The sequence below is a fragment of the Kogia breviceps genome, chromosome 7 (genome assembly GCF_026419965.1).
Source record: "Kogia breviceps isolate mKogBre1 chromosome 7, mKogBre1 haplotype 1, whole genome shotgun sequence".
NCBI classification, from domain to species: Eukaryota; Metazoa; Chordata; class Mammalia; order Artiodactyla; family Physeteridae; genus Kogia; species Kogia breviceps.
Window position 1 is genome coordinate 47815697 of NC_081316.1, and position 124200 is coordinate 47939896.

The window sequence follows — 124200 nt, forward strand, 5'->3', positions numbered from 1 at the left end:
AAGACACATGCACCCTATTGTTCACTGCAGCATCATTTATAATAGTCAGGTCATGGAAACAACCTAAATGCCCTTCGAAAGATGAATGGATAAAGAAGATGTGGTACATATATACAATGGAATATTACTCGGCCATAAAAAGAAACAATATTGGGTCGTTTGTAGAGATGTGGATGGATCTAGAGACACTCATACAGAGTGAAGTAAGTCAGAAAGAGAAAAACAAATATTGTATATTAACGTGTATATGTGGAACCTAGAAAAATGGTACATATGAATCAGTGTGCAGGGCTGAAATTGAGACACAGATGTGGAGAACAAACATATGGACACAGAAGGGGAAAAGCCACGGGGTGGTGGTGGTGGTGATGCGATGAATTGGGAGATTGGAATTGACATGTATACACTGATGTGCATAAAATGGATGACTAATACGAGCCTGCTGTATAAAAAAATAAAATAAAATTCACAAAAATACATATATAAGTGGCTAATACACATTTTCAAATTATTTTCCTTTGCCAGTAATCAAATATACATAAATTTTTTAAAACTACCTGACATCTACCATATTAACAACATATTTTGCTTATAATGAGAATATACAAAACTTGTTTGCTGTGAGAGCCTAAGATATGACATTTTGGGAAAAAAATTTGCAATATATACCAAGCACCTAAAAAGTATTCTAACTTTTTGACTTATTAATTTCACTTTTAAGAATCGAACCCAAGGAACCAACCCAAAATACTGTGAAGAAAAATTATGCCATCTGTTTATAGCCAGGAAAAATTCGAAACAACCTAGAGCTACAATAAAGAGTGAAATATGTAGTGGAATGGAGGAAGGATGGGTTGGGAGTTTGGGGTTAGCAGATGCAAACTGTTATGTGTAGAATGGATCAACAAGGTCCTAGTGTATAGCACAGGGAACTATATTCAATATCCTGAAAAAGAATATGTATTTATATATATATATAAAAATCACTTTGCTGTACAGCAGAAATTAACACAACATTGTAAATCAACTATATTTCAAGAAAATAAATTTTTAAAAAGAGGGGAAATTGTTACATCTGTACAATAAAATATTATTCAATCATTAAAACTTATGCTTACCAAATTTTTAACAAAATACAGAAAACATGTTATAATCATATGTGAAAAATTAAGTATATAAAACTATATGTAGGGTATAGCTAAAGGACTAGATGAAAAGTATATATCAGAATGTTGACAGTATGTACTTCTGGGTAGTAGGTGTATTGGTGACTTTTTTTCCACCTCATTGTATGTTTTTGTACAGTCCAAATATTCCATAATGGAAGTCTATTATTTTTATAAATTTAAAATTAATTAAGGATTTTTTAAAAACTTTCATAGTAAATTGGAAGGAACTGGATTCCATCTTAAATTCTTCAGTCATCCTCACCCTCTCCCCCTTCAAAACAAGTCCTTTCCTCATCTTTCCCATCAGGACTGTTGGATTATCTTGGCCAGGGGGTAATGGGTCAAGTTGAAAGTGAAAAGTACAAATTAACCTGAGCAACAAAACTCAGGCATTTGACAGCACTTCTCAAAAGCAGGCATTTCAGGTCTGAGATGCTGAAGTGTGTTAGGAAGATTTAAGAGTAAACTGTCCTATGGGAAGTTGCTAACTTGAAATCCAATATTTTAAAAATATAATATCTCGGGCTTCCCTGGTGGCGCAGTGGTTGAGAATCCGCCTGCAGATGCAGGAGACACGGGTTCGTGCCCTGGTCCAGGAAGATCCCACATGCCGTGGAGCAACTAAGCCCGTGAGCCATGGCCGCTAGGCCTGCGCGTCCGGAGCCTGTGCTCCGCAATGGGAGAGGCCACAACAGTGAGAGGCCCGCATACCGCAAAAAATAAAAAATTTAAAAAAAAATTAAAAAATAAAAATATAATATCTCAAGATAAATAGTTTTCTTTTAAATTTCAGGTTGTGGTCAATGGGGATTCCTAAGACTAAGAATCAGCTCATTTTTATTAAAAATTTAAAAATGACTTAGTGGTTAAGGAAGTTGTGTCAGTTTGAGTCCCTCAAAAAACAGACACCAAGGCAGAATTAGACTTTTCAGAGATTTTTTGAGAGAAAAGCCTGTGAAGGATGAAAGTGAGGGAGTAGTTAAGTAGAGAGAGCATACAGACCAAGATGCCAGTCTGACATCCATGAAAGGAGAGGGGGAAGGGAAGTGGGTTGGTAGGAAGAGCCCCAGACTACAGGGCAGTTCTGAGAAAGCCTTGGTCAAGTCAAAGAGGACTGCCCAATAGTGGAGTCCCATGCTGGGCAGAAATGGCCCAAATCTAGCACCTCTGCTGGGCCCAGTCAGTGGCAGGGAGCAGCCTGGGGTGAGTCTGCTCTCAACATCACCACTGCTGTGGACCCTGAGCGTAGCATCTGGAGGCTGTCAGCCAGCTGCAGGAGGTGTGATTAGTGCCCTTCATGGCTGCCATGGAAATGTATTTAAAGTATGCTCTCGGGCTTCCCTGGTGGCGTAGTGGTTGAGAGTCCGCCTGCCGATGCAGGGGACACGGGTTCGTGCCCCAGTCCGGGAAGATCCCACGTGCCGTGGAGCGGCTGGGCCCGTGAGCCATGGCCGCTGCACCTGCGCGTCCGGAGCCTGTGCTCCGCAAGGGGAGAGGCCACAGCAGTGAGGGGCCCGCGTACCGCAAAAAAAAAAAAAAAAGTATGCTCTCTTCCAGAGCCTGCTTTCCAACCCCCAAATAAAAGCAAAACTAAAAAACCCACTCCCTAAAACAGCAACTGGTAGACTGCTTATTATCTAGAGAAAACATTAAGCTTTCCTTTAAGCGAGATTGTAGAAGAGTTCAGAACCTAGCATAGTGCCTGGCACGTTACATGGACCTGTATTTGCTGACTAAATTATGTCACTTCGTGTCTCACGAAGTATAATAACATGGCACTCTTGTTTAAACCCAGATACCGTAGACTGGACATTTTCTACACATTTCTTCAATGTGAACATTGTTAAGTGTCTTTACAGGTAGATACATTGAGGCTCAGAGATGTTAAGTCACTTGCCCGAGGTCATACAAGCTGGTAAGTGGTGGTTCTGGGATTCAAACCCAGTGCTGCCCTAGACCAGCAGTCCTCAACCCTGGCTAACCATCAGGATCACCTGATGATCAGACTTCACCTCAGACCAATAAAATCATTATTCCTGGAGGTGGCCCCAGGTGCCAATGTTGGTTTTTTTTTTTTTTTTTTTTTTTTTTTTTGTGGTACGCGGGCCTCTCACTGTTGTGGCCTCTCCCATTGCGGAGCGCAGCTTCCGGACGCGCAGGCTCAGCGGCCGTGGCTCACGGGCCCGGCCGCTCTGCGGCACGTGGGATCTTCCCGGACCGGGGCACGAACCCGTGTCCCCTGCATCGGCAGGCGGATTCTCAACCACTGCGCCACCAGGGAAGCCCCAGCCAATGTTTTTTTACAAAGCTTTTAAATATAAGAAGTTCTAATGTTTCCAAGGTTGGGCACTACTGGTCTACTCCAACCCCTTTTCATATTGCAAATTGGGTAACAGTCTCATAGAGGAGAAGTTACCACATCCCAATCACATCCCAAAGCTAAAAGAGTTGGAACCAGAGCTCAAATGAAGAGTTTCCTAATCTATGCTGCCCTCTGGCAGCTCACTTGGGGTTGGCTATTCTTCCACAATCTGTTGTACCACACGGACCAGGCAAAGGCAGAGGGCTCGGCCTATATGACAGTCCTTGTGTGCCCCCTTGTGGGTTAAAATGGTAACGAGCCACTACCTTGGACAGTACTTAAGAGGTAAAAGGATGAAGAACTCTACAGGCCTGTGGCTTGTCTCATCAACGTGCTGCAGGTAGGTTTATACAAGCCGGCTGTTAGCTGGTGGTGCTTTACATCATCCTTGTACTTGGAAGGAAGAAAACCACATCATTAACACAAAAACACCACCACTCTGGATTTATACAGTGCCTTGCCTCTAAGACTTGCTATTCAAGGCCAACTTTAAAGCATATAAGGCACTCCCTCATCTAAGAACTCTGGGAGAAATTCTTTTTAAAACCTTTTATTAAGGCAGTAGAGTCTTGTGGTTCACCTCTCAGGCTTTGGAGTCAAACACACCTGAGGACAAGTTCTAGCTCCACAATTAATTATTAATTTTATAAACTTTGGTTAGCCACATGGCTCTGTTTTACCACCTGTAAAATGGTCATAATGCCTAATTCATATAGTTGTCGTGAAAAGTAAACGTGTATGTAAAGTGCTTGGCACTGTGCCTGCAATGTATTAACACCCCCTCCACCCTTATATCCCACAAAAGGTTATTGTTACTATTACTGGAGTGGACCCATGGTGGGTGCATTTTTGCCCAGCCTGGACAAAACTCTCAAATAGGAAAAGACTGTGCTCTCTAAAATGATCTCTGCATTGGTGTCTGCTTCCCCTCATCTCTGAGAGAAACTTCTGCTCTCCGCTCCCCACTTCACTGCAGCCTTTCACACACTCTCTCCCCTGGGAGAACAATCTGGAACTCTGAACTTTCCTGCATCGAAATATTCTCATCCCTGGGGCAGTCTCGTGAAAGGGATAGAAGGTGAGGAGAAACCAGCAAAGGAAACTGAGAATGAGTGATGGATGCAACAGGAGAGAAACCAGGAGAGTGTTATCCTAGAGGCCACGTGGAGTGTCTCAAGATGGAGGAAATGACCAACTGGGTCGAATGCTGTGACAGGTCAGGGAAGATGAGGACTGAGAATTGACCATCGGATTTAATAAAACGGAGGTCACTGGCCACCTTGACAAAAGCAAATTTTGCTCTCGTGGTTGTGGTGAAATTCTGAGTGGAGTATGGAATTGGGTACATTTTTCTGTAAAGAGGAGCAAAGAAATGGGGTGGGAGCTGGAGGGCAAACGTTTCTGTTTTAATATGGAAGAAATAAGAGTATATTTACAATGCTGATGGGAATAATCCAGTGTGAGAGGGAAACTGATGATGCAGAAGGGAGAGAGGGAAGGATTGCTAAAGCAGTGGTTTTTTTTAACATCTTTATTGGAATATAATTGCTTTACAATGGTGTGTTAGTTTCTGCTTTACAACAAAGTGAATCAGTTATGCATATACATATGTTCCCATATCTCTTCCCTCTTGCGTCTCCCTCCCTCCCACCCTCCCTATCCCACCCCTCTAGGTGGTCACAAAGCATGGAGCTGATCTCCTGTGCCATGCGGCTACTTCCCACTAGCTATCCACCCTACGTTTGGTAGTGTATATATGTCCAGGCCACTCTCTCACTTAAAGCAGTGTTCTTGGTAGAGCAGAGGGAACTGGACTTAGTACACCAGCAGAGAGCCTTCCGCAGGAGCACAGACACAGTTTATTTATGATAACGAGGCGAGGGGCAGGGTCTATGAGCAGAGATGCCATTAGGTGGGGCAGACGGGAGGGTAGCCTGTGCAAGTTCTCTCCTCATGGCTTCTGTCTCTTCTGTGCAGTAGGAAGCAAGGTCATCAATGAGAGCAGTTGCTACTAAGTGAAATAAAATCCCCTAAGAGAACAAGTGAAATCTGAAAAAGAATATATATATATATATATATATATATATATATATATAACTGAATCACTTTGCTGTACACTTGAAACTAACACAACATTGTAAATTATCTATACTTGAATTTTCAAAAAGACAGAATAAGTGAAATAATTCATTTTTAGAAATATAACTCAAAGAGTGATGGTGAAGTGGTCTACTGGGTAAGAGTCTGCTGAAAACCCTTAAATAATGAAATTCATATGAAATGCCAACTGAAATTTGGATAACAATAAGCACACATGTGATGCTCTGAATGTTCTTTATTTTCTAACAACTATTTAAACCACTCAACAAAATGCTCTGTAACATAATTTAAGAAAACTTCTGCAAATTTTAGTGTAGAAAGTAAACCCTGTTTACCTACCATCAAAACATCATGCAAACACTTATTTTCTTAGAAGCTATTTAGCTTTGTGGTATTACTTTCAGGTGATGGTACATTTTAATTCCATACACCACAATGAGCATTCACTCCAAGCACATAACTCTTTAAAATAAAACAACATACATTTCTTTTGAACCATTTCAGATTCAGTTGTTTGGGTTTTTTTTTTTTTTTTTCCATAAGTTATAACTAAACTCAATCTCCTTCCCCCAGTCACAGCCTCGAGCTCATGGCAGATTTGTACAAAGTACACCAACGACTTCTCAGAATCCTCCGCTAGGGATGCCCGTGGTTCATGTCATCACAGGTAGAAGAGAGAATTGGCTAATTCCAAACTTGGTTCTTTATGAGTGCTTTGTGCCACCAGAAAGGTCAGCTTGTGTGCATACTGACACGGGGCTGGAACACTGATTAGGCCCTAAGGAGGAAAAAGTATTGGTAATGATTAAGAGGAAAACTTCCTCTTCAAAGTGATATTTTTTTCCTGAGTTTTTTCATCCACTAGTTTTATACACGATAGAATGTAAGTCAGTTGGAACCAAACTCAATCAACATAGGGCACCCTTGCTCCTGGGAACTTAAATTCACTGAGCAAGACGGGAGAGCGGAGAGGGCCAGTCTGGCTTCCCGGTGCTGGGACCTGCAAGACACACGATTAGGGCTGATCTAAGTTTCCTATGACTTGATGTTCCAAGGGGCTCAGAGCAAATCTTGGCTTTGGACTTGGTGAGCAGCTCTGGGCCTAACGTATAGGAATACAGAACAGAGCCAAGCCTGTGAATTTCCCACCAGACGCAACATCTCAGTTGTCTTCAATTGCCTCATCTGTAACTTGGAAATAACAATACCCTGATTTCCTCCCAGGCTGGCATAAGAACATGTATATAATAAAGTCTTCTAGAAAAATTATCAGTGCTAATGCATTATAAGAGTTACTGCTATTTTATGCCTATGATAGAGTGGGTTTCATCCACTGTGGACTTAAGAAGTCATTCATTCATTCATTCATTCATCCCTCCTTTGTGGAAACTCAGGCATTGTGCCAGGGGTTGGGACACAAAGGTGAATCGGGTGACAATTCCCTGGTAGGCACCTTGAGTACCACTCTGTACCTAAATAAACAGCTGTCACTCACTGGCCAGTTGTAGTAGAGGTGGCACAGTTTGAATGTGAGTCTCTGCATGTGGTCGGGCTTCAGGCCGTTATCATCATAAATGACATTATAGTAGGTGGGATTAATGGTTCCCCGACAGGCAACCTGGCTGATCAAGTAAAAGTCATACCTGAGGGAAAAAGAAGGACTGTGAGAAAGAAGGCTCGCAGAACAGGACCAAACCTGACCACACACAGTCAAAGCTTTGTTAAAAACGGATTTTCTAACAGACTTGCCATTCAGGCCGCGTTGCTCCTGAATCCACGATGGTGCCAAGTGGTGGGTTCTGCAGAGTTCGGCCTGCTTCCGTCAAGAATCGTGGCATGCACTTCTTCCTGACCACAATCACTGACAGTTTGGGGCTTGGAAAAAGAGAGGCAAAATAATAGATAAATAAATACATAAATACATAAATAATATGGAGAGAACTAAACCAAGCCATGCAACTTTCTATTTATTTATATTTTGGGGGGTAATTTTTAAATGAAATAAATTAATTGATCAGAGAAACATTGCAAAACAAAGAAAAGAAAAATTACCCCCAATCTCCCCTCCCCCCGAGACACAAACAATTTTTAAAATCAAGGATTGTCTTCATTTGTTGCAAAAGTGTGGTATGCTCAGTCATTTGACCGATTTATATCACTGAAGGGGGACAGGGTAGAATGGTTCACAGGACAATGAACTACAATCAGCACTTCTAAAGAAAGATCTTCCAGAATTATCTGTGGAGACAAGATTTTCCTCCCATTAGCAATCATCTATTTTCACCTTCACTCTTCTCAATTTCTGAATAGCAAAGGAAGAACCAGAAGTTCCTCTTACTCCTCAAATCAACGCTTCTGAATCCTGCAAAACACGCACCTGGGAGGATTGATGGACAGTCCACATACACATATGGGCCAAATGCTAAATGACCAAGTGTTAAGTCAGTATTTGGTAAAATCCAAATCCAAATATTCACCCATCATGGAAGAAACCTTTAGGATGCAAGGGTCACTGAAATTTCACGTTAAGTGTTTTAATTATTTTAAAAATACATTATTAATGTTTTCAATCTTGAAACTTTTTAAAAGTTGATGTTATAGTGCAGGAGAACTAACTCCTTAGCACAGTCAGATGCTAAATTTACTCCTGCAATCCCCAAATTGAATGGAGGTGATTCTTAATAAAATCTAACTAACCCAAGGTCAGCGGGGAATGAGAAATTTTGGCTCTGATATTTTGGATACAGCTAAAAGTGGTTCTGCCTCCAAACTATGACGCTCTCCCTCCTTTCTGATGGTCACTAATGAGGTCAAGGCTCAGCTCCTTTGGGGCTCATGGTGGCGACACTTTGGTTGACGGTGGTGACAGTGTAACCCTACAGACCAAGCTCTATGCACAACAGAATAAGGTGCTTTCTGAGGATTTTAAGAAGCCAACTTAAGATCGTCATCCTCCTCCATTTTCTAGTTCTAACATTTTTCTTGCACTTAACACTTGACACAGTCATGGAGGAAAATATACCAAGACACTGAATCTAGAAATGTGACAGCAGAGCAAGGTACTTCGTGTTTAGCATGGTCTGATTTTCATATGCAGCCCAGCTTTCACAGCACACACGCCACTCTCAGCACCTTCTGCAGACCTGAGCTGCGCATCAGTGCCTGCATGTCAGAGGCTTCTGCCCTGTGTGTTGATTTAGGCCTCAAATTTGAAACCACGGCTTGTTTTTTCCCTAGCATGTTAATAGGTATGAAGCATCTTCACCTGCCAGCAGCCCTGCAGGCTTCCTGCTGAATCTCAGTGTCAGGCACTCTGGAGGATTCCCGCCTTCTTCTGGTGCCCCGACCCAGGGCCCCCAAAAGCTCATACCACCCAGACTATTTACATAATACCATCCCAACTACCCTCCAATCTAGGGTTGGTTGTACTCGCATAATGCAGAAACGGAGTGAAACTTAACCCCATGGAAAAAAAAAAAGAGATGCTGGCATATAGTAATTTTAATAGTTGCGATGAAAGTGCTAGAACTGGAAGTGGGGAAAGGATACTAATTTGATACCTGGTATTTGAACTTGCTTCTGTCACACCGCTCAGCAGCTGTGGAACTTCATATTCAATGAGTGTTTTTAGCTGACCATCCCCTACACCGGCACGGTACACAATTATCCGTGCTGGCAAACCGTGGTTATGCTTGTACCATCTGTTCAGTGCCCCTGCAGGATTTGGTGTTAGTAAGAAAAGAAGGACTTGCCTGATGCCAACAAAGAATAACATTCCCATATATTTCAACATTTAAATAGCTTGCTAGTTCAGACCATGGTAAGATAGGGTAATACCTAATTTGGGTTGTATTTGCAATAATATAAAAATGGATACCTTTCCAGAACATTCCTACAACTCTGCTATTTAAGGAATCATTATGGTTTCTATGGCATAATATATTCTCAAACTTAGCATATCTCTTTAGTAAAATTTTAATATTTAAGCAATAAATTAAAATTTAATTCATGCAATAGACATACAAATTTCCCAAACCCAAATTAATACTAATTTAGTTTCTTTAAATCTATAAATCCTCTCAATAAGGATAGACTGGATAATTTTATGTAAATTTCTTCTCTAATGAGCATAAATATGAAAACATAAGGAAAAGACTTGGCTGTCCCTCTAAAAGCATCTCTTCACATGGATTCACCCATCAGTCTCGCTGACAATATGAACTCTGAAAAATTTCCACTCGCTCTAAGAAATTGCCTAAAAAGCAGAGACCAGACAGTAACTCCTACCCAACAGAAACTTTTCATAATAGCTACTAAGGTTTTGAAGTGAGGGGAAAGTAATATGATAAAATATTTCTTTTCATGCATATATGGCACCATTGTTTTAGGAGAGTTTATTGTCCAGGAAATTCATTTTAGTTTGATAGAAGATGACCATATATGTAAGTCCACTACCAAAATATGTCACCAAGTTCACCTTTTTTGGAAACAAATATTTATGACCCCCCAAAGTTTATAGTTGGGATGATACAAATCAGGGAGTGATTTGCACAGGTCACATTGCTAGGGAGTGGCCAAGACAGATCCAGACCAGGATTGGAAAGGGCATGAGAACCCCAGACGCCCTCTTTCTACTGCACCCCACTGTAAGGAGGGTACCGTCCCCATCTGCTGTCTTCCCCCCATCTTCTCCTGCCATGCCACACGTGATTTGTCAGCATCCCCATCCCAGTCCCCAAAGCTTCTCTCCTATTTCTAGACCTAATGCTGGTCTGTCATAATCCTTGCTCCTCCAGGGTAGGTTTATTTTGACCTTCAAACTGCTTGCAAGAGCCACCAGCAGCTACAAACTTTTTTCCTCCTGGCTTTTAGTTTATCACACACAGACACAAATGTAAATTCTACAGAGCCTGTCTGTTAGCTTGAGGTAGGCCACAACTTCAGAGTCTCCTACTGGGTGCCAGTCAACTCAGGCAGGCTTGAGGAGTCTGTTTCCACCTGTCTGGTCTGCTAGAGGCTTATGAATTTGGGGTCTGAAAGAACCGTGTCTGGAGCCCACCCCCATTGTTACATTTTTAGTACCAATCATGAAAACTTTCAAGCAATCTGCAACATCAGCCGTTGTTCTCTGAAGGATACAGCGGGAGAACCACCTAAAGTAAGCAAAGAACAAAAGTAAAGTTCAATTTCAAAATCTCTATTCTAAGCATGCATTAGTATTAAGAAATAGACATAAGTAAATTAATGTTCATAATTTTATATACACTGTATGATCACAATTATATTAAAATGCTCTCCCTCACCCCCACCCCCACCCCCAAATAAAATTTATTGATATGAGAAACTAAAGCACAGTGCTAGCATCAGATGTCTCTGGATTCAAATCCTGGCTGGTATACTCACCAGCTATGTGACTCTGCTATGTGAACCTAAGCCTCAGTTTCCTCATTTGTGCCAAGGAAATTTATAAGATAGTAAGGTAGTTAGTACCTCATAGGGTTGTTGTAAAAATTAAACTAGATAATATATATGAAGTACTTAGCACAGCACTTAGTACATAATAAGCATTGATAAATAGAGGCCACTACATTATTGTTATAAGGGAATTTATTAGTTCAGCAGATCTACTTTAAAAATATTCAAAGATTTCTCAAGCATAAACTTCATTTCTATAGGTAAGCTTTTGGGAGTTGAAATCTTAACATGATTAACTTATTTAGACTTCAGAAGCAAGTTCTCTTGCTAAAATTATTCATTAAAAGCACTTAGAAAATGAAGATCATGACTTAGTGGTATATATGTGTCCACATTATTCCAGTTCTCTAAATCTGTGCAATAATAATGATGCAATTAGAAATGCTGCTACAAGCCGGAAGTCCCTTATGTGCTTGATTAAGGAAGTGACACACAGAACAGGGATCTCATACAACCTGGACTGAAGTCAGAGGCATGCAGTTACATTGCTGCTTTTCCTGTTTCCCACAATCCCAAATATATACCTGATCACAATTTAGTGGAGTAAATCACATAGCTTAATTCTAGGAAGAAAACATGGTTCAAAACAGCCTCAAAACACATTGTTTAGTTACGAATATTGAAACACTTCGAAGAACTACAATTTAACATGTACTATCAGTCAATGCTTAATGTGTTATCCCTCATCCTTGCCTATGTTTTTAATAGCTGTGTAAACAACCACCACATCAAGTTTCTGCAAGCATTAAAAACAACAATAACAGCAAGCATGTCTTGAGCATTTACCGTAATAGGTAAGTGACATATCAGGATATAAATCAAGGCAATCTGATTCTCAACTGCTTGACATCGTGTATGTAAACTTCCTAGTATGGAGCCCAATACAGTGCAGGTGTTCAGAGAACAAAGGCACAAGAATTTCTACACGGCCATCATTTGGGGAATATGATTTGCATACGAGCAATAGCTTGTCCTAATGTATATATAAAAATAGTTTTTTAATGAAGCTACATTTTACCCCAATATTATCCATCATATTTAATATATGTAAGTATAATTTATGACCATAAGTGTCCATATTTTAAAAATGAGTGAAGAATACAAACTATTCCTTGCTGTAAAGTCTTTAGGTAAACCATAAGTAATAGTCTAAATAACTGAAGAATATGTTAGGGTAATTTTAAAAGTACCTGGTGATTCTGGGGTTAATACTGGCCACAAATCCAACCACCACCATTCCCTGGTTGAATGTATCTTTACAGACATCAATACCAACCACCATCAGGGACTTTAACTGTAAAATTAAAATTTTTCATGATTTAATGGAATGAGGTATTTTCCCAAGCAATGATATAATATGAAGTTTTCAAAAGACTGTCCCTAGTTATTGAATTATTTAAGTTAAGCTACGTGCCAGGGAGATCAAGGTCGAGATGAGGCAGATTATTAAACCAGAAACCAGAGAAACTTAAAGATGGAGGGAATAATAAGAACCTGCTTCAAAAAACACCAAAAAACAAAAAGATGGAGGGAACAATATAGTACATACTTTGCTTACGAGACTCATTGTAATAAAAAATGGCCACCATCCTTTATGGAGGTGGGCGAGGACCATCAGTGGCTCAAGAGATTCTGGTAAAATGGTCCGTCCATTTATCCTCTGTCTCTAGGCTGAAGGAATTTGAAGGGAAATTCCATTCCTCATTCTTCAGCTCTCTAAGGAATCCTCACTTGTCTATGCCCTCCAGGAGGGGCAGCTGGGGGTAACCTTGTACATCCTGGTTAAGGGAATAGGCAACATTCCCTCATTCCTCACCCTCTTCACTTCCTCCCATGGTGTCCATAGTTCAGGAAAGAGGAGAAGATTTTCTCAGTTCCCAACACAACTTGGAGGTTTGTATCACAGGCTCTGCCGGTTCCCCAAGCTCTGGCGGGGAGGGCATCCCATCCAGGGTGCAAGGCTACTCTGCAAAGTATCACCCTGCTGAAAGCAGGTAAAGGCTGAGGCCATGGAGCACAGATTTTAAACCACGGCTGGGAGGCTCCAAAACAAGTGCCTCCGAGTCGATGCCAAACTAGATTCTCTTTCACGAAAGATTCTGTTATTAGCTTAACTGAAGCCCCATGAGAACAGGGGTCACGCCTCAACTTCTGGATACCCTCCCAGTGGCTGGTGTAATGGAACCCAGAGCAGACAGACATACAACCAACCAAACCAACCAACAAACAAAGCAAATATTTCTAGGATCACGTGAAAATATCTCCTCCTACTTTGATTTAATTTTTAAAATTCATTAATAGATAGATTGATGACTAAAAGAAAAAGAGTGCCGGTTTCTCACAGGTATCTCCACAGCCCACAGCTCGCCTCCGAGTTTACAGGTCATTTGCAAAGCAATCTTGGTGGCAATACTCATCATCATCCCCTGTTTATTCAACGTCTGAGCAAGCACACACTGGCTGGGGACTGGGCAGTCGGAGCTCAAATATTTTTTAATGGACTCATAATAGCTCTTCTGATTAGAAGGCAGAATACACATTACCTGAAAGAAAAAAAAAACAGGAGAAAAGAAAGTCGATTTACTTATGTTCAGAGGAAGCTTTAAAAAACATGAATATATGGATACAAATATCTTTTGCCCTTAAGTTCCCAAGAAGCAAATATTAACATACCCACTGTTCTTCTCTTTTTTTTTTTTTTGGCCACACCACACAGCCTGCAGTATCTTAGTTCCCTGACCAGGGATCGAACGTGGGCCACGGCAGTGAAAGCACCAAGTCCTTACCACTGGACCACCAGGGAATGATTGTCCCTACAGTTCTTCTCTTAAATGGCCTTTGAAGAGCAATGAATCTAAGCCATCTGAAATGCCTTCTCATCAGCCATCCACTCTGCAAAGCCCTCCTCTAACCCTACCACTTCCTTTGGCTCCTCCTTCCTCCTTGCTTCTCTGCCAATTTGATTCTACCAGTCTCCTCAAATTCCCTTCCATCCTAGCTCTTCCTCCAGCTGCCTCCCTTACTGCACTGATCCTTCCCGGTAGCTCTCCAGCTATCATCCCCACTGCCTCCTCTCCAACTTCATCCACAGATAAGCAAAGCGGAGAATTAGCTTAAATTGTGGTCTTTTTCCCATTAGGCACTGGACAGGCAAAATAAAAGGAAGAAGCAACAACACGTTTTTTGTTAACTTGGACTTGAGTGTAAGGTATGAGGGGAGCGAAAACAAGGAAAAAGAAGCTTCAGGTGCTCTGGTATTTTTAAATTCCACCCTTCTTTTCTCTCTCACTGCCTCTACTTCCCATCAGGTACTTCCCTCACAGAAGGACCCCTCCTGGCCTAACTCCATCTCCCGCCTATGTTTTATTCTCTACTTTCAAAACACCCAAATTACAGAAAAGATAGGCACTGTCATAATGAACAGAAAACAATGTGATTTTTTTCACCTATATGACTGTTCATTATCATAATGTCAAGGGCTAAAATTATTTACACTTAATTATATAAAGTTGGGAAAAATATTATTAAATTATCAGCAAAATTCTCTTAGGGGGGCTTCCTGCCTTCCATCCCATGGGTCTGGGGCTAAGCAAGGTAGGTGGCAGAACAAGAATAGCCCAATGAGGACCAGGACCTAAAGAAGGTGGGAGTCAAGTGAGACTGGTTACACACCAGGGATAAAGAAGTAAGCAAGTATGTGGAGAATAATAAGGGCCATGTTTCTCACTATTAGAGAGATGAGGTACAAATATGGAAAGGGGGAACTCTTTCCTGTGGCACTGGTTTGCAACTGGAGGCGTGAACACGTTTTTAATATTTAAAATTTTAATAAAATATTTTAATATATACATAACTATATAGTAATAAAATAGATGCAAGTGTGTATGTATATATATGCACACACATACATATACGTATTTCTTAGCTTTGCCTATTGGGGAAGCCTAGGGGCAGTGACACCCCAGTAGCAAATAAACACACCCAGTGCCCAGATCTTGGTTTCTAAATAACTGTTCTCCACCAAAAGGAAACAGGGCTCATTGGGAAAACATACGATTCTAGAGTTAGACAGCAAAACTTAGATTAACCTGGAATGTCTTATTGTGCCAGACAGTAAGGAAGTGTTCCAAGAAAGATGGGAAGGTGTCAAAAAGACACAGAAGTCAGCTTGAATGGGGCTCCCACTGGCAAAACAAAGGACAATTTGGATATCAAAATAAATAACAGTAGTGATAGACTATAATATAAGCTGGTAAATAAAACAGGAATCCATGAATCCATACTGATGTAAATAAGTGAACAAACAAATGGGAAGAAGAGAAAGCTCTTCCTTATAATGCCAACTAATAATTATAGAAGGAAGTACAAAATTAGAAAGGCACCATTTGGCAACCATCAGAGTCCTAATGGATTCAGACAAGAATTATCAATGGATTCTAAAACTAGTAGGAAAAGTTTGATGAGGACCAGGATATTTACATAGTCTCAAAGTATCTCCCTACCCACCCCCCCAAAAAACCCTGATTAATTACAAAGAGAAAAAGTGTAACTTTACAATGGAGAAAATTGACAGAAACCACCCTAATCAATGGAGTACCGCCTGGTAAGATGCAGTAAGAACACAGAATCATTGCTGTGATACTCCTGCCAAAAGTGCATAACCTGAATTTAATCATAAGCAAACATTAGACAAACCCAAACTGAGGGACATTATATAAAATAACTGGTTTATGCTCTTCAAAACTGGAAGGTCATCAAAGTCCAGGGAAAACTATGGAACTGTTACAGACTCAAGGAGAGATTAAAGAGACAGGGAAACTAAGTGCAACATATTAGATCCTTTTAACAGAGAAGACATTTTGGGGACAAATGGAGAAATGTGAGTGGAGTCTGTAGATTAGCTAGTTGTACTGCTCCCTGATTTTCATGGTTGTTCTATGGTTCCATAGGAGAGTGACCTTGTTTGCACGATATGTGTACAAATGTATTTTTTAAAAGGTAATGGGCATCACGCCTGTAACTTACTCTCAAATGGTTCAGGAAAAAAATAGATAAGATAGATAGGAAGGGAGGGAGGTGGAAAATGATAGAAAATCATAAATATAATAAAATGTCAAAAATTGGGGAATCTGGGTGAATGGTATATTACAGTTCTTTGTACTATTCCTGCAACTTTTCTGTTAGTTTGATTTTACTTTTTAAAGTGAAAAATAAATGCTCTTAGGATGATAATTTCCTGTATTATAACATCCTTACGGGCCATATTTTTGTGGAAACAAAGAGCTAGCTAAGCTGCTTTGCATGCGCTATGAAGAGGAAAGTTTGGAATTGGGATGAATGAGCTAGGGGGGGTCAGACAGGAGATGGGACAGAAAAGCACTGCAGTACTGTGGGAGACTGAGAGAACATTTCCAAGAAACAGGAAGGATTGAGAGATTTTTAAGAAAGGGATGTCAATTTTAACTTGTCTGGAATGTTGACATGTGATATAACCATGCCTTTGCCCCAAACCCTCAGCAAAGTCAGATACATCACACACACACAGAGGACAAACACATACACAAACACATACACACATACCACACGTACACACACACACACACAATACTTTGGGAAATGAAGCAATTGTGGGTGTCCCTCAGGGTGATGCAATGCAGCAGGAAAAGGCACCCATGAAAAGGGACAAGAATTCAGAGGAGGCAGGGACATGGGGCCATAGGTGACATGGAAACACTTAAACCTTCCAAGAATCCCCTGAAACAATGGGGAGAACAGAGGGTGCCCCAACACTTATGGGATAAGATAGGAGTCAATTTATCTTAAAGCTTGAGTAAAAGATGATCCTCCCAGTAAGTTGGAAAATATGTAGACATCCAAGAGGCCGATACAGGAGTAACAACAAGTATTTAAAAATTAATATTAGAAACATGAAAGGAAAACAAAATATTGATTAAAATATCAAGATTAATACTTTCTTGGGTGCTTGGGGAAATGCACAGCAATTTGCAAACATATCATGGGAGAACATGTTCAAATTCCTTCTTTCGAGCCTATTAGATATGAAGAAAAAATTAAAATTATACCTCAAAAATTATCCTGTACTTACCAACTGAACCTCAGGATCAACATATTTCTGTATAGCGTGAAGAAATGCAGCTGGATTTTCTTGTACTTTTATGCTACAGAAAAAGATTAATTTTGAAAATGCATAGTTCCCTTCTTAGTAGCACATAATCATATAGAACTAAAAATAATATTAGTTGATTTGTATAACAGACTATAATTTGAGGAAAAAAATCATTAAAGTGAAACCATTCGAGTCTAAAATTGCTTCTCCCACACAATACGCCAGAAACATTTCATTACCATTTTTATTAACTTAAAAAATAGTTTGGTGAAAAATGAAATTTTCTCCGATGTAGAGTCCCTACAGATTCTATTTGAACAACAATTCTGTTGTTCAAAATGGAGTTGAAAGTGAACTTCTGAAACCACAAGCCTCAATATCAAATGACTGAAACAGAGTTCAAGTTAAACTGGGATTAACAATTCTCTAATTCTGAATCTCCCTGGGAACTTTAAAATAAAAATCATTAGCTTACTGAGATCAAGATATTCAGCTTATCTGTATGATTCATACTAAAACATTTTTTTTTTCCTTAATGGAACACTGTGTGGAGCCTGGAATATTTAGCCATAATCAATCAATCAGTGGACAAGTATCAATACTTATCAATTATCAGTTCTGTGGTTACATTATATTAGGGGCCAGATGCTACAGAAAAAAATTGCCACGCAGAAGAATTTTTAGATCTGTTTTCTTGACATAGGTTCAGCCTCTCATATGTATATATAATTGGACTTTCCCAATACCCAGTGGCCTTTTGAAAGTAGACCAGAAGGTGGCAGGACCACTGTCTGCCACTTGCTGGTTCTAACAGGAGTGGCCAGCAACGTTGTTTCAGATGGAAGAAAACTACACATATAAATCTAGTAAGTAAATGGATACCTCATAGGGAAAAAAAAAAGGATGGACTAAAATATGAGCTTTCAAATAAAACAGGCCAAGAACCGAACACGGGCATGGGCTTGTTGGAATTTGGGTGACAAAGAGCCTGTGATGCCAGCCCAGGTTCTGGGACTGTGGCTTTTCATGAATCTTTTCCTGCCTTCTTACCTCATGGGTTAAGAGAAATTAGAGCAGGTGAAACTCAAACCAGGCCATTTGTTAACAGATTTGATAAGAGAAGAATTCTATACTACGGTGTAAAATGAGACTTGGGGAACAGCTATGGTTTTCAACAATGCTTATGCTGCTGATGTAATTAATTAGTAACCATGTGTTTAAAGAATAACTTCCCACCCTGCCAATTTAGGACATTTGCACCTCCACTACAACAAAGAAAAAGAAGTATCTGTTGCTCTTTTTTATGCATAGCGAGCTCAATGAAGTAAGGTATGACCAACTTTATGGCTTTTCTAAAGCAAAACAATATTCAACTTCGAGCATGGCTGTATATGAATGGATCCCTTATTAAATTGAAAGCATCATATTTATCTCATCCCATGCAAATAGCATAGCATTTAGTATATAGTAGCAGATACTCAATAAATGTTCAAAGGCTAAATGAATGACCTGGTTCTATCAGAAACTATCTAGATGACTAATCTTATGCTACAGGAACAGAATAAGAAAAGCTTATTTCAGATCTATTCTTACATTAAATTTTAAAATATAAAATCTATCAAATAAGTCAGGAAATGCAACATTTATTTGTTAATATCCTGTTTGCTTTTCAGTTTTATAAATAAGTGATATGGAAGAATTAAGAAAAGAAATTGAGGAGGCAATATATGGATTTATTAAGGATTTATACCCCAACTAGTACTGGAAAGACGTTGAGATAATGAGAGTACTGCCTAGGAAGAACTATGAAAATAAAGTTTTATAAAGACCAACATAAAATACATTTCAACTGGATAAAAATTTAATCATTGCCAAATCTATCTACTTATAACTGCTTGGCACTCTACGTTAGGAAACTTTACTCACATTAAAAAAAAAAAAAAACACTTTTGTAGCTATATCAGCCACCATCTCCTATCTTTTAACCAAACCAAATTAATATCTTAAAAAAGTTGGAATGATTTTCTGCATCTTCTCACATTTTGGGGTGGTCCACATTAAATCCTATGGGCCTTCCAACTCTTCTCAAGCAGTTCAAAAAGCTCTCCGTCACACTTTCAGCTCTGTTGCTACATATAACCAACCATTTATTCAAAGACTGCGCACTTAAAATCTTGCAAGTTCGCATATCCTTGGACCAGTCAGCCGCAGACACAGGTTGACACTGAGAAAAATAATGATTGTGAAAGGATTGAACAAATTTACTCAGAGAACAATTAAATTAAAAAGACAGTGTGGAAATAGTTCATATTTGTCATAACAGAACTGTTTAGTACAGTTTGCTATTCTCAGACTTAAAACACAGATACAAGCGCTGCACATATGAACACAACACATGTGCTTCCTGGGAGTGGAGGTATCTCAGCATCATCCCAGGTTAGCCGTTCCTTGCCTGCAGATCCTTGGCAAGTCCCTTTACTTCACAGGGCTCTGCTGTGGGCAAAGAAAGGTGTCTGGTTCAAATCTCTAGGTTCCCTTCCAGCTCTAAAAGTCTACGACCTTTACTATGAATGGCTCAAGCTACTGGCTGTCCAGTTTGGTCTCTTTGCTTTAGGTACCTAGATATCTCAAATAGAAAACGCGGATGACTGACACAATGCAGGTCATCATACTGAAACTAGCAAACCCTACAATTAAAGACTATACATTATGCCAAGAGTAGATACATCCAGGAGCAAAGATGAGGCCAGGACACAAGCTCCTTTCTCATTCTTTGGAAGGTTCCCCAGGTGACCAGCAAAAACAAGCTCCCTGCCTTGAAGAGGGGAGACTTTAGACTGGTCCCTAGCCTTCTGTTTATATCCATGGACTGGAATCAAACGGTAATGTTCTTGGTGTGGTAAACCAGGAAGAGTCACTGTTAGAATTTTTAAAAAAACACTGCAGTCTAATCTCTTGCTACTTAAAGTGTTGCCTTGTAGCAGCACGGCTATCTCCTGAGAGCTCGTTAGAAATGCAGAGTCCTGGGCCCCACCCCAGACCCACTGAATCAGAATCTGCATGTTAACAAGTTCCCCAGTGCTTCATCTGCACAATACCGTTTAAGAAGCATTGCAATCCCATTGTTTTACAGGTTCCAGAGACATGGCTGAAAAGGGTTATGGAGCCAGCTGGTGGCACTGAAGGTTTAGAATACTGCTCTTGTCTTTGCAACCAGGGCCCTATTCAGGCCCTGACTTCCAGGCCCCAGCCAGTCTCACGGTGGCCAGGCAGGGGCTCAGCTTCAGGAAGCGACCTTAGGCCTGAGAATGAAGGGGAAGGGCTAGGCCTCCATAAAGGCTTCTGTCTGGAGCTAGGATTCATTCCTTCCCTTTACAACTAGTGTGAGGAGAGCCACAGCTCTCTCACCTACACTCCTACCTGTTATGGGCTGGCAGGGGGCCCAGGACAAATGGCCACGGCCCACTCTGAAGCCTGTGAACCTTTAGTGTACTGAGTTCCTCGAACCCAATTTCCAGAAAGCAGGATCAGCTGAGAAGTCGAGGACACAGGCACCTCTAGCCCACCCACCATCACCTCTAGGGGGCGGGTTCTCCACTTTAGTGCCCCTTCTCCTATGGAGACCTGTTTCCAGGCCAAAAAATGCAAACAAAGCTCTGACAAATATGACTTTACCTAGAGATGATGAGACAGACCATTTTAAATATTTCCCATCTCACTTCACGTGTGGAACTGAAACTGAGTTTCTCTTTATTGACTCCTGAACAAGATCTTAATGGCGGGGGGTGGGTCTGCATTTTAGAACTTGACAAAGTTTTGTTTTGTTCTGCTTTTAAAGTAGTTTTTCTTCAGCTTCTCCAATAAGGGTTTCGCTTGTTTGGATAGATTATCAAAAAGAAATGATGAGAGGGGCTTCCCTGGTGGCGCAGTGGTTGAGAATCCGCCTGCCGATGCAGGGGACACGGGTTCGTGCCCCGGATCCCACATGCCGCAGAGCGGCTGGGCCCGTGAGCCATGGCCGCTGAGCCTGCGCGTCCAGAGCCTGTGCTCCACAATGGGAGAGGCCACAACAGTGAGAGGCCCGCGTACCACAAAAAAAAAAAAAAAAAAAAGAAAAAGAAATGATGAGAAAAATCTCCATTCTGCCAACAAAAAAACATTCGTTTGCTCAGTCATTAGTTTTGACATGTTGGCTTACTTATTATATCAAATAAAGGCAAGAAGAGTGCCTTTAAAAATGAAATGTAGGGCTTCCCTGGTGGCACAGTGGTTGAGAATCTGCCTGCCGATGCAGGGGACATGGGTTCGTGCCCCGGTCCGGGAGGATCCCACATGCCGCGGAGCGGCTGGGCCCGTGAGCCATGGCCGCTGAGCCTGCGCGTCCGGAGCCTGTGCTCCGCAACGGGAGAGGCCACAACAGTGAGAGGCCCGCGTACCGCAAAAAAAAAAAAAGAAATGTAATTGGCTTTAAAAATGGGCAAAACAGAGGGGAAAAGTAGAAAGAGAATGTGCAATTTTTGCATAAAATAGGTTCATTTTAAAATGGAAGTCCCAAAGAAGCAATGATTTGTCTCTCCAGGTTTCAGAATGCCTCTCTGCCTAAATGGCGTGACTGGGATGGGCTCTGTGCAAATTTCTTCATGTTTATGCCAACTGAGCAGCATTTTACTTTGGGGAACAAAAAAGAACTCAGGTACCAGGAAATATAGTCTATTGGAATTAATCTTCAGCAGTTAAAAGAATTTTCTCAGGTACCATAGATTTTTTCTTAAGTGATTTAAGAGTACTACAACACGCAATAATAGGTTGGCATGTTTTGATTGCAATGGCTTGAAATACCATTTTCTAACGCATCTTTAAATGTGACACCACATCACGTTGACTGACCTAAATTATGTCTGCTGGGTACCGCTAAGCCTTTCAAAAGTACACTCGGATTAAAAAGGAAAACAGAGGGACCTGGAGGTTTAGAACAAAGGAAGGGCAGGGACATGGCCATGGAGAAACCAAATGAATATTCTATTATAAGCCCCCTAGTCATTCTGGCATATGATCAAACTGACACACATTCAAGAAAATACTTTTAAATGAAAATAAAACCACTGCACTTACTATGTGGTCTTGTATTATTACTTTTTCTGAAGGCACAACCCGGCCAGTCAGAGACATCTGGCATCCAAAATACAGGCCCCAGGTCTCCAGCTCAAAACGAGCATCCTTGTTTCTGTTGATAGAGTTGAGTTTTAAATCATTAAAGGGCTTACTTTATAAAGAATTTTAATCATTAGAGATAAAATTACAACTTAATTATTCAGACTGATTTTTCTAGGGTTCCTGACTTCTATTTCTACTCACCACTTTTTTCCCTGCTCAAGAGAATTACAGGAAGACTGCACCCGTAGGGGACACGCAGGGACGGAAAGGCTCCCAGTGTGGCTCACCGGTTAGCAAAATGGAACTTTGAGCCAGACAGACCAGACTTCAACTCCGAGTGCTGACATTTAATAACATGTGACCTTGAGCAAACTCTGAAATCTCTTAAAGCCGTGGTTTCCTTATTGGCAAAAGGTAGGACTAATTAACTACTTCATAGGGCTGAGGTAAAAATTGAACATGACAATGCAATGCACGGACAATGCTACCACACCGCCTGGCACATGTTAAGTGCTCAATAAAGGTGAGATATTATTCCTGATAACAAACTTATCACTAAAGAGATATTGTGAAGCGTCTGGATGTGGAGATGTCCCTGTACCTCTGGATATCATCTGCGAGCCTGGCCAGGCGCTGCTGCCTTCCCAAAGGAGTGAGACGCGTTTCTTCAGCCACAGCCTTCATCAGCTGGAAATCAGATGTTGCCTGGCCAGGCAGCCCTATTCAACGTGAATGAAAACAAAGTGAAAAATGAACAGGCCTTGATGTAACCCCAGCCCATCTCAGGCACAGGGTAATAAAAGTTTTCACTTAAACTGAATCAGATTCACTGTCTGGATAGCACCATCTGACAGCAATGCAAGCCACATGTCATTTAAAATTTTCTAGTAGCCACATTAAAAAAAAGCCAAAAAGAAACAGATGCAATTATTCAAATAGTATACATTATTTAACTCAATATATCCGAAATATTATCATTTCAACATGCAGCCAATATGAAAAATTTGTTAATGAGGTAGTTTCCCTTTTCTTTTTATAGTACGTCTTAGGCATCCAGTCTGTATTTGACACTTACAGCACTTCCCCATTCAGCCCCTCAGTCGCACCAGTCATGCGTCAAGTGCTCAGTGACCACGTGTGGCTAGAGGCCACCATGGGAACTGTGCAGACCTGGGATGTCATAGTACCACTAAGAATGGGCATCCCTCCCTGCAAGGATGATGTGCTTGTTAGCTTTTCTCATCACAAAAGAAATACATACACATGATAACTGATTCGAGCAATACAAAGTGTAAAAAGTAGAAAGTCCACCCTTAGTCTCACCCTGGTAATCAGACGAACATGATTAAAAGTACCTGAGACAGTTATTCAGATTCTACTATAGAGCGAAGATTACCTTCTGGAAGCTTACGCGAAAAGAAAATAAGGAGCACTTTGGCACCATTCAAAGAATATACCTGAAGAAAATTAAATCACGTGGCTTCTTAGCCTAGTGAAGTTCAAAAAATGGGGAAGAACAGCTTGGTTTTAGGAAAATATCTGGGGACCATTTTAACATCAAATTAACTAATAGAATGCACGAGATAAAGGAAATAGATAGCTTTCACTGTGCTGAGCAATTTCCAAAGAGCACACTACCCTTCCACTTCCTCTATGATCAAATAAATAACTTAAGGGTCATCCTCCATGGGTTAAATTAGTGCTCTGGTACTCAGCTAACTTAAGGCGGTTCTACGCACTGCAAAGTATCAGGAATCTGTGACTGAGAGCCTGACAGAGTATAAAACATAAACATCACCTGTTAGAAAGCAGAGCTCGGGGATCAGGTGGGCCATCCGAACCTCAGCGTCATCATTTCTCTTGCTTTTCAACAGACTAACAAGCACTGGCTGGTTTAGGTCAGATAAGGTAATATCATATTGCTGTAGGATGCAAGATTAATGAGGGAAAAGTTAATATGGAAACACTGTAAAACGAGTATCCTTGCTTATGAGCAACAAGGTAATCCCCAAATGAATAGATAAGCAAATCTTTTCAAGAGGAAAAAGAGTTCCTACTAATCCCTACGGTTACCTACTCATTTCTACTTCCTTCCTAGGACCTACCTCTTATATCTCAGGGTCAGTTTCATGATTTTAGTATGTTTTATAATGCAATGCTGTGGTTGTTGTTTTTTCCATTCATTCCCTTGCTCTCTTCTGAGTTTCATCCAGAGACAGAATAGCCTTCAGCTGGCTCCATCCCTAATGCCATGACCCCACTGCAGCATTTCCACCATTGGAGACTGAGGCAGACTGCCCCATGCATAACTAACTGGCTCTAAGCAACTGTGTTCATTTTGAAAAGACCTATACACAAGTTGGAGGCAAGGGTTATGTTGAGTCAACCTCAGATTTCCCAAAAGGGCACAACTGTCCTTCATTCCCAGGATAGTAGGATGTTATAGGGAAACAGCTTTGAACTCCAACAAATGTAAATCTGATCCCCCAGCTCTTCTATCAATATCTACTTGGACTGTGACACTGGGGAAGTTACTTACCTTTCCTCATCTATGGCATGAGGAGAACGGTAGCTAAGAGGTGTCCCATGTAAACCGCTAGCAGGGTGTCTGGTTCATGAGTCCTCAGCAATCATTAGTTCCTACCCCACCCCCTTTCCCTTTGTAAACTTGAATTTCAACATTCTCACCTTGCCACGAGTTCATTTACCTTCCAACGGCAAAGTGTCCAATGAACACTCATTGCCAGTATAATTTACTCAATACTGATGACAGAACAACTGGAATTATAATTTACCAACTGCCTGGGGACTATATGACACTGACATCAATAATTATAATTAAGGAAGCCAGCAGTGGTTGCTTCTCTAGTCAATAAGGACTTTAAGTCATTAAAAACAATTCAGGAAACGTGATCATTGCAACAATGCTATGGCTGAAAAGCTTGGAGAAGCCTTCGCAGAGAGTTTTTATACGTGACTTCATTAATTCACATCTCGTGCTTGCTATATTCCAGGAACAGCGGGGGATACAAAGATAAAAGAGGCACAGTTCCTACGTTTACACATAACTACATTATCTACAAAGCAAGGTAGACCAGTAGCACAAATAATATATGCTAAGCACTTGTATTTTTCCTCATTTAGTCTTTTTTAATGGATGTGTACTATGTTTTTTTTAATTGAAGTGTAGTTGATTTACAATGTTGTGTTAGTTTCTGGTGTACAGCAAAGTGATAGTTAAAAACACACACACACACGTATGTATTTTCTTTCAGATTCATTTCCATTATAGGTTGCTACAAGATATTGAATACAGTTCCCTGTGCTATACAATAGGTCCTTGTTGTTTATCCATTTTTTATATAGTAGTGTGTATATGTTAATCCGAAACTCCTCATTTATCCCCCATCATTTCCCCTTTGGTGACTGTAAGTTTGTTTTCTGTGTTTGTGAGTCTATTTCTGTTTGGTAAATTAATTCATTTCCTCCTTTACTCTTAACCACTATGAGTCAAACTATCATCATCCCCTTCACTGATGAGGAAACAGCATCAGAAATTAAATAACTTTCCCAAGGTCCCATAACTGTACATTAGCACTGCCAGGATTCATCCCTGAAGACTTGGGAACTTCTGCTTGTTACACCACTCAGGACTGGGTCCCTCGCAGGGAGTAGGGAACAGGGTGGTAGTGAAAACAATTTATGGCTGGTAAATCAGGGAAGGCTTCGTGAAGGAGGTAGAATCCAAGAGAGAACCTTGAAGAAAACGTGGGAGTATTACAAGTTCCAGGAACAGCTCAAGTAAAACTGGGACATGTTCCAGGAAGTGGATATTCCATTTACCTGGAGCATGGCCAGGAATTCTACCCACTAAGCTGTGTCATCAGCTGAACTTTACTCTCTCCTGTGCCCCAATTTTCTTAGTGTTTGAAAATATTTTTTCATGATAAGATAAAATAGAGAAATATAAAGGTCAATATCAAGATATCTTCCACTTTGAAAATTGACTGCATAATAATTTAGCATTCCTTTAGCATTCCAGGACAGAGAGGAGGACATTCTAGAAATTGGCACCATTTTCTTTCTTTTTCTCCCTAATTACAATATAATATGCAGTGAACCACAACTCATTACGCAGGAAAGTGAGTGGGATTTTATCATGATTCCCTTTTCAAAATGTCACGGGTCCTAAAATGCATCAAAGAAAAATGAATTTAACTGTGCAGAAAAGAAAAAAACAAATGTTTAACAAACTTTGTGTTCGATAAATGAACACTAATGGAACACATTTTCTGCACAAGACGCTTTGCCAAATGTCAAATGCCATCCGTGTTCTATAAGGAAGATGTGTTCTAGAAGCGATGTGGAATGTTCTACAAGTGCTCAGGGACGAGAACAGCTAGCTCTTCTGTGTGACAGGGAGCAAAGTCAGAGAGGACTTCACTAACGAGATGACATTTGACCTTGAAGAGGAAAGGTACAGTGAGGCTTTATGCCAATGTCTCTTGAACATGAGCAAAGGCTGAGTGACAGCAAGTAGACTGGGGTGATGGCAGCAAGCGGTGCATGGTGGGAGTGCCATGGGAGATGAGGTCAAACTGTGTGATGCTACAGTTGAAGAAGGGAAGGCTATTACCCAGTGCCCATCACCTGCAGGAACCGGACTAAAAGCTCTGCATGGACTATTCAGAGCTTACACAGCACCATGAAGGCAGGCGGATGACTCCCTTTAGAGACAACACTCCACATTTCATGATTCGCCGAAGGTTACACAGCCAGTACCGGGACACCCTACTCCAGAGCTTACGCTCTTCACCACATTTCCGGGCAGCATTTCAGAAAGCTCTCTCTGAAGGCCATGAGGGTGATGGATCCCAGTGAAGAGAGGGCTGGGGTAAGGAGATCATAAAAGGGGACAGAAATCCCCCAGATGGAAATCCATGAGAGGTTCTGCACTAATGCAGTGGTAACAGGGCTGAGGAAGGGATGGGGTCCAGGGAGAATTCAAGGATAACGGAGGCAGAACTCATCTTGGTGACAACTGAACGAGGAGGTGATGGTAAAGATGAGGAAGGATGCAAAATGTCTTCCTGAGAGGCAGAATTCCCAAGGAGAGAGGGAAGTGGGAAAGACAATGAATTCAGTTTGAATTATGTGAGTGTGAGATGCCTGCAGGATATTCATGCAAATACAGTCTGAAACGGAGATGAGGATATAATTTAGGAATGAGGGCAAGGCAAAAATACCATATTTGAGCAATCTCAAAATATGAAGAAAAGATCCTCTGCAGGGGGACCATGGTGAATAATAGCATTTAATGTCTGGGGGAAATGAAGAAGGAAGATGTCAAAAGAGGCTGAGAGGGCTTCCCTGGTGGCGCAGTGGTTGAGAATCCGCCTGCCGATGCAGGGGTCACGGGTTCGTGCCCTGGTCCGGGAAGATCCCACATGCCGCGGAGCAACTAAGCCCGTGAGCCATGGCCGCTAGGCCTGCGCGTCCGGAGCCTGTGCTCCGCAACGGGAGAGGCCACAGCAGTGAGAGGCCCGCATACCGCAAAAAAAAAAAAAAAAAAAAAAAAGAGGCTGAGAAAGAACCACCTGAAACCTAGCAGAGAATCACCAGGGATGGGCGGAGGGGCCAAGGAAGAGGAGTTCAGCTCAGTGGGAGTGGTTACTAGTGTCCAAAGCCACCAAAAGCCCCTCCGAATAAGAACAGTAGCTGAATTTGACTTTGGAGAGCTATTTCCATAGCGGCAGAACGGGGTACCAGACTGCTGAGGCTTCAGGAAGGAAGAACTGAAGAGGTGCTTGGAGCTAGTTTAGACAACCTGCTAAAGAAATGAGCTAAGGAGGAGAGAGAGATCGCTTTTCCTGAAGGTATAGAAAGGTCAAGGCAGGGTTTTTGCTTTCTGTTTGTTTTTGTTTTTAAAACAGTGAGATTTTGGAGACTGAAATACGACTGCACATTAAAGAGAAGGCACCTCTGAAAGGAACTGAAGTTGGATGGTGGGGATGAGGAAATTGTCATCACTGTGAATCAAGCTCCCAGAGTCAGCAGGAGATTCCATCAATAAATGTTTGAGTACCTACTAAATGCTACCCTGGGCATCCAGAAATCAAGAGCTCAGCATTGAGGAGGGGAGTCAGACCATTCATGTTGGAGGGGAGTCAGACCATTCATGTCCTGCCTGTGATAGTTGGCTGCAGCTAAGTGCAGGGAGGGGACCCGGAGGAGAGCGTCCTAGGGCTCCCTTAAGAATTGACTGCTGAGCTGAGTATTGAAGGGTGTTCAGTGACCGGCTGGCTATGAGTGGGCATCAAGGAAGAGGAAGCAACATGTGTGAAAATGCATAGGGGGGTAACTGACTCGAGGAACCATGAATGGTGGGCACAGCAGAATCCAAGAAGGAAACAGGGAATGGTAAGTGATGAGACTCAAGAGACAGGGAGTGGCCAGATCATAAAGGACCTGGGGAATTCTGCCCAGGAGCTTAGATCTGACTTCTAAAGCAACAGAGAGCCATGGGAATTTTTTTTTTTTTTTTTTGCGGTACACGGGCCTCTCACTGTTGTGGTCTCTCCCGTCACGGAGCATAGGCTCCGGACGCACAGGCTCAGCGGCCATGGCTCACGGGCCCAGCCGCTCCGTGGCATGTGGGATCTTCCTGGACTGGGGCACGAACCCGCGTCCCCTGCATCAGCAGGTGGCCTCTCAACCACTGCACCACCACGGAAGCCCATACGGGAATATTTTAAGCGGGGAAGTGACATTATCAGATATGCTTTAAAGGAGGTAACTCAGACTACAGGAAGGACCACAGGAGACAGGATGAGGGTCTGAGCCAATCCAGGAACGGTGGAGATGGAGGGGAAGGGACAGATCAGAAAATTATGTCAGAGGGAGACTCAGCCCGACAGACTGGGGGACTTGTTGGATTGGAAAGGAACAGGGACCCTCCTCTGAGCTAAGCAGAAGGGAGATGAGGATGAAGGAAGACAAGTCCCACCTGCTTGTAGTAATCCACATAGGTGATCTCAGAGCCATCCCGCTTCTGGAAGGTGTGCGTGGGCTTCACTGACCAGTCAATGTCATCGATGCGATAGGTTTTGTTATTGTATCTGGTAAATGCAAGAAATCTTTAAGTTCTTCTCCCATATCCTACAAGGTAAGTGGCTCTTTCACTATACTTTTAATGCAAAGTATTATTCTCAAGAATTTCAGAAATTATGAAAGATAATAACTCAAGAATAGCCACTTTAAAAAAAAAAGATCAGCTCTTCTCTGAGAAGAGCATTAATTAACTCTTCCGTTCACAAGGAGGACCTCTTCCGGTGGGAGAGTCATTAGACCACCACGTGCTTTTCTCACTGAGATACACTGCCACTTCAGGTAAATCATTCTTAAATGTTCAAAGGCTGAAGCATGGCTCAAAACTTTCCCATCAGCTTCTGGTGCCACTAAGATTTTTTGAACTCCCAATTAGTGCTTCTGATAAAAAGCACCCCAAGCAGGCTGATGGACCACCCAATTCTGGAAGCCTGCTTCATCTCCCATCTAGGGCTGGCCCTGGGCAAAACTGCAAAGCAGGTCGGCTAAGATCTTTCTAAGCTCTTTCTTCCCTTCATCAGGCACCGTGTGGCCTGGAACATTCTCTCATGCCACCACAGCCTTGGGACAGAAACCTCCTTGTCAGGTTTCTTCCAGGCTCTGGGTACCTTGCAAGGTGACTTTGAAATAGTGTGATAACTTAATCCATGAAGAGCATGACAGGAGAATAAGGGGGCGGCGTGGAATTCAATCCACACCACCTCTCTACTCTGTAACCCAGAAAAACAACTTCAAGTGGAAATTCCAAGCCAGACTAGGAGAAGACGAGTGGGTCCTCTAAAAGAAGTGTCCGTGGACTATAACAGCAGCATAGGCGGGGCTTTTTGGTCCTCACGAAGTCACCTAACTGCCCATGTCCCGTACAGTTTAAATGCGCATTGATGACAAATGTATACACAGACAAACCTAGAGACTTGAAAGGTCTCAGCCTTAACGGCCTCATAATCTTATAGCAGAGATGAGACACGGACCTGATGTTCTGTCCTGTTGTTACTGAATCAAACTTGGGTCTGCTCGCCCACGTGCAGTAAAGCCAGTCTACTGACACATCGGGCTGTGGTGAAGGAAATGTGCATCAGATACTGTTACTTGGGTACTTCAGAGAGGAGCTAAAAAAGAGGATACGGGGCAGAGGTCTGCCTGGGAAGGCCCCATAGGGACCTGCTTGTTTACACTGTGATGTAATAAAATGAAATAAAATGGCTCTAAAGAGGTGGCTTACAAACACTGGACTTTGGGAATTGCCTGGCAGTCCAGTGGTTAGGACTCCGAGCCTCCACTGCCAAGGGTGCGGGTTCAAATCCCTGGTCAGGGAACTAAGATCCTACAAGCCGCGTGGTGTGGCCAAAAAAAAAAAAATGAAAGAAAGAAAGAACGAAAAGCACTGGGTTTGGGGAGCAGCACAGGGGTGGGAACTGAATAATTCCAACTCAGTGGACAGGTAGAAGGTGGAAGCTTCAGAAAAGCAGTAATGTTTGAGCTGAACTTTGTGGGAGCAGAATCTAAAAGGCAGAAATAGGGGTGGGGGAACCAGGCAGAGGGGCTGGCGCAGCAAAATGCAGACCACTGGAGGTTAGGGGAGAAGTTACGGCAGGAGGTAAGGAAGGACCAGGTCAGACTGTGGACCACCAAGCATGCCCCTAGAGGAAGCCTGCACTCTAGACAACTGAGAACGGTCAGGTCTATGACAGGTGAGTAGACTGATCAGATCTGGGCTCAGGCCAGTGCCCTGTTCCCACATGGCACACATAATGCATTCTCCAGAGAAAAGTCTATTTAAATGCAGGCTTTTACCTTGTAAGGACAATGAGCCCAATCAGCTGTTTCTCACACATCTGGGGAAAGCAGGACATGCCAGTTTTGTGGCAGAGATCCGTCATGAATTCTAGAACAGTCTCATTCCTGAGTATTTTATAACTCACGTCAGCACCAAACAGGAGCCTGCCTTCAAAATGTGACACAGAAATGGCAAACCCAGGCCAAAGGGACAATCTTAAAAAAAAAAAAAAAAAAGATAATTTTTAATAAATAAAAATTTTTTTTAAATGTTGTATCAGGAAAACAAACATTTTAAAATGGTGACTTTACATTCCAATTCTCTAGATTTTATGAAACAATTTTTCTTTAATCTGATTTCTTTCAGTGGCTGACTTAACACTTTAGTTATTTCCAGCTGGAGTGTCCTTAAACATATATTTAGGATAAAATACATTCCTGTAGAGCTGCATTTTTTGACCTTGATACTACTGACATTTGGACTGGATAATTCTCTGTCAGAGGGTGTCGTGTGCATCGCAGGATGTTTAGCAATACCCCTGGCCTCCACCCACTAGATGCCAGTATCAGCCCCCAAACTGTGACCACCAAAAATATCTCCAGACATTGCCAAATGTCCCCTGGGGAGCAAAATCACCTCTGGCTGAGAGTACAGCTGTAGGATTAAAATGTTTATGGGGGGATCCATCCCAGCATGAAAACATCTAGGTTCAGAAAAGCACACTGACTCAATGGTGACAAAATGACTACACTTAATAATGAGATTAAGAAATAATCTAAGTGATATCACACACAGACATACAAGGGAAACTGTAGCAGTGGCTACATCCCCTTTCCACATGTTGAATATCATAATCTGAAGTCTTGAATAAGAAAACGTTATAGAAATGGCATGAAAGAATAGACAAATATTTTAGAAAAATCATTTCAGTTTATATTTTGTGGACTTCATTTGCTGTGATACTCATGCCAGCTTTCAGGACAAGCATATGCACTAGGGCCAGCTCTAGCTCAGCACAGCACTGGGCCCACAAGGATTTCTAATCCAGGTGGAGAGACAAGTGACAGGGGTGAATGAATAGGATGCTTTAGACAGACCACTCTGACACACTGAATTAAAATACAGAAACCCTGCTCTTTTCCTCTACCCGGCAGAAGCCAAACACCCTGCCTCCACTTTCTATCTTTTCTGCACAGATCTCCCTCAGCTTATGATGGGTTTTCATCTTGATAAACCCATCGTAAGTTGAAAATATCCTCAGTCGAAAATGCATTCAATACACCTAACCTACCGAACATCACAGCCTAGCCAACCTTAAACGTGCTCAGAACACTTACTTTAGCTGACAGTTGGGCAAAATTATCCAACACAAAGCCTATTTTATAAGAAAGTGTTGAATATCTCGTGTCATTTATTGGATACTGTACTGAAAGTGAAAAAGAGAATGATTGTGCGGGTCCAGCATGGTTGTAAGTGTGTCGGTCGTTTACCCTCGTGATAGGGTGGCTGCCTGGGAGCCATGGCTGCCGCCACCCAGCCTCACCAGCGAGTATCATCTCCACATCCGCTAGCCCGGGAAAAGGTCAAAGTTCACAATTTGAGGTATGGTTTCTACTGAATGCGCATGGCTTTCACATCATCATAAAGTTGAAATATTGTAAATCAAAATATTATAAGGCCGGGACCGTCTGAACTTCTCCGTTTGTTTCGTGGCTGTCTTTGGGTTACTGGCTGCCTCTGTCTTTGGCACAGCTACTTATTTTGGAGAGCTGAGTAACAACCAGTTCAAGACACAGCCGATCACATTCCCTGCAGCATCTACCTCCCAGTTTAGGGTAAAAATTCTGCAAGAGTTCCTAACAGTTCACTAGGGCAGCTTAGCCGGCTTGTGTGTCTGACATCTGCTTACTCAATAATTTCCAATCAACCACCCTGGCTGTGTTAACATTCTATCAGAAAGAAAACAGAGCCCCAGCCATGTGGTATAACGTAACAGAGCTTATTCTGCTCTCATTATGACTTGTCATACACAGAAAACTCAGTTTCTGAATTCCTTCTAGGATTTTTTTTTTTTTTTTTTTGCTGTATGCGGGCCTCTCACTGTTGTGGCCTCTCCCGTTGCGGAGCACAGGCTCCGGACGCGCAGGCCCAGCGGCCATGGCTCACGGGCTTAGTTGCTCCGCGGCATGTGGGATCTTCCCGGACCAGGGCACGAACCCGTGTCTCCTGCATCGGCAGGCGGATTCTCAACCACTGCGCCACCAGGGAAGCCCTCCTTCTAGGATTTATGATAATGACCCAGCACACTAATATAAGCAAACAGGCTGCTAGCTTTTGACATTCACCATTCTATAAAGAACTTGAAATTTTTAAAAATCCATTACTTTTCATACCACAGAATCTCTCATAGGAGGCATAACAGTATAATATTGCATCATAAATTACGCTGTTCACATTATAACAATTTCAGAGTAACAGAAAACATAAATAAACCTACTTGTGCTGGGGAATATCCACTGGCTCTGAAGGCTTATAGAAGTTCCGTCCAATTTGGTACATGGACAACTTTTTTAAGATCCTGCAAGTATATATTTTTAAAATCTGTTAAACAACCGTTGATAACAGTATACTTCCAAGTTTGTATGCATGTTGAAAGAAAAATAGTAGAAAAGTCCAGAACTCTTATTGTTATAATACTGGAAGGTTTAGCTGCTAAATATACATATGAGTGTATATACAAGAACTATCACTTCATATTTGGGAATGACACAATTGAATTAGTTCTATCTTCCTGGGTTTAACTGCAATAAGTAGGTGGTCACTTTCCAGTTATGACTGTGATTTTAACATTCTGGTTGGTGCGGATGAGGTGTGAAAAGCCATGTCCACAGGCTCTTCTGGCCTCTTTCTTATTTTGAGATGAGGAGGCTACTTCTCTTCTTTTTCTTTCTTTTTTATTTTTTGTATAGTTAATTTACAATGTGTTAGTTTCAGGTGTACAACAAAGTGATTCAGTTATATATATTCTTTTTCAGATTCTTTTCTATTATAGGTTATGACAAGATATTGAATATAGTTCCCTGTGCCATACAGTAGGTCCTTGTTATTTATTTTACATATAGTAGTGTGTATATGTTAATCCTAAACTCCTAATTTGTCTCTCCCCCCTCATCCCCTTTGGTTACCATAAATTTGTTTCCTATGTCTGTGGGTCTATTTCTGTTTTGTAAATAAGTTCATTTGTATGATTTTTTTAGATTCCACATATAAGCAATATCGTATGATATTTGTCTTTCTCTGCCTGGCTTACTTCACTGAGTATGATCATCTCTAGGTCCATCCGTATTGCTGCAGATGTCATTATTTCATTCTTTTTTATGGCTGAGTAGTACTCCATTGCATATATATACCACATCTTTATCCATTCATCTCTTGATGGACATTTAGGTTGCTTCCATGTCTTGGTTATTATAAACAGTGCTGCTATGAACATTGGGGTGCATGTCTCTTTTCGAATTAGAGTTTTCTCCATGTATATACCCAGGAGTAGGATTGCTGGGTCATATGGTAATTCTATTTTTAGTTTTTTAAGGAACCTCCATACTGTTCTCCATAGTGGCTGCACCAATTTACATTCCCGAGGAGGCTGTTGCTAATGAAGCTATTCAGCCTTCCCAGTGCTACAAAATGACAAGGTTGCCTCTTCAGCAACTAATCCTGGTCACCTTTGTAACATGACACATCACTGATCTGAGGCTGCCCCTTACATGGGGGAAACGGGAGAGTTTCAAGTCCGAAAACAGGGGTTCCAACTGCATGATTTTTGGCTATCCAATGTCATCTGAGCTTCAGTCCCCTCATCTCTAAAACGGGAATTTTAATCACACCTGCCTCAGGGCTCTCGAGTATGGATCAAAGAAGCTCTAACACCACACAAAGAGCTTTGTCACTGCAAAGCACCTTCCAAGTCAGCTGACTTAAAATAGTCCCCTCTGGGGGGGGGCACATGCAAGACTGGCTGCTGAAGAGCATTTTACAGTGCTGAGCTGAGGCCCAGATATGATCTAAAGATGCTCCACGAGATGCCTGACTAGAATTAGCAAACAATGTTGTCTGTGTGATGAAAGTTCCTTTACGTGCCCTACTCCGCAAAATCCCAAACTACCCTGTCCTCATCCTGTCCAGAGGCCACTGTTGAGTGAAGGGCTCAAATCTTAGGTTTTCAATAGCAGGGAAAACGGTGGTTCTCAAGCTTTCGTGCTCCCATGTGTCATCTGGGAAGCTTGCTAAAAATGTGGATTTTCAGGCCCCACTCACGAAATTCTATTCACTAGATCCAGTGAAGGGCTAGGGAATCTGCATTTTGTCGAGTCCCACCCAGCATCCAAGATGACACAGAAGCAAGTGATCCTCAGGTCAGTTTGAAGAACACTGAAAAGCTTGGTGACAACCTTCCTTCTGCCTCCAGGGACACATGGGGAAGGAGAGGGGGCTGCGAGGCAAGTGAGAGCAGAAAGCAGATGGTGATGGCCTTTCACACCTAAAGTAAATCAGCCAGGAGGAAAAACAATCCTTCAGTTTACTAACCCAGACACACGCATCTTTTAAGTCTGGCGGTGGAGGCTGGGAGTGGGTACAGAAAAAGAAGAAAAGGGAAGAGGCAGCTGCCCTACGGCCACTGAGACATCACAACCCTTGAGTCCTTTGTCTCAACACAGATGATACTGGATAGTAACAGAGGTGCCAGTTTGAGGCCGTGATGGACTGTGGTGTGTATTATGGCACAAGGACGTGAAAGGATACGGAAAATTTCCCTGAAGATGACATTGCTGCTGGCACACTGCCTGCAAAATGGTTAATACTTTTAATACCCAGGCTCTACGAGGACAGGCATCATTAGCCTAAATTAAATTTAAGGCATTTTACTTCTTGAAGATGATACTGAAGACCTGGATGCACACGGGAGAACTTGCCGGTAGCTCCCTCGTCAGAGTGATAGTCATCTTTACAGTCTCGCCTCTTTGAGTTTCACTTGACAGTTCCAGGACCTGAAAAAAGAATTACTTAAAATGCACTCTACAGATTATCCTCAAGTGCATCGAATGCGGATATGCTAAAGCCGTCACAACTTAATAGGAATTAACAAAAACAAAACTGCAGGTGTTAGTAATGTAATAATCTAATGATTACATTACGTTTGGAAGGTTCCCCCCCAGCCCCCCACCCCCGCTGTATTTTGCTAATACCAGAAAAGCAACACATCTCTTTCCTCTCGAACTTCTTAATAGAGAATCAAAACCAGCCCCGGGGTTCAAACATTCAATCCACAGAGAATGCAGAGCAGGGGTTCTTGACCTTTTTGGGGAGTGGGGGTGGGGAGACAGCTCACAACCTACTTTTGAGAGTCTGATAAAAGTTACAGACGTTCTCCAAAGAAAATGTCACATATGTATATACAGCAACAATGTATATAATGTACCCATTTTCAGACGTTCATGGATGCCCAGAGACTTACTAATGAACTTTCCTGCCCATCCTGGGTTCATGGATTTCAGAGGGAAGCCTCTCAAAAGTTCATTCACAAAAAACAGAGGAACAGAGAAGAAGAAAGCAAAGGATAGGGAACAGACAGACGAGAGGGAAACATAAATGTGGATGGAAAGAGAGAGGAGAAAATGGTGGAAATTTAAACAGATATGAAATCTGATTTTATTAACTTTTGAAAGGTCCAGAGAAATCCCTAGGGTTCTATAATCTGGAACAATGCTCTAACAATTATAATGAATGCATGAATAGGTCTTTATACCAGATGCCTAACTAAATTTAAAGCTCTTCAGATCAGGGAGGGCTCAGTATAGATTTCTGGAATAAAAAATGACAAATCAGTCAGTAAAAATCTATGATCCAGGGTTTTTCAGAAGGGTAAGGAATTAGAAGAGGTAGTTTATTAGCAGGCATGTATGTATTTTACCCCTGCTTTCCATGGTGAAAGTGTAGTTTTAATGGCTTTTAGGTTGAACCAAGAATGTAGGGCAGGGATAGTTCACTTCAGGGAAACAAAGAGAAATGCATCCTTTCACAGGGGATGAAATACTTCATTGAGGCAATTCTTGCTTCAGATAAGACTGTAGAGAAGTCAGAGGTGGAGAGCTGCAGGAAGAGCTTATCAACATCCAGAAGTCTGATGGGCAAGAGATTGGGGAGCGGCCCTCAGGCTGCTGCCAGGATCTCAGGACAAAGGCGTAAGCCATCAAAGTATGTTGGGATGAGTGGCCGGCAGCAGACGGTCCCCACTGAGTGCTTTATTCAGGAACCCCATTCCTAACAACAACCAAAGAGCAAAATCATCAGCACCCCCAGCACTTGCCCCTCCAAACACCACTCCTCCTTGTTTCCTGCCTGTTGTGAATCCCACACCCTCACTCTCAGAGTGTGCTTCCCCTTCCTCCCCTCCATCCACTTATCTAACAGGTTGGCAAGTCTTAGCCCTTCTACACCAGCAATTTCTCTACTCCATTTCAGCTGTTCCAATACCAATATTTACCACTGAGCCCAAGGGCACGTGACGTGGAGTTGCACAGACCCTGATTCTCTGCCTCTTGCAGCCTCTATGATATGGAGCAAGTTACTGCAACTCTTTTAAGACCTTTTCCCGGGCTTCCCTGGTGGCGCAGTGGTTGAGAATCCACCTGCCGATATAGGGGACACGGGTTCGTGCCCCGGTCTGGGAGGATCCCACATGCTGCGGAGCTGCTGGGCCCGTGAGCCATGGCCGCTGAGCCTGCGTGTCCGGAGCCTGTGCTCTACGACAGGAGAGGCCACAACAGTGAGAGGCCCACGTACCACAAAAAAAAAAAAACCTTTTCCCATCTCTAACGTGGGAGTGAGACCAGGATAATGAAGATTAAATGGGATAATTCATGGATCTTATCCCTATCCGTAGCAGTGCTTTGTACCTTTGTTCAAGTTCTTTCGACAGCCTGCCCACATTATTCCAGTGGCACTTTATTAATCTTCCCACTTTGTTCTGTTAGCCATTCAATACGATGTGATGAGAGTCACTGAAATTTAACGCAGCTCTATGGAAACTCTCTCAAAGGCTTCAGTGGTCCACGGAGGACAGTTCCTGTTCCTCAGCAGGACATTCAAAGTTCTCCCTACCTTTGGAGCCATAACTTGCAATCCTTCCCAGCTAAGCCTGAACAACCAGAAGTTTCTAAACTATGCCCTTCAGTTCCTATCTTTGTGTCTGGTCCTCCCCATCTCCCCCTTCATTAATTAAAATCCTGCCCAGGAGATAAATTAATGACCATTCCCGCCGAAGTGTCCTGCTGAGAATAACCTTTGCTTTCATCACCTCTTTTTGAAGACCTTGGGTAAGACACACAAGGCTTCTCTAAGGCTTCAGGGGTGATGAGAGGATTAAATGAGTTCATTGCATACAAGCAGCCTGGCAGAGTAAGTGCTCATCAAATGTAATCCAGTGGTAGGTGGGACATAAAACATAGATCTGCTCATCTCAAGAGAGCTGTGCTGGGGCTAATCCAGAGGACAACTAAGCAGAGCACCTAACACCTCGTAAATGCTCAATAAATGCTAGCATAACAAAACCACTAATTATTATTATGCCGCTTATATCATTCTATCTTGCACTGAACTTATTTGTAAATAACTTCAGTACTAAATTGAAATGTTTTTGACAACAAGAACCTTGTTTTATTTATCCTGGTTTCCTCCAAGGTGCCAGCATCCTGCCTGGTACACAGTAGGCTCTTTATAAGTGCAGAAGGAATGCATGAGAGTGGCAAATAGATGTGACCGGTGACAGCAACCTGGGTCGTGGCCACAGATGCACAGATGAGGTCTGAAAGACAGTGGAAGGCCAGGAGGCAGCAGAACAGGACTTCTAGAACTGCACTATTTGGGGGTGCAATGAGTGAATCAGTGGAGGGGCTCTTTCCATGAAAATAAGCATTCTATAAAGTGTGTAGGGGATGGATGGGAGTACAGGATTAAGCCTGAGTCAGTATTAAGACCAGAAGAAAAAGATGAGACTAGCAACCTTTGTTAGGACACAGTTTCTATTTACTATCTCATTTTTACTGTCATTAGGTGGCAGGTCATATGTTGATAGATAATAAGACAACACACTTCTGTCTAAATCTAGTATCCCCTGTGTCTGGAAGATAGAAGCAACAGGTCTGATCTGTCATACCACGTTTTCACCATCAATTTACTCACTGCCATCTCATTAGACTCCATGCCCAACAATAAGATGTGTGGCATATACTACATGCTCACTTTGAACAAGAAATGAGTAATATTAACTTATTCCTAGCATCTGTAGAGTAAAATTCCTCCATTCTCATTAGGTAAAATTGAAGAAAGCTGGACCATTTCAAGGGGGCTATATGATTTTAATATATCCAAATTTCCAAACTGTTACTACAAATGTATTTAGAAGAACAAGATCTTTAATGACAGTAATACCCTTGAAATATATCATTTAAATATGAGAGGCCATATTAGCATGCTATCAACATCTAGTCATAGGACAAAATATTGAAGGATCAATAAGGACTCATGACGAATAAAAATGTTTCTAAATTTACAGATCCAGATTTTCCAAGTCCTTAAATTTAATCATATGGTATAATTTTTAAACTCCATATTCAGATGAAATAAACACTCAAGTAGCTCCTATAAATCTCACAGTCTCATAAAAGGAAAAAGGTTCCAAGAGTGCTCAGAAACACACTTCTTGAGGAAATTAACAAAGATACACACGGAACCTAGAAATTTACATTTATGCTCAAAATGCTGAACTAAAAAAAAAAAAAAAAATAGATTAAGCTTTCCAAGGGAGAGACGTGTCAAGTTTTAATCCAATACTCTGTTTTAATTTTTCAGAAACTTTACAGAAACCAGTTCTTTCTCATAATTTTCATACTGCTTTAGAACAAAGCGTATGATAAAAACCTCAATACCAATATCTTGATTTTAGGGCTAAAAATGTGGAAGACGTAAATAAATAAATAAAGGGCTATGAATCTTGCAACTGCCATATCCAATGGTCATAACCATTAAAAAATATCCTTAAGATTGACATAAATAACTCCTATTTCATATGATGGAACAAGTCATGAAGGAAACGACAGTTTTAGAATCAGGATTGATGTAAAGTTCTTTGGACACGTGGACACAATGTGCAGGAGCAAAAAAATGTAGAGTAAATTTGAAGCTCTTAGGCCATAGGCTAAATGGTGTTTTTTTAAACTTTTTTTTTTTTTTTTTGGCCGCACCGTTCAGCATGTGGGATTCCCCAACCAGGGATCAAACCCGTGCCCCCTGCACTGGGAGCTCAGAGTCTTAACCACTGGACCACCAGGGAAGTCCCTGTTACTTAAACTCTTGCCTATTTTGGGAAAAGTTTAAAAGGATTCCTATTTCAAGGACACTTTGCCTTTAAAAAAGTAGTTGAAAAAGCAGTGTTTGTATTACAGCTCTTCTTTTTTAAATGCCAGACCATCAGCTTCTTAATTAAGAAATCAATTCTGATGAGGTCTTAATTAAGAAGTCTTTCCTTCTCAGGCATGGGAATAGGAAAGAGAAAAGGAGTGAGTGATATACTCATTCCAACTGTCATGAAAATCAGCTAACCTCTAAAATCTACATGAAGGAGTATAAATATATGCACGTATGTATGTATTAAAAAATTAACCATACTATACCTTTTCTTCTAGCTTTTGGGAGAGAAAAAGGATGACACCATCAAATGCTTTTGCTTTGTTGGAAAGTTCCTTGCGACTATAAAGCAGAGCAATTCTCAGCCTTCTAGATTCTATATCTGGACTATATGTCACATGATACTGGTATAGCTGCCAGTCCTGGGGCACGTCTAAATTAAAAAGATTTGTGACCAGTTTCACAGGTATTCCACTGGAACCTGAAGAAAACAAATAAAAAACATGTTTTAACCAAAAAAACCCATAACACATTGTGTTCATATTAATCACAGCATTCAAAAAATTTATTTGCATATGCATAATTGTTGCTAGAAAGCAAGGATTCTTGTTCAGTGACACAAGGTAAGCTCTAGTAACCAGCTGCCTGATAACCTTATGGAGCCCTGCAAGCAAAAGGATCCTGTGTAAGGCAGGCCTCATAAGAACCTGCGGGCAGACACGACATTCTTGTTTTGGGGAGAAAAGAAACATCTGAATTCAACTACCCTAGGACTCCTTCCAAAGCTTGCCTTCCAGCTGATTCTCAAATCCATCAAGTTAAGTGTTTTGTAACCAAGCACGACCCCATGGGGCCTCCCCCATATCCTCTGCTTTAGCTCCTCTCTGAAGTATGTAGGTAATAGTATCTAGTGCACACTTCCTGAATTGTTTTACAGATGCTAAAACCCCTACCAAAGGGAAGAAATTAACTGCTTGATGACCATTAGCTCCCTCCAGACCTACTGGCACCAAAGGATTGATAATGGGAACCCGTTACCTCACCATCAACCAACCAGAAAATTGTGCAGGAGCTGATCACAGACCCTGGGGCGCCCCTCTTTCACTTTGACTTTAAACATGCTTTGCTGAGACACTTCGGGAAGTTTGGGCTTTTTGAGCACTAGCTGTCCTAGACTCCTTGTACAGGGCCTCACAATAAACGCTGCACTTTCCTTCACCACAGCCCAATGTCAGTAGATTGGCTTTACTGAGCACCGGGCAACGGACCCAAGTTTAGTTCCGTAACAGTTTCAGATGCTGCTCTGGAATTATGGTGCTCTCAGATTATAAAGAAACTCTCCAGTTTTTATCACGAATATAACCCCCATCCTTTTGGAAATCCAGATAATCAAAAGTTCACCATACTTCGGAAAATTCTGAAATCACTTCATTCAGTGATTAGATGGCTCTGTAGGTCCCAGCGAAGGCCCCCCAGAGATAAGGGGGCAAATGGGGATGGAAGAAGAAATTTTACATCTTCCCTGTGTGAGAACAGACAGGGCTCTGGGCTTCTATTTTTTGCAGGCACAGGGAGGCCATGTGGGCTTCCAGGAATTCCATCCCCTACAGAATTTTTATTCACCTCTTCAAAATCTACAGGACAAATTCAGAGATGGCCACGATGTAGCTGGTCAGTGCCCAGGATGGCGTGAACTCCATCCAAGACAGACTCTAGGAGGGCACAAAGGAAATACTTCTCCCCTCTCCTCGGAGGGAATCATCCAGTGTTCGTCTTACAGGAAAGAATTATCAAATAGTCACTATTTGCCTTTCTGGTGGAGGAAGTGGAAACATGAGCCCCGAGGTGGTGAGGAAGAAAAAGTGTCATGTATACCTTACGTAGTATTCCCTCAGTTTTGACCTGTGTGTCTACTGAGAAATAATGCACAACCTAAACGATAAGAGTTATGTTTTATTCAGCGGACAAAACTGAGGGCTTAAGCCCAGGACACAGCATCTCAGTTCTGAGGGACCACTCCGAAGAGGTAAGGGAAGAGCCAGGATATATAGGAATTTTTGCAACAAAGACCAGGTAGTCGGAACATCATAAGATTACTTTTAATTAAGGAAAATCATATGTCTCTAGTTAATGAATTTAGCACTTTTCTACTTTCAGGAAGATGCAAAAGTCAGGGCTCACTGAAATCATTCCTTTGATATGCACCTCAGCTATCTGGGGCCAGTATCCTGTTCTTTCCCACCCTGAGTCTCCTTAGGGTGCATCATTGGAGGGTGGCGGCAGTGACTGAAGACTTGGCAGCCGGCCAAGTCTCCATCCTGAGTTCCCTCAGGGCTCACCGTGGGAGCGGATGCAGTGGCTTCATGGCTGCAACATCTTTTGTGTACTGATACGGCAGGCAATATTTTTTTCATTGACGTGTAAATATCCAGTAGGAACAAGGAATCTCTGTGCTATTTTTTAAAGAAAAGGGATTTTTTTGCTGTTCTCCCAGAGGACATGGCAACATATTTTAGCTGCTCATGTTAATGGACAAAGAGAAGTCATCTAGAATATCAGAGCTGGCAATACCCTTTAAGACCACTTACACCAGTGTGTTCAAACTGTAATCATGACCCATTAGTGCTGCAGTTATCAAAGTAAGTGATGTGAACCATCATGTTTCATAGAAAGACTAGAATACAATAGAATGGATCAGAGTGCCCTGCCCATAGGAAGGGCAAGCATTGTTTCATGAAACTTTGTTTCAGTTGTGTTTGTGTAGTGTGTGTATGCTGGAGAACAATTTATGTACTTATTTTTGCTGCATGGTTTGAAAGAGTTTGAAAAAGTCTGATCTGCATCAGTGAGTCTTAACTTTTAGAGGGAGTTACAAAGCCTTTTGAGAATCCTATGAAAACAATAGGTCTACTTTTCCTGAAAATACACATGCAATCCTAGGTGCAATTTCAGGGGTAAGCCCAGAATCTGCGAAAAGAATTCCCCAAAGAGGCTACATTTTTCTTTTTAGACCTGAAGTCCAGAAAGGTTATTCCCCATATAGGAAAAAGGCTGGGAAAGAGACAAAGCATCTTTGCTGACCCCTACCTCAGGTGTAAGGAGAAAAGGTTTTCAACAAGTGAAATGTAGTTTTGGAGAAAATGTTACTCTTCCTATTAATGAAAGAGAGAATTAAGGCTAAAACAACTAGTGTCTATATAATGCTTGAATATAGCAGATGTTCAATACATATCTTTTAAGTCAATATATGAACTTTTTTATTTTATTAAATTTAAATTAAAATTTCTTAAGCAAAATTTGGTAACATTTAAAAAAAAGTAAGAAATTCCCTGGCAGTGCAGTGGTTAGGACTCTGTGCTTCCACTGCAGGGGGTCTGGGTTCAATCCCTGGTCGGGGAACTAAGATACCACAAGCAGCATGGCATGGCCAAAAAAATAAATAAATAAAAATTTTAAAGTAAGTAACATGAAGACTGGGTACCTCTTTTGCAATCTCTCACATGGGCCAATTTCTCTCTGGTACAGACACTCAAATCCATCATCTCTCGTCTGATTTTCCCACCTCTTTCCTTGAAGGTACATCCAGCATCACCAGAAGATAGACCACCTTCATCTAAAATATGAAGAGAACACCAAAATGTTATATATTATTAATATTATACACATCAATAACATTTCATGCTAGTGATATCGTTTACAACTATCATATCAAAAATGCATCTAGAGGGAATTCCCTGGCAGTCCAGTGGTTAGGGCTCTGAGCTCTCACTGTCAAGGGCACCAGGTTCAATGCCTGGTCAGGGAACTAAGATCCCGCATGTTGCTTGGCACAGCCGGGAAAAAAGATGCATCTAGAACCAAAGCTCAGATTTTTGTGGCTTTTAATAAAACTGGCCCACATTGCTGAAAACAGTCATGACTATACAGAAGTCTGCAGCCTGAAAATTGAAAACTGTGAGGGAAGCATGGCATGTTTTGTTAGAAATAACAGACTCTGAGTTAGTCCTACCTCATAACATTTGGGGCTGACCTGATTCTCCTCTTGGCTAAGGAAAAGCTCTATCTCCCTATATCCCACTCCACACACATTTATGGAGGGCTGGTCTCCCTCCTGTAGCTCTTGTGTAACACCCAAAGAATTACAGACTAAGACCGGCCACATCAACTTCTGTACAGATTGAGGCTGAACCTTTCCCCTTTCTCAATCACAAGAAGAGAAATGCCCATACACTGCCATCAGTGTTTATGCTAGATCATTCCCCTGAGAATGACAGCCAGCAGGTCACCTTGGGACGTGTCACTTACTGTTAGGTTCTAAAAAATGGGAAATTAAAATCTGTTTCCTGATGAATATTTTCTTTTTTAAATGAGTACAAAAAGATGCCAATTTTTTTGGATACAACTTTGGCACTTTGAAATGTGAAAATATAAATTTTATATGACAGAATTATTACTACAAAGTAGTTTGACTAATAGTATGACAAACCTCTAGGACACTGACTTGACCACTGTCCTTTGATACAGTCACTGTATGCAACTACCCCAAATGGTGCTACCCACTTGCCCAAAACTGCTGTCCATACCCTTCTCAGTGAAGTTGGAGTCTCCCAAGAAAATCACAAAATTTATTTAATTTTTTTAAAATTCGATTATTCTCACTAGATTATCTGTATCATTTACTGCTCTTGGTTTCAAAAGATGTTTGGTGGTTTCTAAAAATTCAATCTGCCACAGAATGGTAGTTCCCAGAGTCTGGGGGGGAGGGGCAAATGAGTTATTGTTTAATGGGTACAGAGTTTCAGTTTTGTAAGATGAAAAACTGTTCTAGAGACGGATGGTGGTGATGGTTGCACAACAATGTGAATGTCCTCAATGCCACTGGACTGTACACTTAAACACCGTTAAAATGGTCCACTTTATATTATACCTATTTTACCACAATTTTTAAAAATAGAAAAATCAGTCTACCCTCAAAGGATAAAGAGTTTCCATCACTTGCTAGTCACAAGAAGGCACAGCAGATGTGACGGAAATTCCCAAAGAAAAGTTGGAATAACACTTGAATGGTGGCAGTAGTGCTGGAATTATGGGACAATACATTTCTACTGTGGTACTTTGCACTAATTTGCTAGGGCTGCCACCCAGTCTGCGGTACTTTGCCCTAGCAAATTAGTGCATCGGGCATGCCAACTTATACTGTGTGGTAGGGGCTACTTGGACTAGCACGTTGACCATTATCTTAAGGCCAAACCTGGATTTGCAGGTAAGAGAGCCACCACCAAATGGTGAGGTCTACCGTGGGTGGGGAAGGAAGAAGAGAGAAGGGGCAACAGGCATGCGAGGTTACTACCATCCCTGCAAGGCAATGGTATTGGCATTTATATGTCATAAAGAATTTAAAAATACATTTTCAAAATTATTGAGTAAACAGACAGAATCAGAAAAACTGGTTTCCTAATATCTGGGGGTTCCCATCTGCTAAGCACCATCAGGAAATTCAGTGGCAGATTCTGTGTTATGAAGTCCCAAAGAAACACAACAAACACAGGGGGATCCTTCAAAAAAGGAAGGTAAGATGATCAAGAAGTGAGTTTGCTGCTCAAAGGCTTAGTAGAGTCACTCCTATTCCATTCAGATGGGACAGAACTGGATGGAACAGACAGAGCTGCACTTACATTTCTGTGAAATCCTGCTTGTTCCCACATGGTCACTGCTAGAAGATGCTTCACTGTCACTAAGAGCAACAGACAGAGGCTAAAATGGGGAAAAAAAACATTTGGTCAGGTTTAAGATGTTAAGTCGTAAACTAAAACTTTATCACAAGATGAGAACGGTATCACGTCCTATGTCATTAGATTACCATGAGCTAGAAAAAGAAAATGTGGCAGGTAAAATGCCTGAGAGAGGAGAAAAGATTGCCCATTTCAGAAAAAAAGATAAGGACAAGCTACGGTTTTCCCCATTTATCAATCTTTGATTTCAGTGCCAACTGTGAGCCAGATACAGCCCTTAGCCCCTGGAGGTGGAAAGAGGCAGAGGTGTGATCCTTGCATCCGAGGAGCTCATCAGATGCGAGGTGGTACAGGTGATTGCACACCTCATGCTTCTGTAGCCTTCAGACATGGGGCCTCTGATGTGAACATATTTGTAGCAAGAAAATAAACTGAGCCCAGAGGATCTGGGCCACCAGCTCAGATGATGACTCTCCTGAATAAACTGGTCCAAAAGTTCACAAAACAGGTGAAGGGAACCATTAATATTTTCTCTTCAGGGTAATTACTTCTCTGTTCAAGGAGGTATAAATCAGCCTGCTTAAAAAAAAAAAAAATGCATGACACCAAGAGAAGACCTCTCTATGAGAGTAAAGGCATAATGAACACAGACTACTCACTTGAACACTTCTAGTCTAAGATATTGCTCCAAGTACTGAGTTTTTGCTAAGTATTGCTCCAAATACTAAATGTAGTTGTAACATCACTCAAAAATTGCTGGTTTGCCACTCAATTCAATCTAGTTGCCTAAGTCTTAATAAGAAGTCCTATGCACAGTGGTTGCTCAAGAAACAGTGGTTGATTCTAAACTTCATTTGTGTCTGAGATTATTTCTTTTTATATATAAATTAGCGAGACAGATCATATTAGATTATATACCACATAATGGTACCTTTGAAAGGACAGCCATTTTCACGAGGAGACTTACAAACGAATGAAGTAATTAAAACTTAATGATATACTTGCCTCCCATTTTCAGCCCTTTTCGCTAACCAAAATATCTATATTAATATCTTACTCAGATAAGCTCCCCAACAGGGGGGAAAAAAATGTGAGAAACCCTGGAAGGGCTCAAAGTTGAAAGAGAAATAAGCCACTACTTCGCAGCAGAGAGGAAGAGATGTCTGCCGAGGAAGGCGGTGTCCACTAAGGAAACAGAGGTAGGAGTGAGCGAGACAATGCCAGATGCTAAGCTTTCTACACACCGACTGCGAGGCCTGGATGCGCCCCACCTCCGCGGCGCTGGGGCTGCGGGCCATGCCTCGCGCCCTCGCACGGGCCCGGCCGCTCATGTTCCAGATGCTCCCAGAGTGACTTCAAAGGCAGCTAAGTCTCAACAAGGGTATTTTGTCACCGGTACCCAGATGACAAGGCTGCGACGGAAGCGGCAGAGATAGTGGGTCTCTGGTTCTGGGGCTGGAATTGCAGCCGAGGCTCACGAGTGGGTGGAGCCAAGCGCACAGCGCACCCGGGTCCCGTGGTAGGGGCGGGGGAAGCACGTGGGTGGGAGGCGGTGGGAGGACTGCGGCCACACTTTTCATCCACATCCCCGCCATTTTTGGCATTATCCAGCTTTCTAGTTTTTGCCCATCATATCTGTATATAAGGTTGCATCACACTGTTACGTTTTGTCTGTATTATCTGCTCACTTCTACTCCTGGCTTCTAGATGTCTTTGAATATGTCATGTAAATGTTGTTTCTGGGAAATATCTGACTCACCTACTGGGGGATGGGGAGAATTTATTTATTTATTTTTATTTTTATTTTTTGCGGTACTTATTTATTTTTATTTTTATTTTTTGCGGTACGCGGGCCTCTCACTGTTGTGGCCTCTCCCGTTGTGGAGCACAGGCTCCGGACGCGCAGGCTCAGCGGCCATGGCTCACGGGCCCAGCCACTCCGTGGCATGTGGGATCTTCCCGGACCGGGGCATTGGCAGGCAGACTCTCAACCACTGTGCCACCAGGGAAGCCCGAGAATTTATTTTTAAATGTGCATGAATGCCAAAGAAAACACAAAAGGGTAACCACCTCTTCATATATGTGATAGCTGTGGAGTTTTTGTTGTTGTTGTTCTGTGAATTGTCTATTTATATCCGTTGCTGTTTTAAATTGAATTTCTCATGTTTTTCTTGTGATTTGGAAGAATTTTTCTTCTTAAAATAGCAAATAGCTACTCCCTATTTACTAATTATTAATTTTAACTTTGAAGTTCTTTAATCAAAAGTCTTAACTTGGATGGAGTCAAATCTACTAATTTTTTTAAAAAATCTACTAATTTTTAATTTTATGGTTTGTGCTTTTTGGGGTTTTCTTGAAAGAAAATTTTTCCTGCCCTAAATTTACAAGGATGTTATATGACATTTTCTTTTATTAACTTTATAAGTTTACTATTCACATTAGCTATCTTGTATCCTTTGAGTTTATTTATATTTATATATATATATTTATATGATATGTAGGATGTGAGGTAGAGATCTAACTTTATCTCCCTATAGTGAGCCGTTTTCCCCTAATGTCATCTATTAAAATTTATGTAATGGTTTGTGCAGCCACAACCAGCAAATAAATTCTCATATATACCTAGATCTAATTTTGTGCTTTCTAGTTCTATTATCTATATCTGCTCTGCCCCAGTACTTTACCACTTGTAATTGCTATTTCTTTATATTACTCCTAAAATCTGGTGGGGCAAGTCTTTACTCTTTGATTTTTTCAATTCATTTATTTTTTGCAAACTGTATTCGTCCATATAAATTTTAAAATAAGTTTGTCAAGTTTCTTTAAAATTCTCACCTAATTTCTAATTGGCATTGTATAGAATATATAAATTAGTTTGGGAAGAACTGCCCCTCTTACAGTGTTATAGTTCTTCATTTATTCAAGTTTCTCTTCATATCCTTTAATAGAGCTTAATTTTTTCATAAAAGTCTTGTGTATTGTTTAATTGATGGAAAATTATAGTTTTATTAGTATTTTGAAGTATATCTTGTTTACATTATATTTTCTAATTGGTTATTATTAATATAGATACATGATATTGATTTTTGTAAGTTGATATCATTTATCAAATTTGCTGAACTCCTTAGTTCATATAGCTTGTCCTTTGATTTCATTGAGTTTGCATGTAGATGATTATATCATCTACAAATAATAGTAATTTTATCTCATCCCTTCTTATTCTTATTTTTCTTATCTTATCATGTTGATCAAGTTTTCCTGTACAATGTTGAAAGTGACTGTGATAGCTGATATTCTTGAGTCACTTAAGTGACTCACCCAAGGTACTACAGTTTGTGTGGCAGAGCTGGGATTCCAACTCTGGTCTATCTACCTTAAAGCCCACATCATAACCCCTCATCTCTCATTCATCTTCCTCCAAAAAGGTGATCTGCCTGACTTTAGATACAGCCTACACTATAGAAAAAAGCCCCAGTCCTGTGTAAAATGCCATGCTCTTCTTTCTATTTATTTCCCATCAGAATACTCTTTTATTCAGTTGTCTTGGGAAATCATTATCCCTGAGGGCTGGCAAGTGCAACAGGTATGATGGCCTTGGACAGAGATGGCCAGTCTTGGACTTGGCTCAGTGAAGCCACTCTAATGAATAACACATTTCTTTGAAAACGAATGAGTCTGACAGTTCTGAATGATCATAAACTGCATGTTAAAAAGTAGGGCAGGGCTTCCCTGATGGCGCAGTGGTTGAGAGTCCGCCTGCCGATGCAGGGGACACGGGTTCGTGCCCCGGTCTGGGAAGATCCCACATGCCATGGAGCGGCTGGGCCCGTAAGCCATGGCCGCTGAGTCTGCGCGTCCAGAGCCTGTGCTCCACAACGGGAGAGGCTACAACAGTGAGAGGCCCGCGTACCAAAAAAAAAAAAAAAAAAAAGTAGGGCAGGTGAAAAACAGAATCTGGACAAGGAATCTACTTTTGAAAATCTGTGCTTTGTTTCTGAATATAAAAATAATCTTTACCTCATGTTTTCCAAATTGACCACCTCCTGGTAAATTTGACTTGTACTGATGTGAGAACACTAAGAGTGGTGAGAGACACTGAGAACACATGTAGGCAACTTCAAACAGTCAAATCCTTTCAATTTTCCAAGTACTAACTCATTATGAAATCAGAAATATCAATTATTTCCAATCATTATCTGCATTTTCAACTCCCAGTTATAATTACTATATGTGACATAAAAATCATTCACACTGTGCTCTCCACGTATGATTTTTAAAGGTACTTATGTATTCCCTGTAATAGGGAATATACGGCATGGTTACAAGCATACATGGGCTTTACGGCCAGATTAGAATTTACATCCCAACTCCGTCACCTACTAACTTTCTGACTCAAGAAAATGTACTTAATTTCATTTAGCCTCAGTTTCTTCAACTGTAAAATGGGGATAAAGTTGTGCCAGGATTTCTCAACGTTGGCACTATTCACATTTTGGGCCTGATAATTTTCTATTTGAGGGGGGTCTGTCCTATACATTATAGGATGTTTAGCAGTAATCTTGGCCTCTACTCACTAGACACCAGTATCTCTTCTCGTTGTAAGAACCAAAAATGTCTGTAGATACTGCCAAATGTCTCCCGGAGGGCAAATTGCCCCAGATTAAGAACCATTTTGATATGGCTACCTCTCAGGCTTGTTTCAAGTGTTAAATGAAATAATAATAATGACACTTAACCTAGTGTTTGGCATGTAATAAAAATTGGATAATTAGTTGTTATCAATACCAGAGGGTACGTTCTTGTCTCATGGCAGAAAGAATTCAGAGATGAGACAGGGAGGTCAAGAAAGCAAAGTGAGGATTTATTTAGGTGATAGTATGCTCTCAAGGGGAGAGCAGGCAGACTCAGGTGAGTAGCTGACCTGAGTTTCTTTGGCAAGCTGGTTATGTGGGGTGTAGAAAAGAAGAGGTGAAATATTCATTGGGGAGGGAAGGTTTTGGGAGTCATATTCCCTGATTTTTATCTCAGCTCCACCTTCCTGAGATGGAGAGGGACTTTTGTGCTTTTTTAGTCTTGATCGGAAGTGTCATGGTCGAGGTGCTTAATGGGTACTTCTTATCTGCAAGGCTAATTTTATTGTAATGAGAGCATAATGAGCAAAAGGTTACATTTGGAAGCCAGAGATTCCCACCTTTTCTCACCTTTCTTTGTCTGCCTACTGGACATTTATCACCCCAAAATGTGTGGTTCCCTGTCAGTCTGGAGATTCCTGCTCTTCTTTGCCTGCCCAAGGACCCCCATTGTTTACAAGATGTCTGGGTTCCTGCCATTTGGCCCATATCCCCTTTCTCTGCTCATATCTAGTTAACTGCCTGCTTTGACATTTTTATCATAAGAATGTGTGATGGACACATTTTACAAAAATTCACTTACTACAATTTTTGCCATGTTTTGTATTTGTGTCAAATCCCTTCACGTGCACATACTGGCCATGATGTTCTAGGCCCAGACAACTCTTGTCTCGTGCCACCCTTCACATTCTCCTCCTTCCACCTTTTAATTCCAGCTGTTGCTGTGGTGATCATCTGCACACAGCGCAACCTCAGCTGCACTATACCTCTCTCGCTTCTGTCCTGAGGCATCTCTGCTGCTGCAGGATACATGCCCAGAGGAACCCACTTAGCCATTCCGACACATGAGCAAACCTAGAAGTGCGAAGGAGTTAACATCTCATGGGGCCATGCTTAGCCAGTGTGGCATGGGAGATGGTGGATAAATACCCCCTCCTCCATCCACTGGGCAAACTGTTTTGTGGTGCATTCTGTGGCTTCACAGAGGGTCTGAGTGGGATCAAGTGTCAGATGTCACAGTGGTCATCACCTCGGTAATGCATTCGTGAGTTGACATCATCCTTCTTTCTTTCACCCTTCCCACTCCCTCTCTACTATTTCTTGCAATCACTTCCCCAAATAAACAACCTGCATGCAAGCCCTTATCTCAGGTTCTGTTTGGAGGGAAGCTAGGCTAGCCTAGTTTAGTAAGAGAATATAGTATTCACTCACTTAAAACATATTTCATGCCCACCATGGACCTAAGCATGGGTATTTGAATTTTATCAATGATGAAAAATAAATTAAAATATTTACCTAAACTCATCCTCCAAGTCAGCTGTAAAATCAGTTTTTCAGTTATTCAGTCCTGTGGTTGTACCTTAATTTTTTTTAATGATTTTTATTAGGAAAACACTAAATAATGACAACTTATAAGAGCAGACATGTTCAGATCAGCTAATTTATTTGTTCAGTATCTGTGATTCCTGCTTGTACAAAACTGATTTCCCAGGCACAGGTGTAGATGGTTGAACCTGTGAAATTAGTGCATCAGTGTGTTGTCTTCTTTGGACCTTATTTCAACAATACTTACTGGATTAATTTTGAACAGTCTCATTTTTTAACTTTTTATTTTGAAATATATCATATTTACAGAAATTTGCAAGACCAGCTAAAGAACCTTTCACCAAGATTCACAAGTTAATATTTTGACATATATGCTTTATTATTTTCTCTTCATGTACACACACACACACACACACACATATATACGTGACCCATTTACAAAAAAGTTGTACACATAATACCCTTTGACCGCCTAATATTTTAGTGTGCATTTGTTAATAATAACAATATCTTCCTAAAGATGGCAGGGTAGGAGGATGCAGAGTTTGCATCTCCTCACAACTAGGACACCTACTAGGCAGTGGGGGGGGACCTTGGACACCTAAGGGGACAGGAGGGATCCCCACATGACCAGATAGTACATGGGGAGGAAGAAAAGTGTAGGTGGGGTGGGACTAGCACCCTTGAGGGGGGCTGGGGGAGGGCAGAGGTTCCCACGCTTGGAGGGAATCCCACAGCAAGGGGATCAGCAGGGATGGAGAGGGACCTTCAGGGGATCTGAGGGACATGCGGCCAGCATCTCGGCCACCCGCTTTGGCCCTGGCAAGCCAGCTGCTGTCTTGGGCCTGAAACCCCACCCCCAGGACCCCCTCCAGCCACACAACTCCCAGGCCTGAACCCTGCCCCAGCCGGGGTCTCTTCCAGCCACATGGATCCCAGTGGAACTGAGTACCGCCCCTCACAAGGCCCACAGCTGCCCCAGACCCAGCCCTTTAAGACAAACTGGCTCGCTTAGTGGAACAAAAGGGACTTCAGGGTCAGGTAGAGCTGTTTTAGAGTTCATAAAGAACAATCTGAACTTAAGTTACTTAAACTTTAGGGCTTCAATTTCCAAAACTGAATGATGGAAAATTACAATCTACCTTGTGAGGATTAGAGATAATATACACAAAACTCCAAGCAGGCTATTTAACATATAACAGAAACACAAAATGTTTATCATTCACTTCAAAGCAAAAATGGCAAAATGATTTTTAATGACTGAGTGTGGCTTCCTGGTACACTGTCATGAGAACAGTACGAGTTTTTGATTGGACTCAAGATCCATGTCATGGCCCAGGGTCAGTGAGAAATCTCTGTCTTGGGCTCAGTGAGAGAAGCTGAGTCACATTTAATTGTCATCTTCAAATTAAAATTCCTATTTGAAGGAGGGAATGGTAAATGTAGAGAGTATAGTTCCATTAACTCTCCTGAATCTGTGAATCAATCACTAAGTTAAGTCCAAAGAATTGACAACCGTTCCGCCAAAAAAAAGGTATTTTACAAAAATCTGGAACAGTGTTCACCACCCACAGGCAAAGACAGAAGGCAACTAGCTATGGAGAGGAGATGACAATCTTAAAAGAAATAGGTTACTGAAAAAAAAAAATCAGTGTCAAAGGACTAAAGATGAATATTTACTGATGGTTTTGTAACTGGTTCCCACTGTACTACATGCTTAAAGTAGTCGGAAAAATATTTGCAGAAATACTGCTTTTTGGATCAACAGGGCAGCAAGTATCAAAGTGGATAGCTGACGCCAGATGCCTAATTAGCATACCTTTGCTTTTCCTTCAGAATAAATATGTTTATGGCAAATGTTCTCTACTCTTTTTGCCTGGCATTCATAAGGGAGAAGCATAAACAGCAGTTCAACTAAGTCATTACAATTACACCATCAGTTAATATTACAAAAGGCAGTTAAGTCACATTTCCGTGTTAAATGCAATTATTTTTAAAATACACCTTTATTTTATTTTTTGGCTGTGCCGTGTGGCATATGGGATCTTAGTTCCCCAACCCGAGAGTGAACCCATGCCCCCTGCAATGTAAGCATGGAGTCTTAACCACTGGACCACCAGGGAAGTCCCTGCAATTATGTTTCATTACAAATATTACAATAAAGGATACATCTCTCAAAAAATCATGTAATAGGTTATTAATACCATTCTAAATAAATTAACAAAAATTTAAAAAACTGTTTTATTCCTAGTATGGTAAATACTGCTTGATAAAACCTACATAAATAAACTTATCCTTAGGGTACTACCATATGATCCAGCAGTCCCACTCCTGGACATATATGCAGAGAAAACCATAATTAGAAAATGTACCTGCACCCCAATGTTCACTGCAGCACTATTTACAATAGCCGAGACATGGAAGCAACCTAAATGTCCATCAGCAGAGGAATGGATTAAAAAAAAAAAAAAAGATGTGGTACTGGGAATTCCCTGGCAGTCCAGTGGTTAGGGCTCTGCACTTCCACTGCAGGGGGCACGGGTCAATCCCTGGTGGGGGAACTAAATCCCACGAGTTGCACGCTGCAACAACAACGACAACAAAGATGTGGTACATATATACAATGAAATATTACTCAGCCACAAAAAAGAATGAAATAATGCCATTAGCAGCAACATGGACCTAGAGATTATCACACTAAGTGAAGTAAGTCAGAGAAAGACAAATGTCATATGATATCACTCATATGTGGAATCTAATTTTTAAAAATGATACAAGGGCTTCCCTGGTGGCGCAGTGGTTGAGAGTCCGCCTGCCGATGCAGGGGACACGGGTTCGTGCCCCGGTCCGGGAAGATCCCACATGCCGCGGAGCGGCTGGGCCCGTGAGCCATGGCCGCTGAGCCTGCGCGTCCAGAGCCTGTGCTCCACAACGCGGGAGGCCACAACAGTGAGAGGCCCGCGTATCGCAAAAAAAAATTAAAAAAAATTAAAAAAAAAAAAAATTAAAAATGATACAAATGAACTTACTTACAAAACAGAAACATACTTACAGATGTTGAAAACAAATATATGGTTACCAAAGGGAAAACGTGGGTGGGGAGGGCTAAATCTGGAGTTTGGGATTAACATACACACACTGCTATATATAAGATAGATCACCAACAAGGACCTACTGTGTAGCTCAGGGAACTCTACTCAATAGTCGGTGATAATCTATATGAGAAAAGAATCTGAAAAAGAATTAATATATGTATATGTATAACTGGATCACTTTGCTGTACACCTGAAACTAACACATTTTATTTTTTTAAACATCTTTATGGTAGTATAATTGCTTTACAATGGTGTGTTAGTTTCTGCTTTATAACAAAGTAAATCAGTTATACATATATCCCCATATCTCTTCCCTCTTGCGTCTCCCTCCCTCCCTATCCCACCCCTCTAGGTGGTCACAAAGCACGGAGCTGATCTCCCTGTGCTATGCGGCTGCTTCCCACTAGCTATCTATTTTACGTTTGGTAGTGTATATATGTACATGCCACTATCTCACTTTGTCCCAGCTTACCCTTCCCCCTCCCCATATCCTCAAGTTCATTCTCTAGTAGGTCTGTAACACAACATTTTAAATCAACTATAATCCAATAAAAATTTTTAAAAAATTATCCTTAGGGTCCTCACTAATTCTAAGACTATGTGCATATAATATTGAATCAAATGTTTTGAGAATGGATGAGTCAGCTCCTGGGACAGGACTAAGGGAGACAGTGTGACAAAGAATGCTCAAGGCAGAAGGAGAGGGGTCGGGGCAAAGCACCAGGTCCTGGGTGTGGCTCTCAGGGTCTCAGGACCCGAGAGCAGTGTTTCGGATACAGAAAGCTCAGTGTTGGGGCATCCCCATCTGCCAGGAGGTTCACTTCTTCCTCTCACAATCTGTGTCAGACCCTCCTGCTACAGTACGCGATCTTGCCCCAGTTCGCACTTCCATAGCGGGTCCGATTTCTGGGGAAGTCAATCAGGCTCACCGAGATTCTCGGTTAAGAGTCCGCACGGGCTGGGGCTGATTCTTCCCAGACCCCCTGGATCCTGGTCTGGGATTCTTCCCAGACCCCCCAGATCACGGCGCCCTAACCCTTCCTCTTGCTGTTCTCGGGGGCGGGGAGGGGGTGGACGGAGCCGGGAGTGAGGGATCAGGAGGGAAACGGCATCTGTGGAGGAAGAGCTAAGGGACCACCTGGCCGGAGCTGAGGACCCCGGGGAAAGCCTCTTCTACCCCGACCCTTCCGCCACCTGGACCCGGGCCCGGCCCTCCCCCGTGTCCCGCCCCCTCCTCTCGCCCACCCCTAAAGTCGCGGCCTCTCTCTGTCCCGCTGCCCCTTTCCCCTCTTCTCGACCCCCCCCCTCACCCTCTCCTCCCCTCCCGGCCACGTAGACCTCGGTCCCGGCACCAGCGCGGGGGTGGAGAGATGCTCCCACTCTCTGCAGTGTTTCAACACTGCGTCCCAGCCGGTGGCAGGGAGTCCTGGTATTTCACCAGGAGCCTGAACACCTGCGCGGCTACTACAACCAGAACGAAGCCTGTGAGCGACCCGTGCCTGGTTCCAGATCATGATCCCCATCCCCACAGATGGACCGCGGTCGCCCCGAGCTTCGCTGGGAGGCTGCGGCACCCGCCCGCTCCGCCCCTTCCACCCGGAAGGCGCCCTCGGCTTCTTTCACCCGGTTTCATTTTCAGTTTAGGCCAGCAGTCCCCAACTTTTTTGCACCAGGAACTGGTTTTGTGTAAGACAAATTTTCGTTGGGGTGCGGGGGAGCGCGGATGGTTCCGGTGGTAATGGGAGCGATGGGGAGCAGCAGATGAAGCTTCGCTAGCCCGCTGCTCACCTCCTGCTGAGCGGCCCTGTTACTAACAAGCCGGGGACCGGGACCGGTCAGCGGCCCAGGGCTTGCGGACCCCTGGTTTAGGCTATAATCACCGCGCGGAGGTCCGGGAGAGGCTGGCTTTGGAGCGGGACTAAGTGGGCAGGGCTTAACGTGGGCGTGGTTGTGTGGGCGTGGCTGGTAGGGGCGGGGCCAGGGTCTCCGACACTTGAGCGGTTTGGTGGATGCCATCCGGCCGGTGTTGTGCGCCTCCTCCGCTTGATACAGTGAATAGGATGCCTCTGACGGCGCCGGTTACTTCGCCCTGAACGGCGGCGCGGTCTGGGCTCGCGGAGGGCAGGGCGGCTCACATCACCCGCGCGAGCGGGAGGCAGCCGGTGAGGCGGAACGCCACAGGAACTCCTTGGAGCGGGAGTGCGTGGAGTGGTACCCCAGACATCTGGAGAACCTGACAGGACGGAAGGCGCTGAAGCTGATCTCCCCGACCTCCCCTTCGGCTGGGGCTAGTTTCCCACAAGAGGGAAAAGTGGAATCAGCGTCAAAATACCGTCCCTCCTAATGCTCTGCAGAAGTCCACCTAGATTTTCATCTTCTGTACTAGAGAGTGACTGGCCCAGAAGGCCCGGATTTCTTTCTTTTTTTTTTTTCTATTTTTAATTATCATAGATTAAAATTGACTCTTTTTGATGTACAATTTCATAAATTTTAACAAATGCATAGATTCGTAACCATCACTATAATCCAATATATAAATAGAACAGTTTAGTCACCCCCAAAACACTCTCTCAGGCTTCCCTTTTGTATTCACATCCTCCCCCCCACTCCAACTCCTGGCAACCACTAATCTGTTCTCCACCACTACGGTTCTGTCTTTTTGAGACTGCTACATAAACCAAATAATACAATATAATTTTTAACGTTGGTTTCCTTAAAGGACTGTTAAGGAACACAGTCTCTCGCAATGGAGGGGGAGACGATCCCTGAAACGACTGATCAGTGGTTCCCTTTGACCCCGGCAGCTGTCTTGTGAACCACAACTTTGTCTCTCAAGCCCTTGTTCTTCGCCTGAGAACATCCTTGGAGGCCTGATTCCAGCATTTCTAAGTCATTCACCCTCTACCCAGGTCAGGAGCAGCAGTCTGTGTTCTCCTTCTTAGAGACTTGGAGCCTCCTACCACAGTCTCTCACCCTGATTTTAGAACTTTCCAAGGAGTAGATTATCCCAGATTCCCCAGTCCAGGCTGATGTCTGGGGTTTCTGCTCCCTCCTTCTAAACCAGTTGTCCTGTCCATTCTCAGGATGGGCACGAGTGCTGCTTCAGTGGCCTGTGAAGGTAACCCAAAGTGTGAATTTTCTGAGTCTTCCTCCTCAGAATCCCCAAAGATGCACGTAGCCCACCACCTTATCTCTGCCCATGGGGTCACCCTGAGATGCTGGGCCCTGGGCTTCTACCCTGCAGATATCGCTCTGATCTGGCAGTGTGACAGGAAGGTCCAGATCCAGGACATGGAACTTGCGGAGACAAGGGCTTTCCAGAAGTGGGTGGCTATGGGCATGCCTTTAGGAGAGGAGCTGAGATACATCTGCTTAGTGCAACAAGCCCATCACCCTGAGATGGTGTAAGGAGGGGGCTAAGAGGTGGAGCTTCTCAGAGAAAGCAGAAGCCCTTCTGGACACCTTCAGCAAGGTCAGGGCTCAAGCCTGAGGTCTGAGCCCCTCATCTCACCATCCCCACCATGGGCATCTTTGTTGGTCTGGTTCTTTTTGTGCTCCCTCCTGTGATGACTAGAACTGTGATGTGAAGGAAGAAGCAGGTCAGGTAGGGAAGGGAGGGAGGGGATCCGAGTTTTCTTATCCCATTGGAGGGTTTTAAGCCTTAGGTAGAAGTTGGCCCTGCCTCATTAATGGGAAATATTATCCACACACAGGTACTTGCCCAGTCTGGAGCTAACTGCTAACCCTTACTTTTTTGTAAAGCACTTGTGAGATGAAAGACAGAATTTTCGCCTTGATAATTATGATGTGCGAACCTGATTCCTGACACTCAACGATCGGAGGGGAAGGTCCCTGCTGAGGACAGACGTCCAGGAGGGCATTTGGTCCAATTCTTCTACATCCCCTTTCTTCATGTTTCCCCGTCCTGCCCTGAGTCTTCAGTCACAGTTCTAGGAACTTTGTAGTCCAGGACTAGGGGGTTTGTCTAGGATCTCATGGTCCAGTCTTCTCCGTGGCCTCTCACGTGATGTTTTCTTCCCACAGCCAAAAAAAGGAGGGAGCTCTGCTCAGGCTGCACCTAAGTTTGGGTGCGGATGGGGGTTGATCCCTGAGAACCTTGGGAGAGTGTAGGCAGGAGCCCATGTCCGGGACCTCACCCAGCCCATAATTTCTCCCTTAGTCACATCTCTGGGCTTTGACCAAATCCTGTTTTTTATTCTACCCCAGTCAGTGAAAATGGTCAGTGCTCTGATGTGTCTTTCACGGATCCTAAAGGTGAGACCCTGGGGGCCTGGAGTGAGGGAGGGGTTGGAGCAGAGGGGATATAACAGGGTTACAGAGATTCTCTGAGTGGGACATTTTGAGCATGCGTGGACTGTTGAGAACGTCAACAGTTAGTGACTGGCCTGAATTTGTTCGCTATTTTTTCTTCTGTGGTGTGAGACAGCTGCCTCTGTGTGAGACTAGTGATGCATAATTTGTTCACTCTCTTGCCATGTGACATCAAGGTCCCCTGACCTCATTTTTCGCAGCTGGTATCTGAATGTGTCTGTGTTCCTATTAGCATAACGTGAGGAGGTTGGGAGACTGGCCCACCCCTGCCCACCAGGACCCCCTCTCCACATGACCTGTGTTCTCTTCCCTGGTCAGCTTTCCTGTTCCATCAGAGGCAGGGCTGGGCCATCTCCATCCCTGACTTGACCCCATGTTGTACTGAGTAATAATGTTTTACTTCTTTATGGAAAATAAAAAACCAGATATGAATTTCTTGTTTCTAATTTGTGTCCTGTGGGGTTGATGGGTTAATAAAGGAGAAGATTCCTAAAGTTTGAGGCAGGAAATAAACGGAAGCACTGAGAACCTTCCAGCAGGCATGTGTTTGCTGTTGGGGGCCGGGGTGGGCCGGGGAAGACTGAGGAGCGAGCGTGGACGGGGCATGTGCTCAGTGCATCCTGGCCTTGGGTGTGTTCACTCTTCAGCTGGGTCATCTTCTCTGCTCCTTTGTCCTTGTCCCTTTGGTAGAGCCTTGTCCCCACCAGCACCTCTGATCACAGGGACTCGGACATCACCTTGTTCCCGTCCTGTTTCTAGGACCATGGGCAGTGAGGGCTTCATGTAGCCGGGTCAGCCTAGGTTCAGGCCTGGGTCCAGCCCTCAGCTCCCATCTTTTGTGTGTTTATGTTTTGCCTCTGTGGTGTTGTTTTGGATTATGCCTGTTCTTTTTTGTGTTTAGAGTTCTGGTCTCATTCTCCTTGGCATGTCCCCTCTTTCTGACAGCAGCAGGAGTCATTTTGCCTGTCATTGTCCCCACAAGTCTCAGGGAAGCCCCTGCACACAGGAGTCTCTGTGGTATTGAGATGAATTTTCAGACTCATCCAGCTCTTGCCCTTTTTCTAAGGGTGTTTCCTGGATTATTCTTCCCATACTTTACCAATATTTTTTTTAAGAACCAGATCCTGGAATGAGCAAAGAAGAGGGATCTGGTAGTTTCTCATCTTAACTAAATTCCTGTTGGGTTTCTAGCTTCTCTGCAACCTGCCCCTTCTCTCTGCCCTTAGCTCTCATAATCGGAGTGCAGGCTCCAATGCAAACTCATGGATTTATAGAGTCTAATTCAACTCACAGTTGCTTAGAAAATGGGACCTACAAGCCTAGGCTCATCGTTTCTGCAGAGAGAAACTGAATTGTGTGCTGTAGTATGCAGGAGGGTTGGTGTGAGAGGGGGGAGCTTGGTGGAGGGACGGGAAGGCAGTACTTGTGAGGAAAGTACAGGTGGCACTGATGTGAGTGTTAGTGGCTCCTGTGCTGCAGCTGCCATGCAACAGCATTTGGCCTAAGGTTCCATTAATAAAGATACTGTCTCTAGAATGGGGAGGTGCTCTACACTGATCATTCACTCGACTGATATTTGTTGTGTGTCAGATATATGACAGTATTTTTACATCTAGGAAACCTCGGTGAACTAAAATCAAGCAAACACTGCTGGCCCTATGGAGCATATGTTCTGTTGGTAAGAGGGAGACTGTATACTATAGGCATAGTAAATGAGGGAAGTGTTTATGTTAGAGGTTGGTTAGAGCTTTGAGGAAAGTGATTCAGAGTATACATGTGAGGGGGAGGGCAGATGGCTATTTCAGTGGTGCGGTCAATGCCGGCCTCATTGAGAAGGTGACCTTTGAGAAAAGAGTTGAAGGACATGAGAATCGTCTAAGAGGATATCTGGGGGAAGTTCTTTCCAGACAAGAAAAGCCACCAGTGCAAATGCACTAGGCAGGAGTCCTCCTATGTGTTCAAGGAAGAGTGAGGAGGCCGGTGTGGCCAGAGCAGAGAGGAATTGACATGAGGTCTGATCATGTCAGACCTGCCTAGATCATGTAAGGCCTCAAGGATACTGGAAAGATTTTGACTTTTCTCTGAGTAAGATGTGAAGTTTTAAGATAGTTTTGAACAGAAGACAGACCTGGTATGACTTCTCTTTAAAAGCATTAGTCTGGCGGCTGTGCAGAATTGACAGGTAAAGGGCGAGTGGCCAGAGGAAACTGTAGGAAACTAATGCAGTGTCCAGGCTAGAGGTGTCAGTTGATTGTCTGGAATGTGAGCAGGGAAAATAATAGAAAGTGACTGGACGCTGGCTATATTTAAAGATGGACTCTACAGCATTTCCTAATGGATTAAATCGGGGTTATGAGAAAGAAGAATCAAGGAGGACATTCAAAATTTTAGACAGTGCAGGTAGAAATACGGAGGGACTTTGGTGGAAATGGGGATGACTCCGGATGAAGCACGTTTGAGGAGGTGACATCATAGGCATCTAATTTAGGAAAGTTGAAACTGAGATATCTATTAGAAAAAACAAGCGAGGTTAGCAGTTGGATATATGAGTCTAGAGTTCAGGCAGACATCCTGGCTGGAGAAATGGGAGGTGATGCCATATAAATGACACTTAAAGCCTTGAGAACAGATGAGGTTGCCAAGGGAGTGATGACTATAGAAGAGAAAGAAACAGACCTGAACCCTGGAACTCTTCCCCTCCACAACGCCCCCCACCCCAGCCCCTCAAGTGATCTGATCAGACCACACAGCGAGAAGAGACTACACAGTTCTGACATGGCATCTAGAGGAGTCTCCTAGATGCATCTAGGAGTGACCAGGGAGTCCCAAACTTTATTGTGCTCGGGAATCACCTGGAATCTCATTAAGATCTAGACAGTTTGGAGCAGAGCATGAGATCCTGAATTTATAATAAGGTTTGTGCTGATGCTGCTAGTTGTCTTTGGTAGCAAGAGAGGCAGTAGTGTCATCCAGTTGCTGGGAGCAGCAGGGAGAGCAGTCCTAGCACCAGGGTCCAGTTCAGCATCACACAAGTCAGTGGTGTGGACAGTGGCATCTGGGCTGGATTCCCGCATGGCTGTGCATCAGCCTCGCACGTAGGGCTTCTTAAGTAAAGTGATCCTGACGCCATGCCCTACATTCTAAGCTCATGGGTCTGGGGAGAGGCCTGAGTATTTTGTAATAAACCCACACGCAATCCAGCCAGATTGGAACCACTGAGGTCAGAGAGCAGAGAGCGCTCAGGGCAGGGGAGGGGTCTTAAATCTACATTTAAATGTTTTTTCCTGGGAAGGAAAAAAAGGTAAGACACATGATAGGCGATACATGTTGTTTTTTCTACCATGGCATAGAGGCAGGTGGAAGCTTTAGGAAATAGTTATCAGTTCAGCATAAAGAAAATCTCTTGGGTTGCTAAGAGCTTAGATCTAAAATGTGCTCACCACAAAAAAGAAATGGTAATAATGTAATGTGATGCAGGTGTTAGCTAGTGCTACGGTGGTAATCATTTTGCAAAATATAAGTGTATCAAAGCAACAGGTTATACATCTTAAATTCACACAATTTTATAGCTCAATAAAGCTGGGGAAAAAAGTCTCTGAATCCTTGCTCTCTGGGACTATTCCCTACATGGATTTCTCACTTCTTGGTGTGAACAACGGATTCCAAGTGGTTCTAATTGAAATATAAATGAATATATATGAATTTATGTATATGAATTTGAGCCTGTCCTTGTTTTATTCCAGGGAAAGCCGTACAACAGGCTTGAGGCTATACAGCTAAGAAGAGGATCCAAAATCCCACCCTAGGTCAGGTCCCACAAAGGCACCACTGCCCCTGCTGTTAGGCCCAGATGCCACTGTTCACACCACTGACTCCCGTGATGCTGAACACTGGACCCTGGTGCTAGGACTGCTCCCAGCAACTGGATGACTCTACTGCCATTCATGCTGTCTGTGCCAAATGCATTCTGCACTGTCCCAATCTATCTGTCATCAAGTCCCCAGTCAGAGACTGGCATGTGGTCACCTGACCCGTAGAGCTTCATGTCCTGTCCATCTGTGAGAATGTTTGGGAAAGTGAGCTTTCCTCTCTTACGGAGCGGGGTACCTGGTAGGAGGTAGTCTGCCTCCTACCAAGACTCTTTAAGTATGGACTTCTAATGTGGGAAGAGGGTACAGGTTCTGGGGGTGAGAGATGGAAAAAAAAATGACAAATTTCTATGTTTGGATCAGTGGTCTGAGACTAGAACTTGATCTGGTATGCTGTAGTTACTCAGGTTTGGTTGGATGAATGAGTGACTAATAAATGGCATCTCTGAACTTATTCCCTTGATGGTCTGTTATGGGGGTCCCCCTTTGGCTTCTCACAAATAAGTGGAAAGGCACTGTTGAATGATTAAATGATTACTCAAAATCTTCTCCTGCACTCTGTCTCTTGTTAGGATTAAAAAACTAAGATCTGTAAGACTTCAGAAGATCTATCTATCTATTCTATCTATCTGTCTACCTACCTACCTATCTACTGACATTTTATATAAAATTTTCTATTTCTTTTTACATGAACATATTTCTGAGGAGAATATAACATTTATCAACTTTTTTTTTTGCGGTACGTGGGCCTCTCACTGTCGTGGCCTCTCCCGTTGCGGAGCACAGGCTCCGGACGCGCAGGCTCAGCGGACATGGCTCGCGGGCCCAGCCGCTCTGCGGTATGTGGGATCTTCCCAGACCAGGGCACGAACCTGTGTCCCCTGCATCGGCAGGCGGACTCTCAACCACTGCACCCCCAGGGAAGCCCAACATCTATCAACTTTTATGTGACCCCAGTAAAAGTATAAAACAACATCCTAGTTTAGACACTATGCTGCTCAATCTCTGGTCCATGGAGAGCTAACAAACAACCTTTTTAGCAGATCCAATGACATGATATAAATGCTCATCTTTTTCTTGGCAGTTATCGATCTGGGACAAATAAGGTAGAGGTTTACTTGCTTACACTCACTTTCAATTTCTGTATGTATCTTATTGTGGGCAGATAATAAACAGTTCACAAACCAGCACTGGCTAAGAGAACACAGAGAGTAGCATTGGTTTAGGTGGACTTGTATTCCAGCACCTATCCTGGTGCCAGATAAATAGCAGAAATGAAAAAAAAAAGTTAATGGGTTTCCATTTCCAATTACATGATAGGCTTTAAAGTTGTCTCTTCCACTAAAAGTGACTAAAAGTAATAGATAAAATATAAAAGCATCCAAAAGAATACTAAAACAATCAAGAGAATAATCATTTAGGCCACAAATATCAATGTGGCAATAATCCAGAGAGAAAAGTTGTTTTTATCCTTGCAGCATTTGCCAAATCTGGAAAAACCTTAGCTTTGATTTTCTCAGGTTCATGAGCTGTAACAGACAGGAAATGATGCCCAGGGCTTAATCACAGGGGGAATATATGAGACACCTCTCCCTGAAAATCGGGGGATCCAAGATTCATATCCTCAGAGTAAGGGTGAAACAAAACAAAATCTGCTCTATCCTCTGATATAAGAGTATTCCTAAGGAAATTTGCCTTTGAGGCAGCAAAAAAAAAAAAAAAAAAAAAAGGAGCAAACAACTGTTTTTGAGAATTCCAACCATGAGCAAGCCCTCCTATGATTTTTTTTTTTTTTTCGGTACGCGGGCCTCTCACTGTTGTGGTCTCTCCCGTTGCGGAGCACAGGCTCCGGACGCGCAGGCTCAGTGGCCATGGCTCACGGGCCCAGCCGCTCCGCGGCATGTGGGATCCTCCCGGACCGGGGCACGAACACGTGTCCCCTGCATCGGCAGGCGGAGTCTCAACCACTGCGCCACCAGGGAAGCCCCCTCCTATGATTTGCAATCTAAATCTACTTTACTATTTTGGCCAAATAACCTCAAACCTTGATTTTACATTATAATGGCCCTGGCTTTGTGATGACCCCAAAATTGAAAGGAAGAAACAAAAATCTCTAGAGAAATCTATATTTAACCTAAGTGTCAAAGAATTTACACAAATAATTGCACCAGGAGAAACAACAAGAAATGTATGGAGAACAAATGGAGAAAAAGACTATGAGAACCAGTATAATGAAATAAAATTTATAATTTAAGGCAGGACAAGAAAAAATTAAACATAAAATTCTCTCCATGTGTTTATTTGGGCCTTCTCCCTCCCTAATATACAGTGTGCATCTGCGTTACACATTAACCAGCACACCTCAAAGTTGGGAGTGTCTGCTCGGTGGTAAAGATCAATTTTTTTTTTCTGACGCTAGCAATGTAACTTCTTAAAAGAATAGTGTTATTTCCCAGCTCTGTAGGGGATCATGGTGACTTGCTGTTCGCTTTGTACATGTTTACCTGAACTATGTACCCTTGGTGAACTTTATGTAAAATATCAGTATATCATTTTGATGTATGATCCTTTGTCTCAAAAATGTATATGACTGTATCTTCGACTTCTAACAGGAAGAACAGTTCTCGGAGCTTTCTGAGAATTTGCTTCCCAGGTTATAATATTCATTTTGGCTCAAATAAAATTCCCTTTTTCTTCTTAACTTGATAGTTAATTGAATTTTCATTGATAAGTAGAAAGAATAGGTAGTAAAAAAGAAGCTAATAAAACTTCAATATTGGAATTAGGAAACATAGAACACAGCATAACCAGGATTTAATATAAATATATTGTATAATGTAAATATATATTATACATGATACAAGGAAAAAAAGCACAAAATTGAAAATGCCTGCAGGAAAAAAAATGGCAAGAGCAACTGCTAAGAAACTAACTCAAACATATAGTGAAAAATCATTACATAAATAACTTTAAATTTATAGTAGAATATATCTACTTAATAGAAAGAAAATTGGAGGAAATACATGAGAAACAGAAAACAAAAAGTAAAATGGCATCATAAATCCAACTGTATCAGTATAAACATTTAATGTAAATGCTTAAATAAGTCAATCAAAGAGCAGAAGGTTGACTGAAAACAAAACAAGATTCAACTATCCTGTCTACAGTAGACACACTTGAGATTCAATTAAAAATAAATAAAAATTAAAGGGATGGAAAAAGATACCTCAGGCAAAGGGCAACCATATGACAATTGAGGTGGCCACACTAATACTGGACAAAAGAAACTTTAAAAAAATACAGAGATAAACAGAAAAATTTTATAATGATACAAGATAAAACAAATGATAATGATCAAAAAGATAAAGCAATTATAAACATATGCACTTAATAACTGAGCACCAAATATATGAAAACAAAAATGACATAAAATTTTGTTTGAAAATTAGATTCAGCTCCTAAAAAAAGAGGTCTGAAAGCCACCCATACAGTCTTCTTCCTTACTATTGGGCAAGAAACTACCTAAGCAATCCTTTACAGAAGCTTAAAGATTTAGAATGGCAATATTCCATCCACCTGCACTCAAGGTAGTGCTTAGTAGAAACAAGTGGTCTTGGAGTCCAAGAGAATCAACCCAAGCTCTGCAGCGATAAGCTGTGTGACTTGCAGCAAGTAACTCAGCCTCTTAGTTATCTATATAATGAGGATCATAAACGTTAACCCCCAGGGAGTGTTGTGATTGTAAAATGGGATAATTCACGTGGGAAACGTATGTGGGCCAGCTTAGATGGCCACACAGCAGTGTCAATAAGTTCACCTTATCTGTGCTCCCCTTCTCCTTAGGGCAACCCTATGCATGAACTCTCCCTGTGAAAGGAACTTCTTTCCTACCCTATGGTGTAAAACTCTTATTTGAGCCCCAGCAAAGATAAAAAAAGTCTGTATATCATTCTGAACAATGAGCCCACATGTATTATACAAAGTTACTTTATCTATTTGGTTACTCATTTATTTTCTGTTCCCTCCATATGGTTCCACCATGAGGAATTAAACTTTGTATGTTGTCTTCTTTATCCCCAGCAACTACTCAGGGCCTAGCACTTGGCAAAATATTTGTTGGATGTCTGAAGATGCTTGAAGAGTATGAGAAAAATCCCCTTAGCTTTTTCTTCTCTGGTTTATAGTGTCCCATCACTTCACACTTTTCCATAAAGAACTTTTATTCCAGCTCTTTAATCGTGTTTTCCAAATGACTCAGCAATTTTGGCAATTATGAAAGCAGAATACTAACATAAGACAAAATCATTTATTCTCATGCATTATAACACACAGGAATAAACTTAATTCTTGGGCTTCCCTGGTGGCACAGTGGTTAAGAATCTGCCTGCCAATGCAGGGGACACAGGTTCGAGCCCTGGGCCAGGAAGATCCCACATGCCGCGGAGCAACTAAGCCCGTGCACCACAACTACTGAGCCTGCGCTCTAGAGTCCGTGAGCCACAACTACTGAACCCGCATACCACAACTACTGAAGCCCACACACCCAGAGCCCGTGCCCCTCAACAAGAGAAGCCACCGCAATGAGAAGGCCACTCACCGCAATGAGGAGTAGCTCCCGCTCGCCACAACTAGAGAAAGCCCGCATGCAGCAACAAAGACCCAACACAGCCAAAAATAAATAAAATACATTTTTAAAAAAACAACTGTAACTCAGAATTTATTGCAGACAAAGTGTCTATACCCTGAAAACTCAAAGAGATACATGGTTAAGTGGAAATGAAAAGGAACTTTGTAGTCAGTCTTACTGATTTGCTTTACAGATTGAGAATTAGAGAACAAAGCTGCCTGTGCTACTATGAATTAATCACCTTAATATCACATGAATCCTTCTCAATAAATGAATAGCAGGACTTGCCTGTTTATTTGTATGGGGTGGTCTAGTCAAGGTTTCCTGTGTTCTGACCCAAACAGTAGTACTGACTTAAAACCAAAGATGGTGCCACATAGAGTTGGCACATTTGCCATTTTAATCTCCTGGGTAAGAATACCTTGAACCATTTCCTTTCCAGTACTCAAGTAAAAGGACAGTATTGTCAGGCCTTTAAACAACAACAAAGAAGAATGTTGTGGTAGCAAGTATGGCAACAAAAAAATAATAGTTTCTTCTTATTTCTTAGGACATAAAAACCTGAGAGAATGTGGATAAGTGGTAGTTCAAGGGATAAAATTAAATAAGCAAACTCTTACCACATGATCCAGCAATCAAGCTGTGTAATATTTACCTAAAGAGTTGAAAACTTATACCCACACGAAAACCTGCACGTGGATATTTTTGGAAGCTTTACTCATATTCATAATTGCCAAAACTTAGAAGCAACCAAGATACCCTTCAGTAGGTAAATGGATAAATGAACTGCGGTACATCCAGAGAGTGGAATATTATTCTGTGCTAAAAAGAAATCAAGCCATGAAAAGACAGGGAGGAATCTTTTTATTTTTTTCTTCCTGATTCAGTATTTGTACGCTGTATGTTTTTAGGAATTTATCCATTTTTTCCTAGGTCATCCAATTTGTTGGCATCTGTTTGTTCACAGTAGTCTCTCTTTATTTATAAATTTGTTTATTATTTTATATTTATTTTTGGTTGCATTGGGTCTTTGTTGCTGCACGTGGGCTTTCTCTAGCTGCGGTGAGCAGGGATGACTGTTGTGGTGTACAGGCTTCTCACTGCAGTGGCTTCTCTTGTTGTGGAGCATGGGCTTTAGGCACGCAGGCTCAGTAGTCGTGGCTCGCAGGCTGTAGAGCACAGGCTCAGTAGTTGTGGCACACGAGCTTTGTCGCTCCGTGGCACGTGGGATCTTCCTGGACCAGGGCTCGAACCCGTGACCCCGGCATTGGCAGGTAGATTCTTAACCACTGTGCCACCAGGGAAGTCCCAACATGGAGGAATCTTAAATGCATATTACTAAGTGAAAGAAGCCAATCTGAAAAGGCTACATACTGTATGATTATGACTATGTGACATTCTGGAAAAGGCAAAACTCTAGGGACAATACAAAGATCAGTGATTGCCAGAGGTTGGGAGTGGGCGTGGAGGGGTGGGGTGGAAGGGATGACTAGGTGGATCACAGAGAATTTTTATGGTAGTGACCCTACTCTGTATGAAACTACAATGGTGGATACACATCATTATACATTTGTCCAAACCCACAAAAGGTACAACACTAAGAGTGAACCCTAATGTAAACCGTGGACTCTGGGTGATTATGATGTGTCAATGTAGGTTCATCAGTTGTAACAAATGTACCACTCTGATGGAGGATACTGATAATGGGGGAGGCTATGTATGTGTGAGGGCAGGGGAATATAGAAAATCTCTGTATCTTCCTCTCAATTTTGCCATGAACCTAAAATGGCTGTAAAATATAAAATCTATTTTAAAAAATAGACAACTTGTTTACAGAATGTACAAAGATTTAATGGACTACTATTGAGCAATATAAAGGAAGGAACTACTGACACACGCAATAATACTGAAGAGTCTCAAATGCATTACGTTAAGGAAAAGGAGCCACATTGAAAGGCTACCTACTACTCAGTTTCATTTATGACATTCCAGAAAAGCAAACTATAGCAACAGAAAAAAGATCAGTGGTTGTCGAGAGCTGGGACTGGTAGGAGAAGCTGTGTCCAAAGAGGCGTGAGGAAAATTTTGGGAAAGATGGAACCTGACCACAAGACCTGGTTTGTAGATCCTGGAGTGGCATTGGCATCGCTGTACCACCAGAATCAGTGAACTGAATTAACTGAACTAACTAAATTTCATTAGGCTTAAGGCATGCAAATGAACATGGTGAACTGAACACATAAGACTGCTATCTGCTCTGGGAACTGTAAACGTATGCCTGTATTTCTTGTGCATTAATAAATTTGATTGACTGACTGACTTTGGATTTCTAGTTTTCACACCACCACCCTCTGTTTTCAGATACGAAATTTATACAGATTAAGTTAGGCTATAATAGCGGTAGAAGATAATACATACCAGGTTGGAGGGGGCTCATATTTTAGCACTGATCACCTATTTGGCAGCACCATTCAGGAGATACTAGTCTCATGGCTTACACAATATCAAGATGACCAGACAAATAGACGAACCAAAGTTACTATGTACTGTTGCAATTTTATCATGGTTCTATAGGCCCAGATTTAATCTCAAGTATAATGTCAAATAACTGAAATATAACTATAATACTTCCTGCTCTGCATTGAGGAGAAGGAGAAGTGACAGGGATGGGGAGAAGACAATATACTTTGCTTAGATAATTATTGGGAATGGAGCTAGGTTTAGATGAATGAGACAAAAATGAAAAAATAATTAACTACACATGAGGGAAAACCTAAAAATTCAAAAGTACTTTTCATTTGTAATTTTGGCATAACAATAGTTTCTTCCAAATATCTTTTAAATTTAATAAGTTGTCTACAATATAGAATTCAAGTAATATAAATGATAGCTATAAATATGCACATAATGTGGTATGAAAAGAAAAGCAACCAATTATCAGGCTGGTATTATTAAAATAGTATTGAAGTCAATGTAATAATAATTTTGAGTTGTGGTAACTGGAATAACTATGCTCAATTTTTTTTTTTTTTGGCTGTGTTGGGTCTTGGTTGCGGCATGCTGGATCTTTTTCGTTGTGGTGCATGGGCTCTTCCTTGCGGTGCATGGGCTTCTCTCTGGTTGTGGTGTGTGAGTTTTCTCTCTCTAGTTGTGGCGTGTGGGCGTCAGGGTTCATGGGCTCTGTAGTTTGCAACACGTGGGCTCTCTGGTTGAGATGCGTGAGCTCAGTAGTTGCAGCGTGCCCGCTTAGATGCCCCATGGCATGTGGGACCTTAGTTCTCTGACCAGGGATCGAACCTGCGTCCCCTGCATTGGAAGGCGGATTCTTTACCACTGGACCACCAGGGAAGTCCCCTATTGCTCAAATTTTATTATAGCTTCTAGTTATTTCTGTTTGTCTGTAGTTTAAGTAATGTAAATCTATTAATAACAGAAACATAATTCTAGAACAAAGATGCCTTTGATATGAACATAATTCCAGAGTAATGACACCACAACAAGACAGGAAACAGCTCATATTTAAGAGGGGATAGATAGTTCTAGTGTTCCAGTTTTAGAGAAACCCTTATAAGGAGAAATCTACAAATCCACATTATGTCAATAACACTTAGATCAAAATGCTTTAGCTAGCTACCAAATTCCTTTGCAAAGCGCTTTTTTTTAGTGTTATTGGAATTCTTCAGCTTCAATCCAAGAGAGCATCTCTTGAATAAACTCTTTCTTAATCCCTAAACTTCTGATTCTCTAAAAGCAAAGAAATAATCAGAAGCCCCCAGTGGGCAGCTCAGCAGCATCTTCTTGGCCCCCCGTCATGCACACACCTCCCCTCCCCGTTCACTCACAGTCAAAAGGAGTTTGTCCAGGTTGGACTGCAGCATCCACCACAGACGTCAGGAACCCTCAATCACTATGAGCAGGAAGGCTGTCCGCCAAAGTCACGGTACCACATTTTTAAATGCAAAATTGAGAAACAGGGATAAATATGCGTACATTACAAAAATGCTATAAACTGAGGCGTCTAAGAAAATCCAGGGCCATGGCTGCAATAAGTCGAGAGCTGAAAGCAATGGCCAGGGCTCCATATTGCTCTGGAGTCAGCACTATTTCTTCACATTAGCAGCACTCCCTGTTGTTCCTTCACTGAGAATGTAGAGAACTAGAAAGCTAGTGACATAATGGGGAACCTGGCACCAGAGGGACCCATCGAGAAGAGCAGTTATGTTTTCTAGCCTCCTTCCACAGCCCTACTCAGAAGACTTAGAATCTTCTCTAGCTTTTGCCAACCTTATCCACCTAGGGACTGGATCCCATTTCTGTACTCCTAGCCCATTGCTGTGATCCTGCTTTAAACCTCATGGACTGACCACCTGAAACAGCAAGGTTGCTGCTACCCATCTGGCCCCAAGTCATGTCCACCTGGAGACTCTTGTACTCAACCCACAAGATCACAACTGCTATTAACTTGATACTGGCCCTGACCATGAGGTCTCCAGGCTCTTGTTAATACCATGGTAAGAGCTGCTGGCAACCACTCAAAGGCATTGCCTCTCATGAGTCTGTTGACCTGGTCTAAGCCCTTCCCAGTTCTGGCTCCTGCTTCTTTCCAAATGTCCAGACACTGAAGTCCCAGCAAGCTTCCTGGTAAGCCAGTGCTAAATATGTGCCCCCATATTTTACAGATGAGAAAATCCAGATTCAGAGTAGTTGAGAAGATTACCCATATAAGCAGTGGAAGATTAGCAAAATTTATGTAAATTAGGACAGGGGCACACATCACAGTTACTGCAAAAGTTGGACTTAATGAAAGAGTACTATAACAAAAGATTTGAAATTAAATGGACATATATTAGAATCCTGGCTCAGGTACTATCTGTAGTATTGTACATGCCTAACCTGTTTCTCAGTTTTCTTATCTCTAAAATGGGGATAATACCTGCATTAGTTATCTAATACCCCAAACAAACCCTAAAACAACAAACATTTATTACCTCATAGATCCTGTGGGTCAGGAATCTGGGCCTGCCTCACCTTGCGGCCTCTGACTCACGGTGTCTCAGGAGGTTGCAGTTAAGATGTCAGCCAGGACTGGAGTCTCATCTGGAGGCTCACGCATCCGGGAGGCCGGACTCAGTTCCTCTTGAGCTGTTGGACTGAGGGTTTCAGTTCCTCACTGGGTTGGCCAGAGGGCCTCCCTCTGTTTCCTGCCCCAGGGTAGCTCACAGCCAGTCAGAGCAAGCAAGCTAGAAAGCAGGAAAGGGCCCCGGAATGGAAAACCAGGCTTTTTAATCTCCTAACCTCTAAAGTGTCAGTCTTTCACTTCTGCCATATTCTTCTCTTCTTTAGACATGAGTCACTAAATCCAGACCAAACCCAAAAGGAGATAATTATACAAGGGTGTGGACACCAGGAGGAGGAGCCAATAGGGGTCATCTTAGGGATGAATCTTAGATTCATCTTAGGGACTGACTACCACAATGCCTTTAATGTAAAGACGTAAAAAATCGAAAAAAAATATGTAAAGCATCCCACATAGAGTAAGATCTTAATAGATAACACATTGGTGAACCACAATTTCTAGCAAAGAATCCTTGTTTAAAACCACAAATGTATACCTCCCAAAGGAGGCTGGATAAATCCTTAGATGAGACTCATTTTTATTAGGTGTTTGTGTTTGATCAGTAAGATGGTTGTGCTTCATTGTATTTCAGAATAAGTTTCAGGAAGTGGAACAGAGATTTCTAAAATGTTTACCTGACATTATAAGAAGGAGAAAATCATAGGGTCAGGATAGGTGTGCCTAGTTGCTAGGAGAGCAGAATCCCTTTAGAGATTAGTCATTTTGAAGGTGATGCTTAATAATGACATTTATTTTTAACTGTAGTGTTAGTGAAAATAATCAGGTAGATAAATGTTGAGACTAGAGGCTGTAGCACTTGTATTTTTCATAAAGAACATTATGAAGACTTAGTCTGTGATGAAGGAAGTTCATTCCTGACACGTGATCCTCTGACCCCTCTGAGGCTACTACTGAGAGTTTGCTTTCTGCCCCCTTAAATTCTGTGATTCTGCACATGATCTACTTCGTCTTTCTGTGACGTCTTTCTTAAGACAGCATTTATGTGTTAGAATTGTCAAAATGTCTGTTTCTCCCACTAGAACATACACTTTTTGAGTGCAGAGTCCTTGCCTTAGTTTTATTTACATCCCCAAGTCCTAGCATAGTGTCTGCAGAGAAGACACCCAAGAAATGTTTGTAAAATGTTGCTGAATAGTCCGTTTCCCCCTTTTTGCAAAATAATTCAGATTAAGATTTTAGCACTCGATCTAATAGGGCATCATTTTTTAGTATATTTAGGGAAGATTCGTAATTTTCAGAAACATTCATTTGACGATCTCAAAAAATCCAATTCTTTACAACTTACTTGAAATAGTTTTATAGTAGGGTTCCCCATGACACTAATAAGGTGTCAAATGTTCTGAATCCCCTCCATATTTCCACCCGACTCTTCTTCAAAGGAGTCAATTGATTACGGCTATCTTAAAAAATAATAAATTTCTCTAAAAGTAGATACTGAGGACAGTTCAAGTATGCTGACTGGAAATTTAAAGAAAAAAAAAACCCAAAAACAAAAAAAACCTGCAATGAAAGTGATTTTTCTAAGAAGAAAAAGAAGCAATCAGAAGAATCTGTTGTAACCAATCACGGGACAGTTTTATATTTCTGCTGAAATGTCACTTTATTCCTTGTTAAGTTCCTGACTCCTTGTCATTTCACTCCCCATTTGCCAACAGATGCTGCATTTCAAGTTGGAACAAAGGTTTCTTTGAGGAAAGTGGCGTCGAATGGTAGATTTTACTCTCTTCTCTCATTCTCCGGGCACATGTTCCTCCTTTATCGTCCTTCTTTGTCATTTCACCCTCAACATCTCTCCTCTTTTTCCATCGAATCTTCTTCAAGCACTTCTTACTCACTTACCCCAACGTCTTTCCTTTTTCCTCTTCACTCCCCACATATATTCACCACCCATTCTGCTTTATAACGCATTTTTTAACTCTTTCATTATTGAGTCCTCTTTTCTTGTCACACCTGCTTCTACCCTCAGCTGGCTATCATCATTTTTCAAACTCTATAGTTAAATGAGCACATCAGTGTGCATCTACTGGAGAAGGGAAAGTAGAGAAAATAGTGGTTTTCCAAGTTCATATTTTCCCCTTTTAATAATTTGAGCATAAGCTGTGAAGAAGAAAGATGCCTCTGCCTACCATCACATTCCTAGTCTTTATTCTACCTCTTTAAAAAACTTTTAAAAATATTTTTTGGCCGTGCCATGCAGCTTGTGAGATCTTAGTTCCCGACCAGGGATCGAACCTGGGTTCTCAGCAGTGAGAGCGAGGTGTCCTTACCACTGGACCGCCAGGGAATTCCCATTATTCTACCTCTTTTAAAAATGGCATTATTGGGCTTCCCTGGTGGCGCAGTGGTTGAAAATCCGCCTGCCAATGCAGGGGACACGGGTTCGTGCCCCGGTCCGGGAGGATCCCACATGCCGTGGAGCGGCTGGGCCCTTGAGCCACGGCCGCTGAGCCTGCGCGTCCGGAGCCTGTGCTCCGCAACGGGAGAGGCCACAGCAGTGAGGCCCTTGTCCAGCACACACACACAAAAAAGGCATTATTTAATTTAGCGCACGGGAGCTAGAGACAGTACAGAGGGCATCAGAGCACTCAGTGAAGTAAACTGGAAAGAGAGAAAAGAGTACACTACTTACACCCTTGGTTAAAGTGAAGAAGCCAGGCAAGAAAGAGCAGAGGACGAGCTGAATGATACCTTGTGTAATTCAGAAAAAGCAAAGCCATCACATTTCAGTCACCATTCTAGAACCAAAGAACTTACAGAAACCCTTTGACCAAGAAACATCCCACGTATCATTGCTGAATACATTAGTGCTTGGGAAATATACATTATAAACAAGGAGTCATTTTCCATCTTTAATCATTTTGTCAAAATAATCTGAACATGGGTACATAAATACTTGATTTGTTATAAGAATGTGTAGCATAAAAGTCCCTGAGACATATCCAAGAATGACTTGAACTGTATTCAGTGCAATTATTCACCATACTAATTACCAAGAACTTGGCTCCCTTCCCTGATATTTAAGGCATGTTATTTAAAAAAGATATGTATAATATATACACACATATATAAAATATAATAATTACATAGTATATATAGATAGATAGATATTTTATTAATGCTACATCAGAGTCTCCCTCTCTGGTGCCTGGATTTTCTACCAGTTTACTGATGCTGTGTAGTAAGTCATCTCCAGACTGTAAGGAAGGCACTTAGGGAGGTAAATTAGTTCTTTAAGTCCTAGGGTGCCATTTAGTAGAATGAGGGCAATGGAACTAGAAGGTCCCAAGAGAAGATGTTGTCCAACCCCCTCCTTTTGCAGTTCAAGTGACAGAGGCTCAAAGGAGTTGTGACTTGCACAAGCACGGCTTGTTCTGCCGCTATTACCGTAACCTTAGGTAAGTCCTTAACCAGGTCCCTCTTCTGTAAAATGGACCGGTGATCATCACAGCTAACATCTTCCAGGTGCTTCCTGTGTGCCCGACATTGTCCTGAGTACTTTAAGTGTCTTTTCTAATTCTCCCAACACCTCCATAAATTATATATTATTACCTTCAATTAGAGATGAGAATATCAACACGCAGAAAGCTTAAATAATTTACCCGAGATGAGACAATTAAGAAACGATGCAAAGCTGGTCTAGTAACCCAGGAATAACTGCCTCCAAAATTCTCGAATTCCAATTTGTAAATCCCTTCTAAGAAAACCCCAGCAGGTAGGTTCTCAAATTCCTCCTATCTCTAAAAGTCTAGAGCAGAGTTAACAAACTACAGACCACAGGCCAAATCCAGGCACCGCCTTTGTTTACAGATTGTCAGTGGCTGCTTTTGTACTACCAACAGCAGAGGTGAGTAGTGGCAGCAGAGACTGTTTGGCCAGCAAAGCCTGAAATATCTACTCCCTGGCCCTTTACAGAAAAAGTGTGCTGATCCCTGCTCTAGAGCTTTGAAAATTTGGAGCATCCTGTAACTGTACAGCACTTTACAATGTACAAAGCACCCTGGCAAACACATTTAATCCTTGTTTTGCAGGGGCATTCATGCATTATAAAGGAGGACGCTAATTTAAGTAACTCGCCTAATCAGGGCCACAGGGGCAGAAAGTGGCAAAACCACACACCCAGGTTTTGACTCCAAACTGCGAGCTCTTTCCATGAAGCTACCCTGTCTCCTCTAAATTACTGCTGAGGAAACTGGAAAGGACCTGTGAATACTGAAAGCAAGTCAGACTGTCTTCTTGATGCAAATATTTCAGGTGTACTCATGTAATTAAAGTCATCGAGCACTAAAAATATTAAATTTGTAATACATTTGAAAGAAAAGTTTATAAAAGCCATTTTGAAATATATGTGATGCATCTCTATGTATTTTTATATTAGCGTATGTGAAATTTTAACCTGCTCAATTTAGAATGACTTGAAAGATGAAATCACATAAAATGAGCAATTGCCACATTTCTCTGGCTCTTTGATGAAATTAGCCTAAAAATATAGTTAGTTCCTTACCCCAAATTTGCACATAAAATTGCAATTATACCTTCCTCATGCTAAGTATTCAATAAATACATGGTTAGTTTTAAATAGAGTTAATACCAAGGAAAGCATTAGTAAAATAATACTTATTTACCAATATAAATTAACCAAAACCAAAACAATTTTTTTAAAAAAAATTTCACAGAAAGCATAGTGCTTCTTCCTAGTCTGCAAATTCAAGCTCAATCTAAATGGCAGTAATGACTCTTGAAATAGTATGGCTGAGCTTTAGGGATTCATTTGAAATACATGATATGAGGCCACTTCCTTTTTATTTCAGATATATTCTGTAACATACCCTGAGATTTAATTCTACAATCCATATAAATGGATATGGAGGCACCCTGAAATCACTGCAAGAAGGGAAATAAACCTATCTCTCTGTCACCAATTGAGTCACCACTATGTGTTAGGCACCTTATTACTTTATTTCCTGAACAGCTCATAAGGAGCTGTGAAGTCATTTCTTGCCCCATTTTACAGTTAAGAAAGCTGAGTCTCAGGGTTATTACTAATTTGTCCAAGGTCACATGGCTGGAATTCAGAGTTAAGCCAGATTACCTTCAAACTCCAAACTATCTCCCACTGTCCCATGTAGATTCCTAATAACACCAAGACCATTGACCAGTAAATCATAAATACTTATTTTAAGAATAGAATCTTTCCTTCTTTATTGGAGGTTCTATTTTGATATTGTAATTCTGCCCATACTATAATATTTTAATGAGGAAATTTTATCCAAGAATTTCAATTTCTCCTTTTAAGGAAAAGGGAGAATTGAAGCACCTAGACTTTAGTGAGCTTTTCAAACAAATGCATAGAGATAAAAGTTACTTTATGATTCAGCTAATTGTACTAATCAAATGCAAAATTACTGTCTATAGCAGAATTCTGTATAAACCTAATTAATCTTGGACCTTACAACAGTCACTGAGGGTGCTTATTATAATAAATCAAGGAGGAAAAAAACCCCATTATTTCAGGCTTTAAATCAACTGGCTTTCTAATAATTGATTTATGGTATTATTAAGAATATCACTTTACTCCTAATTTATCCCTCCTCCCCCAGATTAGGAGTTTGGGATTAACAGATACACAATACTATATATAAAACAGATAAACAACAAGGATCCACTATATAGCACAGGGAACTATATTCAATATCTTGTAATAACCTATAGTGGAAAAGAATCTGAAAAAGAAAATATATTATCTATAATATATATGTTATATAAAATATATATTATATATATAATATATATATTAACTGAACCACGTTGCTGTACACCTGAAACTAACACAACACTGTAAATCAACTATATGTCAATCAAAAAAAGGGGGGGGGCTTCCCTGGTAGCACAGTGGTTAAGAATCCGCCTGCCAATTCAGGGGACACAGGCGGAGCAACTAAGCCCGTGCACCATAACTACTGAGCCTGCACTCTAGAGCCCGTGAGCCACAACTACTGAACCTGTGTGCCACAACTACTGAAGCCCACGCGCCTAGAGCCCGTGCTCTGCAACAAGAGAAGCCACCACATTGAGAAGCCCGCGCACCTCAACAAAGAGTAGCCTGGGGCTTCCTTGGTGGCACAGTGGTTGAGAATCCACCTGCCAATGCAGGGGACACGGGTTCGAGCCCTGGTCCGGGAAGATCCCACATGCCGCGGCGCAACTAAGCTCATGCACCACAGCTACTGAGCCTGTGCTCTAGGGCCCACGTGCCACAACTACTCAGCCCATGTGCCGTAACTACTGAAGGCTGTGCACCTAAAGCCTGGGCTCCACAATGAGAAGCCACCACAATGAGAAGCCCATGCACTGCAACGAAGACCCAACATAGCCAAAAATAAAATAAAATAAATTAATTAAAACAAACAAAAAAACAAAGAGTAGCCGCCACAACTAGAGAAAGCCTGTGCACAGCAACGAAGATCCAACGCAGCCAAAAATAAATTAGTTTTTTTAAAAAAGAACGTTACTTTAAACAAATAAGTTCTGCCAATTGATTTATCAAAGTCCACTATTTACTTTTTGATGGTGATTGATTGTAACAGCCTTAAAGACAGGAACCTAGCCTTACACATTTTTGTTTTTCCCAAGCTCAGTGTTTCACGTGGTGCAGGTACATGGTGACACCCAATATGCTGTTCATTCAACAACTTTTAAAGTCAATGCATATATTTTCAAAGTTGGTCCCACAGCAAGTCTCAAGGGCATTAGAAATATGAGGATGTACCCACTGTACTACTGGGCAGACGAGGGGAACCTGTGGCCCCAGGGAGAATTGCAGATTTCTGTAACAAAAGATAAGTTTTTACTGCAGGCACTGATTTAGTTCTATTCCCTAGCAACTAAACATTTAACTTAAAACTGACAGAATCAAAAACTGCCATTAACAGATACCAGGAAACTTTTTTCCTTTTGCATGATTCCGTAATACAGTGCAATCCCTTTCATTGTTCTGCAGACAGGTAATGCCAGGACCCCATGGAGGACTGACTTTCCAGTTTTAAATTTCAGCTCCAGTAAAGACACAAAATAAATAATTTTGTGGAAAGTGACACTGTGGCTTCCTTCTCTTCTGTTTGTAAACACAGGCTGGTTTTCTGGGAGGAAGGGAGAAGAAGGTTGCTTCTGCTTTATTTTCACATCTGTAATTTTAATATGCTTTTTAAAAGATCCAGGTTATAGAAAAACATAGACACAGAAAAAATCAGTTAGGAGATGATTATTCACATTATAAAGGGATTCTCCATAGGGTTCCATTAAATATCGCGCTCTTCTAAAACAGTGAATTTGATTTAAAAGCGGCTTTTCAAGAATACATTTGTGTAAAGTGAGGTACACCAAATATTCATCCTAACTCTTCTCCAAGGACAATCCAGCATCTTGTTTCCATTCATAAAGCAAGGGAACAAACAACAGCACTTGTTAAGGAAGTCAGTGGATTCTTGGACCAGGCTCCTCACCTTTCTTAGGAGACGACGCTTTGAGAAATCCAGGCACAAAGAGAAAGACCCACCTGTGGCCACAGTCCTTTCACTATCCTGCAACAAGACTCTTTCTGAAACCAGGGGTTTGACGCATTTGGCCCACTCACGTGAGTGGAGGAGCACTGTGTGAGATTTGGACTCAGCACAGGCCACAAATACGGCCGGTGGCAGATAAGGAAATTCAGAGCCACTGACAATTGTTCCTTGTAGGTAAGCTGTTTCTTCACCTCTGCACTGGTTACAAGGGGAGGAAGGGCCCCCGCCTTCATCCCGGAGCTCAGATGCGCTTGGACAGCAGAAGAAGCCCAACTGCTAGTTGTCCAAAAACCATAAGCACCCAAGACCCTTCCCACCCAGTCTTTGTGCTGAATAATATTACTTGGTAAATCAACTTTAATCTATGGGAATAGATTAAAAATGGCTGTTTGGAAAATACAGTCCCGTGATTCAGCAGTTAAGGAGATGCACAGCAGGGGATCCAGCGGATCCAAAAGCCGACGACTTGGCCTCCCGGGGTTACAGCCAGCGGAGGGTGGCTTCACCGCTGAAACCAGCCAGACAAGTTAGGGACGCTCTTGGGCTGGTCCCCCGCCATCTGTACAGCCTGGCAGGCGCGGCACCAAGGCTCGTCCCAGAAGGAGGTGACGTGCACGGCATAGCTCCGACGCCAGCTAAAGTATCCGCGGTAGGCAGCTGGGTTTCGATCGAGGAATTGCAGGTGGGCCGCCAGGGAGGAGGCATCAGGGAAGTCGTCCACGTGGATGAAGGCACGGCGGGGCACGAAGCGCTCGTAATTGGCACGGTCTGGGCCCAGCACCACTGGCACCGCCCCAGCCAGGAAGGCGTTCCGCCACAGCTTCTCCGTGATATAATCTAGGTGCTGCGAGTTTTCGAAGGCCAGGTAGAACTTGTAGCGGGCCACCGTGTGCAGGAGCCCGACGTCAGGCAGCGGCTGCCCGGGCCCACCCTTGCCAAAGAGGTCCACGGTCACGTACTGGCTCAGCTGGCGGTAGTAGCGGACCCGCGCCTGGCGCTCGTCCCAGTTGCTCACCACCCAGGCCACCAGCCCTTGTTTCCGGGCCAGCGGCGGGACCAGACCCGGCGGTTGCTCGCTGGGATGGGTCCTGGGGTAGAGGTAGCCATAAGGCACGAAGATGTCCGAGTCGGCCCGGTAGGAGAGCGTCCAGTTGAAGAGGTTACCTGCCAGGCTCTGCAGCCCCGGGGAGTGGGTGGGCGACTCGAAGTTCATCCACACCCAGCGCTGGCCCGGGGGCCTGGGGCCCGAGGCAGCCAGGGCTAAGGCCTCCGCGGCTTCCTCCTCGTCGTCCATCAGCACCTGCTGTTCCTCCGCCGGGCGAACGTGGACGCCCCAGGGCGGGGGCCAGTCCGGGGGTCCCTTCACCAGGTCTCGGTGGTGGAAAAGCACCGCCTGGGCCTCCCCGTAGGCCGCGCGATCAGTGAGCAGGCTGCAGCCGCTGATGTTGAAGCGCAGCCTGCAATCGGGGGGCGGCCTTTTGGCTCTGTGCCGGCCGCCGAAGGGCTCCCACCACAGCAGCACGCTCACCCGCCGCGGCGGGACGGAGGAGGCCCAGGGCAGCGGCGGCAGCTGCTTCCAGCAAACATAGACGACCACGGCACTGCACACCAGGCTGGCGGCCATCAGCACCAACTGTGTCTCGGACAGACTCAGGCCTCCACGCCGAGTGTGCCGCCGGCCCCACCGCGCTCCCATGGCGAGCGCCGGCAGAGACGCCGCCGCCCGCCGCGCGGCCGCAAGCCCGGAGCGGCGGCGCCCGCTCTCATGCTGCCACTGAGGGTCCAGCCTTCGTTGCTGCTCGCCGCCCGACCTGGAGCGGGAAAGGGCGGTCCCAGGATCTAAAGGCCCGCAGGTCTCGCTCTCTTCCCCACCACTCGCCGCCCGGCGAGTGTCCAGGGCGAGGGAAGCGGACCCGGCGGCCCAGCCCGGCGCAGCCCCGTCCCTCCCCTCCACCGCGCGCCCGACCAGACCAGCCCGGCCAAGCCCCGGGCGCCTCCTGCGGCACCTCCGCCCACTCCCCGGCCCCTCCAGGGTTCCCGGACTCCCCGGCAGCGCCCCGCCCGCGACTCCGGATGCCGTCGCCGTGATCTCGGACCTCTCCGCGCACCCCACGCCTTGGCCTGGCGCTGGCGCTCTCGCCCGCCGGGGATTCCCTCCCAGCTGCGCCCGAGCCCTCAATCGCGGCCACCCAGATCCTTGCCTTCCATAGCGAGGGCCCGGTTCATCCCTGGGCGCCGGCAGGTGGCGCGAGACCCTCCAGAAGCCGCGGCGGCGCGAGCGCAGGCGGGCACGGGAGGAAGGCGGCCCAGGGGTGCCGATCCTCCGGGCGGGATCGCAGATCCGCTTCCTTCCCCTCGCCCCATCAATGGCCAGCGACGCCTGCCGGAGGGAGGGAGCCCGCGAGGCCGCGGAAACATGCTGACAGAGGCGCAGCCTACGCGAAGCCGACCTTGGCCTCGTGACCTGCCGCCAGCTCCCGCGGCGCGGCCCACAAAGGTGGTGCATTTTGTGAAACCAAGTTTTCAAGGAAACCCTACTGTCAGGAGAACATTCGCTTTGCCTACAGCCCCAGCAGAAGAAAGAGAAGAATCGAAAATTTTCTGAGCAATGAAAACACATTCGTTTTCCTCGCTCCCCCACTGAAAGAACGCTTCTGCCTGCTGGCTCATAGCTTTCTTTGTACCAGAGCTATGAACTTCCTGCCTGTTCAGTGAGATGAATGAATGAACAACAGCATTCATTTTACTAAGCACTTAAGAAACAACTTAATATCTGCACTCATGAAGATGCAGCAAAACACTCTGGACTATAAAACGATGACTAACATAAATACTATAGCATCCAAGTTTAGGGTATAAAGGGTTAAGTATCACAGTGGCCTCTTAGGTTTATCAATGAAGCAACTGAGGCATCTACTTCTACCGTGACTTAAGGAGTTTTTTTTCCCTGATGGCTTGAATTTGAATTTTTGGATTCTGGCCTTCATTTATGTAATTAAACTTTTATTCAGCAAAGTTCTAAATAGGGCATGGGTGGGCTGCTGACCTAAGGAGAGGAGGCAGTTTTGAGATAATTTTTAGATCACAGTGGTGCATTGGTGGTGCCCCAGCCCAATGCCATGTAAGTTACAATATGTTAGGGAAGAAGTAGACTTGCTGGGAATAAGGCCAACCTGTCAGGTGTTTTTGATGTTATGCCATTTGGATTTATTGTGAAGAACTTTTTCATTGAAAACCAAGTACAGATTGTAAAAGCTTCTATAAAAATGGTTTCATTTAGGTAGTTTCAAGTGGCATTACCTGCCCACCCACAGTGACAATTTGGGAGCTGAATGGATAGCATTAGGTGCTCTGGCTGTACCCATCAACCTAGTGATACTTTCTCCTACACACCAAAAGCTTTTATAATTTTTTTATAGAATCATTTTTCAAGCTGGTTAAGCAAATTGTCTTTGAAATTAGAAATTTCAGTGATTCTCCACTCTGTTATTTTTAATTAGAAAGAAAAAGCTATAAATGCATGAATAACTTTTTTCAACCAAAGGAAGGAAAGGACATATTGGCTTTTCTTTTTATGCAATTCAAAAATCTATACCTTTATGCCCATTCCTCCCCCACTTCAGTTAAATAAGACATCATAGATAGAGCCTAACATTGTGTTTGGCATTTGGTAAATGTTAGCCTGCTTGCTTGTATCCTCCCCCAACTCCCAATTTTCCCTTAGATCCTTCAGATATTACAATTAAAGCAACTTTTTACTGGCAGAATGGCTCAGATCTCATGAATATCAATTTCCATTGTGTCCACTTATCTTGGTAGGGTGCAGGACCACAAACTGTCCCTACTTCAGTAATATCTTGGTGTATGCGAGGGGATACCAAGCAGAAGGTTGTGGCTGGATCAATGAAAAAGTCATGACTTCCCTACAAACTATATGCATTTATTCACCGGGCAATGGTTTGTTCTTACTTAAAAGGAATGGAGGGGAGGAGGCAAGAGGAGGAAAGGCTTTAAGGGAAAGTAATAAAGCTAGGTGTTCTCATTTATTCATTTAGCCAACTGAGAAACTGGGATGAAAAACACTATTTCTACCTTTCAGAATCTATGGGAAGTGCAGACAATGGAGAGGAAGGGATCTTGGAAGGTTTTGAGAAGGTGGTTCCTGGAATAATTAGGAATGATTAAAATGGGGGAGGAAGAGGGCTGAGACATTAGTCTAAACAGAAGAAGCAGCATAAGCAAAGGCCAGGCAGTGAGAACCAGGATAGTAGGTTAGGAATTACAAGAGTTTAGTTTGGCTAAGGAGATGGAGTTTTATCCTGAAGCCTGTGGAGAGTCCTTGAAAGGCTGTAACAAAGCAAGGGAGCTATATAATTAGATTAGTATTCTTTTTTTTAAAATTTATTTTATTTATTTTCGTTTTGGCTGCTTTGGGTCTTTGTTGCTGTGCGCGGGCTTTCTCTAGTTGTGGTGAGCAGGGGCTACCCTTCGTTGCAGTGCGCGGGTTTCTCATTGCGGTGGCTTCTCTTGTTGCAGAGCACGGGCTCTAGTTGCACAGGCTTCAGTAGTTGTGGCTCGCGGCTTCTAGAGTGCAGGCTCAGTAGTTGTGGCGCACGGGCTTAATTGCTCTGCGGCATGTGGGATCTTCCCGGCCCAGTGCTCGAACCTGTGTTCCCTGCATTGGCAGGTGGATTCTTAACCACTGTGCCACCAGGGAAGCCCCGAGATTAGTATTTTTAAAAACTCATTTGTGGGAGGAGGTGAGTATACAGAAGAGGATGTAAGATGGGCTTCTAGTGTGGTGGCCATGTTTATTGATGTGGACACTGGTTAATGGGTGTGCTTGGTTGAGGAAATTCATCAAGCCATATGCTTACATATGTAATTTTATGTATGTATATAATATGTCAGTAAAATGTTGCTAAGAAACAAATCATTCTGTCATCACTAAAGAATGAATTGGATATTAGGGACCAGGATAAGAGTAGAAGTGTCTAGTCCAGTTAGAAAGCTCTTGCTATAATTCAGATGTGAAACAAAAAAGCCTGAACTAAGACAGTAGCTGTGAGAATGAGATTAAATTAAAATTAAAGGAGAATAGATTCAAAGGTACTTAGGAAGCCAGTCTCTTTCTCCAGGAAGCCTTCCTGGACACCCATATGAACACATCCAGGGTAGGTTACATGCCCCTCCTGTGTGTGCCCATATACACATCTTTCAGAACATCATTGGGCAGCAATCATGGCTGTTTCAGTCAAACTCCATCTCTTGCACAGAACCAGGCATCTAGTAGTATTCATCATCTCAGTGAATCCTTGAATGAATGAATGAATGCTCTTAATGTATTATTGAAATGATCTGTTGGTATCACTGTTCCCCAACTAGAAAGTGGGCCAGTATCAGGAGAAGCTGGCTATGTGAATGACTTGCTGTGACCTTAAGAAGCTCCTTAAGCTTTCCGTGTAAAATGCTACACATGTATTAATCAGGACCCCGGGGACAAGCTTTGGAAACGCCATCAAATTAGGCTGGGTCTCATCGGCCCAACCTGGACAGGGTGCTCATTCTGGAAGCAATCACTGTGGTCAGGGGATGTGGACTCTCTTTAGACCCTCTTGTGGATTTAGGGGGTTAGAATCAGTCCCATATAAACCTTGTGGACTAATAGTGGGGTGAAGGTAGTTGCCCAAAAGAAAAAGTGAAGTGCTGTTCCCTGAAGAAGAGGGAAGGGTTGTTGGGCAGAGGCCAAAACAACGTGTCTCCCAGCCTTGTGCAAGGAATTATTATTATTCTAAATGAATTCTAAATCAATTTAGAACTTTAAACATTCTATGATTCTTTTTAATTTGGTAATAATAAACAAATGTTTCTTTTGTGTATTTAAAGGCCTCCCAGTTTCCACAAAATATTACACAGGAAGAACTGGATTTTAGTTGCAAGCATGATGACAAGGTCAGGTATCAAGAAGGGCTTTTGGCCCCTGAATTTGCTAAAGGTGTGTAGAGGAGAGCTCCAAACATTCAAGGCTCTTTTTTTTTTTTTTTTGCGGTACGCGGGCCTCTCACTGTCGTGGCCTCTCCCGTTGTGGGGCACAGGCTCCGGACGCGCAGGCCCAGCTCCCCTGGCTCAGGGGCCTAGCCGCTCCGCGGCATGCAGGATGTGGGATCCTCCCAGACCAGGGCACGAACCCGTGTACCCTGCATCGGCAGGCGGACTCTCAACCACTGCGCCACCAGGGAACCCAGAAACTGCTTTTTGATAAGATACCTATGTGATTTGTAGGCACATTAAAGCCTGAGAAGTGCTGGGCTGGACAACTTTATTATTATTATTTTGTTGTTGTTACATGCTGTAGAATAAGAAGAAAATGATCAAAGTAAATGACTCAATCTTGTTAGTATAATGAAAGCAGGAGATGCTTCATAGTCTCTAACCAAAAACTGTTTTAGAATTTAGAACTACGATTTGATGATCATGATTCTAAATTTAAATTTTAAATGACGTGTATTAACTGTTGGAGGAGTTACAACTACAATGATCGTGTTGTTCTTGGGAAAAAGGAAAAAAAGCACAAGTGAATAGGAGAAAAGATGACAGTGAGGATTGCCCAAATTATCTACCTAAAGTACACTTTATAGGAGAGGTTTCTGGAAATATTGTATTCCAAGGAAAACCTCTCTTTGAAAGCATCAGTGTGTATATAAGATATGCACAACTTTTCATGACTCACACACTAGAGTCAATGGGTTCCCTTGCTTTTCCTTCTTTTGTTTACATTGTTTAATTTAGCACTTCAAAGAGGGAAAACCATATACTTTTGTGGAGGGGGAGACGTGTGGGGTAGCAGCAAGAAGGTTCCGAACATACAGGAGGCATTCAACATGTATGTATTTCTGTTTCATCATTCACGCGGTCATTCTTGTGACTGATAGCGATTGAGCACCTCCTGTGCCAAGTACCGTGCTAAGTGCCAGACAAACAGTGGTGAGTGAAAGAGACATGGGTCCTGCCTTCACTGGGTTTCTGACAGTGTTTGAATTAATACTGACCAATTTTTGAGAGTTATCTGTGGGTTTTGTTTATCTGTGATATTTCTGTCTTGCATCTAACTTTTCTAATTGATAATGAGAAATATCTAATTCTCAGTTATCAGCTAATTCTTATGGATTCATCCATTGTGATTTGTATAGCAGATAGTAGCAGTGTATATGGCAAAATGCAGCTGGTAACTTACAGAGATGAAGCTAAAACATATAACAATGTCAATTACATACTATAACATGACCGCTGTAAGGGCTTGATGTAGGCTGGAGATAGAGGGCTGGGGGCCGCTAGGAAGGTAGTGTGGATGAGTATCAATGAGCAGGAGCTGTGAATAAGTCTCTCCTAAACCGTATGGGTGAAAGTAATGTAATTATTGTCAAAATCAAATATGTATTTTTTATTATATGCCCCCAATTGATAAATCGGGTAATCTGTTACACTTCCATGTCTTCAAATGAAGGTAATTTGTTCTTCAAACCAGTCTTATAATATGGCATTTAGAAAATCATCTTTAAAATAAATTGCTTTGTGAGTTTTCTTGGAATGATGGATTTTCCCACTAGAGTTGGGACCTGACAAATTGGGTGGAAAGCTGAAATAAACAGCCCCCACTGGGCAAGTGTCCCAGACTTGGGTGGAACAACCATTACTTCAGGTCACTCACATCTCTGTGGATTTTGCCTGTAGTTGACTCCCAGGTTCCTAACCCTGCATTCCCATGGCCCTGGCATTTGTGCCTGTTTAACTACTACTATTCCACCCTTGTTTTCTGATGAGCGAATTCTCTGCCATGATGGCCCAAAGGTTGAAGTATAGTCTTGGAGTCAGATGGAAACAGGTTTGTAGTTCTGGCCTCACTACCCACTAGACATAGTATCCTGGGTAATGTAATGTCTCCAAGCCTCAGTTTTCTCACTTGAAAAATGAAGATTGAAACCCTCATCTCATGTGACCCTGTGGATTACATAACTATAAAAGACTTCCATGCCTGGCACATGATAAATGGTGGCTACTACTACTATATTATTATTAAACCCAGGTCTCTATTACTGGTTCCTTTTTGATACATGAATCCCCTTAAGTAACAAGTTTTTTGTTTGTTTATTTTTTCACCTTGTGTCTCAGTCTTTAGTGGCTGTATTTTCCTCCTACTGAATCCATATTCTGGAGGCTTCCTCCCTGGGGACCCCCCTCCTTTGTGGCACTTGGGCTGAGCCCTCACCCCATTCCAGATTCACCAGACAGCCCAGTTCCTGTGCACCATTGGCTCACAGAGTTGGTGGTGCCTCGTGACTTCTACTCACTAGCTGAGTGACTTGGGTAAATTATTCAAACCTTTCTGTGCCTCAGTTTCCTCATCTGTGAAATGAACTGTACTTGTTTCATGTGATTGTTGTAAAGATTTAATAGATAATTATATATGAAGAACCATATCTTGGTTAAGAGGACCCAAGCTTGGCACTTACCCAGTTCTTTCCTCTCAGCCCAGGGTTCCCTCCCAATTTTAGAGCTGTTTTCAGGACCTATAGACCCAGATGTATGTCCGTACACTATCTGGACACTGCTTGTGCTTCCATGTCAGAACCCCTGCCTTCTCCACATCCTGCCACAAATATCGCTAGCCGACGTCTGCTGGGACAGTGAGGAATGAGTAAAAGTTTTTTCCCCAAACATAATGTCTGTGAGAAACAGTCTGCTGGGGCCAGCCTGGTGGCCTCCGACCTAAAATAGGGTAAAACTAATGGAACCTAGCAAAGCAGTTGCCTTATTCTTCCTGAATTCCCTCGTCTCCCTCTCCTCATTTCCACTCTTAAATGCAGATCATCTGTCTAGAAGAAAGGACAGTGCGAGATTCCTCCCCACTGAGCCTGTGTGCTGGAAGGTCTTCCGTGTATAAAAGGGAAAGGAAAGAGTCAGGAGTATAACTCAAGAGTGTGAACTTCTATTGTATCCGTGGGGTAAATTGGTTACTTAAACTATTACTATTTAAGTTCCACAATGAGGCAATGTAGCTAAACTACAAGTAACCTGAGAGAAGCAAGTCAAAAGAAGATTGGATTTTGACTGAGAGCTGTAAATAAAGCATAAACCACTGGTTTATAAACCGCTCAGTATCCTCCATTCCAGGGCCACTGTCAATATTTTCAAAAGCAAGATAATGATTATTAGCTTCTTCTCTTTTCAGCACAAAATGTTCGTAAAGTATTTACTTGGTGACTATTTTCTTTAGCCATTTGGGTGGAGGTTTATTTGGTTTGATTGATTAAACCACCCAACGTCTTTAGCCTTTGTTTAATCTGTAATTCTAGTCCATTCATTGAATTATTCCCTATGCAATTAAACCTCTACAGTGTTATTAATTTAACCTGCCCCTAAAGAAATAGATGAAAAGTCAATTAAGAAATACAAATAGCAAGATGCAGAGAAATCAGGAATAAATAATCATTAATATATGGACTTCATCAGGCAATCTTATCTGATTCTGCTTTAACTCCTAGAAGCACAAGTATTTCCAAAGATAACATAACCCAAAGTTACCAGAGTAATTCATCCAATAGATCCAACAATCTTTTAAACTAGTTGTTGTTTAATCTCCCCCTTGAAAGAAACAGTAAACCCACTGGAAAACATCATAACAAAATATTTGTAACGTGATGTCTCTGCACTGTGCAAGGCAAATTATAGTCCTAAATCCTGATACCATCAATAAGTATTGGTTTAGTAATGATTTGCACTGGGCTTTTCTCCATATCCTAAAATCACATGTTTAGATTCTGGGAATCAGTTAACAAGCATTTAGTGAAAATCTACTGTGTAGAAAACTGTGACCCAAGTCAAGCAAAGAAGTGAATTCAGGTAAATGCCATAAGCTGTTTTTCCCATTTCTGAAGCTGCAAATGTCAATGCCCAATACTCTCCACAGATCCAAGGCTGCCCACTGGCATACACACTGACATGATCCCTCCCTAAAGGAGTCTGTACCATGCAATGAGTAGGGGCACAGCCTCTGAGTTCAGAGGAGATCTGGGTTTCAGTCTCTGCTCTACCACCTACCAATTCTATGACTTTGGGCAAGTTATTTAATCCACGATGTCTCAGTTCCTTCATGGGGATGACAATAATGTCTACCTTGAAGAATTATTATAGGATTTGGATGAAATGGACATAAGTGCTTTGTACTTAATAAATAGTAGCTTTTTTTTTTTTTTTTTTACAGGGACAATGATTTTCCTGTACAAGTATGGACTCAGATTCTATTTCCAGAGGCACAGTCACTGAGCTGACTCACCAGGCTGAATGTCAGTCCTTTCCCCTCCTTCCCGGCTCCTGAATGGAGTGGCTGGAGCTATCTGTCAAGATTTGTTTCCTCCCTCTTCTTCAAAGAGCTTCAAGGAAGACTCCACAATTTCCTTCTGCCAAGACATTACAAACTTCAAGCTGTTCCTTATATCTAACCCAAATCTTCCCTTACTGATCAAGCCAGTTTCCTTTCCTGCCCCGTCTAGAGATAGAAAAGGGTAACAAACTCTCAGATGTAGGAGTCCACAAACATTTATTCAATACCCCCCGTGACACCCTGTGAGAAACCAAGAAAATAGATTTAGATTTGTTCCGCATTGTGGGAAGGTCTGGTAAATGGAAAACAGTTAAAACTCCAGAGGTAGAACTCTGTGGAAAACTCACATCAAATTAAATAGAAAAATTGTACTAGTCTAATCTAGTTGGCTCTTTCAGATGCAATCACATTTATGACTTAATAGATAAAATACCTGAAATGTAAATGCATATGCCTAGAAATGCATGGAAAAAAACCCTCAAAGCAAAATGTTGTTATACGTAAGTGTTTACTGTACTTGGGGATAGAGGGTGCTGGGAAAAATAGCATGACTTTGATTTGATAGGATATTTGGATGAAGACATTACAGAAAGTGATATATTCAACTGGAGGAAAAGAGGACCAAAAAGAAGTGTGAATATCCTTTGAAGCAGCGGCTTCTTTAAAGGGAAATTCAACTCTCTCAGCTCTGGGCAAATGCTTTCCAGGAGGAGGAAGGAAGACAAAGGGGGGTGGGTGGTGTGCAGAACGGGGCCAGAGAGACCTCAATGTTGGCAGCTTAACCTGAAAAGGAAAAGGGCAGCAGGCATAAGAGAGACGCTAAGAGAAAGGGATCAAATCCTTTCTTGAAGCTCGGAATCTTAGAGATTCTTCTTCTCTCTCCTCTTCTCATGCCCCCAAACCTCTTCTACTCAAAAACCTTTTTAGGTGTGTTTTTATCCTGAATTTTAAAGTTACAAAACCAAGTCTTTACGCTGAAAATTTTAGCCAATGGGATCTGACCTGGTCTATCAGAAGGTCGCCCTTTAAAAATATTTTTGTTTCCCCAGCTGTCTCAGGACTGTGAATAAGGAACATGGGAGCTTGAAAAGCCAGTTTAGAAACATATTGTCTATGCTTCCTTTGTATAAACATGGTCAGAGGAAGAAAATTTTAAGTAAGTTATTTTTATGTTTGGTGACTCTTTTTTTTTGCAGTACGGGGGCCTCTCACTGCTGTGGCCTCTCTCCCGTTACGGAGCACAGGCTCCGACGCGGCATGTAGGATCTTCCCACACTGGGGCACGAACCCACGTCCCCTGCATTGGCAGGCGGACTCTGAACCACTGCACCACCAGGGAAGCCCAACGTTTGGTGACTTTTAAGCTCTGTAATTATCTTGACATGCCTTTGGTGTCTAGTAAGTTCCTTGTATATTGTAGGTACAAAAACATTTTTGTTGAATGAATTAATGAATAGCAAAAATATCCACACTTGCTGGGTAATATTTCACATTTCTTAAATTTGTACTAAACATAATAAACAAACCAGACTCAACGTTAAGTTTGCATGTATTCAGGCACATATAGACACAAATGAATGCATCTGACAGTACACTCTTGAAATTCATTGGGAAAGGAAATGTATAAGAGAACACTAGTGAGCTTCATTAATCAAATTTTTCATTACTACTATAAACTCTGCAGGTTTTAGCCAGAAAAAGCCAGAAAAATACAAAAGCCCTTGCAATTTGAAAACATTAAAGTTGTACATTAATGTATTTCCACATGGTCCTCTATAGAAAATTTTCAAAATGTAGAAATAGCTTTAAAATAAATGGCAACATGAATGCAATAGTTCCATAATGCATGTCTCATAAACCTACCTCTTCTTTTTTTTTTTTTTTTTTTTTTGTGGTACGCGGGCCTCTCACTGTTGTGGCCTCTCCTGTTGCGGAGCACAGGCTCCGGACGCGCAGGCTCAGCGGCCATGGCTCATGGGCCCAGCTGCTCTGCGGCATGTGGGATCTTCCCGGACCGGGGCACGAACCCGTGTTCCCTGCATTGGAAGGCAGATTCTCAACCACTGCACCACCAGGGAAGCCCATACCTCTTCTTTTTAAAAAAGTTGTAAGGAGGGGGAAATCTTCAGGGAACCACTAAGAATATATGAATTGTGATGTTAGCTAAATTCTTACTTATCCAGAAGGTTCCATAGGTTGCCCAAATTCTATTTATACCTGACAGCAGATCTGATCAGAAAATTGCATTTCTTCTTTTCATCATTTCAGGATGATGAGACCCTGTAGATCCAGGCCCCTGTGCTTGGGGCAGGAATGTGTAAAGCCTCTGAAACCTCTTCTACCTCAAGTTTGAACTTAAACCTGGAGAAGATCGTGACAACGTTGCTGTTACTGAAGAGAATACTATTTGCTACCAGTACAGTTTCAAATCTTTTTTCCTCTAAGAAAACATAATCTTATATTTTAAAGTATATCCCAATGGCTAAGAGCAAAGACATCAGCTTCTGATGAGCCTACATTCAAGTATCAGTTATTCCACTGTGTGACAACAGGCAAGCCATTGTACCTCCCCCAAGCCTCAGCTTCCAGAGCTGCAAAATGGGAATAATAATGATAGGGACAGAGTACAGCCACAAAGTAGTTGATTAAATAGTTAATCCCACGAAGGGATCATAAGTAAAGAAAAAAGTATGGGAGACCCCTATAAGTTAATGATCACTCAAGAAAGCAGGCTTGCTTAACAACAAAACCATGCAACAGAAGCATGAGGCATGTCCCAAAACAATAAAACAACGGTGGAATGAGAGCCACATCCTGTCCAGTGAGGTCAGTAAGTTAATGATTCCTAGGACATGCTTCTCTGCGCACACTAAAAACAAAAATACAAGGAAAAGGTGACATTAAACTGAAACCTGAGATGATTTACCACATTTTAGTATATGTGACTGCCTTTTCGCTTATTTCCATTGCTCCACGATAGTCCCAGTTTGACCATGTAGGGACAAGAAAACTCCTGCCCAATGTGGAGGAGGAACTGATGATGGAAGCTTGATGTCTACCCTCCCCACTTTTCCTTTGATTGTAAAACTGCAGCCCACTAAGTCCTTGGCGTGCCACCCTCTTGCCCACCACTTGTAAATCTCACAAGTGTCCTATACTAATAAATTCTTTCCTTACCTGTCACTCTGTCTCTCACTGAATTCTTTCTGCACGGAGACAGAAGCTCTACCAAGCTCTACTCTCTACTAAGTCCCAAAACGCATTTTGCAGTTTCAATAAGAGCATAGGGTTGTTGCAAAGATTAAAAGAGGTGGGCTTCCCTGGTGGCGCAGTGGTTGAGAGTCCGCCTGCTGATGCAGGAGACACGGGTTCGTGCCCTGGTCCGGGAAGATCCCACATGCCGCGGAGCGGCTGGGCCTGTGAGCCATGGCCGCTGAGCCTGCGCGTCCGCAGCCTGTGCTCCGCAATGGGAGAGGCCACAACAGTGAGAGGCCCGCATACCGGAAAAAAAAAAAAAAAAAAAAAAAGATTAAAAGAGGTAATTTGTAAAAACTTTCATGTCCAGGAGACACACTGTGAATGATGGCCAATATAATACATAAATAAATAAAATTATTAATGATTACCACCATCATCATCATCATTACAGAGACTCCCTTCACCCACCTACCCCTCCCCTTCTCACTGAACCCATATAGCTCTACATCAGGAGCCTGGAAGGACTCAAAAACCCAGAGAAGGGAAGGCCTGGCAGTCCATTTTTTCTTGTTTTCACTGATGCCATTCCCCAGACCCAAGTATGGGGTGCACAGTAACAATCACCTGGGACATGTTGGCCATTGCAAGGTCTTCACAGGTCTTCTTAACTGTTGTCACACACGACCACAAGAACAGGTGGGATAGCTCAGTCACCTGAGGGCCCCTCAATGAATGGCTTTTTCCTGAGTCCCTTCTTGCTACCCAAATAACAATATTCTAAAATAAATGTAATGTTCACTCTGTTAAACATCCTTAAAACATAACTTCTGGATCTTTTGACCCTTGGTTGATTTTGTTCAACCCAAAGAGAAGAAACTTTTGACCTTTTACCAATTTCATTCAACCAAAGGAGAAGAAAAAAAGGACAGAAATAACTTAAGTCCACTGCTTTGGGGTACTTCCATTATTGTCATCATTAGCTCAATCGGAAGTAAAACATGCTATCTTTTAAGTTGCTTAACTTCAGAACAAATGCCCCTCAATAGATGGTACGATTGAAACCAGGAGATTGAATTTGACCTTCAAGATCACTGCATTTGACCTTCACGAAAAAGGTCATTTGCAATCTGGAAAAGAACAATTTCCCTGCACTCATGGAAGCAAAAGCCTATTTGGGATGAGTGAAGGAGCAAACGATAAGTAAAGAAGTGAAGACAATGAATGGGTCAAGCATACTTCCTCCTAACATCTGGGAATAGCTACTATATAAGTCATACAAGCCCCTCAGAGTTTTGTTTTTTTTTTTCGGTATGCGGGCCTCTCACTGTTGTGGCCTCTCCCGTTGCAGAGCACAGGCTCTGGACGCGCAGGCCTAGCGGCCATGGCTCACGGGCTTAGTTGCTCCGCGGCATGTGGGATCTTCCCAGACCAGGGCACGAACCCGGGTCTCCTGCATCGGCAGGCGGATTCTCAACCACTGCGCCACCAGGGAAGCCCCCCCTCAGAGTTTTATGCAGAATTATGGGTGTATGTGACAAGGTGTGTTTTCCAGCAAGAGAGGCCATAGCTTTCTTCTGATATTTAAAAGAGTGTGTCACTGAAAACCTTCTTCTAGAAGGTCCAGTGGCTGACCTGAGCTGCCAGCCCTCTAGGCTAGGCTGGAAGAGTGTGGCACTCTCCCTGGGTGCTAGTTTCCTATTCTGGCCAAGGACGTGGGGATTCCAGCCATTAAAAAAAGGAAAAGAAGAAAAGGAAAAGAAAAAATATAGCAGATTTTTGTTTTTCATCAACAGAGCCCTTTAAGACTTAACTTTACAGAATCAATCCTCAGCTTTGTAAGATTTTTCTAGGCTAAAATAGCACCTCCGTGCGACCTCTGGTGGATGTTATTAAAAATGCAGCCCCCAATGCCCCCAAGCATTCTCCATTTTATATGAAGAATATTTGAAAACACTGCCTAGAAAAATGAATTTTTATGAACCGAATGATTTTTCCTAATCATTTAAACAGTCTCATAATCAAATGTATCCATTAAGAATAATAAAACATCCAACTAGTGTATAAATCAGCTTTTATGTAATCTCTGAAAACAATGAAAGTGACCCAAAATATAATAGTATAGACTTAAATTTTTTTTTTAATCACAAGGGAAGTAGTATATGTAGATTGGGGTTCAGAGAAGTAATTTAGTAGGTCATTTTGCATCCATCCACAGAGTTCAAACTCTAAGACTTTAAACTTTCCTTCAAGACACTATATGAACAAAATGAGCCATTTTGTTGCTCTCCGTGAGAATGGGTGACACAAGCCCTAAAAGGTGTTTCTATGCTGGTTTTAAAACAGAAAGTGGGAAAACATTTTTTTAAAAAGTTAAAAAAAGACTTATTATAAAGCTATAGTTCAACAGTCCTCCTCAGAAAATGTCAACTTCTCTGAGTATAGGAGTCGTGCCTTACAGTTCTTTTATATCTTCAAGCAACTGCTGGTACCCAAGAGGGTTGCAGTAAAAACCTGATAGTTTGAAAAGCATGAAATATGCACCTAGCAATCATTGAGAAGGAACTATGAAAATGAGGGGCTCCAGCAGTTTCAAAATAACATCGATGAGGCATTCTTGAGAGCATATCTTTTTTCAAATGAACCATCAGTGCAAGCTATCAACGCCCAGGCCATGTAACTCATATACCATGTGCATGTGGGATAAAATCCTTGGCTGCTTTGACCGATTTAAATGACTGAGATTCTTCTGGGTCAGTGATTTGCAAAGTGGGTTCCCTGGACCAGCATCATCAACGTCACCCAGGAACCTGGTAGAAATGCAAATTCTTGGACCCCACCCCAGACCTTTTTTTTCTTTTTAAAAATTTATTTATTTATTTATTTCTGGCTGCATTGGGTCTTTGCTGCTGTATGCCGATGAGAGGGGGCTACTCTCAATTGTGGTGCGCAGGCTTCTCATGGTGGTGGCTTCTCTTGTTAAGGAGCATGAGCTCCAGGTGCACGGGCTTCAGTAGTTGTGGTTCATGGGCTCTAGAGTGCAGGCTCAGTAGTTGTGGTGCACGTGCTTAGTGGCTCCACGGTATGTGGGATCTTCCCAGCTCAGGGCTTGAACACATGTCCCGTGAATTGGCAGGTGGATTCTTAACCACTGCACCACCAGGGAAGTCCCACCAAAGACCTTCTGAGCCAGTTACTCAGAAGTAACTGATGGATGAGGCCCAGCTATTTGCTTTTAACAGGTAATTCCCAGGTAATTCTGATGCAGTCTAAACTTTGAGAACCACTGCTATTGGTCATACTTATATTGATAAAGATAGAATATGTTATTGTGCTTTTCAGGCACTTGGAAAAAAATTCTACTTATCATTAAACAGAAATAACTCCACCAAAAATGTGGGACAGCAATGTAGATTCTGATACCTAGCTCATTTTTTTTCCCCTAAATACAACAGTTTATTTGGAATAGGCAAAATAATTATAAATTAGCCAAGAATTTCCCAGGGACCAATTTTTCTTTTAATAGTCATGGTTTTGCAATAAATAAAATAATCACTCTGCCATCAGACAGGAAATTTTATATCCATTTTGCAAATATACCTCATTTGTTACTGAGATTACCTGCAGGTAGATGTTTAATGTGGCATTCATCTCTCTTAATATAAGGCTCTTCTTCCAGTACTTCCTTAATTCTCTTATGTGGCTCACAATATAAAAATTTCTTCCCTAAAACGACATTAACAAAACTGGTTACTTACCATAAATTCTGCCCAACCTTCTAGCCACTACCTACATGAATAACTACTTTTTAAAGAGACAAATCCTTCCATACAAGTAGCAGACGATTCACCCAGCAGACTCTATTTTGGAAAGATCTCTTCCATTGTAACTTTTAGTTTTGGGGGGAACTTTACATTTGGGGGTTAAGTTTCAGATACCTCTTTTAGGTATTATGAAGTAATATATGAAGTTTTCTTCATTAGCTTGAAGAAAACGTTCATTTATTCAACAAATTCTTATTAAAGACATACTCTATGCCAGGCATTTGGGGCGGAGGACACAGCAATGAATAAGAAAGATGTATGCTTGGAGCCTACAATCCAGATACATAATACAAAAGAGTCTAGCAGTATTTCATCATCTTTTTTTAAAAAATTAATTTATTATTTATTTATTTATATTGGGTCTTCGTTGCTGTACACAGGTTTTTCACTGTGGTGGTTGCTCTCGTTGAGGAGCACAGGCTCTAGGTGCGCTGGCTTCAGTAGTTGTGGCGCACAGGCATAGTTGTTCCATGGCATGTGGGATCTTCCCGGACCAAGGATCAAACCCGTGTCCCCTGCATCGGCAGGCGGACTCTCAACCACTGCACCACCAGGGAAGTCCCTCATCATCTTTTAAAGAATAAACCTGAATTGTAGTAGTGAGCCACTAATGGACATAGGACTTTTTCCTGTTCTCTAAACCTGCCCCCACAAGACAACACTGCTATAGTTGAGGATGGATTATTTGTTCTAAGTACTTTAGCTACATTTCTTCTGTTCACCCCAGGGAGCACTGCATCATTTGAGCCCTTCCATCTCTCTAATCTCTCCTGTCAGCTTTTCTCTCTTGCTCTCTGAGCTCTGGCCACATGGCCCTTCTGTCCATCCCTGCATGGAAGCCTTTGAACATTCTATCTTCTCTGCTTGAACTGCCTTTCTCCTAATTTTTTTTCCCCCGGGGTAACTTCTACCTGAATTTCAGGTCTATGCTGAAATGTCAGTCCTTTTTTGTTTGTTTGTTTGTTTGCTTTTTGGTACGCAGGCCTCTCACTGTTGTGGCCTCTCCCGTTGCGGAGCACAGGCTCCGGACGCGCAGGCTCAGCGGCCATGGCTCACGGGCCCAGCCGCTCCACGGCATGTGGGATCTTCCCAGACCGGGACACGAACCCGTGCCCCCTGCATCGGCAGGCGGATTCTCAACCACTGCACCACCAGGGAAGCCCGAAATGTCAGTTCTTTAAGGAAACTTTCCTTGGCTCCACAATCTTGAAATGCCCCTGGTTACTTTTTCTCATAGTACTCTCCTCTTTTCTTTCATTTGATTTATTGCAACGTGTGTGCAGCCTCATTTACTTTATATACAATTATTTGTGTAACTATTAGTTTACCATAATCTCTCCCTTACCAGGCCATAAATACCATGAGAGCAGGAATGTTGTATGTTCAATTCATTAGAGCCCTAGAACAGAGTTTGACATAATAATAGATGCTCAACAAACGTGTGTTCAAGTGGAACTAAGCATTGTTCAATTAGTGAAAGATTCTTCTATATGCATGTCTGCGCACGTAGCCTTGTGAACATCAGGGAACCAGTAGTTCTACTCCTAGTGCCCCAAAGCTCAATCCAAGGAGCCATGGAAAACCCAACTAACCAACACAAAGATATGGCAGGTGTCATCTTTTCCCGACTAACCGATAGGGAACACAAGTAAATAAATTTGACTTGTGTGCAGACTGACCCAAATGGGGCAAAAGACCTGCTACGTATGGCTGTGGGTCTGGTTTATTCCTGGTCATGAGACCCAAACACAGCCTCAGACATGAACAAGGCAGAGTTACATACTTTCTGAATCTTGTTTTCCCTAAATTAGGAGTCATATGAATAAGAGATGAAGGAGGGTCAGAATTACTCCAGCTTAACTTTGGTTTAAACTTTTTTGGTTAAATCATAATCTTCAGGCAGAAAAAGGGTTTTTAAGAAATGTGGCTAAGAAGGAAGAAAAGCCTGTAAGAGTTCAGAAGAGAGGAAGAGATCACCTGCTCTAAGTTCAAGTCTCTTGACAAATTTCAGCCCTTCTATTATGAGAATTTACAGAGGAAATCACCAAAGGTTTTGAGGAACTATGAAAAATGAGAGAGTAGTAAAGAACTAGTATAGGCAAATATTCCCTGCTCCAAGAAAGACAGAAAGAAAGCAAGCAAGCAAACAAGCTGGCTAATAACAACTGCTACAATGTATTGAATGCTACCATGCCCTAGGCATCTTACATATCTTATCTCTCTTCCTGACAATCAACCCTTGGGCAGGTATAATTATTCCTATTGTATAGAGGAAAAAGTAACTTCCGGAAGTCAAAAATTAAAAGCATGCCTACGCAACTCTCTCAAATCAAGTTACTAAACTAGATAGATTAGGGAGATGCTGTAGCCACAGTGTAGTATGTGCATTTCAGCAAGGCATTTGATAAAGTGCATTTCTCTTTGGCAGAGTGTGCCCATGCCAAAGATGCTGACTGACAGATCAGGGGCTTCTAGAGACTCTACTTGGAACTGTTGGGGTCACCATTTACTTTGTTAATTTGAATATAGGAACTTTCAGCAAACTCACCAAATGTGAGAATGGTACAAACCTGGTAAACGGTTTATGTGCTGAATGACAAACTCAGGACTCAAAGGGCCTTCTACACCTAGAATGAAGTGTTAAAATTCATAGGACGGTATTGTTGGGGATACATATAACGATCTGTATTTAGGACCAAACAACGGAATTGCATAAGCATAGAACAGAAAAGGCCTGGGTCAAGTGTTTTCAGTTGGACGGGGGGGAAAGAGAAACTAAGGATGTCATAGACTGCATTTGTTATGTGTGTTAATAATATAATGTGTCTGTCCAAACAGCTCATGTAATTTTAGATCCACTTAATAGAAGTATAATTTTCAGATCAAGGGATGTTATAGTCCCACCACACTACACTAACCTGATTGTACTGGATTCAGTGATTTAATAAATGGAAAATATTGGGATAGTTCAGCCAGTGTGGTGAAAGCGCTACAAATTATTTTAAAGGTAACACTGAAAAAAAAAAAAACAAAGGAAAGGTAACACGGAGTCTGTGAAAGATTTGGTGGGTGCTCAAATAGCCACCACTATATAATTCAAAAATGTTTCAGTGGGAAAGCACCACATTTTATCTGTGTATATTTGGGAGCAGATGTGTGATTAGGGAGTAGAAGCTGTACAGAGACTGGGAACCTTTCCAAAAAATAGAGATTGAAGACCTTTCAAAAAAAAATGGGAAGATTGAATGGGTACTTTGTGCAGGTGTAAATATTCTGTCTCTACTTCAGCTGAGGCCAGGAACTCAGGAAGGCTGAGGCAGCAACTCTACATGCCCCCCACCCTGACTTTGTGAGCTCCTGAAAGTCTGGACACCTGCCTTAATTCATTACTCATTTCCCAGCAACCAGCCCAATGCCTGACAAGCAAAAAGGACTCAATAGTTATCAAATTGATGAGTGAATGGTTAATTCCACCTTTTACTCCTACAGTCACAGGGAATACAGAACCTTTAAATTATAGCATCTTTAACAGGAAAATTCCCAGATAGATAGAATTTTAAGTCGGAGTAAGGAATTACTTAAGTATACTGAATACTTATATACACTGAATTTAGTTGCTCTAGATAAGGTCTCTGCATTCTGTTGACAATAACAGGAATGAGGTATCATAATCAGGCACATTGTGGCTGATGCTGAGGGAAGAGGTCCTTTCACCAGGCAGCAGCAGTTCTGTGGCTCCTCGGGGGGTCTCGGTCTCCCAAGAGGAGGGGGCGTGGTCGCTCGAGGAGCGGAAGCTGAGCCGCTTCAGAACAACCCTCGCTCCTCTGTTGTCCTGGCGCAGAGGGAGCCACGCTGCTCTAGAGAGGCAATCAGGGAGGCGCTGCAAAAGGGCTGGGAACGCTTGCCTTCCTCTTTGGCCTATTATTTTCATCTTCATCATTCCTTACCACCTACAGAAGACCTGAGAGGCACAAAGGGCTGTGAAATATCTGTAAATTTATGGAACAGTATGGAACAGCACTTGGACCTAGCATGGACTCCACCATGTTGGCTGTGACTGTGAACCAGAATTGCTTTTATTTATTTGAATGTTGTTTGTGTGTTTGGCAGGGCAGGGAGGAAACAACAGCAGTGTGTTAAAATGTGGCCCATAATTGTGCGATTCTAAAAGGATCAGGTAATCATAATTTATGAACTGATAATCCAAGAGATGGGGGTTTAAGTGTTTGAAGGATTTCTCCAGCACTGAGTGATGGTAGGCAAGTCACTTCCTTTCCTCTAGTGTAGACCTCAGTTTCCTGGTCTGTAAAATGAAGGAATTGACAAAAATGATCTGCATATTTCCGTGTGTGTATATTATTTATGTACTTAAAATGTAAATTTCATAGTTTTATTATGTGTAAAATTTAAATTTATATATTACATTTTACACATTTTATAATTTAAACATATTTTAAAATATATTTAAAACTTAAATATATATTATATTTTACACATTTTTATGATTAAGATATATAATTTAATATTTTTAATATATGTATGTATATATACACACACACAATTTTTTTCAATACCTTCCAGGCCAATGCCACTACCAATTAAGTTGGAGGATACCTGGACTTGGGCAGCCTTTTATGAAGGAGGGCTTGGGGAAATGGACCAGATGCCTTCGTCCACAAAACCATCACCCCTGCCTTTGCCAAAACAGCAGCTCCGCCCCCTCCCTCCAAAACCTTTGCGGCTTCAGCTAGTCTTACTGCGGTTTACCCCAGTTCACCTTTCACCGCTTCTCCTCGCCCACGTCCCTCCCGCGGGGTCCGAGGCTGGAAGGGAACTCACACTGCTTCCGGGACTCTTGGGGGCCGCGGCCTCCGGTCTCCCCGCGCGCCCCGCACCCCAGGCCTGCGGGCGGCCGAGGCTGCTCGCCGTCGCGGCCCGCCTCGGGCATCGCCACCGCGGTCACCGCCTCCTCCCCCCTCATTCCGCGGGGGTCTTCTTCGCGGCGCGCGGCCGACTAGCCCTCTCTGCTCCGCCGCAGGCTGCTGGGGAAGGCGAGGCGTCTCCGGTTGCCATGGTGACTATGGATCCTCCCCGCCCGCAGCCGCTCCCAGCGGGCGTGTGCAGGTGTCCCGCGCGCCCAGGAAGGCGCTGGAGCTGGGGAGCTGCAATTACTTACCGACCAAAGCAAAGGACTTTCTTTCCAGTAATCTCTCGTTTGTTTGTGACACCAGTTTCGCAGGAAGGGTTTACTATTCCCCTGGTAGGGAAACTGAGATTAAGAAAAGCAGAGGATATTGTCTGAGTTTACGCAACTAGAAGTGCCACAGCCGGAATCCGAATTCAGAAAAGTTTGGCCGCAAAGGCTAAAGAATAAATCACCACCTGGAACAAGTAGGGGCGGGAGGGGGCACTGCATAGTGAGTTCAAGGAAAGGTCTCTGGTTTCACGCAGTGCTTTGCTTGTCGTGTCCCTGCCTGCTACACTCACATGATCGAATAAATCAATGTTGAGGATTCCCAACTTTGGGATTGTAAGTTGTTGTTGTTGTTGTTGTTATTAATAAACAGCTCTTGCAGTGTCCAAGCACTTTTGTGTTCACAATCTATTTGAATCCATATAAAAACTAATTTTACAGATGAGGGAATCAAACTCAGAAAAGTTTAATTTGAATAGCAAATGAGAACATCTAGGGTTTTATTTGGAGCAAGAGGTTGCTTTTGTTTTGCTTTTGCAGTCATTTAAAAAAATGTTGTGGTGTTAATTTTATGAAAGCTAAACGTGCAGAATTAAATGGTTCTTCAAGGTTTGTAGCCAGATATAGGCGACCCCATCTGCCTCCATATTACCTCCATTTTACTCCACTTTTCACCTCTTTTGGCTGATAATTTAGCGTTTACAACCATATAACCAACTGCTTATTTTGCTGCTCTTTAGATTTTTTAGTTTTAGGTATCATGTCTTGATTTCCTGCTATGGGAGATGAGGATTTAGCTCTCTTCCATGCTTCCCACCTCACATATACTTAACTGCACCTTCAAACTCCCAATGTAGATAAATTGAAATTTTGCCTAGAGGGTTTTCATTGACTATGGCTATGTAAACACTAATCGCAGCTGGGTTTATCCACTGCACAATATCCTAGGGTCCCTTTTTCTTTCTGTACAACATTTTAATTACCTGGAGTTGATAGTTGCCTTGCTCTCTTTTTTTTTTAGCTTCTTTTTTCTTTTTTTATTGACGTATAGTTAATTTACAATGTTGTGATAGTTTCAGGTGCACAGCAAGGTGATTCAGTTATATATATGTATTCTTTTTCAGATTCTTTTCCATTATAGATAATTGCAAGATACTGAGTATAGTTCCCTATGCTACACAGTAGGTCCTTGTTGTTTATCTGTTTTACATATAGTAGTGTGTATCTGTTAATCCCAAACTCCTAATTTATCTCCCCCCCATCCCCTTTGGTAATCAAAAGTCTGTTTTCTATGTCTGTGACTCTGTTTCTGTTTTGTGAATAAGTTCATTTGTATCATTCTTTTAGATTCCACATACAAGTGATATCATATGGTATTTGTCTTTCTCTTTCTGACTTCACTTAATATGAGACTCTCTAGGTGCCTTGCTCTTTAATGTGCTTGATTTTTAATGTCCTTATCACTAATTAATTCCCAAACTCTCCTTGTGTAAATCTCTTAATATGTTCAAACATATGAGGAATTCTATCAATTTCATCTTTTTGAAAAAGTCCCTTCCAGAGAGACCTCTGATCTGCCCCAGTCTGCACTGGTTGCTCTCCAGACCTGTGGTTGCACAGCTGTTGTATAAGGATCTCCCTTCACCATCATGCCTCTCTCTTGCTTTGAATCCCTGATTTGTAGAGTCCGAATCCCTGATTTGTAGAGTCCATCTTCTTCTCTTTCTTGGTTTACTTACTTATTTGGTGGAGCATATCTCCAGGAGCTTTTTCAGAGATCGTGTATGGGAGATGAAATGTCCAAGTTTTTACAGGTTTAAAAGTATCTTTATTTTATTCTCTACTAAAGTGGAGGTCTAGCTGGATAAAGAACTCTAATTTGGATATAATTTTTCTTCAGAATTTTAAAGTCATTGCACCATTGTCTTTTGGCATCTACTGTTGCCATAGAGAATTCTACTGCCATTCTATTCCTGACCTCTTGGATAGGACCTGTTCTTTCTTTCTAGAAACATGGAGGATCTTCTCTTTGTCTTCATTGTTCTGAAATTTCATGATGATACCCCTTGATGTGGGTAAATTTTCAACCATTTTGCTGGGCACTCAGCAGATCATTTCAATATAGAAACTCATGTCCTTCATTTTAGAGACTTTTTCTTGAATTGTTTTATTGCAATCTCTATTTTTTCTCTGTTCCCTCTGGAACTCCTGTCATTTGTATATTAGATCTTCTGATTTGTCCTCTAATTTTCTGACATTTTTTCTATTTTATATCTGTATTTTTGCACTATTTTCTGGGAGATTTCCTCAACAGTACTTTCAATGCATTTTATTTTTCACTTCTGCCATCAAGTTTCTAATTTCTCAGAACTCTCTTTTTTGTATAACACTTTGGCCTTATACCATGGATGCAATATTTTATCTGTCTAAGGATATTAATGATACACTTCATTTCCAATGTTACTTTCTTCTTGTATAATTGTTGCTTCCCCCAAGTTACCTGTTCTGGTTTGTTTTGTTCTCTTAGTAGCTTTCCTCTACCTTCAGGTGATCTTTGACTGTCTTGCCCTATCTAGTAGTGGACATATGATTCTGTGCATACAGGTGGGCTTATCAACTGGGGGTTTCACTTATGGGTGATCTGTCTCGGCTGTTCAGTTGGGGAAGCCCTCATGTTGGTATTTTAAGGTCTTATCTTGTGAACTGCTCTGATTCTCCATGGAGTGACTCCTCCGTTCTCCCTGCTGGAGGGAATCAGTCTGGTACCAGCACCCTGGGAAGTGAGGGGGAGAAGAGAACTGAAGGCTTAATATGAATGAGAGGGAGAAGAGAACTGAAGGCTTAATATGTAGAATGTAAGTATTCATGAAATTCCCATTTCAGTATGGTGGTCCTGCCTTGAGCTGTACTTTGTACCTTCCATCCAGAGAGCCTGTTTGACTTCCTTCAGTGAATTACGTCCAATCCTCTGCTGGAGTGGAGGGGGGTCATCCATCTAGCTGCTAGGAATGGGGAATCTGGAGGTCTAACTGCTTTATTTTTATTGTGATAAAATGTACATAACATAAAATTTACTCTTTTAACCATTTTTAAGTATACAATTCAGTGGCATTAAGTACATTTATAGTGTTGTACAGCCATAACCACTATCCATTTCCAGAATTTTTTCATTATCCCAAACAGAAATTGTACCCATTAAACAATAATTCTCAATTTTCCCCTCTCCCTGCCCTCTGGTACCTCTGTTCTATCTTCTGTCTCTGTGAATTTGGCTACTTTAGGTACTTCATATAAGTGGAATCATACAAACTTTTTCCTTTTGTGTCTGGGTTATTTCATTTAGCATAATGTTTTTAAAGTTCATCCATGTTGTAGCATGAATCAGAATTGCATTCCTTTTTAAGACTGAATAATATTCCATTGTATATACATACAACATTGTGTATATCTGTTCATCTGTTGATGGACATTTGGGTTGTTCCCACCTTTAGGCAGTTGCAAGTAATGCTGCAATGAACACTGGTGTACAAGTATCAGTTTTGAGTTCCTGCTTTCAGTTCTTTTGAGTATATACCTAGAAATGGAATTACTGGATCATATGGTAGTTCTGTGTTTAATTTTGTGAGGAACCATTAAACTTTTTCAAGTGGCTGTACCACTTTACATTCCCACCAGCAATACACAAAGGTTCCAATTTCTCTATATCCTTGCCAACACTTGTTACTTTCCTTTTAAAAAATATAACATCTAGCTATCCTAATGAATGTGAAGTGGTATCTCTGTGATTTTGCTTTGCGTTTTCCTAATGACTAGTGATTTGAGTATCTTTTCATGTGTTTATGGGCTGTTTGTATATCTTCTTTGGAGAAATGTCTATTCAAGTATTTTTTCCATTTTTGAATTGGGTTTTTTGTTGTTGAGTTTTAAGAGTTTTTGTATATTCTGGATATTAATCCCTTATCAGATATATGATTTATAAATATTTTCTCCCATTTAATGAGTTGCCTTTTCACTTTGTTGATAGTGTCGTTTGATTTTTAAAAAGTTTTAATTTTGATGTAGTCCCATTTATCTATATTTTTTCTTTAATGTGGTGTTTTTGGTGACATATCCAAGAAATCATTGCCAAATCTAATATTATGAAGATTTTTTCCATTTGTTTTCTTCTAAAAGTTTTATAGTTTTAGCTCTTACATTTAAGTATTTGATCATTTTAATTTTTTAATTAACATTATAGTGTGATGTAGGACTCCAACTTCGTTCTTTTGCACGTGGATACCCAGTGTTCCCAGAACCATTTATTGAAAAAGGCTATTTTTTCCTCCATTGAATTGTCTTGACACTATTGTCAAAAGTATTCAGTGCTCTATAAATGTGAGGGTTTATTTCTGGATTCAAAATTCTGTTCCATTTATATATATGTTTATCCTTATGGCAGTACCAAAAGCTTTCTAGTAAGTTTTGAAATTAAAAAGTGTGAGTTCTCCAACTTTGTTTTTTTTTTCTTTTTTTGAGATTGTTTGGCGCTTCTGGGTTCTTTGCATTTCCATATGAATTTTAGGATCAGCTTGTCAGTTTTTGTGAAGAATTTAGCTGGAATTTTGACAGAATTGCATTGAATCTATAGATCAATGTGGGGGGTAGTGCCATCTGAACAATAATGTGTTTTGATCCATGAAAATGGGATGTCCTTCTATTTATTTTGTGCTTCTTTAGTTTCTTTCAACAAACTTTTATAGTTTGCAGAGCAAAAGTTTTGTACTTCTTTTGTTAAGTTTATTCCAAAGTATGTTTTTTCTTTTCAATGCTATTATAAATGAAATTGTTTTCTTAATTTAATTTTAAGTTTGCTCATTGATACAATGAGCAATGATATAAAAATACAGTTGATTTTTGTATATTGATCTTGTATCCTGGAGCATTGCTGAACTCATTTATTAGTTCTAATAGTTTTTTCCCAGTGGATTCCTTATGATTTTTCATATGCAAGATCATATCACCTGCATATAGAGATACTTTTAGTTCTTTTCCAATCTGGATGTCTTTTCTTTTCTTTTCCTGCCTAATTGCCCTGACTAGAATCTGCAGTAAAATGTTTAATATAAGTGGTGAGAGCAGACATCCTTGTCTTCTTCTTATTATTATTATTTTGAAAATGTGACCTGTTGTATTTACTAGGGAAGCATTTGAAACTTTGAAAAAGAACATCCATCTTTTTTTAAAATTAATTTTTATTGGAGTATTGTTGCTTTACAATGTTGTGTTAGCTTCCACTGCACAACAGAATAAATCAGCCATACACATAGAGGTATCCCCTCCCTTTTGGACTTCCCTCCCATTTAGGTTACCACAGTGAATTAGGTAGAGTCCCCTGTGCTATACAGTATGTTCCCATCAGTTGTCTATTTTATACATAGTATCAATATACATAGTATACATAGTATACATACACAGTATATGTGTCTCCCAATTCCTCCCACCCAAACCCTTTCCCCCTTGGTATCCATACATTTGTTCTCTACCTCTGTATCTCTATTTCTGCTTTGCAAATAAGATCATCTACACCATTTTTCTAGATTCCACATATATGTGTTATTATACAATATTTGCTTTTCTTTCTGACTTACTTCACTCTGTATGACACTCTTTAGGTCCATCCACCTCTCTACAAATGACCCAATTTCATTCCTTTTCATGGCTGAGTAATATCCCATTGTATATATGTACCACAGCTCCTTTATCCATTCCTCTGTTGATGGATCCTTGTCTTATTCTTGATCTTAGAGTGAAAGCACTCAGTCTTTCACCACTAATTATGATGTTAAGTTTTGGGTTTTTTGTAGATGTCCTTTATCAGGCTGAGGAACTTCCTTTTGATTCCTAGTCTGTTGAGAGTTTTTCTCATGAAGTTTAGCTGTAACTCTTTGCTTTGTTATTTTAGTGGTTGCGTTAGTGTTTATGGTATACAACTTTAACTTTTCATGTGCTACCTTCCAGAGATATTATACCACTTCAGGCATATTTTAAGAGCATTCCAGGGACTTCCCTGGTGGTGCAGTGGTTAAGAATCTGCCTGACAATGCAGGGGACACGGGTACGATCTCTGGTCCCAGAAGATCCCACATGCCGTGGAGCAACTAAGCCCATGTGCCACAACTACTGAGCCTGCATGCCTAGAGCCCGTGTTCTGCAACAAGAGAAGCCACTGCAATGAGAAGCCTATGCACTGCAATGAAGAGCAGTCCCCACTCACCACAACTAGAGAAAGGCCACACACAGCAACAAAGACTCAATGCAGCCAAAAAAAAAAAATTCCATTTCTCTCCTTCCAGCCATTATATAACTGTTGACATATATTTTACTTTTAGATATGTTATAAACTCTGTAAAAATTGTTAATATTTTTGTTTAAACATCAATTATCTTTTAAAGATTCTAATTTTCCAAATCTGTATTATAAGATTTACTTGTAAAATCAATGAGACCATTTAAGGCACTTTGACAATCACAAACATTTGCAATTATCTTTTCTATATGACTAATAGCTTTTTTAAACCATCTTAACCATTTTAAAGTGTTGAATATATTTACATTGCTGTGTAATGGATCTCTAGAACTTTTTCATCTTGCAAAACAGAAACTCTATACCCATGGAATGCCAGCTCCCTATTTCTCCCTTCCCCCAGACCCTGGTAACAACCATTCTACTTTCTGTTTCTATGAATTTGAATATTTTATTTATTTTTATTTTATTATTATTATTATTTTAAAAATAAATTTATTTATTTATTCATTTTTGGCTGTGCTGGGTCTTCATTGCTGCACATGGGCTTTCTCTAGTTGTGGCAAGCAGGGGCTACTCTTCGTTGCAGTGCGTGGGCTTCCCATTGTGGTGGCTTCTCTTGTTGTGGAGCATGGACTCTAGGCGTGTGGGCTTCAGTTGTTGTGGCACACAGGCTCAGTAATTGTGGCTCACAGGCTCTAGAGTGCAGGCTCAGTAGTTGTGGAGCACGGGCTTAGTTGCTCTGTGGTATGTGGGATCTTCCCTGGACCAGGGCTTGAACCCATGTCCCCTGCATTGGCAGGTGGATTCTTAACCACTGTGCCACCAGAGAAGTCCCTATGAATTTGAATATTTTAGGTGTCTCATATTAGTGGACTCATACAGTATTTGTCTTTTTGTGATTGGCTTATTTTATTTAGCATAATGTTCTCAAGGTTAATTCCTGTTTTAGCATGTGTTAGGATTTCCTTCTTTTTTAAGGCTTAATAATATTCCATTTTTTGTATATACTACATTTTCTCTATTCATTCATCTGTCAATGGGCTTTTGGGTTGCTTCCATCTCTTAGCTATTGTGAATAAGGCTGTAATGAATGTGGGTGAGCAAATATCTATTCAAGACCCTTCTTTGAATTCTTTTGGATATATATAGAAATGGAATTGCTGGATCATATGGTAATTCTATTTTTAACTTTTGAGGAAACCATGTCAACATGGTTATACACATAAAAAATGCAAATGAATGTACAGATAAACTCTTAGAATTAATACATTTATTAAGGTTGCTGGACACATAGTCAATAAAGAAGAATAAGTTTTACTTTCATATATAGAAAAAAAGAAATAGAAAATAGAATGTTAGAAACAGTACTATTTAAATAAAATGAAAGCCACCAAATTCATAAAAATAAATCTTTTTAAAAAGGAAAGAACACCAGAATGCTATAAAACATTACCAAGAAAAGATAATGAATATCTAAGTAAATGAATGGATGTATTACATTCAAGAATTGTAACACAATTTTATAATGATGTTAATTCTCTTCAAACTGATCTATATTGTGACCTCAATCTAAGTCTCAGCAGGGTTGTTTTAACATGGAAATTGACAAGGGGATTCTAAAATTGAAAAGTAAATGCAAAGGTCCAAAAATGGCAAAAACAACCTTGAGGAATACAAACAAAGTCAGAACATTTATACTACCAGATATCAAGACTTACTATACAGCTGCAGTATTAAGCCTGTGGTACTGAGGGAAGGATATATCAGTTTGAACAAAATAGAGTCTAGAAACAGACCCAACCATATATGATCACCAAATATATGACGAAGATGTCACTGCAGTGTAGTGTGTGCATTTGTGTGTGTACAGGGAGGTCTTTTAGATAAGTAATATTGGATAGATTGGATATTCATATGGGGAAAAAATGAACTTAGACTCCTATCACATATCAAACACAAATATTAAGTCAAAATGGATTACAGCACTAAACATAAAACAATAAAGTTTCTAGAAGATAACAGTGAAAAAATATGTGATATGAGGTAGGCAAATACTTCTTAAATAGGAAATAAAAAACACTAACCATAAAGAAAAACAATTAATAAATTAGAGGCCATTAAAATTAAGATCGGGCTTCCCTGGTGGCGCAGTGGTTGAGAATCCGCCTGCCGATGCAGGGGTCACGGGTTCGTGCCCCGGTCCGGGAAGATCCCACATGCCGCGGAGCGGCTGGGCCCGTGAGCCATGGCCGCTGAGCCTGCGCGTCCGGAGCCTGTGCTCCGCAATGGGAGAGGCCACGACAGTGAGAGGCCCGCGTACCACAAAAAAAAAAAAAAAAAAAAAAAAATTAAGATCACTTCATTAAAATCACCACTAAGAGAGTGAAAAGTCAAGCCACACACTGAGAGAACATTTTTGTAATACATATATCCAACAAATGACTAGTATTCATAAGATATAAAGAGAGCCTACAAATCAATAAGAAGAGGGCAGACAACCCAAGAAAAAAGTGGAGGGAGTTCCCTGATGGTCTAGTGTTTAAGATTCAGTGCTTTCACTTCTGTGGCCTGGGTTCAATCCCTGGTTAAGGAACTGAGATCCTGCAAGTTGTACAGCCAAAAAACAGCATATAACAAATTGCTCCACATCATTAGTCATCAGGATAATGCACATTAAAGCTTCAGTGAGATATTATTACATATGCACTAGAATAGCTATTTAAACAAACAAAGAAACCTGGCAGTAACAAGGGTTGGGAGGATATGGAGCAATTGGTACTCTCATTCCCTGCAGCTAAGAGTGTAAATTGGCATAACCACTTTGGAGAATTGTTTTTGCAGTGTTTACTAAAGCTGAATATATAAGTATACCCTGTGGTATACTTATATACCAGCAGTCCTGACACTAAGTATATACAAGACTGTATGTACACCAAAGCCTTGTACTAGAATTGTTCACACCAGCAGTATTCATAAAATACCAAACTGGGAAAAATTCAAAGGCTCTTTGAAAATCAGCAGTAAAATGTATATATAAATGGTTGTATATTCACGTAATAGAATACGCCACAATGAAAAAGAACAAATCCCTGCTATATGCAAAAGTATGGATGAATCTCACAGATGTAATGTTTAGTGAAAGAAACAAACATAAAAATATACATTATAAATGATTTCATTTTTGTAGGCAAAACAAAATTATGGTGATAGAAGTTAGAATTATGGTTACCTTTGAGGGAGCATGGGAAGAGGGAGCACAAGGTAGACTTTGGGGGCACTGGTTATGTTCTATATCTTGAGTTAGGCGGTAATTAAATGGATGAGTTCAACTCCCAAACTCATTCTACGAAGCCACCGTCACCCTGATACCAAAATCAGACAAAGATGTCACAAAAAAAGAAAACTACAGACCAATATCACTGATGAACATAGATGCAAAAATCCTCAACAAAATACTAGCAAACAGAATCTAGCAGCACATTAAAAGGATCATACACCATGATCAAGTGGGATTTATCCCACAGATGCAAGGATTCTTCAATATACGCAAATCAATCAATGTGATAAACCATATTAACAAACTGAAGGAGAAAAACCATATGATCATCTCAATAGATGCGGAAAAAGCTTCCAACAAAATTCAACACCCATTTTTTTTTTTTTTTTTTTTTGCTGTATGCGGGCTTCTCACTGTTGTGGCCACTCTCGTTGCGGAGCACAGGCTCCGGATGTGCAGGCCCAGCGACCATGGCTCACGGGCCCAGCCACTCTGCGGCATGTGGGACCTTCCCGGACTGGGACACGAACCCGTGTCTCCTGCATCGGCAGGCAGACTCTCAACCACTGCACCACCAGGGAAGCCCCAACACCCATTTATGATAGAAACTCTCCAGAAAGTAGGCATAGAGGGAACTTACCTCAACATAATAAAGGCCATATATGACAAACCCACAGCCAACATCATTCTCAATGGTGAAAAACTGAAAGCATTTCCACTAAGATCAGGATCAAGACAAGGTTGCCAACTCTCACCACTATTATTCAACATAGTTTTGGAAGTTTTAGCCACAGCAATCAGAGAAGAAAAAGAAATAAAAGGAATACAAACTGGAAAAGAAGAAGTAAAACTGTCACTGTTTGCAGATGACATGATACTATACACAGAGAATCCCAAAGATGCTACCAGAAAACTGCTAGAGCTAATCAATGAATTTGGTAAAGTAGCAGGATATAAAATTAATGCACAGAAATCTCTTGCATTCTTATACACTAATGATGAAAAATCTGAAAGAGGAATTAAGGAAACACTCCCATTTACCACTGCAACAAAAAGAATAAAATACCTAGGAATAAACCTAACTAAGGAGGTAAAAGACCTATACTCAGAAAACTATAAGACACTGATGAAAGAAATTAAAGATGATATAAACAGATGGAGAGATATACCATGTTCTTGGATTGGAAGAATCAACATTTTGAAAATGACTATATTACCCAAAGCAATCTACAGATTCAATGCAATCCCTATCAAACTACCAATGGCATTTTTCACAGAACTAGAACGAAAAATTTCACAATTTGTGTGGAAACGCAGAAGACGCTGAAGAGCCAAAGCAATCTTGGGAAAGAAAAACAGAGCTGGAGGAATCAGGCTTCATGACTTCAGACTATACTACAAAGCTACAGTAATCAAGACAGTACGGTACTGGCACAAAAACAGAAATATAGATCAATGGAACAGGATAGAAAGCCCAGAGATAAACCCACACACATATGGTCACCTTATCTTTGATAAAGGAGGCAAGAATATACAATGGAGAAAAGACAGCCTTTTCAATAAGTGGTGCTGGGAAAACTGGACAGCTACATGTAAAAGAATGAAATTAGAACACTCCCTAACACCATACACAAAAATAAACTCAAAATGGATTAAAGACCTAAATGTAAGGCCAGACACTATCAAACTCTTAGAGGAAAACATAGGCAGAACACCCTATGACATACATCACAGCAAGATCCTTGTTAACCCACCTCCTAGAGAAATGGAAATAAAAACAAAAATAAACAAATGGGACCTAATGAAACTTAAAAACTTTTGCACAGCAAAGGAAAAAGTAAACAAGATAAAAAGACAACCCCCAGAATGGGAGAAAATATTTGCAAATGAAGCAACTGACAAAGGATTAATCTCCAAAATTTTCAAGCAGCTCATGCAGCTAAATATCAAAAAAAACCAAACAACCCAATCCAAAAATGGGAAGAAGACCTAAATAGACATTTCTCCAAAGAAGATATACAGATTGCCAACAAACACAGGGAAGGATGCACAACATCACTAATCATTAGGGAAATGCAAATCAAAACTACAATGAGGTATCACCTCACACCCGTCAGAATGGCCATCATCAAAATATCTGCAAACAATAAATGTTGGAGAGGGTGTGGTGAAAAGGGAACCCTCTTGCACTCTTGGTGGGATAAACTGATACAGCCACTATGGAGAACAGTATGGAGGTTCCTTAAAAAACTAGAAATAGAACTACCATACGACCCAGCAATCCCACTACTGGGCATATACCCAGAGAAAACCATAATTCAAAAAGAGTCATGTACCCCAATGTTCATTGCAGCTCTATTTACAATAGCCAGGACATGGAAACAACCTAAGTGTCCATCAACAGGTGAATGGATAAAGATGTGGCACATATATACAACAGAATATTACTCGGCCATAAAAAGGAACGAAATTGAGTTATTTGTAGTGAGGTGGATGGACCTAGAGACTGTCATACAGAGTGAAGTAAGTCAAAAAGAGAAAAACAAATACCGTATGCTAACACATATATATGGAATCTTAAAAAAAAAAAGCATTCTGAAGAACCTAGGGTCAGGACAGGAATAAAGACACAGACGTAGAGAATGGACTTGAGGGTACGGGGAGGGGGAAGAGTAAGCTGGGATGAAGTGAGAGAGTAGCTTTGACATATATACACTACCAAATGTAAAATAGATAGCTAGTGGGAAGCAGCCGCATAGCACAGGGAGATCAGCTCGGTGCTTTGTGTTCACCTAGAGGGATGGGATAGGGATAGTGGGAGGGAGATGAAGAGGGAGGAGATATGGGGATATATGTTTATGTATAGCTGATTTACTTGGTTATACAGCAGAAACTAACACACCATTGTAAAGCAATTATACTCCAATAAAGATGTTATTAACAAAAATGGATGTGCAAAATTAATTGATTTATGCACTTTCGTAGGGGTTTGCTATAACTCTACAAAATTATACAAAAATTAAGCATATTTTAGTTAGGAAAAAATTAGTCTGAAAATATTTTTACTCAGAAAAATCCTATGTGGTTTAGTTTGATCAAATAATAAAGAATCATGCAATTATTCTTTTTCTTTTATCTCCAATACCTTGGGGACAATTTAATTGCCAACTGTGGTAACTCTATTAACTTAGGTGGTATATTTCCTTCTTTTGCCTAAATGGCTTTTGGATTTCTATTTCCAATTAGTACATGCATACCACTAATTATACACCATCTCAAATCTTCTTGGGAATAAATATTGATAAAAGTAAGTATAAAATGTACTGTTTTATCCATGATTTGTGGTTACCACATTTTTATTTTTTTATTCCAAAAAACTAAAAATGAACAACAAAATCATAGTGGCTTATCCTTTTACATTTTAGTTAAATGAAGAAGACCAAAATATCCACTAGATGGAGGCAAAACCCAAGACTAAATTTTTCTGGTAAGTTAAAAATTATTTTTAATGTAAAAACATGAAGTCTTTATCAAAGAAATAAAACTTAATATATTGCCAAAATTTATATATTACTTTGTGTTAGTTAATGGTATGTTAGTAAAAATCTGAGTGGATTAAGTTTTGCATTCTGTATTTAAGTCTACAGATATCAAACACGTCTCCAGAAGTCATCTCAGTCTTTCTTCTGCTTAGTAATAAGGCAATTGAATAAACAATGGGATATTTAATGTTATTGTTTATTCTTCAGAGAAGTAGATGTTATAACCACTTTGGTATGCTATTCTAGATTCCAATAGTCCTGATCTAAATTATTTTAAAAGCCAACAGAATCCTTCTTATTCTAAGTAAACCATCTTCTCAAATTTGTTGAATGCTGTCAAATGGACTAATTATTTTAGGGCAAATATTTCGTTTACTATCGTATCATTTAATGGAGAAACTTCTTGCAGTTACAAAGGGCTTTTTGCTTGGGATTTTAAAAATTCCAGTGAATTGGTGAAATGTATATTTTTTGGATAACTCATAAGACTCTGCAGGACCCCAGGAAGATATACCCCTAGAATTTGGGGAGGAGGTCCTCATATATTCTTTTTGCTAGTGAAAATAACAAAAGGATGAAATTAGTCATCTCTGGGTGACTACTTCTAAAAATCAACCTTAAGTATAACTTATGCATAAAAAGTGCATTCCAGGGCTTCCCTGGTGGCGCGGTGGTTGGGAGTCCGCCTGCTGATGCAGGGGACATGGGTTCATGCCCCGGTCTGGGAGGATCCCACGTGCCGCGGAGCGGCTGGGCACGTGAGCCATGGCCGCTGAGCCTGCGCATCCGGAGCCTGTGCTCCACAACGGGAGAGGCCACAACAGTGAGAGGCCCGTGTACCGCAAAAAAAAAAAAAAAAAAAGTGCATTCCAGGGACTTCCCTGGTGGCTCAGTGGTTAAGAATCCATCTGCCAGTGCAGGGGACATGGGTTCAGGCCCTGGTCTGGGAAGATCGCACATGCCGCAGAGCAACTAAGCCCGTGCACCACAACTCCTGAGCCCGTGTGCTACAACTACTGAAGCCCGTGCCCCTAGAGGCCGTGCTCTGCAGCAAGAGAAGCCACCGCAGTGAGAAGCCCAGGCACCGCAACAAAGAGTAGTCCCTGCTTGCAGCAACGAAGACCCAATGCAGCCCCCCAAAAAAATTAATTAAAAAAAAACCTGCATTCCATTTAAAGTATAGAATTCAATGACTTTGGACAGCTTTATATACCTGCAAAACCACCACCGCAGTCAAGATACAGAACATTTCCACCACTTTCAAGAGACTCTTCCTGACCCTTTGCAATCAAACTTCTGTCTCTCATCAGGCAACCACTGCTCTAAGGTACATAAATTAGTTAATTTTTTCCCCAAATGGCTATTCAGTTTTTCCAGCACTAATTGTTTAAGAGAACTTCCCATTGCCTTCCTCAGAATCTTTGTCAAAAATCAAGTGACTAATGTATATCTGGATCTATTTCTAGACTCTGTTCTATTTTTCTATATTTCTATCCACCAATACCATACTGTCTTGATACTGCTCTTTCATAATTTTTTTTTTTTTTTTTGGCCGCGCCGCACTGCATGAAGGATCTTAGTTCCCCAACCAGGTATCTAACGGGTGCCCCCTGCAGTGGAAGCTCAGAGTCTTAACCACTGGACTGCCAGGGAAGTCCCTGCTTTTTATAATTTTGAAATCAGGTTGTATAAATCCCCCAACTTTTTATTTTAATTGCTTTGGCTGTTTGCTTGCTTCCACAGCACATATACCTGCCACCTATCAAGCTTTGGCTCTTATGATTTTTCAACGAATGGAATTTGTGCCTATTTATGTTTTCATGCCACAAAATGCAACTTCCTCCTAATAACAGTGGTTTCTATGTACTCAAACACTACAATAAATAAACTACATAAAAATAATATTAAAGAAAATGGAATTTTTGTTGTTATGATTATTTGATAGCCTAACTGCTGTTACCTAAATATTAACATTCATAGGTGAAAATCTATAACATTTGAACAAAGCTTTCTGGAAACAGTTCAAAGAAAATAAACTAAATGTGCACCAAGCAATGTCTTCTTTAATCAATTTTACAAATAGATATCAGATCAAAGGTGGTGGAATCACAAAGACAGGTTTAAAAGTTATCTCCCACTCTCACTGACTGCATGACAATTAACCTCCATAAGCCCACTTTCCTGTTTATACAATGACATCTTATCTCTTAGGGTTACTGTGAGGCTCACATGAGATAATATATGTGAGCACCTACAGCCAGCTGGCACCCAATAAACAAGTGTTAGCTATTATCACAGTGGTTCGGGGTAGCACATTTTGGATATATAAAAACTTTCATAAAGAAGATCAGATGAGACTATTCCATTTGTGCATTACATAAAAAATGACTGGGGAAGGCTGATAAACAGATATAGATTTTTATTTTTTAATTTTTTTTTACATTATGACTTTGATATATTTTACCTTGGGATTCATTTTTAAAGTGAAAGTCATCTCTGTTGGTTTGTGATCTCAGGAGTTTCCTGGATGAAATCTAAGATTGGCCCCCACGCATGGAGGATGAGGAGAGACCAAAGAAAGAGGCAGACGGCTCCAGCTTGATAGGTGGCAGGTTTAATAAGCAAGGGAACTTACCTAGGAAGCTTGTCTACGGAGGTTGCAAGATGAGTAGATCTCCATACCTGCCTGCCAGAATCTTAAAATTTTACATAGAGGCCTTAACTGGGTTCAGTCATGTATTCAGTCCTGGTGGTCTCAAAAACACATTGCTCTCTCGAGGTCACTTCCTTTAAAGGGCTCCCATGGTGGGTACAGTAGGAAGAACATACATTCCAAGGACAAGGGAGAGGGTGAGGAGACTTCATTGCCCAGGTCCACATCCTCTCGATGACCTCCTCCAACAATTGCCAAAGTAAATTATACTGCATGATTTTTTTGTGTGTGTGGTACGCGGGCCTCTCACTGTTGTGGCCTCTCCCGTTGCGGAGCACAGGCTCCGGACGCGCAGGCTCAGCGGCCATGGCTCACGGGCCCAGCCGCTCCGCGGCATGTGGGATCTTCCCGGACCGGGGCACAAACCCGTGTCCCCTGCATCGGCAGGCGGATTCTCGACCACTGCGCCACCAGGGAAGCCCATACTGCATGATTTTTATATTTAATAACAAACTAAAAGAGTTCTAGATTGGTAATGATATTAAGAGATTGTCTTCTATTTCCGCAGTTATTGACACTTGGAAGCTGCCAGCTCCCTCCGCATTTCCCTCTTCTCTGCAGAGGAGGTTGGCTTCTCTTAACACCATTTCTTTTAGACGGGGAAAGACTATGCATCAATTTCATTGCATTTTACCCAAGAATGCAATAAAAATTTTACATTTATAATGGTGCAACCTATTAAAAATCAGGCTTTGTTTATGAGCTCCCTTAATACCCAGAAGTTAGAATTTCTCTAAATTCTCTAGCATTTCTCATCTGACTTAAGGGATAAATTTCCTAGAAGCCAAACCTGGGAACAGGAGTGAGTTTTTCTGACACATGAAACTCAGTATGAAAGAGTTCTCTTTTTCTAATTGTATGTTTTAGCCCAATTTTTGAAAGTCTTTGAAAGATCTCATTAACAAAATACTAAACATTTCAAATAGAATCAACAATTATCTAATTTTTGAATGTACGCTGATGAATATTTGGAATGCCTAAACAAAATCTAAGGAAAACACACAATATGAATAAAATTTACCTGCATGCTAATGAAACAGCTCTGTGACTAGCCAAATTCTGAAATCTCCTGCCTTAGAGACTTCTGATGACATACAGCAGGAAACACTTGGCAATGTCTGGAGACATTTTCGATGGTCACAACTGGGAAGGGGGGAGGGGGAAAGGGAGGGGGAGGTGCTGCTCTCATCTAGTGAGTAGAGCCAAGAATGCTGCTAAACACCGGATAATACACAGGATGCGCCCCCAAACACAGATTTATCTGGCCCCAATGTCAATAGAGTGAGGAACCGTGACACACAATTACTTTTCTAGATGGACTCCAGAACCACTTCATTGTCCAAGGGTGCAGACTGAAATCAAAAGAATGGATGAAAGGATCCTGATACCCTTTTCATCCCTTTAATTCTTCTTGAAAGCTCTGCATATCTTCAAATAAGAAATATACAAAAGAGGGCCTCCCTGGTGGCGCAGTGGTTGAGAATCCGCCCGCCGATGCTGGGGACGCGGGTTCGTGCCCCAGTCCGGGAAGATCCCACATGCCGCGGAGCGGTGGGGCCCGTGAGCCATGGCCGCTGAGCCTGAGCGTCCGGAGCCTGTGCTCTGCAACGGGAGAGGCCACAACAGTGAGAGGCCCGCGTACCGCCAAAAAAAAAAAAAAGAAATATACAAAAGCACATGGAAGCAAATCTGAACTTGAGTGCTTTGTCTAGTACGTGTCATGAAGGATCTGATTTGTATATCAAATCTTAATATTTTTACAGCAGAGCTATATCTTGCTCCTAGATTTGGTTCCTTTAATTGGGATATATTTTCTTCATGAGTTATGATATTTGGGTTTAGAAAAACCTGATAGACACCTGATTTTTTAATAATGGCAGGCTCACCTTTTTTTTTTTTTTTTTATTGCTAAAAATTGCCTTGTTTAAGCAGCTGTGTCTGGAAAAGGAACTCCAGTGACTACTAAGGAGAGTGCTTCTTATGAACTCACATTAATTCTCCAATAATGTTTTCCTAATTTTCAAGCACTGTCTAGCAGAGATGAAATGTTGAATATATTATAATACATAACAAATTAGGTAGTAGTTTGCTTTTAGATTTTATAAGCTATTTCTTTCATTAAGCACATTTTCTGGCCTACAAATGTCTGCAACTCTGAGATCTACTGGCAGATGGGGCCGTGTCATTAAATTCACGGTGACAACTATTAGATGTACCTGAGTTTCAACTGAATAATTACAGTGATAAACCAAATATGAGTGTTTTTATATTTTTGTTACATTTGCTCAGCATTACAAAACCCATCCTGAAAAGGGAAAAAAATTAGGCATGAATTTAAAGGGCCACTCATTTGGTAAGTACCAAGAAGCCACACACAAGAATGAGCAGTAACTTTGAGGTTCAAGGCCCTGGATTCACAGTGGAAATACATTTTCTCTCAGAATCTCATTTCCTTCAAGTCCTTGGAATTATCTGCTGAAATTCTTTTTCTTTATTTTGCTTATTCCTTGAATTTTTCTTCTGTTGGACACCTCACAAGGCCTTTGAAGATGGGGTAGGCATTTTTTCTGGGAGTGGAGGTGTTTGGATTCTTGAAATAAACTCCCTGCTGCATATTTTACTAAAAAGTCATGAGAGAGGATTATAGGAATATAAAGGGAGAGCTTTGGGATCTTCAAGGATCCAAATACCTAAAATAGGAAGGGCATTTCTGCTTGAAATGCTGGAGAAAGGAACCACTCAATAGCATTTTTTTGAGTACCTGAGTTTTTTGAGTACCTGAGATGTAACGTGGATAGGCTACCTATCCACGTTACATCTCATTTATTCCTTACAAAATTGTAAGAAGATAGATACTATCTCCATCTTACATGTGAGAAACCTGAAGTTATTTACCAAAAGGCACACATAGGTGGCAATCATGATTTGCACCCAGATTTATCTGCCTCAAAGTTCCCTGCTCCTCCTATTAACCATTCTGGTTTGCCTCCAGGGAGTATTTCAGGCATCTAGACCTGCACTGTTCAACAGAGTAGCCACTAGTCAAATGGGGCTAGTCTGAATGAGATGTGCTATAAAATACATATGATTTTGAAGACTTACTACAAAAAAAGGGAAAATCTCTCAATTTTTAAAGTATTTGTCATGTTGGAATATTTTGGGTGTATTAAATAATATGTATTATTAAAATTAATTTCATCTGCTTTCATTTTAATGTGGCTACTAGAAAAAAACTTAACATTACATATGTGGCTCACATTGTTTCTATGTGACAGCACTAATTTAGATAATTTCCACTTAGGTTCCCAGAAGTGAAATTGTAGGATTTCAAAGGGAAATTTTCAGGAATTTAGAACATTAATAGGCTAATTCAATCTTTCTTAGTTTACTGCCTTTGCAATTTAGTAAGCATAGATTTTAAATTCCCTTTAGAGAATGCCCTTCATATTGTACAAGTTGAATGGTCATCTGGTAATCCTACGGAGGGACTAGAGCATCCCATGGTAACTAATTACAGTAAAGCCATCAATGATGCCATCATGGCTGGTACCTCCCAGAGCCAAAGCAGCTCATAAATTCCTAGAGCCATTTCAGGTAGGGTGAAGATGGCATATGTATTCATCAGGAATGGAGAATTGATACAGAGGTTTCATTTTGGTTTGGGACATAAGTCTCAGAGCAAGTGTTACTTCTCTGGACCTCTTTTGGTCATGATTTTCTAGCATAGTGGTGGATGCAATAATAGATGCCAATGAACAGAAATAAATGGATGCTGTCACATCTATAGTATAAAAACGCTAAGAAGTCCCATCAGTGTGTTAGGTTGTGAGCCAGAAAGCTCCCTGGAGAAGCATATTTAAGATATATAAAAGCAAAGCCTGCTAACTTCACTGTGGGCCTATGGATTATGATGTGTCCCTTGAACAATGACAAAAAGTCACTTCTTCCTCAAGCATATAAGTTAATCACAATTAAACTTTAGTTATGAAAAACATGGATTTTATGTTTTTAAAAAGTCTTTGGACAAACTCAAGACTAGAGGAAATTTTGTTTGCAAACATAGCTATTCAGCCTTCTTAAAGAAAACTGGAAAGCACAGGTAATACCATTGACCCTTAAACACAAAGATTAGGGATGCTGACCCTCTGTGCAATGAAAAACCAAACTTTATCATCAGCCCCCATATCTGTGGTTCTGCATTTGCGGAACCAACTGCATGGGTTGTGTACCCACGCAGTTCAAACCAGTGTCGTTAAAGGGTCCACTGAGTAGTCAAAAGCATGATTAGTGCATGTCTTCTGTGGACAGAGGAGTCTACTAAATATTAAGGAGAGTATCAAATCACTTTGTTATACACCTGAAACACATAAAATTGTATGTCAACTACACTTCGATTAAAAAAGAAAACAATAATTAAAAAATGAAATTTATAAAAACACTAAGGAAAGTATAAAGGAAGCAAACAATACAAATTCTGCCCTCAGGGATGGAAGGAATTTCTCTAATATGGAGAATTAGCATCTTAG

At 41.6% G+C, this 124200-nt stretch overlaps 3 protein-coding genes and 1 long non-coding RNA gene across 4 annotated transcripts; all 4 read right to left on the reverse strand.

The window, feature by feature from the left end:
* Positions 1–5852: 5852 nt before the first annotated feature.
* Positions 5853–83672, reverse strand: PIWIL4 (piwi like RNA-mediated gene silencing 4). The gene is made up of 20 exons (XM_067038270.1): positions 83465–83672; positions 46412–46490; positions 44218–44349; positions 41003–41217; positions 36198–36319; positions 33769–33849; positions 31289–31486; positions 29394–29505; positions 24186–24309; positions 22989–23106; positions 22346–22457; positions 19273–19457; positions 17213–17285; positions 13449–13649; positions 12297–12400; positions 10714–10784; positions 9192–9345; positions 7381–7506; positions 7127–7274; positions 5853–6409 (listed from the first exon to the last, which is right to left on the reverse strand). The coding sequence occupies exons 3-20, from the start codon at positions 44276–44278 to the stop codon at positions 6293–6295; spliced, it is 2322 nt and encodes a 773-aa protein (XP_066894371.1). The 5' UTR covers positions 44279–44349; positions 46412–46490; positions 83465–83672; the 3' UTR covers positions 5853–6292.
* LOC136794577 (uncharacterized) lies at positions 71511–73726 on the reverse strand. Its single transcript, XR_010841564.1, has 3 exons — positions 73556–73726; positions 72410–72489; positions 71511–71873 (listed from the first exon to the last, which is right to left on the reverse strand). It is a non-coding gene; the product is annotated as an uncharacterized lncRNA (long non-coding RNA).
* On the reverse strand, positions 80887–83469 carry FUT4 (fucosyltransferase 4). The gene has a single exon (XM_059069012.2). The coding sequence runs from the start codon at positions 82957–82959 to the stop codon at positions 81766–81768; it is 1194 nt and encodes a 397-aa protein (XP_058924995.1). The 5' UTR covers positions 82960–83469; the 3' UTR covers positions 80887–81765.
* An 8750-nt stretch (positions 83673–92422) lies between the features above and the next one.
* C7H11orf97 (chromosome 7 C11orf97 homolog) lies at positions 92423–103722 on the reverse strand. The gene is made up of 4 exons (XM_067039519.1): positions 103503–103722; positions 98461–98565; positions 93615–93680; positions 92423–92427 (listed from the first exon to the last, which is right to left on the reverse strand). Exons 1-4 carry the CDS (start codon positions 103642–103644, stop codon positions 92423–92425), a joined length of 318 nt encoding a protein of 105 aa, XP_066895620.1. The 5' UTR covers positions 103645–103722.
* Between the last annotated feature and the right edge of the window lie 20478 nt (positions 103723–124200).

Excerpts from the sequence above, each read along its gene's own strand:
- PIWIL4 (XM_067038270.1), bottom strand. The coding sequence starts at position 44,278 with ATGATGGATTTGAGTGTCTGTACCAGAGAGAAATTGGCCCATGTGAGA. Across the intron at positions 41,218-44,217 it reads TGTGAGAGATTGCAAAAGAG|GTTCCAGTGGAATACCTGTG; the intron begins GTACCCAGTCTT and ends TGTTTTCTTCAG. Across the intron at positions 13,650-17,212 it reads TTGATCCTGAGGTTCAGTTG|GTAATGTGTATTCTGCCTTC; the intron begins GTAAGTACAGGA and ends TTTTTCTTTCAG.
- FUT4 (XM_059069012.2), bottom strand. The coding sequence starts at position 82,959 with ATGGGAGCGCGGTGGGGCCGGCGGCACACTCGGCGTGGAGGCCTGAGT.
- C7H11orf97 (XM_067039519.1), bottom strand. The coding sequence starts at position 103,644 with ATGAGGGGGGAGGAGGCGGTGACCGCGGTGGCGATGCCCGAGGCGGGC. Across the intron at positions 98,566-103,502 it reads CCAAGAGTCCCGGAAGCAGT|GGAAGAAATTTTTATATTGT; the intron begins GTGAGTTCCCTT and ends ATGTCGTTTTAG. Across the intron at positions 93,681-98,460 it reads CATTAAACATCTACCTGCAG|GGAACACGGGTTCGTGCCCC; the intron begins GTAATCTCAGTA and ends CTTCCAATGCAG.